A 126,008-nucleotide genomic window follows, 5' to 3' on the forward strand; every position below is an offset into this window, starting at 1 on the left:
AAATTAAAAAAAAAAAATTGGTATTACCGGTATTTTTTTTTTGTAATAACGGTAGTACCGAAGATCAATTTTTATCTTATTACCGTTATTACCGGTATCGGCACTACCGGTATTGCAATCAATAATTATAAACCACTATCAATACGATATTATTGAATATTTTGGTTGCTTATTATTTATTTATATTATACAACAATTTTTCAACCGAAAATATGACAATATAATCAGTGTTTTTTATTCAATAACTACGACGATATCCGAAATTTTAAATAATTTCTAGCAATGTTTGAACAACTTAAAAAATAGTTAATTGGGGTTAGTAACAAATTAATTAAACCATTGAGACGTATATTTCTTATTTATTTGGGTATCAGAGTTAAAAACATTTCTTACTATAAATTTTGTCATAATCAACGGTAAATTAACAATAATTCTATCTCGACGTCTAGTATTTTTATGGCAGCGAGTACTTCAGAAATATATTTACAATACGCGAAAGTTTGATATATTTTCTCAACTTCGTTAATAATATTTTCATCAAAGTTGTACAATACAGACTATTTATATTAACTAATTCTTTAGTCATGTTAAAACAGCATTGACTTGAATAAACAGCAGCAAATAAGCAGTATCTGTAAAGCCAATAGTTCCAAAAGTGTACGCCGCGGCCCCCAAAGGTGGCGCGCCTTCCTTGCAGGGGCGCTGCAATCAAGTTTATAATTGATAAATATTGACGATTAAAATATGATTAGATGCGATTCTAATTCCAGACATACATGAGGTGTTATACTGGGAAATAGAAAATATATAAATTTTACTACAATATTTTAAAATAATAAAGATAAGACATACTGGTCCATTACGGTAAAGATCATACAAAATATTTCAAATAATAAAAACAAGTCTTAATTGAAAAATAAAAAATAGCATATTATCAATGTGGAAATATGGCAGGCAAAGCATTAAGAATAGCTTAAAAAAATGGTATGAAAATTCGATTGATGAAATAAAAAATGACCCAAATGAGACATGGAAAACAATAAAAAATTTAATTAATACTACTCAGAGAAACGACATAATAAATATGGAAATTGATCATGAAATCAGTATCTTTAGAAGAAATTCACAACATAATTTATAAATTAAAAAAAGAACAAGTATGTAAATATAATTAAAGAAACTTGGGAAATACTAAGAACTAAATTATATTATATTTTTATCAACATTTTTAATACATACATAATGTCACTTTATAATAAAGATAATACTTTGGCAATTTAGTAACAAACTAGTTTACACTACACTCCGCTTTAAAAAACAAATGTTTACATGTAATAAAATGAGAAAAAAATATTGCAAAAAGCGTCACTGAAGATGCTGTTGAATTATCACAGCGAAATGCAAAGCAATAGAATAATCTCATACGGTCATCTCTCGCAAATTTTTAACTTGATATACACCCATTCTGCTATAGTGCATTTTCTTAATTTAAAAAGTTGAAAAATAATAAGTCTGGATTAAAATAGACAGCGGGCCATAGTTTACCGACCCCTTTCATAAAGCAATATCGCTCTAAGTCTGTTTACCAACTTAGGATGTTTAATTTCCTATGCATGGCTACGATTTTCCTACACTAATATTCTGATTTATTAGTCTCGTCGGGCTTAAGAAAGATCGATAAATAATTTCCATTGAATACTGTCACCATATGTTTTCCGGTGCAAACTTAGTTTCAAAGCATGTTTTGGATTATACTATTAAACAATTTTCCTGATCTTTTCTGGTTATCGTAAAGTCGTGGTGGTAAACCTAGGGCACGCGTGCAAGAGATGGCACGTACGACAATTAAGTTGGCACGTGACCGATTTACAGATTCAATTTTTTTTCTAATATATATAGTTCATGGATATGATTCCAGACTCTTCATTTTATATTTTATTTTATCGTACACATATATATTATTATTATCCTGGCAGCACTGTTATTGACATTATTTTTTATTTTTTGTTATTAGACGTAAAATAATAAGCGTAGATAAGTTTGTGCAACTTTAACATTTCATTGATAGCGGATTTTATTTTAAGCATTATTCGTATTTAATTATGTAAATATAATACGCTGCTTTTTACAAACGGGAAAAACGATTTAATATGCGAATAAGTTTTTTTACCAAAAAACTTAAGGTTGTGATAAAACTGTCTCTCGATATATTTAATATATAATATAAACATTGAAATTTTTATATTCCTAATCAAAAATATAAATTCTTAATTTATTGAAAAATAAAATAATGTTTTACATTTTAATTATTTATTTTATTGCAGTAAAAAATGGGATTAAAATACAGCATTATAAATTACATTTTTTTGTACTTTGCTTCACTAGCTAACATTAATTCATTAAGAACAGTCTCTTGATTATTATAAGTTATCGCAACCAAATTAAAATAATAAGTACATATTAATTGTGAACAATCTATAAAAGACTTACTATTTTTTAATTTTTGCTACAACTATCTGTTCCTTTTACGTAAAATATACGATCGATTTAATATCACTTAGAAAAGTGGCCTACAGCTTAACTTTAAAGCCACCGTTTGCAAAGTTCGACTACGGATACTTTGAAATGACATTAAAAACTTGGAATTGACATACTAGATAACACGATGATTAAACACCGTACTGGAAATTGCATTTAATACTTAACAAACATCTTTAACACCTGAACATATTTTAGGTATATCATTACCATTTAAAAAAACGCTTAAATTCATCTAAAAAAAATCCGATGAGTTACAGCATCATCCCGTTATTATTTTAATTTTGTAAAATATTAAAAAAATAATCTTTGGGGAGTAAAATTATAAGCGAAAATTTTCCGCTTAATACGCGTATTTAATATTTATTTTATACGCTTAATACGCGTATTATATTTATTTTCTACGCTTAATACGCGTATACATAAAGAATAAAAGCTATGCTGTTTCACTAAATAATAAACACGCGATACTGCATAAAATTTCAATTGGAGTTCCTCAGGGAAGTTTATTCGGGCCGTTCCTCTTTATCTTTATACGAATTATATCACAGAATTAATAAAATATGCTGACATGACAAAAATATTCATACGGTCTTAAACCAATCGCAAATAAATTATTATGAATATTTGGAGGTGTGAAAAATTAAAATCAACCATAATTTATAGATAGGCTATGTTACTACCTATAGGGCAGTATCATGACTTACACCTGAATTCAAAGCTTAAATTAAATAAATAAATTGCGAAACTTTGTTTTAAAGAGCATGCCGTCATTGCGACTTTTAGACCAATATTTAATAGAAAGAGCATACATACCGTAAAAAATAAAATCATTTTTTACAAACAAATAATTAGACCTATCTTAATATAGCTTATGGCTTGCTTAAATTAAATTGTGTATTTGTTATTTGTTGTTATTTAAATGCCCTAAGTTTTTTTTGTTTTCAATATAATTATTTTAAGTTGCTTATCTTCTATTTTATATTATTAATAAATGTAAAAAATAAGAGTACATAATGTTATAAAACGCTCTTACATTTAAACATTATCTGCTGTAACTAAAATTGTAGAAAAAATTATTTTTAATTTAGTTCTAGATTTTTAATTTCGATTACAAGGCACAGACTCATTGCGATCTATTTCATTCTGTTATTGTAAAAAAAATATATTAGAAAAAAATTGAAACAGTAAAAAAAATAGACCATGGAAAAAAAAACGTTTTATGTCTCATTAAAAAAATCGTAAATTTAATTGATAATCTGTTTATATTTCTTGACAGTTCACTTAAAATATTTAATAGAGTAATTACCTGCAGGTTGTCGACCACTTTCGTAAAGATCGCGTAAATACAGAAATAGCCATGTCTAGTAAATAAAAAGAAAGTTTTATTCTTGCAAGATAATATTGCAAAACACGTAATAAAAAGTTTACGCATTAGGTTAGGAAATCATGTCTTATAATTTCCCGAAATATCTTCAACATATTTATAATTTTAAAATGAAATAAAATTATAGAGAAAATTAATTGGGTTTTTCGTTTCTAACATTTTAGAGTCTAATATTTTTTTTAATTAAGCAAATGCGTTCCAATTTATTTATTTACAAAAATTAGGTTTGATTTATATATTACTTTTTTTCATTTTACAAAAAACACCTAATAATGCCTTGTAAATAGTATTTAGTTAATACACTATTATATTCGTTCATCGTATGATATTTCTCAGATATGAAGATATGATTTTCGATCGCATGTTTTCAAAAATCTCCTTGATATTAATGTTAAAAATAATTATTTAGGAATAGTACTAATTTAATAAATCAGTGATTTTATTGTACTTTAATGCAAATATTATACTAATATTGTTTGGTTACTTATCTATAGGTTACATCTTTCCCTTGCGTATTATTTTATTGCTTGTAGAAGGTCTCTTTTGTTATATACAATTGTACTTTAAATATTTTTTTGGAAAGTAATATAATCGCATAGTATTGATGATTAAAGTATTTATTTAATCCTTGCAATGTATAGGCAAAAACTAATAAATATATGAAGTTCGCGAATAAGTCAAAATATTCACACGGAATTATGAAAATTTTTATATTACGCAACACAATGTTTTCAAATTTATATAATCTGCTAAATTTATAATTTATTTTGACATATAAATTATGCATGTAGCTTATAAGAAAACATAAAAATTACTTAGATCGTTTTTAAAATTAACCGAAACTATTAAAATTGACTTTTGAACAGATTTTTGCCATTTAAAAGAAGTCATGTTAAGTAACATTTTCAAGTATTTGATTAAATTTTTTTTTTTTATTCCCTGGAAGTATAGAATTTTGGGTTTTAAGATTTTAAAAATATTCATTGTATTAGAATCTGTATTTACAAACAAAATAATTATAGTCAGTTGTTATTTGTGGCTATAATAATTATGGATTTTCAACTCGGGAATTCAAAGATTTTTTGCTGTCTCGAGTTCAGGAAAATTAAAAATAAATAGCCCGTGATTCTAGACATTCCGTCTCAAATTTTATTTATTATAAATAAAATCTGTATAGTCGAAAACAATTGTAGTTAAAGGATCGGCAAAATGACTCGGTTGTTCTTGTCACGTTGCGTCGGCAGTGATAAAAAAAAAATTTCACATTTACCGATCAACGAAAAATATTGTGAAGGAAATAGATAATGATTTATTGTACCAAGGGATTATGTCGTCTTTGTAATAAAATCTTTCGTCGTAATTTATAAAATATCTAACGAAAAAAAGTGCAGAAAAGTAAATATTTTTACATTACATTATATAAATACGATGCACGTATTATTCCTAGAATAGTTCGAAAGAATTCTCCTTGGGTTGATTCTATTTATTGAAAGCATCAATTTGTCTTTTGACTTCCACCAAATACGTTTTTCTCGTACTGTGGATTTCTAACTAGAAATATTTTAAGCTAAAATTACTATTTATTTACTTTACAGTACGTACAGTATCATTTTTATTGTTTAACTATTTTCTTTGTTAATTGTTTTAGCCTGTAATGAATAATAATCAATCCGAAGTGTGAAAACATTTCAAAAAGGTTACACAAAAGTAATCAGCCAATGTATCCACTGTCCAAAGCAAATCTCTTGTAAGGGATCAAACACGATTGGATTGGTAAGACACTTAGAAAGAACTCATCAAATTAACATCGACAAAAAACTCCGGAAGTGACCTATATAGAATCAAAATAAGTCCGCCATAATTATCAAATTTCGCTAAAAGAAAATCACTTTCTAAAATTGTCGCCTGGCTCACTGCTGAAGATTTCTGTCAAAGCTATTACAAATAGTGTTTTTAAAAATGAATCGATCGAATTAAAGGGTTATACACTGCCGATGAATCAGTCAGTTTTTACAAAGACAAAAAAAAAGAGATTATTAGCAAAATAAATAATCTAAAAGAGTTGGATGCTCGCTTCAGCATAACTATTGATGAATGGACAAGTTTATAAAATAAAGTATGTTTTAATATCGTCGTTCCCAGTGAAAACAATATTTTAAAATTAAGACTATTCTTCATATCAGAAAGATGTGATTTTTCTGCAGTACGAATAATTGTTGAGAACCGTTTGGAAAAAATCGAAATTATTTTTAAAATGGACATTGTGAGTTAGTGCCATGAAAAAATTTGATCTTGAGAGTCTTGTCGAAAAGCAACTTTGCCTAAATCATGTAATTAATCAAACTATTATAAACGTTTTATACCGTGCATAAATTCCAAATGTAAAACTATGTTTGATACCGAGCTTTAGTAAGACATAATGAGACTCGAAAAATAATCAAATTACTTCGAAAAAGTACAATTTTATAAAAATATGTAAAAAGCGAATTTAATTTCGAGCTTAATTTATACCGTGACATAACGATATGGTAAAATTCTTTGATTTCCATAATCGAAAGATTTTTTAAATTACGTTATTGTATCAGAAAATCTTTAATTGATCCGTCATGCAATATAATAAATTTGTATACATATGTATACACACAGATAATTTAAGTTAATTGTTTAACATCGATTTTCAATGTCTCATATAAAAATTCAATATCTCACAAAGAAAAATAATCAAAGTTCTTAAGTGCAAGAATTTAGCGGGACTTTAAAAAATGTGTCTTGAGTCCTCGGAATTGAAAATTCCTACTGGCAAGCTTGATCTCTCAATTGATCACTCAAGCAAATACCACTGTGACATCTGTTGGTCGAATTACTAACTAGTTTAAATTGTAACTCAATTACAAACTTTGCTTTATTAGCAATCGAGGTACTATGAAAAATATATCACCATGCATATTAATAAAAAAATATAACACCATAGATAGTTTTTGACAAATGAAAGGTTTTGCATACTGATTAATACGAGCATGTAAAAATAGATCGAATTTTGCTACTAGTTCTAAAATAAAAAGATAATTAGTGTTATTTAGAGCAGATGTCCAACCCAAGGCCCGCGGGCCGCTTACGACCCAGTCAATGATTTTGTGCGGCACATTTTACGGCCGAGTCATTAGACATAAACGGTACAAAGAATCGTAAAAATACGTATAAGTAGCCATCTTCGTCTTCAGAATGTGCACTTAAAAATCTGCAGGTATAAACTACCGGAAAAAATATAAAATAAATTGTTATAAAATGGATGCATGATTATGGACTGAAATACAAATCTAACTGGGATCAACACAGATGGCACAGCTTCAACGATATACTGTTAAATTAATTTATTAGCAGAGAGATGCTATAACAAAAAACTTATTTTTTGAGTTTAACAAAAAAATTAAGCTGTCAATAATAATCGTGAGACAATTGTCAATAACAGCTGTTGCTACTTTGCAAAAAATAATATAATAAGACCTTTTTGGATTATCGAAAAATAAAAATAGCTATAAATCAGGAGCGGGTTTGTAGATCACCAAAGCAAAGATAAAACCGCCGGCCGGTTAGAATAATATAAAATCGCAAAAAATTGTTGATTATTCAAATACTTTCGATCTTCTGAGAAAGTATGCATTTTTCAAACAAGTATTTAATATGAACCATTTGATGTCAGTTGTTGTTAAAACAGTTAACGCAATATAAAATGGGCATTTGAAGCATCTGCAATTTTAAAAGTATTTTTGATTTTGAATTGAGATTATAAAATGCTTAAAAATATTTTGGAATTTAAAGGAAGAAATGCAAATTTTTATGAATGAAAATGAACAGGATGTTCCTGAATTATACGATGAACAGTAACTTTTTGATTTATGTTTCTTTACATAAATTACAATAAAATTAAACGAGCTTCAAGGTTAAAACAAATTTAAAGGCAAAGCTCAAACTTTATGAAAGTCAATTAAAATCATGGACATAAATCATTTTCCATTATTATATAAATTGAATAGTGTCAAGAAATATTTTTCTAAATATGCGCAAGAAATTAGTAATTTATTACTGAAATTTCAGGAATGTGCGGATCATAATGTCCAACTTGTTCTGCTTTTATTTGCTCCTTTAGCTTTTTTACTTGTAGGTTAACATGTAATTAGGCATTCTCATTTCTCGAGAATTCTCGAGAAATTTTGATGAACGAAAAAATGTGTGTAATACAGTAAAGTGTTGCAGATACTTTATTACATATTATTATTAAAATAACGCTTTAAAAACACATGCCATCTAAAGTAGAATCAAACATCCATGTTCTTTTTCTTGTTAAAAAAATCCTCTCATTTTGTATTGATGTTGGTTTAATCGACAACAAGGCTTTGAATAGGCACTGTAAATTATTTGTTCTCTCGCCCCTCTTTTTAAACATTATGAGTTCTTTTCCCATTAATCTATAAAACGTTGGTTTTCATACACTACTTTCTATAAGGCTGAAAGAAATTTCTTTCTCTAATTGTTGCGCCAATAATATTTTTTTTTAATTTCTTAAATGGATTCTAATGATTTAATGAAGTAGCGAAGGTCCTTAGAATTATCAATGGTTAATTTCTTTCCCCATTTAACATATTTATGCTTTTAAAGAATAATTAAGGAAGTCATTATATTTTGACATATTAATTACTCATTGAAATTTCGAGCTAAGCTCAAAATTGATATTTTACAATTGTTTTAGCAATTTTTTTAAGACCCCTCCGGCGGTCTATAATAACCGTGAGACAATTATCAATAACAGCTGTTGCTACTTTACAAAAACAATACAAAAACCCTATTTCGATTATTGAAAAAGTAAAATAGGAGCGGATTCTTAGATCACCAAACCAAAGATAAAGCCGCCGGCCGGTTAGAGTTATAGAAAATCGCAAAAAATATTAGTTATACAAAGTCATTTTTAAACACATTAAATATTATTATATTATTGTCTATAAATAGATAAAATTGATTCAGTAAACAAAATCTTTGTAAATTAATTTATTTATTAGGAACATACTTTTGTAAAAAAAGATTGCAAAATTCAGTTTACTTAAAAATTATTATTAATGTCTGTACTTCTCTGCATTTTCATTAGTTCAAATAAGAAAGAAGTTTTGCCAAGCATTAAAGCCTTTAAAAGGTAACGCTATAGCTAGAGATGTAATTTTTATATTTCATATCTGTAAATATTTTACGAAATAAAATATTAGAAATTTTATCATTAAGTCATTTGAAAATGCTTCAGAAAATATAAATTATATTTAGTGTATATTATCCATTGGACAGCGACGGTAAAACCATTTTGGGCATACCTTTATATTTACAATATTATTCATTGGAAAAAATCATTAAATGTCAAGGTGAGTTTTGCAATGAATAAAACTTATTCTTATAACTTCTGCTTTTGTTACATTTTTAATTATGTTCATATATAATATAATTTTTTTCATTAATATTAGCTAATAATATCAGTCGTGTTTTGACCGTTGATACCTGAATAGGTATCTTGTTGTAATAGCGTAGTCCATAACGTCTCAGATTAATAACTCTGAAGTGGCGGGTTCGAACCCCGGCAGCGGCACTAAAATTTTTATTTTATAAAAAATGCGAAAAAATATTTTTTGCTATTAAAATTTAATTTGCTGAATCGCAAAATAATAATTAACATTTAATAGTGATTTATGGATTATATATTATCTAACGTTTCACAGTAATGAATTATGAAAATAATACTGACACTCATTATTTAAAAAGCACTCAAACTCAAATAAGAGTGTACGCATCCGATTAGAGAAACATTACAGAGGGGTTTGAGGCAACCGCTAACCCTAATCTGGCCCTGGTTCCATTGCGTCTAACTGAGGGCTAACTGTTCCAAAAAGCTGGCGCGTCACATGGTCACCCAGTGGCGTGGTAGTGGTGCAATTTGGTGTGCGCACTGGCTCCGACTCTGTACGCGTGCTCCGGGAGAGAGAGGGAGTAAAATGGCTTCCGGCACAATCTCATCTGCGAAGATGCTGCTGCGGCCAGTCTCACAGCCTCTCTCAACAAGGATACACCATCCGAGCGCTTTACAACCGGGGGGTGAGTTTGTTTTCGTTACATGACGTCACGCGCGCTTATAATCGAATCTGACTGCGCGCACGGTTCGTAAAGCATGCGGTATCTATACTTTCACTACTGCCCTACTAAATGCACCATAAGGGCTTATTGTTGTTTTTGTTTCGAAACCGAAACTTGAATATTAAAATGAATTTTCTATTTTATAAACAGTTGATAATATTTTTTAAGTCAAATGATTAATGATGTTTTTATTGCTCTCAGAATATTACGTATAAAAATTAAGATTAAATTTTCAGCGAGTCAACAAACTCGCGGGTGAGCAATTCACTGAAATAAACAATATAAACGGTCTATTGAAATATTTATCATTAGTGCATTGGCCGAACGGATATAGGGGGAAGTTCGTTTAATGCGTCAACGTTAATATATTTAAATATTTATGATATAATCTTAGTAATACAATTTTTGTTTTCTATAAATAAATATTTTAAATAAGTGTCTTAATAAATAAATAAAAATATAAATGAACGTTTAACTTTAAAAAATATTAACATATTCCCAAAGACCTATATTTTAATTTAAAAAAATGTTTAACTAAAATGTATTATATATTATTTTTAATAAACGTAACATTTTTTCGATACACAAACCAATACTATTAAATTAAAGAAACAGGCAAAATTTACTAAAAATTAACCAGTTTATTTTATAATACAGAGCGAAAAACTATATATATTAACACTAGTAAATTTACGATTTATTATTTTCTTAAAGTAAAGTAAATTTTAATAGTCCTTAGATATTTTTTATAAATTTTATTAAGAAACTACTGCTTTTTAAATATATCAAGTTTATTTTGACACGTTAATAACTTTTTAGATCTACATTTAAAATACATCAGCAAATCAAATAAATCGTCAAACTTCACTGACATTTTCAAAATATAAAGTTGATTTTAATATATGTATATATTAAATATGTATATTACATTATTCATAAAAATTTAATTTAATAAAAGCTTATCTTGTTACACAAAATAAAAAAATCTATATACAAATACTATTTATTTTAAAATAAATCACGAATTGATTTTTTTTATAAGGTAGTAGATTTTTTACAAATTTTATTAAGAAAGTACTATTTTTTTAAGTATATCAAGTTTATTTTGCCACGTAGATAATTTTTCAAAAATATTCTTAAAATACACTATTAAATAAAAAACCGGCAATATCAACTAGTTTATTTTTCACGTATGCCTTTAAAACTATCACATTATTAAAATATATAATTCTATACAAATTTATTTTGTTACATAGAACGAAAAAAATTGATTTGAGAATAAATCATTTTTTCCGTACTGTAATAAATCATATAAATTTGCTCACGAACAAACAATTTTTTATGGTAAATTCAGTTTTAATGATATTATAGTAAATATTTTTATACAAATTTTACTAATAACATATTATGTTGTAAACATATATCAAGTTTATTTTGCCATGTAGATATGAACGTAAACGTAACTAGCGTATTTTTTTTTAATAACTTTTTTAATGTGGAAATAAAAATCAGTTTTTATTGATATTACTATAAAAAACACATTATTAATATATAATTTAATACAATATATTTTGTACCACAACAAAATTATATGTAACTATATTTAATTTAAAAATAAGTATTTTTTTCATACTGCAACAAATCGTTGATATTTTACTTAATAACACAAATTTTATTAGGTTAAAGTAAATTTTATTTTGCCGTAGATAATTTTTATAAATTTTAACAAGAAACTTCTACATTTTAAAATAATATAAAATTTATTTTGACATATTAATAATTTTTTATAAGTATTCCAAAAATCATATTGTACGAAAAAAATGTATTTGAACACTATATAATTTTTCTGTACTTCAACAAATCATTGATATTTTATTCATTAACTAACATTTTTTTAAGGTAGAATAGATTTTATTTGCTCGTAGATATTTTTCACAAATTTTACTGAGAAACTATTTATTTATAAAAAAATATCCAGTTCTTTTGACACGTAGATAACTTTTTATATACATGATTCAATTTAAGTAACCGTCAAACAAAACTAGCGTTTTCATAGAATAAAGCCGATATGTTTAATATAATTTTATTCATGGTTATTTTGTAACACAGTGAAAAATATGTAACCAAATACTTTTTAATATAGGAATAAGTATTTTTTTCTCACTGCAACAAATCGTTGATATTTACTTATACATTTTCATTTTATTAAAGAAACATAAATTTTATTTTGCTGTAAGCAACGATTATTTTGACACGTAGATAAGTATTTAAAAAATTATATTGTACGAAAAAAATATATTTGAACACTATATAATTTACGAATAAGTAATTTTTCTGTACTGCAACAAATCATTGATATTTTAATCATAAACAACCATTTTTTTAAGGCAGAATAGATTTTATTTTTCCGTATATATTTTTCACAAATTTTACTAAGAAACTATTAATTTATAAAAAAATATAAAGTTTATTTTGACACGTAGTTTTTAGCTATTTTATTTATATACACCGTTCAATTTAAGTAAGCGTCAATCATAACTAGCGTTTTCTTAGAATTAAGCTAATATGTTTAAAATAATTTTATTCATTGTTGTACAGTGAAAAAATATATAACGAAATATTATTTAATTTAGGAATAAGTAATTTTTTCGTACTGCAACAAATCGTGATATTTTACTTAGAAACACACATTTTATTAGGATAAAGTAGATAATATTTTCCCGTTAATATTTTTATTTAATTTTCTCAAGAATATAATTTTTAATTTTTAATGTAGATAAATTTTTAGAAATATTTTGTAAACAAACATACATTTATCATTTTCTTATGATAAAGCGCAATTTTAATAATCAATTATTAGTTAAAAGCATTTTTTAACATATATAATTTAAGTATCACTCATAATCTACTACTTTATTAAAAAATATAATTTTAGTTTTTAGCACAGCGAAAAATATGTAATTTACGAATAAGTATTTTTTTCTTACTGCAACAAATCACTGATATTTTATTCGTTTATCACGATTTTCTTATTGTATTGTAAATTTTATATGCCATGGATATTTATAAATTTTTTTATTAAGAAACTACTGATACAAAAAATATCAAGCTTATTTTGACACGTAAATAACTTTTTATATATATTCTTAGAATTAACTATTAAATTTAGGAAAGCGATATTTTACATGTTAACTAATTGATATTTTACATGTTAACTAATATTTTCTTATTATAAATTAGATTTAATTCTACAAATTTTACTAATAAACTACTAATTTATAAAAACAATTTTAGATTATTTTGACATATATTATAGATATGTATATACATTTTTATATATATATTTTAAATACAGCGTTTTCTTAGAATGAATAAAAAAAGATTTACATCATGATAATTTTTTCAAAATATTTTTAAAATACACGTGTATATTTAAAAAAATAAGTAAAATTCAACTAAAATTTTATTAGAGTAAAACATTTTTTTTTGTAGAAATAAAGAGCGTTTTAATAACTTATATTACTCTTTAATTACCAATTTAGTAAAATATATAGTCTTATTCAATTTTATATTGTAGCAAAAGTAAAAAAACATGACAACATTTTTTACATACTGCAAATTTAAGTTAATTTTAATTTGCTATAGATATTTTTCACAAAATTTTCTATGACGCTACTACTTTATAAAAATATTGACACTTACGTAACTTTCCAGTTATTTTCCTAATATATACTATTAAATTATAGAATTTAAAAAACAAATAGCTTTAAAGTATATTGTAATATTACTATTTTTTAAATAGTTAAAATATGCCTAATTAATTATACAAATACATTTAGTACATACATATGATATATTGATTTAATAAATAATTTAATATAATTGATTTATTATAAAATATGGTATTAATCTAAGTTTTACAATATATGTATATTCTGTAAAAAGTTCTTTAAAAGTAAAGCTTTTAAGTTCTCCTTATAAATTAAAATAAGTCACAACTGGTATATTTATTTTAATAATTTGTGTAATACAAAGCAAACATCGACGCCGTTGTGATTAATAAGCATTTTGCTTCTACGATATATGAAACGATAAATCTTATTTGCGTTATTTATTGCTTTTCGAAGTTCATAAATAATGCACATCAAAATTCTCGGATTTCGTACGCTCCTGTAGTACATACATATGTTTTGTGATATATTTTAATTATTAACTTACATTACGTATTAAAGAACACGTATGAAAACGCAAGTAAACGTGAAATATATAAAACTTTAATTCGAAGATTACATTGAAATTATACAAACAAAGAAAGGCATTGGAGAATCGAATGTTTTGCCAAGTATTCTCGAATCGATAAAACTGCGGCTTTTTGTAGGATGGGTGTGGAATATTTATGTTTTTGGAAAAAGGCTGAATTATATATTAATATATTTTGCAAACACTTATTGATTTTTTATTTAAAAAAAAAACAATTTTGTGCTATTTCAATATAAAACAATTATTCTTTTCTACGTGCAGTTTAAATGCAAATATTCTCTAGCACTTTAATTCAATTTGACTATTTTTAATCTAACTTTAACCTTTTGCTTCACGACTTTAACCAAAGCGTAATATCAAGTAAACCAAGGATTTAATAAGACATTTTTCGTGAAACGTTTATCCAAATCTTCGCTAGCTTTAGCAATGCTATAAACGGATTATTATTTATACCTCAAGCTTACATCTAACGGAATCCGTGATTAATAAGATTATACATACAAAATTATAAGATATATTATACCATTTGTAGGGTTATTTTCTTGAAAAATATTAAAATAAAACGTTAAAATTAATTTAAAAAATAATTTAAGATAGGACTAAATTGATGAGAATAAAAAGCTGCAAGCTGGTTAAATTATTAGCTATTTTTATTTGTAGCTACAATATAATTGTGAATATTTATTTTATTAAAATGCAATCTTTTTGCACAATTCCTTCTTTCTCATTTCTTCCAGCAACTAGGCACTTGGGGAAGGAAAAATAAAAATAACATCAGAAAGTCTCTTACTGGAGGTTTTTTTGTTTAACAATTAACATAAAATTATAGTATGTTTAATTAAGTTAAATTACAGTTTAATTCCAATCTTATTATAAGTACTTTGTTAGTAGTCTTATGTTAATTAAATTTTTTTGTTAAATTAATATATTTACAAGCTAAATTTTATGTTTAGTTATAACATTGTCTTTTAGAAAATTGGTAAGGTTTTATTCTGTTAAAATATATTTCCTTTATTTTTTTAATTGTTTCTTAAAATTGATATTCAAATAATATGGTTCACTTAAAATGAATAGACTTTTTTCAATCGTTAACTTAGTTTAAGTTAAATTCTTTTTTTTGATTGTTCGAATCGGTATTAAAAATTACAAACCGCAAGTACAATCACAATCGCAGATCGCGTACTATCTCAGTCGAGACTGAGATAGTACGCGATCTGCGTCGCGTTCTTGGCATTCTGTCTGACGGCTTGTAAGACTGTTTCATGTTTCCCGACCCCCAAAGGGGGTTAGGTTATATTGCATTTACTATGCAAATTTTTGACTTGAACATAGATATTTAATGATTTTTATATGTAAAATTATTTTATCGCTTAATTTTATTATTAAACAATACATACGATAAAAGAAAACTTGATATAAGATTTTCATCTTTAATAGCTTTTATATATAAATATATTCTTTATGTATAAATTTTTATTGATAAAAATATAAATATTACATAATTGAATATATTTTAATCTCCCTTATATTTAAAAAAAAAATTTTTATAGACTAATTAAAAAAAACAGAGTAAATAAGTTTATACAAAAAACAATAGTCTTTCAATAAACTGTGTTATTTAATTTACGAAGCCATAAAAGTGTACAATAAAATCACTCTAAAGTATTTCTTGTATACAAATATTACATCGTGTGAAAATTCCATTGATTATTCAAGTTATGGGTAGACATTAAAAAAAAATAATCTATGTATATCTAGATTTAAATATAGTGTAGATTTGATTTAATATTAACTCTTTACCTAACCGATGAATAATATATTTTGGTAGATTTCAATTTGATTTTCATTCTTCATATTTATTTTTCGTCGGGCAAATAAAGACGGAGCCGAAATGTCGGCTAATAATACAAAAAAAAGAATGTCGGGGGTGAGATTCTTATTTGTATATATTATATATAAAAAAATCTAGAGAGTTGTTGAACAAATATTTTTTTTTAATATTTATGGAATACATATTTATTGGTTATTAATTTTGATTGTATATTAAAATAGGTATTTTTATACTTAAAATATACCAGTAGGTCCGAAATGTATTTGAGTCAAATTTAAAAATGTTAGAGTAGCTTTTGATGATAAAGTTTTTCTCTAAAGAACGCATTGTCTTATTTATATCACCCGACGTTTAGTTTTGATTTATCGCAACTCCTTTCTTTCGTATAAAATATTTATATAATGTAATATATATATTTTATAAAAAGTCTGATTTTTGCATGAGGTAAAAATAATGTATCTGTATTGTAAAAATTGTTAAACATTTAAGTGATTATGTTTTGGAGATGTTTGTGTAAATCAACGGCTAAAAATTTCATGCAGTGAAATATACACAATACAAAATTGCCCGAGGCTAGACGATTATTTGGTTCAGATATATTTCACAATTAAAAGAACACTTTTAAAATTATTATTTCCGCTATATTAATTAATTCCAGCAGTAAAGCGTAAAATATACATATTATTTTTATAAATTGGTTTCCAAAATTATAAGTCTATTTATTTTAATTATTTATTTTATACAGAAAAACACAATACAGTTAAATTATTTATTTAATTGACTCTCTACCATCGGTAGCAAGATTTATTCTTTAGCGATTTTTTTAACAACTATTTGGCGTAGCTTTTCACGACAAAAGATTAAGCCAACTAAGCACCATTGATCCACATAAAATTACAGCTACATAATCTATATAGAAGTTTTCTATACGAAAAATAGTTTAAAAATGTAATTTTCTAGCTGTGTGGAAAGTCTTTCTTTATTTGCTTTTGCTTTTAATAATAGTTGCTCTATTTCTTTATTGCTACATTAATGTGTCTCGTTGTTGACCAAAGAAATTTCAATTAAATCTTTATCACCCATATCTTTTCCACGTATTTTGGAAGCCTTCACCGTTTACGGAACGTAATAGATTAACGATATCCGTATAATTGGCAATATCCGTATGAAATGTTTCAATTTTAACACATTCTGACCATAGGAATTTCTAAAAACTGTTTTAGCATTTCTAAATTTCATTTCATGGTTAATGTATAATTTTGTCAGAATGCACTGAAAAGTTTTCTTAAAGTAGTACAATTTTAAAACCAAACGGTCATATAATTGATGGGTTAAAAAATGTTACTGTAAATTGGTGACCTGGTACATTAATAATATGAATGTTGTAAACTAGATTATATAAGCTTTAGTAACACGAGCTAAAGTATTTTTAAAAGCAGTGGCTTAGTTATTTTATCTTAGATCTTTAGCGGATTTTAAGACTTGAGTTGTTAATCTTTTCCGTTTACTGTTTTAAAGGATATTCTTATACAGCTTTCATATCAACAGTATTTCACGTCTAGTTGTATTTAAAAAAAATGAGAAACATTATATTTTGGTACATGGTTTGTCATGGATAAAATATATAGCTCTATAACTGACTGTGTTAACGCAAATATGGTTTAATTAATTTTTTAAATAGTATTTTTAGGCTTTGTTGCTATTTTATTTTAATTATTTTTCACATTTATGCAATACATATATTTTATATTATTTAAATAATATTTAAACCTTTAATTTATATATGTATATATCTATAGTTTTTACGAAAGTGCAGCGAAAACTTTATTTTATATAAAGAAAATGCAAACGTATAAAACAACTTTTAAAAGTTGGGCATTAAAATTTAAAAGTTTGATTTTACTGATGTCATAATGATCATAAAATAGAACCCATTGAAAGTTGATAAATTTACTTAAAATCTTTTTTAGCCATCAATCACTTTTTTTAAGGTAGACATATGTGCATTTTACTAATAATTTATTATTTACATATTAATAAGAATGACATATGACGACGCAAACGTTATCTACTGAGTTAAATATGTCATGTTGATTGTGCAAGGCAACAAGGAAAGTAAAAAATCACAATTACATCGCAGTGAGTCGCTCACGTCTTGAATAAGATATGATGTTATTTTGAGAAGCTTGCAATAACTGAGTTATACCCTAATTATTTTTATCTCTACACCCTCTATAATTTATTTTTTCGAATCATCCCCTACACATACTCGTAATATAAATAAGGGTAGATTTGGCGCTCCGATCCACTGTAACCTCGCGTTCTGTGAAATTACGACAGAGCAAACAAGCCACAAATTAAATTACAGTTCCATTAAGTATTTCCTACGTAAACTGTAACTTGGTCTGGAATACAAAGAATAAGAACAGAAAGAGATATAAAAAGCGCGTCTATAAATTATTCATCGAGCAGTCCCGCCAAGTCGCAATACATACGAGTATAATTTTAAATCATCTATATATGTGACATATGAGGGCGTGCCTTAAATGTAAAGAATGACCTAAAAAAACAGCAATTAAAACTTATTTATATTTTTATGTATGCTCAGTCTCAAAACCAGTTTCTTGTTCCTTAAAACCTAAGATAGCCGTTTATCACGATCATGTTTTAAAGCAAATTTGAGTTAAATGGAACTCAATTATGTGAATATGTTAGATATGTCAACAAATCATACTTCAATTCAGTGATTTTCTATATTGAAAAAACACTTGTATTCTGCTTTTTTCTTCACAATATTTATATTTATAGTCAATCTATTGTAATATTATTTTTAGTCCATCTACTGTTATGTTATTTTAGCAGTCTTTAAAATAGAAGCCATACTCAAAAGTTTTGTTTTGTGTAATCAGGCAATTGAATTTAATTTAACAATAGCACCATTATATTATTTTAATTGATTTATCTTGTATAGCTAATTTTTTATACGCTAAATAAATTTAAGTAAAATATAACATAAGCATAAACACAATTAAAAAAAATACTTTAATATTACAATTTATTTCGCAAAGCACAAAGGTGTTTTTTTATTCCATTAAGGCAGCCCGCTACATTTTTATTTTTGCGGATTGCTCTAAAAATATTATTATACAAATATTCAAATCTCCATACAATATACATATTATTTAAAAATCTTCTTTATTTCCAGTACTAAATCTATGTACATCTTTATCTATAATTAAATAATATTATTGTGCAACACTATTATATATGTTAATAAATTAAATAAAATTATATTGCAAAAAATTTGAGCAATGAGAATAGTTTTAAATAAAAATAAATTTACATATAAGTTAGAAAATAATATGTTACTAGAAAATTTCAATAAGTACTTAACCTCTTATGCGGTATCGCCGTACATGTACGGCGATCAATCTATCACTGTTTTGAGGTATCCCATATTGTTATATATTTACATATATAACTGAATAAATATATATTTATATAATATTTTTTTAAATGTAATTTGTTTAAATGAACATTAAAAAAAATATGTTATATTAATTTTATAAAAATATATTAAGAGCCTCTGAATTGAAATAAAAAAATTCCAATTAAAATTTATGTAAAATAAATTAACATAATTTATTATTAGAAAAGTATTAAAATAAAATATTAAACTACACTAATACAAAAAAGTAGTAATATAAATCAAATCAAGTATACGTTGAGAAACATTGTTTTTTTATAAAGTAATTAGCAAATGTGCTTAAATTAATATACTACTCAAAAGGTTAATAAAAATAAAGATGTACATTGATTTAATATTAGAAATAAACACAATTTAAGGATAGTTAGGTATTAGAAAATGAATACGGCTATTTTAATAATGTACAGTGTGAATTTTGATAATCATAATCTTAGGACAATTAGTAAAAATAAAAATATGACGGGTTACCTTAATGGAGTAGAAAAACACCTTCGTGCATTAAGAAATAAATTAATATATTAAAGCATTTTTAATGGTAACAATTAGCTAATTAATAAATATATAAATTAATCTTAAATATTTCTTGAATATCCAACTAATCCAATTTTTTTTGTAATGCGAGATTTTTAAGAAAAATGTAATGCAACACAATGAGTCGCTTCTTTTTAACAAAACAATGATTTTACGTATTCGAAAAACATTTGTAAATAGAACGTTTTTCGAGGTATGTACTATGACTGAAATTCTTAGAATTCAAAACATAATGTTTGAAAGGCCCAACCTTTATTATCGTATAGCACTTATTTGAGAAATAGGTGTGCGTTGTTTTTTTTTGTGTAATTCATGATACGTTTTTGTATTTGTTGTTTCAATACGCTAAGATTTTATTTGAATTATTTTTAATATTTCAATCGCAGTTAATTTATTTTATTATTATTTTATTATTATTTAATTTATATGCAAATCTGCACAAAACAATCGTCGATGCAAATCCGATTTTTATGTACATATATCCAATTCATTCCGAACATTATTAGCTATTGTATATACTTTTACAATAAATTTGATAAAAGTATGTATATAAACTGTTTAATTAATATTGCTGAATTTATTCTGGTGACTTAAAAATGCTGTCTTTGATCAAAAAGTACATAAAAATAAATTTAACATTTTTCTTTTGACGTCCACATCGATCATTAATTCACACAGCGTTGTGTGATGCATATTTTATAAAGTAAATATTGAATAATTAAAATAAATAATTATCAAAAAAAAAATATTCTACAGGCAGTTATTTTATGTTTTGCAATTGTCCAATAAATAATTATCGATAAAAACTAAGAAAAAATTCGAGTTCGAATACCTAATTCATAATTGAGACACATGATCCTGTATTGTCAAAAGTTGGCAAGTGCTCCAGTTTTAGTCTTGAATATCAACTATACTTCTGATTTTTATTTCATTGACTCAATACGCTAGGTATCTATTTAATGGAGCATCATAAAAGGTGCGCAATACCAAATTATTCATAGGCATTTCTCATGATTAAGCCATTTGTTTTTTATTTTTTTATTAATCACTGTATTAAAGTATAATTTAATTTATTTTAAAATTACAATGAATTGATTTTTTTCTTCACTAATTCATTGTGCACTTGCTATAATATTTATAGCTTTGTTATAATTAAAATTGATGTGCTTAATTTACTACGGATACTTATATATCAGGTCACGAACTTTGGTATATTTATGCAGTCAAATTGCTTTCGTAGCAAGTCAACGATTTTCGCCACAGGGTACAACGTTTAATTCATGGAAAAGTATAAATACATATAGCTATTCAGCGCTTACACGAGGCTGAACTAGTTTTATTTGGTAATAATTACTTCCATTAAAATCCTTATTATGTCGAATACTGGAATCCGAATATAAATTATGTCACTAATGTCGATTTATCACACAGAACTATTTAATAAAAATATTTAAAACTTTACCTTACAGTTTTCTAATAGTATTTTTTTATCATCGATCCGTAAAAATATTACAGTTATATGCATTATTAAACCAGTGCTTAACTAGAATTACTTTGGTAAAATATATCATATTTTTCTTCGTGAAAACCAGTTCTGAAGTATTAATTTAATTATATTTCAATACTTTGAATATTTACAATGTAAAGTATTTTAATCGCACGATAGAAAGTACGGTCTATGAAAGCACTACGATAAAACAATGTAAGCGGATGGTTGAAGTATAAGTGGCTTTTATAATCTTCTCAATAGTCAACATAATATTATCCTATTTAAAAGAGAAATAAAAATTGAAAAGCGTTGGCGGGGACGTTAATTAATATGCATCATAATATGAGTTTTAGAATAAAAATCATACTTGATTTTAATGAAAAAAGTGAAGATTATTTTTTTGCACTTAACAGTATTAGCACAAATGAATTTAATGCTTCAAAAGCCAATTGTAATATAAATGTAATAAAAACATAATTAATGGAACATTTTAAATACATAATTTTATCGAATTTATTATATAACCAATATCTTTGAGTTTGATTGAAAAAACACGTCTAGCATCCGTAGGTGCTGTCGATTAAAATATTGATCGAATGCACAATATGGCACTGCAAAGAAAGTCGAGAGAGCAGATTTTACATCAACGCACTCGCCCATTTTAAAATATGTAAATGAAATATTTATACAAACAAATATTTGTTTTTTTAATACAAATAAAAAATTTGATACTAGTTTTACTTCGTATATCAAATTGTAAAAAACTCATATTCGAACTTTTAATCAAAGATATAAAACAAATTAGTATTAAAACTATTATTTATTTATTAGTATTAAATTATTATTCACTATTTATTTATGTATGTATTTTTAATACATAGAAATATAAATAAAAATGTGTTTTGAAAAATGTTTGTAAATTTTAGTTTACTTGAAAAATATTTTTAATTTAAATTTTTTTTTAATTAATAGTTAATTCTTGATATTTTAGTCACACCAGCTCAGTAACTTTCGTTCACTATTTTTCACCGATGCAGTAATAAATTTAATATTTATAGCCATGACATACATTTTAAAATAAAAATATTATGATCTTTAGATATACATTCTTGCTATTTTTGTTTGAAATACGGTTGTATATAAGGTAAACCATTGCGATTTCAAGTAACGAGGTTATCAGTCAATTTCCTTAACCGTAGCTATTCCAATACGTTATTTCACGTCGGTTATTCAGTATATAAGCTTTCTAGCTGCAATGTATCGAATTTGCAAAGCTTCCGGGTAAACCTCAATCACTTAAAATTTCCGGTTATGTTTATATTCATTTATAAAGGATTTTAATCATTTTATATCAAATACTTTGAATAATTAAAACGAGTAAAGAGTAATCATATAAATTAATTGAATTTTTAACTGCTTTAAATCCGCTGTAATGATAACATTGTTGATATTGTTTGATAAAATAATACCCAATTAAAATAGATTTTATTTATTACGACATCAGAGAACCATTCATAACATACCTTACAGATATGGCAATTATTTAAATAAAAATAATTTGTATAAATAAATAAATCTCTTTTTATCTCATAATACTGAAATATTGGCTCACTGAAATTAAAAAAAATATTTTACACATTCAATATTTTTTTATTTTTGAATATGTGTGACGTGTCAAAATAAAAGGTACCTAGCAGTTCATAGTAATGATGCTATATAATAGAGAAGTGACCGTGCCTTTTTTATGATAAGGATGGCTGGCGAAGTGAAAATAAAAGTATATTTTGCATACACGATTCTCAATATTTATATATTTTTATTTTTATTCAGACATATTTCAACCTCAGTAGTCCACGGAATATGCTTCACTAAACATATGGGTTAATTATCAGTAATAAGTTAGTTTCAGTAGATATATTTTAATTAAAACTTATTTTCAAAAATTGCGCGAAATGTATGTTTTTAAAAAAAAAAACATTTTTAATAGTAAAGTAATAAAAATAATTAATAATAGGTACTAGACGATTTAATTATTATGTGTTGTCAAATCTTTTTTATATCAAACTTAATTTATATTTTATTTAAAAATATAAATATTATATTATTAACATTGAAAATAATTCAATGCTATTTTAACTAAAGATAGGTTGTACAAGATGCTATAATTAAAATGTGTGCCAAGGTTTTACTAATTAATAAACATGGTGAATCATGCAAGCGGTTATTTTAATTAAAATAATAATAATGACAATATCGGTATAGCGATAATACCGGTATTGACCTTTTTTTTTCAATAATACAAGTATTGAAAATTTCTGTATTTTTACAATCTTTAGTCATATTCGATGTTTTCATGGCTCTCTTGAAATATTTATAAACCTTTATATTTGTTTAACATAAGTTTTAATGCATATTATTGGTTCTGCCATTTTCAAAATGCGTTGTCAATACTTAGCTATTAAGCACAAACTACGCTTTCAATGTGGTTGACAATTAACATACGCATCACAGACAACGGTACTATGAATTTATTCATGAAAATAAAGGTTTCCGTGTATTAAAATAATTATTAATTAAGTTAGCTAATTTTAAACTCGGTTTCCGTGCGTAATGAAATCAAAATAAATAATTTGCGCTACTAATTAATTTAATCGTTTGGTTATTATAAAAGTGTTTCACTTTGATTATAGCAATTGATTGCTTTATATAATTATCTTGTAGTAGTAAAGTAATTAACGCTAATAATTAACTCTAAATATAAATTTTAATCTCAAAAGTGGACCAAAGTTTATTTTTCATCTGGCTTCGTTTCCGTCGACATTGGGATGTGTCCAGAACAGAAGAGCAATTTCTCCTTGTGAAACTTTTTGCCGTCTACGTGAATTAATCGAGTTTTTTTTCATTTGGCAGATTCAAAGCGAGCAACCCTTCTCTAGCAAACACCTGAGCCCAAAATGCCGGTTATTTACGACATTGGCGACGCAGACAGCGGACCACCCTCGGATCAAGATGAGCTAATTAGGCTGGAAGAGAGCGATAGCAGCTCTGATTCCGAAGAAACACCCGCCACTTGTTCTGCGAGAGCGTCTCTGAACAGAGAGACCACAGACACTAACGTCGAAGAGCTGGTCCAAGATGCTCCAGTATTGAAGGAGAAACTTGACTTTTGCGTCACGGGATTAACACTGTCCCTATCGGCCACGGCTCTCACCATCATCTATCCAGCGTACCTCGGAACGGCCACCGCTGCATCGAACTCCTACGTAGCTCTCCTGTTCCCTTCGAGTAGCTGCTTGTTCCTGCTCTTATTAGCTGTGGTTACTCTCAAATGGCTGAGACACTTTGATGGATGTGTAATTACTCGCTGCTCCTTGCCCATGAAGAGGTAAGTCAATATTTTAATACCGTTGCGCGATTGGCTACATAATAGCTTGCGGTTATTAGTAAATATAATATATAAACATTTACCAGCACTAAATACATATACTTAAAAGGATGCGTTTACATAAAATTTATACATATTTACCATCGTATTTTATATCCCTTCAATCAAGTTATTTGAAAAGTATATATTTATGTTGCTCAACTTTAAATATTTTATCTCTATGTTTATATTATAAATTCAACTTCTATATCCATGGAATGCATAATAAAAAATATGCAAATAAATAATTAAAAAGTAAAAGTTCGTATAAGTTTGTACATAAAAAGCTTATACAGATACCATACCTGTGAATTTCTCATTAAATATAAAAATAAAGGTCCAAACTGTTTTACAACAACTGAATTATTTAACATTGAAATTTTCTCTGAATTAAATTAATTAAAATTAGGTTGTATATTTCAAATTTATTAATATGTTTATCAATTAAAATTAGTAATGAAATATTTCTATGCTTCATTATTTTCTTTATACAATATTTCTCATATTCATATGATCTGGCCCATTTGACTGTCATATGTTACCACAACTTTTTTTATGCAAAAAAGTTGGATTAGTAACAGCTTGTGAAAACGAAAATGTAAGATTCATGCACAAAACAAAAATGACAGTAGTAAAACACGTCACTTTAAACTGTTTACGAAACGTATTTATCCGGGGAGCACAGACCCTCTACAACGCGTCATCTGGCAAAATGTGGCGTGGCTCATAAGTATGAGCGTCTTTAAAAGCACTAAAAAAAGTGTCATATAAATACGATTTCTATATTTTAAAAATGTTTATTCCAGCTTTTTTATCCTTTTCTAAAAGTGGTTCCATGAAACGTTTAAAATTAAATTCCAAAAAAATGTATATTGTTTGCGAAAGCACGCCACATAGTGGTCATTGTTAGCATTTATTTTCTATAATGACAAACAACGACATATCGTTGTTTAGCATCTAAATGCTTAAGAAAAAATTATATTAAATTCACTACAATTAACAATACAGACTTGTGTTAAAACCGCTTTACAATTAGTAAATGAATAACTTTTTTTAATTATTAGTTATTAATTTAGATGCAAAGTAAAAAAAAAGTTTTTTTTATTATTATTATGCGTAAAGTTACAGATTTAAAAATTTGTAATAATGCTTAGCAATATTTCGAATCCTGTTAAAAAGATTAACGTAATTTATTTTATATTTAAGATTATGTATGTGTAATATTACATTTATTATTAAATTTAGATAAATAGATTGGGACAACAATGTCACGACATTGTTGTCCCAAATAAAGCGGTATGTACATCAATCTGGTTGATAAATAAAGTTTTTTATTTATGCTTTGTAAAATTTGCAAGGCTATGGATTAGAAACGGGTGAAGTGGAAGCTCAAGTCAAAGCAATTAAGGTTCTCAATAAAATATTTACATGATTATCAACTATAGGAATATTTTAATATGTGTTAGAATACTTGTAAATATTTGTTCATACTATATAGAATGAAATTACATTTCTTATATTATAAAAAAATTTATATACTTGCGTAACACAGGTAGTCGGTTTTCTCTCAATATACCCAAGTGACTAGGACCGCTCTAAAATCCATGGTCTTTGTTTCGAAATGCGAGATAATTCAACAAAAAAATGCTTTTACGCATTCGAAAAATATTTATCGGTGCATCCACTAGGGCCGAAATACGTAGAATTCGTTCATTGAATTAAATAAATTGTTGAGAAGGCCCACCCTTTATTAATGTTTAACGCTTATTTTTAAAACAGGTTTGCGTCGCAATTTTTTGTATTCGTATTAGATTTTTGTATTTTTTTATTTAAAGATACAAAGATTTAATTTCAGTTAAATAATTTGGTTGCGGTTGATTTCTTTTTACATGTTTAATTTATATGCAAATCTAGATCCAATATTTATTTTAAATTAAATCTTCCGTTGTAACCAGACAATAGCGCATTTTCTATAAATTAAAATTTGTATGCCGCTGATAGGGCTCGAACTCGCAACCTCAGAGTTACTAGTCTGACACGTTACGGATTACGCTATTCTGTCCTTTTGTGTATCAAATTCGCGCTAAACATGTGTGTACAACAAATTCTATACAATTATATGTTTAAAGTGCTCCCATTAATTTTGTGAAATTATTCAATAACAGCTAAGCTTAGTTATTTATAGAATATTACTCTCAAATTAAACGAATCCGAACTCCCAATTCATAATTTAGTACGCAAGATTTAAATAAATTAATACATTTAATACAAAAATATTGTATTAAATACGATTAATCTATTTTTTTTATTAGAGCAAATTTTAAATATAAATTACAGAATTACTATTCTATTTATAATTTATCATCATTTTATTATATATTTTTTTAAACCTTGACTATTTTTAAATATGTATATAGTGCAGTTTTTTTTAATTAAAAAAAACTTGTACTATAAACTATTTTTTTTATTTTAAAAACAATTAAAAGAATTAAAAACAATGTAACATAATTATTAGACATAGATTTGCCTCCCCGATGGCGAGAAAATAAGTTTTAGAATAAAATATATTTTGTCATACGCGACTGTATAAATTAAATAAAAAAATAATACGTAGTTAATATTAGATCATAGAGTAAAAATTTAGGAGAACAATTTTGTAGATGAGAGGTGATAAAAATATTGTGTTTAAATTTTTCTGAAGTCGTAACAAGAGGGTCTTGCAATAAGTAGATTATATTGTAAAATTAAACCTTTTATTATTTGATTACAGAAGTTTAAATTTACCCATACAACGGCTAACGAAAATAATAATTTCATATGTATATCTTTATTAAATTATACATACATATAACGAAAAATTTATCAGTACTATATCTGTACATACATATAAATATGTATGATTCGATAAATAAAAAAAATATAAAACATGCGTAGAAAATTTGTATAAATTTATCTTAAAAAAAAGACGACAACTTTATGTATGTCAACAACCAGCTAAAATACTGCGGTATTTGTAATTCAAATTTATCAGTAAAATATTTAAAAAAATGCGCTGTGCGTCCAAATTCACTTTAAATATTTAATTACTAGTAAATAATTTATTTTTAAATTAATAGAATTTACCCAATGTGCGATATTTATTCTGGAAATTTTCGGAAAATAGAAACTTAAAAATACTAACTTTTTGTTATTAAGAATTAAATTAATAAATATTTAAAAATAGTAACGATGCATCCCAATGTACCTGCTTTAAATCCGCACTATTACTTGAACGCGTGAAAATAATGTTGTACTTTATAAAAACAGGGATTACGTAATTATTTAAAATTATATTTTACATATATTAAATTAATATAAATTAATCATTTCTATTACACATTTTTTTATATATTAATCATTTTTAACCCTTTTTAGGGCAAAGGCCGAAATTAGTTAATATATTAACCCGTCGCGTTAAGGTCCAAATTTCCAATAAAACCCATAATAAAGTCAACCTTAGTTAAATCTTAATATATTGTCGAGAACGTTCTTTGGTTAATAAATTGCTCTATCGACGTGAAGTTTCAATCAAGGTGCGTGTCATAAAATTAACTATTGACCGTCAGTGCTTGCACCTGACAGCTAGCGAGCACAGCTGTTTTGCGGTTTTCGAGAAAATGTATTTTAATAGTTATTTAATAAGGAATCATAATATATATATATATATATATATATATATATATATATATATATATATATATATATATATATATATATATATATATATATATATATATATATATATATATATATATATATATATATATATATATATATATATATATATATATATATATATATATATATATATATATATATATATATATATATATCGCATAAATTAACAGTCGGTAATATTTTAACGGGACGTTGTAATGTCAAAATCACAAGTCATAGTGTTGACTTTTAAAATTATTTTTAAATATAAATGATCTATTTAGAAGTGTAGTGTTACATATTTTTATTAAGAAAGTGATGTATTGCTTTCATTTTTTTAATCACATGTTAAGATGCTGCTAGAAAGCAATAAAGTTAGTGAAAAATTAATGCGATTCTGTACACTGTTAGCTCTAAAAAAAAAGAGAAAATAATATGTAAATCAGGCTGAAATATTTAGAAAAAAAGCAAAGATATGTTTGTGTAAAAGCGAATTTTAATATCACGAAACGCTTTTTACATTTGAAACATTAATAATCCTTGTGTACTTTTTAAATTTTTTCATCAATTTATAAAGCTTTATTTTTCGTCAATTTATAAAGCTTTATTTTACTATAAAAATCACATTGAAATAAGTTAGATTAGACAAAAAAATAATTGGATATGTCATATTCAAGATTTTATATCTTGCGATCTATGCTCTTACGATCTACAGATTATATGATTAAATTGTTTTATTTTATTTTCAGACAATACAAATTCACAAAAGCTAGAAAATCAAATGTATCTAAGTCAAAACCACTGCTAATTATTCGATAACGACGACATATTAAAAGCTTTAAATAAATCATGCACTTAGTTAATTTTTAACTTTTAATTACATTTTAGTTGTAGAACTTTCGATTCACGAATTTTGCTTTGGCATTTGAGTTATGAAACGTCGACACTTGAGTTTGTAAACTAGGAATTTACTTATAGAATTGTTAAATTTAATTAAATGTGAAAGGTATACCTTTACTATTCAGAATGTTATCCTTGAAAGTTGAAACATACTTATGATTGTAGATATCAACAAAATGTGTTACTTCATTGCCAAGAAACTTAACTCAATAAAATTAGTTATTCAGTAATTAAAAGGATTTTAAATTATAGATCTCGATTTAAAATGCTGTATCATAGCAGGCCCTGAAAAACAATGATTCCGGGCCTCAGGACAAAAATGGCACATTATATATTTTTTAATATCGTGATATAATATCTTGAATAAATATTATTATGTACGAGTCTTTCTATGCTACAAATTAATATAAAAATTAGCTACAGTTGCGATATATTTTCTGAAATAATATTTTATGCGAAAAATTATTCATAATATTTATCTGATATTTAGTCGCGTTTTATTTGCTGCTCAGTGTTGCCATATACTACATTTTCAGTTCAGGTCAAAAGCAATAAAATCGTGCAATCGCGGTAAAAACGCTCGATTATCAAGACTTTTTATACAAATTACAAATTAAACGAGGAACAGATAAACCGAATTTTGGTCAATAGGAGAGCTCAAAAAACAATTATCCCTTCTCAGAAGTCAAAAATCCACGTCAAAAGCAATAAAATCATGCCGTCGCCGTCGCAGTGGGAACGCTCGTTACCGAGCGTTCCCACTGCGACGGCGCCGACATGATTTTATTGCTTTTGACGTGAATTTTTGCCTTCTGAGAAGTGATAATTGTTTTTTGCGCTCTCCTATTGACCAAAATTTGGTTTGAATAAACTTTGATCAGCCTTTTTAAGTTTATAGTAATATCGCTAGGAATAGCTATCATATTTTTAAAACATACTGTAATATCGAAATGCAGATTAACTATGGAGCAATATGTGAGGTGCGATGATGACTGTACTTATTCTTCCACTTATTTCCCCTGAGAGTTTGCTTGGTTTTTATTTTAGACTTGACCTTATAAAAGTTTTAAAACTATAGGTTTTAGAATTTTCATTAGGTTAGATTTGGGTTTGAACAGCAAATGGACGTTTCGCAACTGTCAAATTGAGTTTCATAGACATTTTAGAGCAGCATATTAGCGCCAATCAGTTTAATTATATTTCCGCTAGTAGAAATATATATCTACTGGTGAAAATATATTTATACTTTACTAGTGAAAATATAACTTTATCAAAAAACACACATTTACTGTAACATTTATACATCGGATGTAAATTAATATTGATAAATATGTAAATATATACACTTGCCAAATAATAAATATTTTTTTTATATATAAAAATATATAGCTACTGGTGAAAACGTATTTCGATATGATTTTACTGAAATGATTAATTTTAAAAATTATTTTCGGGATAGATTCGAGACTATTTTTTTTAGGAATAAGCACATGAAACTTAATGTATTAGTAATTTATTTTTCTGTATACAATCCAGTTGTCAAATTATTGATAATACAATCCATAAAAACATTAAATTTATAATATATAATTTAGCTGATGCTGTTGTTGATTTTTCGTTATTTCTTTGCTTCTTTCTTAGGTATTCAATTTGAATTTTCAGTTTTAATACCTAAATTTACTGCTATTAATTTACATTTATTGAATATTTCCATTCATGTCTAATATTTTTTGAACGTTTAAAAAGTAATTTGCAAACAAATTTAACACTAACAGAGCTGCGTTAAGAAACTACAATTTGTCCCTTTAAATAATATTTTTTATTTGGAAAGTACTACTTAGAAAGTGCGTGCTTTTGAAGGCAATGTTCCGCTCCTTTTATTTATTGTGTGTATTAAAAGGTCTGAAGGAATTTATATCTCGAATACATCAGTACATACATCTCAAACAACTGTAGTTTAGATCAGATTTATTATTTTTTTATGAATATATTCTTGCTATGATTTATTCCAGAGTCCGGCCCCAGGAATTTGTTCCCTCTCCCCTCTCTCTCGGTAAACCTGGACGCGAATAACTGTCTGATCTTAATAGTTAAATGCGTTCCTCATAACCAAGATTTATCGCAGACGTCGTTCACGTGTAGAGAGAACTTCCTTCTGAGATATTCAGTAGAAGTTTTTATAATTAAAATGTTTTTTTGCGATCGTATGTCAATTTAAAATCATTTGCATGATAAAGATTTTTTTTACAATTTGTAACTGTCGCTGTTCATTTAGAAGAGACGGTGAAAAAGTTTGTCTACGTTTCGTAAATATAATCGACTCAATGCAATTGAAAAGTTTTATTCATGTTGACGTGAATTTTCTACCATTTGAAATATTTATTTAGGTATCAAAACTTTTACGTAATTTATTTGCGATTGGTCGTTAAAATAACTGTAAATACAAAATATTAAAAAAACAAACACTTTTTATGCCTGAATATTAATGTTGCTTTTCTCATATTTCTTACTCTTCCCTTTCTATGTTTTATCAAAGAAAACTTTGAGAGAAAACAAGTTTTAACAGCATTAATAAGAAATTATTTACGATCGACAATCGGACAATAACAAGTATACTATATTTTAATAACATCGTGAAACTTTCGATTATGCAACGATGAAAGCGTATTTGTGTTTTTATTAAAAACAACAATACTGTTATTAATTGTTTTACTTTAATTATACTATAGATTTAATTATTTATTACTTACTATTAGATTTTTCATTGCGTTCTTAATTTTTAAATATATTTTGATTCGGTTTACCGGTTTTAATTTTAAATATAAACACTTTAAGATCTAGATATTTTATACGTAAATTGAAATACATACATACATATGCATATGACGAATAAATTAACTCCAACATTTACGCGGTCGCCTGTGTGAGTCACGAATGTTTTGAATAAAGACGTTCATTACTCTTTTTTATTTGAGTCACGTATAAAGTCTTCAGAAAATCGTTCTCCGTATTTTGCGTAAGTTTCAGAATAATAAACGAAAAAATAGTCGTCATTCACTTTAGTTACCTTTCAAATAATATTCTTTGATTAAAAAAAAAATGTTAAAAAATCATATTTTTCACTGAACTAACTTTTATTGATTAATGCAAATTTGACCAAGAGTGTCTTAGAATTTTATATTATAACTTCATATATAATACATAAAGAGGAACGGTTAAATAATTTTTATAATTTAGAGTTTCATTCTCAAAGATATTCATAATTAGATTTTATGTTTTATATCTAAAAATTCAATTAAAAAAATAAAAAATTAAAATTTATATATTTATTACATAAAAAAAAGCTTTGTCACTTTTCAAAGACATAGAGCAAAATATGATTTAAATAGAGTGAAAAATAATAATGTGCAAATTATATAAAATCATTAACTTCTGTATTTTTCACAGTACCAAAGTAAAGTTTTCACAGTAGTACAAAACAGTGTCTTGAAAACCGTTTTATTCTTGATTTGAGACTTTATTTTCGGACTCAGCGCATATATAAAAAAATTAAATTATTTTAACTAGAAATAAAAAAAACTGATCCATGACGGTTAATTTTTTTTGTTATTTGTCATCTTGATTTATTGAGAAGCACCAGATGATTTTGTTATAAATTGCTGGGTTTTAATTAAGTTTTCCTATGCAATTAATTTAATGTTGTTATTTTATGTATTTCTTATGAATCTGTTTTTGTAAATGTATCGATAAGGGTCTGAAGTATTCGATGAAACTAAATAAAAAATAAAATATGTTCAAAGTTTATCGCGGAAGGTTTCGAGAAGGGTTTGATGTATTCTAATAAAATTCTCAGTACTTAGGTTTATTGATCAATTTTATAGACACGACATAAAATAATTTGTTATCTCTATAAGCTAGCTGTGACTCGTGTGAAGATCGATATTATCAGTATCTTGACTGACAAAAGATTATGCTAAACAGATCTATTGAAAAGAAATAGAACGGTATTTTGGATCTCGAATCATGTGTCTGTTGTGCTCTATTTGATGGTTAAAAGTAGGAATGACAATAATACCGGTGTTACAGAGAGAAAAAATAAGTCAATACCGGTATTAAAAATATTTATTTCTTTACAATACCAAAATACGGTATTAATCAGTTTCCTAATGAAAGGCATCCCCTGACATTCATTTTATTATTTTATTTATTAAAATGTTATTGTTTTAACTCCCATCCGGCTAAACAGAATTACATATGCTCATTAGAGATCTCCACAATGGCCACACGTTTATTATTCATCACTAACAATCCCACAAGAGCAATATTTTATTCATTGACTGCACTATTTAGTTGACCACTGCACCATAATATTTAAGGCTCGTATTACTGCTTCTGCATCTGTCGATCTAACAAGCATCATTAAAATAGTACTCACTCGTGATTTGTGTCATATAAAAAATTAAGCACGTTTTCCTATAACACAAATCATTATAAATCAGATAATGCCGAGCAGTGAGCTTATTTATTAGAATAAAATTCCTAGAACTTTGCGAATATCCCTCGTACTTATAATTGTAAAAAAAGTTCCATAAAAGCTCTATTCAACAATGTTGATATTGGATCAAGCGAGGCAAAACCCTTGATGCTATAAAATGTATTGAATATAAACTCATCTCATGTAATTAATAATTTTAGTCAATGTAACGCAAAGTAAAACTTATATTTGTTTCAAAGCCATAATGGCATATTCTATACAGCTTGAAAAAAAATCGCTGAACTGCGGCTTTTCATATAATTTTATGTAACAAGAATAGCTCAACTTTTCATTTTAATTATGAGCTCGTTTAAAATGCATCACATTGAATCCCTTTATGTTGTATTATATATTAATTTCGTTTAACCGAGCGTGAAATATCTCTAGAATCTCACATATATAATGAATTATGAACTAGGGTTCTATATGAATTTTACACTCACTGGATGTCGTTATATACGCCTACGTTACTATTATTATGTTATGATCGTTAAAATGCATACAAAGATTATGTTATTTTAATCTTACAGCTAAATATATCTGATTCTTTCGATTGTTTAATTTTAATATAGGAAAAACGTATATAGGCTTTGAAAGATAAAATATGTAACTGATTTAATATTTTGCAATAAAATATTTTATTGAACGAAAATGGCAAATGTGCTACACAACCCATTGCGGTGAACTTCTTGTTTATATTCTATTAATGTTTGTTGCGAAATATTTGTCCATAGGCATATATTTCGCAACAATATCTACTTTCTTCTAATTAATTTTTAATTTTCCCTATTATTACGATATAAAAAAGCTCATATTTTGATCTCGAATCATGTGTCTGATGTGCTCCATCTTAATCAGTTTGATGGTTTAAAATAGGAATGGAAATAATACTGGTATTACCGAGAGATAAACAGTCAATACCGATATTGACATTATCAATATTTATTTGAATGTAGTGATATCAACAAAAATATTAATTTAAACTTAAAATAACACTATAAAAGATTTGCTCGGTGTTTTGCAACAGGTAGTTCGCAAATATTTAGCGTCCATTTTAAAATATTTATTTAAAAAAAAAGGCAAGTGGCTGAGTACATCGGTTTTTTTTACATCGTCGTTTTATGTCGAAAAACTTTTTCTTGTGTCATTGTGCTGAAAATTTTTAAGCCCTAAAAGATGTAAATACAGAATAACTTTTATTAACAATAATAATAGTAGTTTTTATACCGGTATTACCTAAAAAAAACCTAGTCAATACCGGTATTATAAATATTACGGTATTGGAAATATTCATATTTTTTCCCTTAATTTGTAATAAAAAAAAACAGAAAAATAATGTCTATTTAAAGTCAAACTAAATGCTTTATTACTAAGTTTATTCTGTAATATAATATCAAATGCTTGCGAATTTTGCAAAAAATTCAAGAATTCAAGGTTCAGTATATTTGTGGTCTTTATATTTATTTTAAATTTTATTTTACTTAAATTGTCGATATTTATGACCAATTATCTATCTGACTATTTATGAATATTTTGTTTTTAAACCAATAAGGATCGTTTGAACAATCTTTTTTGCATTCAGGTATTTCTAAAAATACTTTATACGCTGCTCCTTTATTGTGCTATGTACGAGTAGTAATAAAATTCAATAAAATGATTGTGTACAAAAATTAGATTAATGCAAACCTTAAAATATCAATATAAAAGTGTAGTTTCGTGTTTTTCAACAGGTAGTTCGCAAAAATTTGCGGTCGATTTTAAAATGTTTATTTATAGAAAAATTTCAAAATATATGAGCATATCGTTTTTTTTACACCGTTATTTTATATGTCGAACAACTTTTTATTGTGTCATTGTATTTTTAAACCCTAAAAAATTTAAATAAATAAAAACAAACAGCAAACTTTTTCTTACACAATAATTATAGTCAGAAGAAGAGTATAAATACCAGTATTACCTAGAAAAACCTAGTCAATACCGGTATTATAAATACAATTATTTTTTTAATAATTTGTAATAAAAAAAAAACAAAAAAAAAAATATTTATTTAAAGTCGGACTAAATGCATTATTGCTGAGTTTATTCTGTAATATATTGTTAAGTGTTATTAAATGCTTGCAAATTTTGCAAAAAATTTAAGAATTCAAGGGAATATTTGTGGTCTTTATATTTCTTTTTTGCAATATAATAAACATGCTGGGTAAATTTTGACTTAAGTTTCCAAAGTTTATAAGCAATTATCTGTCTGACTATTTATAAATATTTTGCGTCTGAAGCAGAAACAATCTTCCTTACACTCAGGTACTTCTAAAAATACTTTATATTCTGATCCTTTATTGTGTTATCTACGAGTACCAATAAATTCTCTAAGACGACTGTGCACAAAAACCCTTTTCCCAATTCATTTAATTACTATAATGTAGGAAAACATATTTTTTAAAATACGGGCGGTAAATCTTTCTTCTTATGAAACAATAAATCATTGTCTTTGATCCTTAATTTTCATAACAGAGGCTAGAGCACCAATCGAAAATTTATTTTAATTAAATATATTTCTTAATCGGGGATCATGTAACATAACCCCCAATTGGTAAATTTCACTTTGAGCATTGTTTTCTTGCACTTTTATGCATAAGGCACATTTTTTAATGTTTGTCAACGATCGTTCTTTGCCATTGGAATAACTTCTTACTTCTTAAGGATCACGATTATAAAGGTGTGGCAATTTTTCTGCATTTTCCGGATCAGATATTAATGATAATCGTAAATAAGTTCTCGCAATACTCTTAAATTCAAGCAGATGCATGGTTTTTTCCCACGAATTTTTATCCTGTATTTATTTATGCTTCAATCTAGTTTATCCACACCTCCCATACATTTATTATAGCGGTGAGGTTGCGGTATTTTTGGTTTCTTCTCAGTTTTTAAGCATCTACTTTTCTTATGGAAGTATACCTTCATGAGTCGATGACATTTTACCACAAATATTGTCATATATAATTTTTAACATCGATATACCACGAATTTATTTTTTTCATAATCTTGTCATCTTTTATTCAAAAATTATTCATACGATTATATCGCACTGTGCCAGTAGCAAAAAAATTCTATCCCTTAACATTTTCATCAACTCAAAACTGATAAAAATTTTATCGAAATAGACAGAATGGTTTGATGGATTATCGATTTAAGAAATATTTTTCATTATGACTGACGTGCCTAATCCCATCTCTTGGTAATCTCCCTCTTGTCTCTCTTGATATATTATAATTCAGCATTGTAGCAATATCTAATTTCGCTACAACACATTGCTTGACTCCAAAACGTATTGGTTTTCCTTTGATCAATTGTTTAAGATAATGATCAACACTAATATTAAAAAAAAACTCCTTCATAATGAACCAATTTTAAAAATATGTATGACTAGTTCATAAATTTCTTTTGATTTATGAATATGGGTTTTGTAACAAACATTTCCTTAACACTGAATAGATATATTCTAGTACTCGCATTAGTTCTGAGGCAGAAAATGATATCTCTACTCACGATTTCATACTGTTTATCTTAGAATATAACTTCAACAAATTAAAAATAAATATTTATATAGTATAAAAATAAGGTCGATGTAGGGCGTATATAATACTTGGCCCAAAAGATAATATTCAGTCTGTCTTCAATTTAAACAAGACTATTTTTAAGTTTGTATACAAATACTTTTAAAGTTGTACCTTACTTTAAATTCATACGTGTCTCATAAAAAGTTATATAAGAATTATTGAAAAAATAAATTGAAATATACGCTTTTGAGATTAAATTTCGAGTAAGCAATATTCAATGGGAAATAACCCAAATAACATTTCAATGCATTCACCCGTTTAGGATATAACCAATTAGTTTTATAAACGCTTATCGAGCATGCATTTAAATGCTTTAATTAATGATTGCAAACCTTCACAGCATATGTGTGAATAATTATCGTAGTAGACATTTACATCACTAAATGTTGAACTTATAATTAGTGGTTCGAAATAATATTTAGTTGCTGAATAAGCTTTGTTTCATTATTTGAGTCATTACCATCGTTCTATTGTAAAATTAAATAAATTTATGTCGGTATATAAAAGAACTTGTATTTTTTAATACTTAAATAACGGTACTTTATTATTAATTCTTTTTTTGTTGTACGGCAATATTATAAGTGTGTTTTTTTTATTTTTGCGCTACACAATAATCTCTCACCCTTTATGAATCTCACGGAATAACCAGAATAGCTATGTAGTATTCAAACAACGGAGCAGACAAAATCCGCTTGCAATTAGTGAGTTTGCTAATCGCAAAATATCCTTTGCCTGCATATTGATTATAAAAGTGTAGTCCAGTGGTGCGCAAATTATTTTTATTTACGACCCCCGTTTTATTAATGCTTTGTTTAAAATATTCAAAGTAAAATTTATTGTATAAATTGCGCTTATGCTTCTGACTTGTCAGAAGTTTGAAAAAAAAGTTTATAAAACAATTGTTTTATTTATGTATGGGCGTATAAATATTTTTTTAATATAAAATACAACTAGCTTTGAAAAGTCAGAATAAAAATATTGATATATACAGTATATTGATTTTTAATTAATTAACTCTTCATTTTTTATTTAAATACATATTCATTATTTACCAAAGTGTTCTCTCAATTTTTATGAAATTATGTTTTTAAATAGCAATCAATTTATATGATTTTCTTTGATATATTTATAAAAAAAAAAACACAGGAACGTGTCTGCGTGGTCTTTGTGCAATTTTGTTTTCCAAAGTATAGGCTTATTTTTAAAAGCTTTGATTTACTGCTCAATGTAAAAATATTTGTACACTCTCCCTATAGACATTCAAATCGTTAACTTATTAAAAAATGTCAACCATGAATCTGAATTTTCCAAACCAGTCTTAATGAATAAATATGCTTACTTTTCTGGCAAAAAAATGTTTCTCAAATCGAAATTTTCAATCTGATTTCAATATGTAGTAATAATGTATCGTGCACATAACTCATCACATTATAGAATAATTAAGAATTTAAATTTGCTACCATTTTGCAAAAAAGTGACATATTAATTTTTTAGCACATATTATAGGGGTGCTTAAGAATTCTATATTACAATAAAAATTATTTAAAGAATTACTAGCCATAATATAATTGTAAGCCTTATAAAAGTTTGTATGGAAGGCCGTTCGAATTATAATACTTAACTTGTTTTGAAGCAAAAAACAATTTTATGACATTTTTTAGCGAATATTATAAGGGTTATTAAAAGTTTTATTCTATAACAAAAAAATAAGTTATAATCTTCAAAACAAATAAATTAACAGCGTTAACTAAATTGCAAGTCTCATAAAAGCTTGTAAGGGGGTCCGATCAATATAATATAAAAAAACTTTTAAAGCAAAAAACTATTTATTTCGATGCGAGTTTACCTTTTGAACATTTTTTATTTGACACACTTTTTTTAGAAATTTGAAAATATAAAAATTGCAAAAAAGTGACATATTTAATTTTTTTGCAAATATTATAGGGGTGCTTAAGAATTCTATATTATAACAAAAAATAATTCTTAGTAAATAAAACAATAGCCATAAGAAAATTGCAAGTCATATAAAAGTTGTATGGAGGGCTGATCGACTTAATGCTTAACTTGTTTTGAAGCAAAAAACTATTTTTATGACATATTGTTTTTAAGCAAATATTATAAGGGTTATTTAGAGTTCTATTATATAACTAAAATTAAATTTATAATCTTAAAAATTAGGAAATACCAGCCCTAATCAAATTGCGAGTCTCATAAAATCAATTTAATATAAAGCTTGTTTTAAAGCAAAAAATTTTTTTTTTAATATTTTATTTCGATGCAAGTTTAGCTTATTAGCGTTTTTATTCAGCAAACTTTTTTGCATGATTTAATCCAACTGAGCTATGAATGCTTAGGTTTTTAAATTTGTCACAATTTTGTAAAAAAGTGACATAATTTATTTTTTTAGCAAATATTATTGAGGTGCTTAAGAATTCTATATTATAAAAAAAATTTAATTCTTAGTAATTAAATAAAAAAAAATCTCAAATGTTATAAAAAATTGTATCGAGGGCCAATCGAATTATAATACTAAGCTTGTTTTAACGCAAAAAAAGCATTTTTATGACGTATTTTGTTTTTAAGCAAATATTATAAGGTTTATTTAGAGTTCTATTTTATAACAAAAATTCAAGGTATGATCTTTAAAATTATTGAATTACCAGCCTTAATAAAATTGCAAGTCTCATAAAAACTTGTATGGGGGTCCAATCAATTTAATATAAAATAAAGCAAAAAAACTTTTTTCTTATATTTTATTTCGATTCTGAACATTTTTCATAAGAAACACTTTTTTGTAAGATTTATTCGTCGAAGTTATGATATCTTAGGTATTTAAATTTGCAACCATTTTGCAAAAAAAAAATACAATTTTTTTATAGAAAATATTATAGTGATGCTTCAGAATTCTATATTAAAAATTCAATTCTAAGTCATTAACACAAATAAATTACCAGTCATAAGTAAATTGCAAATATCAAAAAAATTTGTATGGGGGTCCGCTCGATTAAATATAAAACTTTAAATCCTTATATTAATCGCGATAGAAAGAGTCATTTGCCTAGAAATATTTATTATTGATTTTAATTATCTCCTCTCCATTTGTTTTTGTTTCTAAGTATCCATAAAAAATGTACCTAACGTAAGCAATTATTTATGACATTGTTATAACGTCGGTAGCTCTATAAAGTTGTATAGCAAATACAGGAGAGTTATGTATTATATTATATTCAATAAAACTGATTCTATTGTATATTATGTGATACAGTTAAAACGTTTCTCTTGATAATGGAATTATTTTTAAGAATTCTAATTGGAATATATAATTATATTTATTTTCACATTTTTTATTCTATATGAAACCTTGTTTCGAAAATCCATTTTACTTATTCATACTTTTAGCACGTTTTAAAATAATGTTAAAGATTTATTTACAAATTCTTCATGTTTATTTTCCAAATGCTTTTTTAATTCAATAGGTTCCATTCTTTCATTTGCTTATTTAACCAAGCAATTAACACACAACAGACGTTCTTTCCTATTAACGATACTAAATGTAAATCCGTATTGAATAAATTCTCTTTGATATATTCACATTTTTTTTAAATACCAAATTTCATTCGATGTTATTTGTAAAACATTGCTAATGGATTTATTATTGTTTGAGTTTTCATTTACGGTTTATTAGATGTTGGTCCATCATTCTTATTTGTATTGTAATTATTTCCATTTTCTGGGCGTTGTCTATCTATTTTTAGCATTTATATATGCTGAACGTAATATTAAAACTGAAACAAATTATTAAATGTATAATTTTCTTCTGGATTTAATATTTTTGATCAGATCATTAAGACGTCGAAATTTCCAGATCTTTTAGAAAATATTAAAAAAAATGGTGGCAAATTGTGCATACGTACTGGTCCGGTGATTATAACGCAAATGAAAATTTTGAACAACAAAAAATCTGATCCTTGATTGTAAATACACACATATATATCTTTATTTAAGAATATGTAAATATATATAAAAAATAATGTCTGTATTTACCGCATATATGATTTTAATTTAAGAATATTATGTTTTAAAAACGTGTTATTTAATTAAATAAATAATTTACATTTATTTGCTACAGTTGTACCTTTCATATAATTATATACATTTTTACTTAAAAATAGTTTAAATTGAAAAAAAAATATATTTTACCATCAAACAATCACCCATGTTCAGAATTTTCATGTGCGGAGTACTACAGACAAGTCGCTGCTACTTAATTGATTAAAATAATTATGAATTTTAATAAAACATTGACAAACTAGACGTCATATATACGGATTTTAATAAAGCTTTCGATAAGGTTTGTTATTTAAAAAAAATCTCAGATGATTTAACTCGGTCATAGATAGATTATAACATATGACGGCCAATTGTCAAAAGAGTATTTCACCCATTCAGAGTTTCCTTAAGAGTTCAAACTATGCTCTTAACGTTATTTATTATTGACATAAATACGGCAGTTACAAATTAAATTTTTTTTTGTATGCAGATGATTTGAAAATGTTTAAGTGCATTTGATCTGTACCAGATTCTTATCTATAAAATGATTTAGATTCTCTATAGAGATGGGCTTTCATTAACCGAATTTTTCAAGCCTACGAAAGTGGACTAGAGGACCCGATATTTGAATATATTTGGTCCTGGTGCAACTATTCAATATTTAAGTATTTGGAAACATATTCGAATGGTATTCGTAATACTTTTTATTAAAATATTTTTTAATTAAAAAAAATCACCTCAGATATTTTAAGTAAAAATTTTAAAATCATATAGTTGCTTCAATTCAAAAAAATTATTTTATGTGTTATTTTGTTACTTTAAAAACTTCTCAAATATATTTTAATAGTATTCAAATACTTGATAATAACGAATAGTTAAAATCCCCAGCCGCACTACTGGAGTAGTACATTAGTTGCGCAAAAACTTTTGTGGATTAGTTGTATATGTATATATTAAAATGCTAATAGAACCTGTTCATCCGGAAAGCTTACGTCGACATGCAGTGAAAAGTTTGAATTCCTAAAGCATGTTCATTATAAATACAGAGCCTAAACGAGTATTTTTTTCATTGAAAAAATGTGTAAGATTTAAATTATTATTATCTAAATATAAGCAGTTTTAAATCTTAATTAAAAAAATGTGTATGTTTAGATCCAGAATTGTTTTTGCAATTGTTTGTTCAGTTGTATTATTATCGGCTGTGATTTTTTCGAACAGCTGGTGTCTTGTATTCATGCAGTATTTAGACTTATATCTATCTCCAGTTTGTAATCGATTGTCATAAATTTTATAATGTTAGTCCGGGATCTGATGAATCACAGATGAGGACGTTTACGAAGCAATTGCATCACTTTTTAGACACCCACGAAATGTGTTTACGTTTTTTCGGCGATCGATAACCTAAGGGTAGAAAAACAATAGTATTATGCGTGCATAATACTATTGTTTTTGCGCGCATTCTTTTAAAACAAAGAGTAGTCGTTTTAGCGGTATATAAAAGAGCATATAGATATAACATATTATGTAATTTCATTCATAATAAACAGTATTTTTATGTTTTATAGCATATACATTTATTTTACTAATATAATATAATTACGCTGATCCGTATCGCTAAAAATCAATATTTTTTTATTCATGGCTTTTTTATGAATTTAATAATACATTTAATGCAATTTTAGGAATAGCTTAACTTATTGCTTTAATTTTATACAATTTAAAAAATATAATTAACGCATCTTTCATTTTTTTATCACTTGAAACACCTAAACGTAATATCAAGTGGTGATAATTCATGGTTCAGGTATTTACTGTTTTTTCCATCTTAGTTTTACGCATAAAATTTAAAGATTATTATGCTGCCATCTATGGACTGAATGTTTATATAATATGAAATAAATATATACGGTGTTCATCCTTCTGTTTAAATATTTATAATTTAGATGTCATTCTAATGACCATTTCCAATAAATAACAATAAAAAATTAAAGCTTAGAAAATTAGGCATACACGTATTTCACATAACAATGAAAGAGGAATCTCGTACCCAGACAATTGCGTTAATGATTTAAAATATTTTATTAACCACTTGAAAGTACTTTTATTCCAAAACATAGTACTGCTGAAAAAATCTACTCTTTGGTTGGAAAAGATGCGCGATAGACAATAAGTTCTTTACTGCGCATATTACTAGTGTTCTTCCACCCTTGGGTAATTGAACGCCGGAGTGGCCATCTGCCAATTTTTCTTTTAGCTACTTCACATATGAGTGCAAAAAGTGTACTATTTTGTAAGAGAGCACACAAATGCATACTAACTCGTATTGAACGAATAAGAAATCTGAGCTCATGATAGCGAAATTTTTAACAACATTATTTTGCAAAGTTTATGAACTAAATTTTTTATCTTGACAGTGGTTCATTATATTTTTTTAATAAAAATATTTAATAATTCAAAAATAGTTTTACCGTTATAGTTTGATTGAAAAACAATTTCTTTCAAATTAAAACGTATGGGAAGTGGTTAAGGCGTGAACACATTTAATGCATAACTCTCCTATTGAAAATATATCATATTTTATTTTTATAAAAAAGTGCATTTACCGCGTTCTTCCCTATATTATGTATTTTTTTGACTATTTTAATTTAAAAATATTAAATTATTGTTTAATTTTTTTATTGTCATTAAAAAATTATCAAAGCAAAAATGTATTTATATGACAATAAAAATTCATTTCAGATAATTTATTTTAAATGTAATAAAAATTCCAGAAACTAGATATTTTATTAGTATTCTAGAGACATCTATGCTCGTGTCGTTACACTTATTATAGATAAATATTTGTCGAAAAACAATTTAATATCATTTATAATAACATTGAACCAAACATTATATTAATATTTTATATTTTTGAGTAAAATATAACCATGTTATTATGATTCATATGATTTTTAATTGGTAAAATCAGTCAAAGACCAAGATATGTATCCAATAATTTTACTACTTAATTACATCGAAATTAACATTAGAGTATGACAACAAAACAATTCATTAGTATTATCTACACGTTATGATTATAAATATAAACATTAAAATTTATAGATTCAAAATGAAGTAACAAACAATTTTTTACTTATAATAGCCATTGGATTGATATACATTATTTTTATTAATTATTTCAATATAAAATATATCTCTTATTGATGATATTGATTAATATTCCTGACAATAGATTATGTAATGATATATAACATCAATATATTTATATTCAATTTATAACATAAATAGTAAATAGCACCATTTATTTTATATACACCCACTTCACATTAACGTAATATAATAAATATTATTTTCATATTTAATTATTTATATTCATTATTAATTTTCAGAAGAATTTATGAAATTTGATCTTTTTCATTATTTAATTTTGTGGTATCTATAGGCATATATTGATTTTATATCATATTCCGTTTAATAACGTAACGCGAAAGACTGAACTTGTGTAATATGTTTATGAATCAAGCTTTTAAAGTTAATATATATGTTACTAAAATTACAATGTGCAAAACTGTATTTATTTGCAAGAAAATTGTGTTTTTGATTAAATTCGATCTAGTGAAAAAAACTATGATTAAATAAATAAAAACATATTTTGACATGCAATTGAGTTAGCTGTCATTGTGATAAGATGAACGATGCGCAAAAATAAATCACATCACACGACGAGACTTGTTTTGATATTTTTAAAATAATATGGAAACTCAGACATATTGATAATGGTCAATGGAGACTTTGAACGCGACACACTTTAAAATTTTCTAGAAAAATGTCAGAGTATTGCTTTGCATTTAATAAAATTAACAGATAAGTTTTTGCACTTTGGAAATATAATAATAAAAAACTACTGGTCATATGATAATGAATGTTTATTTCACTGAAAGAATACAATAGCGACAATCGTGTCTTAAAACTATTGTTATGTAAATGTCCATCATTTGTTAGAAAATATTTCTTTCAACACCAGTATATTTAATATTGCACCAATTAAATATTATATGTGTGTAGTTTTAAGTCCAGTTTCAAAATTAGTTCAGATATAGCAGCAGAATGCTTGTGAGGCCACAAGCACGGATCTTCTCGTTCAGACTCGTTAACTTGCGCGATATTTTCTTCGCTTCTCCTGATCTTTAACCGCCTGGTTTTCTACGTATTTTGCATTGAACTACGATTTAATCAAATCATACATTAATTCACACAGAGTAATTGGTAGAGAGCGCAAAATATACGCTGAAAATTCACACAATAATCGTTTTTGTGTAAAGCTGTTTTACGCATAACGTGCGTTATTCCCCCGAGAAGCGATCCATTGCGACTAAATTTCTAAGGACCAAATTCCCGTGAGCCCCCTTTTTGCTTAAAAACAAATATCAAAATAACTTACACGCATCACGATTTGATAATAATATAGCAAAACATATATATTTTACTTGGAAAAATATCATTTATTGTAATAAACTAATTTAATTACACATACAGCAATTTTTTTGTTACATTTTTTCTTAACTTCTGCGTTCAAGTTAAACCAGTGTTTCTAAATCTAGAAAGGTTGTTTTTGAAATATTTTCGGTATCCGTTCTTCTTCAATTACATTTTTTAGGGTTTAAAAATTTTCAATACAATAACACAAAAAAAAGTTTTTCAACATATAAAATGATGATGTTAAATAAAATGCTTAGCCACTTGTAAGTGAGCAAGTTTTAATTTTTTTATAATTATACATCATAAAATGTACGCCATATATTTTCGAACCACCTGTTGGAAAACACCGACCTAAACTTTTATATTGATATTTAAGATTTCTATTAATCTTTTTTTAGGTGAAAATATTATTTCTTATTTTAACCACTCTTTTATAATTATAAGTTTAAAAGTTAATATTAAGTTAATAAGTTTAAATGAAATACTGCAGTTTTTGATATGATTAATATATTACTTAAAGTTATTTGTTAATAAAATAACGTTGTTATAATTAAAATATATTTAAGTTATCAAATACAGTCTTAGCAGTTTCAAATAATAAAGTCTAAAAATAAAATGTCAAAAAAATACTAAATATTCAAAAAAATTTTGGATTCGCCTAATAATGTGAGATGAGTTATTCAAGAACTTTTCTACTAAATCAATATTTTTCAATCTAACTTTACGCAACCATAAAAAAGTATAATAAAAATAAATATAAAAATAAAACATATTAGGGGATATGAAGCCCTCTTAATTTCTTTTTCGGTATAAGTAATTTTCTATAAAGATGAAAAGAAACTTGAATTTAAGTTCTCAATTGCTGTAATAAATTAAGTTTTTTTAATAAATGTAGTTTAAGATTTAATGTTCAGATCTAATCAAAAGATATATTAATTATTTGAGCGGTACCGCCGTACATGTACGGTAGTTGATCTTTCACTATTATTTATTAGTGATTTGACAACTGGATTTAATGCTACAAAATAAATAAATATTTCATTGGGTTTCATGTGATTATTCTCAAAAGAAAATCTAAAAAAATAGTCTCGAATCTAACACAAATATATTTTTTCAAATATGTCATTTCAGTAAAATCCTATCCGAATAAATTTTCACCAGTAAATATATAGTAAAACTATATGTTTTTATCTTTTCTATATATAGTAATATATATATATATATATATATACATATATATATATATATATATATATATATATATATATATATATATATATATATATATATATATATATATATATATATATATATATATATATATATATATATATATATATATATATATATATATATATATATATATATATATATATATATATATATATATATATATATTAACATACTTTATTTTTATCCGATGTATAAATGTTATATTTTCACTAGTAAAGTCCAAATATATTTTCACCAGTAGATATATATTTCTACTAACAAAAATATGATTCAACTTAAATGCGCTAATATGCTGCTCTAAAATGGCAATGAAATTCAATTTGACAGTTGCGAAACGTTCATTTGCTGTTCAAACCCAAAACTAACTTTATTAAAGTTGTAAAGCTAATATAGTTTTAGGATTTTAATTAGGTCAAGTCCAAAATACAAATTAAGCCAAAAGTACAGACAGACATCGCTTTTCGATATAACACTATGTTTTAATAGTATGATAGCTATCCCTACCGATGTACCTATAGACTTTTACTATAAAAGGGCTGATCAAAATATATTCAAACCGAATTTTGGTCAATAGGAGAGTGCAAAATCAATTGCCACTTCCCAGAAGTTTTATTGCTTTTGACGTGAATTTTTGACCTTTGAGAAGGAATAATTGTTTTTTACGCTCCCATATTGGGCAAAATTTGCTTTAGATGTTCTTAATCTGATTTTCAATTATTGTAAATTGTAATATTGTTACCGAGCATTTTCACTACGACGGCGACGGCACGATTTTATTGCTTTTGACGTGAATTTTTGACTTCTGATAATGCATAATTGTTTTTTGTTCTTTCCTATTTATTTGATTTGCTTGTAATATTATTTTTAAATGTCATAATATACACGCTTGATAATTGAGTGTTGTCACCACGATGGCACGATTTCATTGCTTTTGATTTGGACTGGAAATTTATTATATGGCAATACTGAGCAGCAAAGAAAACACGAATTATTATATTAACAGTTAAAACTCCTTTTCACAAGTTGAACTGGCTTTTTTATGATTAATACAATAGTATATTCTAATCCCTCCAATTGTGAATAGTAGAGTGGTTTGATTAAAAATATAATTGAAACGAGTCACCACAAATTATAATATTTATCCATATTCTCAACGTGTAAATATCTTTTTAAATACAGAAATAAAAAAAATTAAAAATTCTCAAAATATTTTAACAATGTTTTTCGCTCGCACACTTTTTCTCAATCATATTTTTTTAGTGGAGAAATGTTATGCAAATTTGAAATGCTCCGTTTCCCGCTTCGGAGCGTCTCTTTATGAGTAATGGCGCCGGTGTCGCCATCAAACGCCAGACGCTTGCAACAACATCGACGCTACAACTAGAAAGGGCGTAAAAGCCACCAGCCAGGTTGTCATGGCAACCTACAGAGCGGACGATAGCCGCCAGACACTCTTTGTTCAACCCTTTCCACCAGTCTGGCGAAATACGCGTCATCAATTTCAGTTCACGAAAAGCGGATCATAACCTTTTATCTCTCTTCGGTGCTCTTAGCTGAGGTCACACAATGACCCGCGATCCCATAACAATTGACCCATCAATTATATATAGATGACCTTTTTCAATTAACAATAACAATAATTGCAAATTTAAAACATATTATTTTTTTATACTATATGGATAAAAGGCGTTAATACAACATTTTTCAATTTAATATTTAAATTCATTAAATTTTTGTTTTTGTGATAAGCTTCGTTTTCGTGTTATTAATTAATTATGTAATGCTAGCGGAAATAAAATTAAATATATGATTAGTTCAAGATACTTCAGAAAGAGTACAAATATCAGTTATAAAACATAATGGAAATATTTATCGGCTCAATTTTTATGAAAATTAAAAATACCTTATTTCATTATTTTTTAAATTTAATTATCAATCATCTGATTTCATTGTTTGTTTTTTTTTATGATGAAGTTACGATTTTTTTGCAATTTTGTATAGTTGCAATTTGTTAACAATGTGTTGAATCATGTTGGCTGTCTATTATATGAAAATGCTTATTAGCGATATCTTCAAAATCATGTAATTATGTAATTAAAACTGCCGCAAATATTGTGTTTTTAAAAACCGTTTTATTATATATAAATTACGCGTTTGTTATATTATTATCGAATATGTTTGCCTTCATTTTTTTTTCAATAAGACTGATTTAACTTTTTCGATTTTTTATTATAAAACATGTTTGGCATAGCTTACTTATTTAAATAGTCGTAATAAAGATGATGGATTAGACTAGCTAACAAATTTACCCTAAATATACATTATGTCTGTTTTAGAAAAAAAGTAGTGGCGATACAATTGAAACTGCGTAGTTAACGATCGTTTTTTTATAAATGACTTGACTTTATTATTGTTTTTAACGAAGCTATTATGTAATAATTGAAGAATAGTTATTTACAAGGTCTATTTTCTGAAAACGTTGCTCTGCATTTATTGTTATTAAATTTTTATTTATTACAAAAAGTTTTTTACGTTTTTTTTTTGAATAGCTGCTATTTATTTATTTTAAAAACTTACCTAATTCTTATCGTTTCGATACTTACTTAAAACTCTTACGCAGTAAAATCAACGGTATTTTCTGCTTACGACGATATTTCCACCTCCGTCGATTAAGCGCTGCGTAGTCTGCCTCGTTCGTTGCATACATACCTTTGATTCTTAATTTAAATATTTCAATGATGTGTGATAAATAAATAAAATACATATATACGTTTCAGACGTGTTTATTCAGTAATGAATTACTCGAAATATTCATTATCAGACATCTCGGTCACCTGTATAGTGAAATACAACATTGGAAAACCGTTCTCGTCGAAACCTTTTTCGAAGTTCACTCCCGTCCTGAGCTTTGGCGGCGGGTTGAATTGCTTGGCGATATCTTGCTCGACAATCGCCAGCATGGCGCACAGCTCCTTGGTGCTAGAAGCGCGCAGCTCGGGAAGCCCGCTCAAGATCTTCTTCAAGCGGAGAGACTGCGCTTCAGCGGTCTCAGGCTTCGCCGGGTGCAACTGCTCCTTGCCGGATGTTGACGCCGCAGTTGCTTCTCCGGGCTCGCCCGGTCCTTCCTCCTCAGCTTCGGGTATTGGCGGTGGCGGCATTCCTGCGTTCGCTTTCGCGTACGAAGGAACAGCTGGTGACTGCGAGATCGCGGGTCTCCTAGACTGTCTGGTGTGGCGGGCAATGCGTACGAAGCGCACAAACCACCTCGCTAGACTGACAGAGGGGGGACCTGTGGATACGTGGTGAGCCCTGGGAGGTATGCGCGCGCAGCTACCTCGCCCTGGCAGCGGGGTGGAGAGGTATCGGCAGACGGGGCCATACACTAATACATACAACATAGATTCGCATCGCGAACTGCAAATACATGCACATCGAAATGCATTTGCGTCACACGTCGATAACACTTGCACGCCGTTCTTCATAAGCAAATATAGTACATGCGAATCAAGTAATTTATTACATGGACACTGAGCATTATTCGATTTTTAGTACATATTGCTATAAAGATAACTACGATGTATGATCGACACATACATTATTCTCAGCTAATTTAATTAATTACAAATGTATTTATTATTATGGTAAAAAAACGAAATCTATATTTAAAACACTGACGCAATAAATAAAATAAAAATGCAATTACAATAATAACAATCAATATTCATATTGATTGTTATTATTGAGAGCATTCAAACATATGAGACTCTTTGTCTGCCATATGGTTGATAATGTTTGAAAAATCACAGGTTTCAAAAATATAGTTTAGAACTTGCTACAATAAGGAGAAAAAATATTGACGTACATATACATTATACATTAAGATAACATATTAGGAGTTGTTTGTATCAAACGCTATGTTTAGAACATCTAAAAATATTTCATCGATCCGAAAATTTAACGACACATATGAACGTTATTATTCTGCAAAATATTTACGGTTCATAAGGGCTTCTCATTTTTCCAATTCTTAGCTGATCGAAATGAAAATACGCTGTTATTGTTCGACTGGGTTTAAGCAATGATTAAAAATAGAGATGTTATGGAGACAGGAAACAGGAAGTATAACACAACACTCACTTCCTTGATTCAATTGTTATTAAGGATAAGAACGCAACGGAAACAATAACATAATAACGATATAAACCTATTTTAATGAACGGAAACAGAAACGATACTATGTATTAAATAATCTTGAAATACAGTTTTTTAATTGGATCTAACAAATCAATTTAAAATATTTATTTTATTTTAAATACTAAAAATATAATTTTATTATAAATATATAACCTTCTTCCTCATTTTAAATCCATTACTAAAAGTGTTGTATGCTTTGATTCAAAATATTCCGAACGCCGTCTTTTTACTGAAGCGCGCCGCTTATTTTCCCTTGCTTCCGAGCCTTCCAAATCTGTTTAACGCGCCTATGCACTATTAAATCGGACCGGTTTATTTTCTCGCTTAGCTGATAAAATGTTGAAATAGCATTGACTTACATTTATGCTACTAGAACATCATCGTCTTACACATTCAGGACTATTATTGACATTGTAATTTTCCGTTTAAATTTTTTTATACTATCTTCGCTATTTACGGATATCTAATGAATCACCTGCCACTTTACAGGTGTTTTAGTGGCATTATTTGCTGAATTAAAAAATATATACATGCTTTACCATAATAATAGGGAACTGAAATAAATGCGTTGTATCTTATAAATCCGACTATGGTTGTTTATAGAGTTTATTTTTAATACTTAGTAGGCCCACCCTTAGCTATATTTTTATCTGTACTAACAACTTGCGGGTGTCAAAAAAAATATAACGACAAATAAATACAAAATTAAATTAATTAGCCTGCAATATTTCTTTAAAAATCAAGTGAGCAATTAAAAACCATAAATTCCTTTGGATTACGGTTAAAACTTCCTGCTAAAATATTTCGGTCAGACTATGCACTTGTAAAGAGTTACACAGCATTTTATGGGGTACCCCATTATTATGGCCAAGGCTGTATAAATTTTGCATAAATTGCTTACTGAGTAAAAATTCAAATTATTAGAAATAATAATATATCCACCGATTTTCCGTCTTTAGATGTAGCGAGTTTTATATTATTAAAAAATTTATAATAATAATATTTTTTTATATTATGTTTTATACGTATGTTTTGAAAATATCTGCATAGTATATAAACAATTAGCTATATTATTTAAATCAATTATTAAAATTATAATAATAATACACATATTTTTATATATAATATTATATAAAGATTAAATTTGCCAACCTGCAAGTTCAAAGGTCAATTCCTGTATTATTTATCTATATAATTTAAGATCAAATACTAATTGACCTTTATCTTGCTTGTATGCTGAACACGGCTGTATTATATTTGCATATATACATATATTGTACATACATATATAATAGTAATAATATATTACCAGTATTTTTTAATAAAATGAAAATTACTGTGTAAAATTTGTATTATATATAGTATGTAATTCCAAAAAGACGATATTTAACATATGTTTTCAGCTAGCATTGTTTTTATTTTTATGTATAAAAATATTTTGAAATTTTGTATATAAATATTTTTATTTTTATTTTATGTATACTTTTTTAATGTTTAAGTTTAATGTAAGTTTAATATAATTCACTTGCTTAGTTGTTTAATACAATCGCTGACTAGCTGACAACACGTTTTCCTTTACGTCGTTCCATTGTCACTAAGTTAATGGCGACAAAAAATCTGAGTCATACTGTCTTTCAAAGAGCATTCGATCAAGTTTTACAAACTGCTTTCTTTAAGGTTGGCAACTTTGGTTTGCCGCAAGGTTTTGTTAGATTTTTATTATCTCAAACAAAAATAAGTACCTCGCTTTGCTTGGATTCCAGACAATGGAGCCATATTTGAAAAAAATATTCAAAATACACAAATATGCTACTTTTAAAAAATCAAATGTTTTTCGAATATGTATAAATGTTTCGAAATATAAAAATTCTTGAATTTAAATGAGCAATATATCAAATAATTGTTGCATTAAAGCATTGGTCATAACAGTGAACACCCCATGAAAAACTCTCTGCAGCAAATCTTTTTCAAAAAAAATATCCAAAGATTTATTTTACAAAAATGCACCAACCACTCGTTTTATGTAAGAAAGTATTTATTTAAATGCACATTTCTCTTAAATTAATTTCATGTTAAATTGCACTTAATTTAATTTCTATCTTCATTACAATCAAATGTATTGTGTTGTAATTAAATAATGAAGTTTGGTGTCATAACGATGGTGCCAAATAATACTTGAAAGCGCTACGAACTAGCGTATTGTACAGAACGCGAATCAGCAATGAATTATTGTATTGAAGCCGAGCATTCTCGACGCTTTATTGTAAACTTTGATGATGTGCACACAAAATCTTTATCTCTGCTTAAACCTGAACTAATATCATTAGCATGGTGATCTAGAAAATATGATAACGTGACACTTGACAATTTAATTTATTGTATCCCCGAAGTAGCGTCTACTAAATAAAGCACAGCGACTTTTGGTTGCAAGTTTAAGAATGTCCTAGAGTCGCGATCGCGTCCCTTATTCTTGTCCGTTCCGCTCGAAAACGCGTCTCTTGCATGAGCCAACCATCTTATAAACAGCGATAGCTATGAGAAGCTACCAAAAAAAATATGTGAGACAATTTGACTAAAACAAAGGCAATTTTATTTATTTTTTAATTGTAAATTTATTTTTTGTATAATAGCCATTATGAGACATTAAGAAAACCTCTCAAGTCATGATGGTAAAATTAAATGTTGAATAAACTTATCTAGGCGAATTTTCCATATTATTAAAACGTCTGCAAAAATGATGAGAAGGATGAGCAAGCTCTTCCATCTCTCAAAGCTGAGAAACGTTGATTTTTGCCATGGTTTTTTAACTACGATTTTTTCTCTGCTGGAATACAATAAAGTTTGAATAATAGAAAGTTAAATACAGTTACCAACTCCATCATTTCTGAACTAGTAAGCGTTTATAGTCCACTTTAAGTCTAATAGCCGTGGAATTATTGTTAAAACTTTTACATGAGGCTTATTTTAATTTTCATGCATACTAAAATAACATATAAACCGTCCTAATACACACGTCTTCGTAAGATAGAATCTGTAATTCGTTTATCATTTATTTAAACATTTATCTATCTGTAATATAATTGTTCTAAACCGTCACTTCCGCTTCCGGACGCGCAAAACTTAAAATTAAACTTTATATGCTCAATCTTTTACTTTGTAAATCGTATCGCTTTATATGAACGGTAGTAAACAAAAGAAATATATATGTAATTAAAATAATAAAAATAAAATTTGAATTTGCTCTGATTGATTTTCGAGACGCCGGTAATACATTCTATTGTTTCGACCAATGAGAAATAAGCATTCAAATACAAAACAAGATGGCCGACAGTAACGTGACAACAGTTTTAAATAATTATTATTTATCAATAAAATGTTGCTACGCTACAATAATTTTCATTAATTCGTTATGTGCGTTGTTCGATTTGACTGAATATAAATATTCGGATTGCAAATTAACTAGGTATGTTATAACTATAAAAATTAAATATATGCATAATGCGGTTAAGGATTATAAGAATACATTAATTAAACTAGATAAACAATCATAAAACAATCTTCGTAATGGAATCTTCCAATTTTGAATTCCTGTCGACGATCTCCGAGGCTGAAAAGTGAGTTTTTCGTTTTATAATACATAAACATTATCACTGCTTCCGATTTAATGCACATATACGTTAGATTTAACTGAACTAGGTACGTTTTAAACGTGAACATGTAATATATCCTTAGTATGTATGAGGATTGAAAGGTAATGTTGATTAAATCGGCGCTGTCGCTTATAAATGTGTAGTTTTTGGATGTTATCTAATAAACGACATTTTACAATGATTATAAATATGTGAATAATCGATAGACAAAATATCTAAGAGTGGTTTATTTTTAATTCCGATGTGGCAAAATATAGGTCATAGTTTTTAATCAATTTTTGTTCTGTGCCATCATTCTGCTTTAGGAATAGCCAAATTCAAGATATTCAGTTATGTAGTATGTTCTTTATCAAAAGATAATACTTAGTGACAGTGACTTCAACATGAGAAGATTCACTCTTTGTTTGTATGATATATATCAATTCAACGATGTAGCCATATAGGTCATAAAATTGTTCTATCATTGCATCTGAAAAATAATTAAAAACTATAAGACCCTTAACAAGAGTTAAACATTGAACAAAGTTGTACTACTAATATAATCTATAAATTAAATTTAAACTGCAACCGAAGAACAAAATTGACGGAAATTAACGTAGAAGATTAAACACATAGATTGGCATCTTCTTCAAAATTGTCGCAATATGTCATATTTGAATTGTTTGCCATACGTGTGTTATTAGATCTATCATTGCTTCTAAAAATTAACGGGTAAAATGTAACTTTTTGTTTACACTAATACAAGATTTTTCATTATTACTAGCATTGTAATATGTTTAATTAACTTTGATATGTATACCTTTAATTGGCAAATCACTGCCGTTTGTCTTTTAATATTTGATCCTAGAAAGTCAATAGTAATTGTGTTAAAATAACCGTGATATATTATTCATATAAACAAACACTTACCGGCACACTAATAATTTATAGCTTCGATTATATTATCTATAATTCCAAATGCTAAATCACTTTGAATCATTTTTAATTGACACTTTGTAAGAAAAATGCTGTTATTATAACATATTTCAGGGTTTATTTAATTGCACAGAACTTTCGTATCATTTAAATCGATACAATTAATAAAATACAAACATAAAGAAATAATACAAATTTATGTTTTTATAGCAGGGAAATTTTTATCATAGTTTTTAGATATGTCAGCTTATACATTATTTTGTAAGGTAATTATTCATCACAATTTGTATTATCCTTCTAATGAATATATTATTAGTATATATGTACATACATATTAAATAATTTCGTACGTATAATATTAGTATTCTTAGAATGTTTCTTCAATTATTTATTTACACGCAAAATCTATTAAAAATTGACAATACATATAAAATCAATATGGAACTTATATATAAAAAGAAAGTTTCTCAAAATTCACTTAAATTTTTAATTGAAATTGACAATGAAAATGTTAATAATATATTTTTCGATATAATACCTAATTGCCTACTATAATATGAGTTTATAACTAATTAAATATAAACTTTGTTTATCATGATTAAATAATTATTTATCCATTATTATTTATTAAAACTAAGAATCCATACAATTTATACTTAAATAAAATATATATGAGTTTCTCTACGGTTTTGATTTGTACATCATCGTTTTATTATTTGATTACATTATATTTTATTTGGCTAGATTTTAAAATAGTGATTAATATTTATTTATTTCCGTAGAATGCGTAAAGCAAATTTCATTTACAATAATCTTAAAGCTACATATTATAAAACAAATTTGTCTCATAATAAACATTATTTTATAATATACAAGCAAAAGAACAATAAGACCCTTTTGATTAATCTAATAAAGTATAAAACTTATTATATTTTTTTTTGTTAAATTCAGTTGTCAATTATACACATATTAGGCCGCTGCAGTATTATTTAATAAATAATTAAAAAAGTTCCATGGTTAAGTAAATTATGCGAATAATCGGTGGACGAAGTCCCGCCGGTCGCCGTTTTCCCCGTGAGTCAAAGTCCGCCAGTGCCGCTTAAATTTGCTTATATTGATTAGGCCTAAATTAGTACTAATCAAGATGAATAGACTTTTTTATATTATGCAATCTTAAATAAATAATAAAAAAACATGTCGAGCCTATTTTTTATTATTTAATATTAGGGTTATCTAATAATAACGTTTATAGCGATAATACTCTTATAGCATTTTTTAATAGTTAGTTAGTTAATAGTATAGTATAATTTTCATTTAATAACCTATTTCCACCTTTTTAATAAATAACTACTGTGGTTCTTGTAATGAGTTAAGCAATAAAATGATCAGAAAAAGACGATCTCATTTATTCTAGTTAATTAAATATTTTTTCTTTATTACAATGCCTCATAGTAAAAACTACATAATAACAAAAATGACATTCTATATATTTTTAACATCGTATTTTAACTTCTTTATTAAATAATAATAGGTACGAGTTAACCCTTTCTATGCTACAAATAAATATAAAAATTAACCACCGTTGCGAATATTTTCTGAAATCATATTTTATACGAAATAATTTAATTAAGCATTACATTTTTTGTCGCAGTAGAAACGCTCGTTACCGAGCGTTCGCACTGTGACGGCACTGACACGATTTTATTGCTTTTGACGTGAATTTTTGCCTTCTGAGAAGTGATACCTATTGACCAAAATTCGGTTTGAATATACTTTGATCAGCCTTTTTATATTAACGGTCTATAGTTATATCGGTAAGAATAGCTATCATACTTATTCTTCAGCTTATTATCCCCTGAGAGATGAGTTGGTTCAATTTTTATTTTAGACTTGACTTAATTAATAATTAATTAGGTTAGGTTTTTGTTTTTTTAAGGACAATTTTCTTTCATTATTCCTTGCTCAAGTAAAAGAGTATTTTTGTCATTAAACATAAATTAACTAAGGCTACACCAAAAAAATTTGAAAACGTGTTTACTACTCAACAGTTTAATATTTGTATTAGGTTTAAAAGATGCTATGAAAATGTGTTTTAAAAAGTTTTCAGAAAACTGTAAATTTTTTATTGATATCAGTTTAACATTAGTTTTTAACGTAGAATCGATACTTTATTATTTATAAATTTTTGAGTGACAATCATATTTTTTACGTATTTTATTGATGAAATCGTGGATATGTTAAAAAAATCATATGGCGCTTATTTATGTATCTGCTTTCACAAGATAAACTTATATTTTAATTCTCTTAAATACATTACTGTAAATTAGTAAGTTTTTTTAATCAAAATGTTAAGCGAATGTTTCTTCTATCAAATATAACTGCATTTCTTTCTTAAGCTCAAAGAGACGTCGCACTTTGTCATCATATTCAGATCCCATTTTGTTGCACAATGTAGGTAGTTAACAATCTATTTTGTAAAGGTCGGCTTTTAATGAGGTTCACGTACCACATTATAGAGCACGTCGTTCAAACTGCGCCATCAGTTCAAATGTCATTACAATTTAACAATGAAACATTGTTAACGTAAAATAATCATTCAATCTTTTAAATATATCTTATCCTGCATGTTTTAAATATATTGCTTGTAGTAATTCAATATGTAGATTATTAATACGGGTTATGGAGAATTAGTATCGTAGAAAATAAAATTGATCCTTGTATATCAAAAGCATTCTATTGTAAATTTTTAAGACGTCTACATCTAATAAAAAAATATCAATTCTTTGCCGTCTCATGTTATTAATGAACAATAGAAACAGCAATGGATTATTATAATTTTCCAGGGAGGAATTACATAGCTGAAAATTTATTTAATAATTCAGAAAAGTTGCTTTTTATTCAGTGGGTGACAGGAGTGATGTAATTTTCCTATTAAATATCCGACCTCTTAATACGCAGCTTTCAGTTACACTATTGCGTAATCACATCCAATGTTCATTGTTCTGATTACATTTTGACTAAGCATTAGCATAATAATTGGCTTCTGCTTTAACGATAATCTGATTTTATCTTAGATTAACATGACTCTAATTATTTTTTATAATTCGGGAAAACATAAATTTGTATCGATTTATTTAGTAGAACTGTTTCATAATTCGGTGGTTTTATAATCATGCAGCTGTACGCGTTTAAATGATCAAGTTCATTCATATTTTAAGTTTGTCACCTAAAGGTTATTTAATAATTCAGGCGATCAGTAGTACTCAATCGATTATCTTCACAGCTTTATATTTATTATATATACGTTTGATCTTCAGCAATTTCTCACAGTCACGTGCGGATTTATTTAGATTAATTATGGTAGAGGAGAAATCTATGCTTAAAAAACGCTTTTATGTAAATATGTTTGTTGCACAACAATGGTCTTTGTTGTGCAACAATGTTTATTAGTGGATGTAAATATTTTAATATAATAATATAGACATACTAACATACAATATATGTTACTGTTACATAAATATTTTCATGTTTACAATTTTGTTAATAGCTACAATAATTTATGGTGAAAGAACTAAAAAACCTTTTACAGTTTTAATAAAATAAAAATAAAATGGAGTGCTATATAAAGTATTAGATTTGGAACAAATACTACAGGGTCTTTAGCATCTAGTGAAAAATATTTTTTGTATTTTGTGTTAAAATTTAAATATAAAGTTGTTTTTATCTTAGTCTCAGATACAAAGGATTAGTTGGTTAGTGTTATTACATAAAATATTTTTATAGTATTTATTGGTATAAAAATGGCAGTGTTCTTTGGTTGTTGATATGTACAGCTCATATATAATATACATGTTACTGGTTTATAACTATTTTTATGTTTACAATTAGTTATTAGCTAAATTCAATAAAAATAGAAATATAAAACTAAACCCTTGTGGTTTAAATTTAGGGAAAAAATTAAAAAACATTTTATAATTTAAGCAAAAAAAATTACTGATATTTTTAGTACATATCATTGAAGAACTGGAATTATTGGTATGTTGTATTTTAGTCTCTAAAGCAAAATGTGCTTTGGAATTTTGTGCTTATATTTAAATTAAATGTTGTTTTTATTGTAGTCACCGATATTAATGGGTTAGTGTGGTTTCGCAAGATATTTTTATAATATTTTCTGGTATAAAAATGCCACTGTTCTTTAATTATTATGCATGTTTTTAAGATTAGTATAAAAAAGTGTATTATATATTATTTTTATAGCTTTACTCCACACCGTTAAAATGCATCTAAATAATTGTTTCAAGATTGAAATATTTTTTTTTTATAAATAGCGCGTTTTTTTTTAATGAATATCGGTCTAAGGTTCGCAATAGCGGCAAACTATTTAGAGCAGCATACGCCACGCTTTCAATTTTTTTACATATACATTCGCGCGTTCAGCCAGTCTAATTATTTTTAATAAATTAAAACTTTATTTTTTATATTAAATATTGGTCTGAGGGCAGCATGGCGGTAAGCCCTTAAGGGCAAAGTTCAAAAATATATTTATTAAATTTAAGCTTGGAGTCCAGGTGTAAGCCCATGTATTTAACCCTTATCATTTTACGTTACTGCAGTATTGGCAGTGTTTGTCTACGTTCTGTGAAAATAATCATTTATGTTTAAATTTTCTATTTTTAAAAATAGTTATTTAGCATTAAAAAAAATGTAATTTATTTGCTGAAAAATTAATAGGTATTTTAGTTTTTAGATATCGTTTGATTTTTTTTATCTAACGGGCCTAAAAAGCTTCTCTGAGGAACCCCAGCTGGAATTTTACGCGTTATCGAGTGTTTATTATTCAGTGAAACAACATATGAACACATTAAGCGTTGCTTTGATTTTGTATTTATACTGTGTCAAAAGCTTTTTCTATAATTAACAATAAAAATACCGTAGACTTTTTCATATTAAAATTAGTGCATATGTGCTTTGTCAAACTATTAATGTGTGTAATGTGTTATCAATAATTTTATTTCCCAAAGATGATTTCATGCGCATTACAATTATTTTACTAAATATTGGTAATTTTCTGATGAAACAGATTTGTAGGTTTTTTATCTGATGAGTTTTAGCGGTTTTCCAGACCGTTGGAAAAAACTCAAAAGATAGGCAGGTGTTAAAAATGTTTGTTAAATAATGAATGAAAATTCCAACGTGTTATCTAATACATTTAAAATTTTCCGTGAGCTAATTTTAATTAATTTTGATTAATTTTGTTTTTGCTTAAAAATGAATGAAAATTCCAAGAATTTTTTAAATCAAGGTTTTTATCTAATCTGTCAATTCAATGCTTTTTTATGAGACTTAAAATTTTCTCTGATTTAAAAAATTGCAATCATTATTTATTAATCGTATTTTTGAGATTTTTCCATGTGCTTTTATAGTCAAAGTCATTCCTGTTGCTTCGATAAGTATTACAACAATTAGCATTGTTATTGGTAGTTTCGTTTTATTTGATTTGGAACAGTCAAGACGAAAGTTATTATATACCTGTTACATTATTGCGCTACGGAGATATTAATAACTTACGAGAATAAATTTATTACTGAAACTTGTCACCTTTTAAATTTATTAAAAAGCTTTGTTCTGTTCTGCAAAATAATTCATTTCAACCTTTGAAACTTGTCGCTTTTCTAGATACATTTTGCGGTTTAAAATTTAATGCAGCTAGATTCGATCAAAAACGAGGATCAGGTATCAATTCAAATTCGATCACCATTTTGATGAATACTTTTAGGCTGATTCTGAAATCGAGCAGTAGGCAAACATAAATAATAATAATAGTGAATAAATTATATTAACGATAATATTATTCAACCTTTTTTTTGTAACTTGCATAACAAAATCTGCATGCATTGTACAAAGGTAAATTTAAATTCGAAAATAAAAAATCTATCAAGTCAGATTATTCAGTCAAAGATAGGTACATATATTTTATAAATATAAATGTAGGTAATAATTTTTCCGGAAAATCTGTGGGCAGTAAGCGACGAAACGGGCGATAGATTTTATTAAGAAATGGCTATTATAGAAATAGGCTTTTAAGGTAACAGAAAGGCTAGTATGATGGCAGATTACTGCTGGTTCTTTCAAAGAGAAACTGACGATGTAGAATATAAGAGAAGGATATATGCTAAGAAGCATTTTTATTTCTGTTTTTACTGATGTTGTTCTTATATATTATTGATCGATTAAAAAAAATAGTAAATATAAAACCTACAATTCTTACTTTATATTACCACAACTTTCATTAAGGTCTTAGACAAAAACATTTCTAGGTACCGATGGGGTCCATACAAACAATAATTTGACTATAATCATGATTACTATTGAGACTTTGAATATGTATGATAAACTTAGTGAAAATAAGTTATCAAGATCTTAGTTACAAAATCTTTGTTGGCAAGTGGAAAGTATTCGTGGCTTATGCTACTTTATAAGGTGATTCATACATTATCATTTTCTTATTTTTGTTTATTAGAACTGGCTTATTACAGATTTTTTTGCGTTTTTCGCAGCTGCCAATTTTGATTCAAAGTGAAAATGCGATTTCTCATTTTCACTTATACATTACATTATAAATGCTTATAATAATATAATATATTTTTGTATATATTTTTATAATATTGATTAACCTGACTTACTGGACTTGAATAGGATGACGATTCATTATAATGTACGTGAATAATCGTAGCACCAGAACATATCCGATTTTCGGGTACCCGTATTTATATTTATGTTAAGTAGCAGAAGCTTTTGTTACTTTATATTCTGTATTTTTATATTTCGAACAAAGTGAAGGTTAAAAAAATTAAGATTTAAGTTCATCGGCAGGCATGAGACTCTGAAAAGTCCCCATACATTTTTACAATCTGCCGATTTATACGCAGATCAGTTTCTTATTATCTGATTTTTAATGTATAATAGTTACCAAAGCAAATCTAAGGCTGATTAGAGTAGGTGAAAAAATCATAAACAATTTTTTGCCTTTCATATACTTCCGACCCCAAAAAAGTATGCATATTTTTAAAAATCTGGCACGGATCCACCCTATTTATGCTGTGTTATTAAAAAACATTAGCGATTATAAAATTTTTACAAATTTAATTTGCACCAGAAAAAAAATGTGAGATCTCAAGTTATCAGCATATTAATTTAAAAATAAAAACATTTTTTGAGAAATTCTAGAAATGAAATATTAGTACAGGGCAACGTAGTTTATGTATATGTTTGCATTATCTACTGTTTAAATTCGGTTTCATAAACCATAAGCAAATTATTTTAATCTGGCACGGACCCACCCTATTTTATGCAGCGTTATTAAAAAAATAGCGATTGTAAAACTTGCACAATTTTAATTTCTCTCAGAAAAAAAAATTGTCAGATCTCATGTTATCAGTACATTTATTTAGAAATTAAAACATCTTAGAAAATAAACACTAGTAACGTGCAACGTAGTCCATTTTTGCATTGTCTAACGATTAGTGCGCTTATTTTAATGAATTATTTGCTCCTTATATTAATAGTTCACACAGAAAAAAATACAAGCACAAAGAGCTAAAAATGTTACACATATTTACCTTATTTTCACACTACTGAGTAATACTTAGTTAATTAACGTACGAACATCCTTGCCTCATTTTTCTATGTATTTTTGAAATAAGAGTATGATGTAATATTTATTTTTAATAAGTATCAAATTTAAAAAAACCCTAGGGTTTAAATATATTGCACACACAAGCGGCGATACATGACACCGTGTAATTAGAAACTTTTCATTGGATGCTGAAATTTTAATTTGGTAACTTTTTACGTGTAATTCCATATTTATTAGTTATTCGATATTTTCTCGCTTGGTTTCTCGTTCCATTTTTTCTCAATTACACGCTGGAAGCGGATAATATTGTCTAGACATTTTATCTTAATACGCTTTAGCTGAACGTAGTGAAAAAAGAAAGCTTTTATTAAATAATGCAGTCTCAAAGATCAGAGTGATTTAAATTCAATAGAGTATTATAATTGTACTATCAAATTTTACAATGAAACAATTATTTTAAAAATATATTTGACATATTCAACGTTGAATCAAATCATTTTGACAAACATAGAAACCCAAAAATAATACTACAAACTCTGTAGAGCTACTGAAGCAGTTAACACGTAAAAAAATAGAGAGAAAGATAAAACAACCAACAGTCGTAGCTAGGGATTCCAATCCCGGGATCCCGGGATCCCGAACGATTTTCAATACCCGATGAGTCCGGGATTATAAAACATAATCCCGAATTTATGAGATTGGTTGATTTATCAAGCACAATCGAATTATTATTGACAACATCGTTATATTTCGTGTACAAACTTGCGCGAGTTGCACGTGTCATCTGTGAATCTTTGAGGCTGTGAGGCTGAACGTGCTTTTTCAGCATCAGGCTGCTTAGGAACCAAAATCAGATCAAGGCTAAATGATAAAACACTTGATGCTTTGATGTTACTTCGTGAGTTTTATTCAAAATAATGTTTTCAATTAATTGTGTCTATGAATGTACATAGGTATGTACATACATTGTCAAAAGTTCATTTTTTTCTTCTCAAATAAATATATAAGACCTTCCCTTTTTTATTTTTATTATATTATTTTCTATTTTAAGTCCAAGACTAAAATTATACGTACTTTATACATTGTACGTTATAAAAAACAGATGTAAAAATATATTGTATTATTCATTTTAAATTCTTTTTATCGATAAAATACCATGAAAATTATCCCGGGACTGGTCCCGGGATCCCGGGATCGACTAATTGCAATACCGAAATCCCGGGATCAAAATTTTGGCCCGGGATTGGAATCCCTAGTCGTAGCATATAAAGCTTCTTAATTTGCAAAAGATTTTGCACTATACTAAAATTCCAACTTAATTATATTTATTTTTTTAATTTATAAATTATATTTATATTTAAAAAATCACGATAAAAAAATATGCAAATAATACTTACAGATGATTTTGGATCACCAGGTCATTAAATGCTTTTAATCAATAAATACCAATTAAAGATGTCCTCTATTTATTGTGATAAAAAGTCTGTTTTATAATTCTGTATTATAAAATATATTATTTGCTTTAATCAATTTTTAAGAATTATATTAAGCAAACTTTCGTTTATTGTCTTTGAACAATTTGCCATCATCTATAATTCTCATATATGAATGTCAATCTCGTAATCCTCACCATTGTTTGATTTACAATTACTCTTTTTCTGTGATAATACGAAGCAAATATTAAGAACATATTTTATTATGATTTATATAATCATAATTACTATAAAATATATATATTATCATTTAATGATTTTCTTAGCTACGTGAATTGAACTACAAATATAATAAATAAATACCAAAACCATTTTTTGCTTTTAATCGTATCGTTTATTTACTGCTCCCTGATAGTGATTATTTGACCATGCTTTTGAGTACCACCACAAAATAATGAAAGCGTACAAGTTGACATTTAACGCGTGTACAGGTAGTGTAATTTCATTTTTACTTCGTAGCCTGAATATCTTCCACAAACAACAATCGTATTCATTGGAAACGACGCGTCTATTGAAGCGTTAAAAGGGTGTTAATATATACATATATAATAAAACTGGTTCATAATAAAATACCCTGAATTATAAAATATACAGTAAATATAAATAAGCAATACAATAATTTAAAAACATAATATTTATATATTATATTTTAAAGTGCGAAAAAATAAATAAATAAATATAATAACACGTAAAATTCTATACTATCATATTACACTCGGTTAATCGTATTATTACGTGACTGAGATCATAAACGAATCCTCTGAGCTCTTTTCATTTGAAATTTATCAAATGTCTTGCAATATATCGGTAGATAAATAAGCTGTTGAGCTTATCTGCCCCCATAAAGTTATCTAAGTATAAAGTTCAACTAGTGACGTTAAAACTAGTAATAAATCACCTGATTTATAAAATAAATATAAACATTTAATAGGAATTTTCCTCGCATATTAATTTTAAAGCTATTTTTCTCTGAGGTGTTAATTTATACATATATATGCACAATACAAACTTTAATTTGTTTTAGTGTTATACAAAACAATGCATTGAATAGGTTTGATAATATTTTAACTGTGAAAGTTATCTGATGTAAAAAATCAAAATATTTTTATAGTACATATTAATATATGTATTCTACTAATATTTAAGAATATGTCAATATTTATAAAAATAATTTATGTTTATAGCACATGTGTTAATTTACTATATGCAAATTAAAAAGTTTTGATAATATTTTAACTGCAAAAGTTTAGTTTGCATAAACGTTAAAGCATATATATTTTGTATCTGATGTAATAAATCAAAATATTTTTATAGAAAACTATAATATAATACGTTATTATTTATGAAATTATCACAGGTATGATCTTATTTATAAATATTTTGCATTTGTATGATACTTACATTTCCTAATTCTTAATTAAAAAAAGGGAAGAATATAAAATATTCGACAATGTACAATTTTTGATTGTGCAATTATCTGATAGCCCTTTTTAAGGATCGTAGTGACAAATCAGAAAACGATGAAATTTTAAGCGACATTTATCAAAACTAATTGCATAAAAAATAAACATAAATTTAGCGACTTGTATTTAAAATATCAGTTAATATTATCCATTCTTGTGACATATTTTAGGAGAAAAATAATAAAATTTTGGTCCTTCGATTTGAAAAATATTTTACTTATAAATGTGTCATATTTTTAACAAGCAGTGCATTCATTTTCATACACTAAATGTGTTTTTAAAAATATTAAATAAATAAACAACACTAAATTAAAGTGAGGTACTGTTTAAATTTTGCTACAAAATAGTAATAAATAATGTAAAAAAAATCATAAATATATTTTTTATTGCAAAACAGATTTTTTTTTACGTATTTTTATCTATATTATACATTATATAATTTTATAGCTGAGTCATTACGTAATGTCTTCTGTTCAATTAGGTTTTATACAAATATCTAACGATATTTGTATGTTAATGGATTTACGTCTCAATAAATTCTTACATAAATTCAATTTTAAAGTTTTTTTTTAATTTGAAGTCATTAGTTTCAATTTTTTTTCATTAATAATATATTCGATACGTTTATTGATAACTTTTATTATAAATTATAACTCATTTGTATCTAAAATATTTTGTAATTTAATACAAATTTTTATATTACATATTTTAAGAGAAAATAATAACAAAATTTTGGTCTTTCGATATTAAAAATATTTTACTTATAAATGTGTTCTACCTCATATTTGTCTAATAGATCATTAGTTAGCAAACATTGTATTATATAATCAAAGCAATCGAAAAAATCAGAAGTACAAGAAATCCATTAGTTATCAAAACATTTATATTTAGATCGGTTTTATAAACCCTTTGATTCGGTGTTAGAGCTTCTAAAAAATTAAAATGCTGCTATACGAATTCACTTTATTTAAATGACATTGCATATTTGCCAAAATTCTTTAGCAACTTTAATAGATTATTTTTTTATTTGCAGGACAATGATCCTAATTTATTTCAAATAGGATTTTTTTTTCAACACAATAAGTTCTGCGTTTGAGGCAGAACTTATTGTGTTGAAAAAAAATTAGATTAAATAGAATTTTTAACTGTAAAAAAACATGACATGACATTGATTATAATTAATCCGCATTTAACAGCTTCTTTTAAATAAATATACTCAATGCCTCTTATACCTTTTTTTAAATACACAGAAAAAAGTGTTCAATCAATTTTAATACTTCGGTTAATTTTGAAAACGGTCTAAGTCATTTTAACAATAAATTTAAGCTACATGCAAAATTTATATGTAAAAATATATAAAAATATATATATATATATATATATAAAAAATACAAAATTATATAAATATAAAAACATTGTGTTGCGTAATATAAAAATGTTTTTTAATAAAAAAAAAAATGCAAATCTTTAAATATCTAGAAGGAAAAGAAACATGACTTAGTTCATTTTCATAATTATGGGCTCATATATTAAATACATTTTATATTATCTAATAAATTCTGATCCTTTGAATTTAAAAATATATAATTTGAAATACAAATATGAATCATATTTTTCTGATTGAATGTATATAAAAGTATACAAACTCAATGTTAATTAGATGTATTGTATATAATGTGTGTATAGCTATAATTCAGTATGATATACAAAGCTTTCAATTTAAAAGGCGTTCGGATGCATTCATACCGTTGCCAATTGGTATAATCTCGCGTATTAAGGGCGCAGTCAATTTTGATTTATTGCTAAATTGGCTTAGACAACAAGTTAATACTTTACAGGTTACTGAACCTAAATTTGCACCGTATTCGCAATTGCTATTATCCAATGATAACATTGCATTGCTTCATTGTACAAGTGCATCGACTCTGCAAGCCTGCATGGGGCCGTTAATGGATTGATGGCTTGATACTGAATATAGCACATACTATAATAAAGAAAATTATGTTGTTCAGCTCGGTAACAACGTTAACTAAGCTTTTTTAAAAAAATAAGCAATATTGGATTGATGTGAATGAAGAGCATTTTTAATAATATTTTTAGAAATGCTAAAAAATATACATTTAATATATGTATGATAAAAATCGTGTGATGCATGATTCAAATAAAAACATTACTGACAAAGCATTTGGGCAGTTATTTTATGTGTTTTTATTAAATAGATAAAACGATACGAAAAAATATGTATTTCGAAAGTAGGAATAAAATGATATATTAAATAGTATACTATTATTTAAGTGATATTAAAAAATTGCTATTTCACTCTTTTTACAACGAAAACTGTTTTTCACGATAAAAAATATTTCCTATTTCATTTGTGATTTTTTCAGTCAAGATCACATTAAGTTCACATTGCATATAAACCTTTTTTTACGTGATAGTCAACTATTATAAACTTATTAAATATTGTATTGCGAGTATATAAATACTTTGAAAATTTACATAGATTATTTTTAAATATACAACCTCTTTTTGCTCCAATGTTGTTTAGTTTCAATTACTATTGTAAGATACGTTTTTTAAAATGCATATAAAGGGGTGCTGCTCCAGGCGTTGAACTCTGACATTATCTCAATCTAGATCTTTGACACTTTATTATCTCAGTTGAGGGTCTACATCCACCGGAGATGTTTGTCATCAACTTCAATGAGTCGCTTAAATCAGAGCTCATTTTCCATTAACAAATTCCCAAGACAAAACTTTATGAACCTAAGATCAACTTCCAGTTTAAATATTTTATTCTTGCTTATTAAAAAAAATTTGGTTAAATGCAAAAATAAACTGAATTTTAAACCATTGCAGTGAAATTGATATGATGTAATACTGAAAAAATACAAAACATAAGTACTGTAAAAATACATCTGATTAATTGATTTTAATAAAAAAATCAGCAAATTAATTATAGGACTGAAAGATGTTTTGTACAAAATTTTGATAATTTACTTTTATAAACCAGACTTCACTCTAAAAATATGCAAGTCTTAATTTAATTTTGATAAAAAATGATTTTTCAATAGATTAAAATAATTACAAGTTTAACATACGATTGACTAATAAAAGAACTGGGTGTTAATCCAGTTTTTTAATTTTATTTTTTAGAAAATTTTGTGTTTATCATGATATAAATATAATTTTGATAGATCATTAATTAAGTCTTCTTTAGTATAAATTTAGTAATTAGTAATTGAAAAATAATTTAGCTATCATGAAATATATTGATTTTTAGCTGTGAATTTTATTTTTATTGTGAGCTGTGATTTTTATCAGTTAGGTGTCTCACTAATTTACATTTATTAACAAATAAATATAATTAAATCATTTGTGTGTCAGAATATTATTGCCGCCGGATTCTTTACTTTTTTAAAGCAATTTGATTAATTACTTTTTTTATTTCTGTCTTCAAATTTAACCTCTTAGCTATTTTATATTAGAATATAATATTTGTTAAACCATCTTAAAAAATATTTGTATATTAATATTCTTAACTCGGATATTAAATACAAACATATACAAAAAAAGTCTATGCATACGAAGCAGCATCGCTCTTTTTTTTTAATAAAATACAAGTTTGATGAAATGAAAACATTTGTAGATTAGTAGTGAATAGTGCATGCAAAGCGATGAGGTTGTTCAATACACAATGGAATATATATTGCAATTTATTTTCAGCAATAGAAGGTTTTGTTTGAAACGGTGCAATGCGTTAAAAAATATAATTTGTACGTAAAAATATTTTCGAGCTAACAAAATTTCACCATTGAATTTCTGTCAAATACTTTTCACTCCGCTGACTCGTGTCTAGATATTTGCATCGTTAGCATTAAGCTCAACTTGAAAATCGTCAGAGCATTTTCAAACTCGACACTTACTAATGTGTGTCGAGCTTTAAACTGCAAAATTTTCGCTCTACTTTTTTCATTAAATACGTGAAAAATAAGGGGATCTAGAGCAAACTTCTAAAAAGTTTATGTTGGAAATTATTTATAATAAATTTAGTTTATCGACAAATCAAAACGTCAAAACTTTTTATATCACTACATTTTTATTTATTGTACGCTAGCAGTTTTACATATAGTTTTAGGAATAGATTTTTATGTATTATATTTTTGAAAAGCCCAAATAAGCGATGGAGGAAAAATATGCAACAGGCAAATGCACGAGTGACTCAGTCAAAACATTTATTTATATATGTATCCATTCACTTTCTATGCACGAAAGAACTTGTATTATACCTTTGTACCTTTTGAGTCCAAAACATTTTTGGTTTATACCCACGACTACAATCGACCATTCTTGTGGTTATATACCGCAACAGTGAGTTCTCAAATGTCTCAAAGCAAAGAGCAGCGAAAATATACATATTATTATTTAAATTTTATTTTTATTATCGTAAAATAAAAATAAAACATACATTCCATAATTTTCTAAAGCCGTATAAAACTAAGCTAATGAGTACCTCATTTTATCTATCGGAAGTAAAAAACAGGACTAAAAAAATATCTTATGTATGTAGATAATTAGTGATTTTTTTCACAAGCAACTTTCCAGATCTAGGATTCTTTCTGAATTATAGTAGCTATAGAAAGTGGAAAACATGACAAAAATATACATACATATTATTATTTTAAAAACCAAAATATGTGAAATAAATATACAAAATACAACACAAGCATTTCGAATTTAAATTTAATTAATAATTAAATTTTAATCCAATGTATTTATTTTTATTATGTGCATATATAAAAAAATATTTGGGTAAATTCTACATAATTCCGAAAAAAAATTTTTTTTTAATAATTCAGAAAAAAAAACATTTTTTAATTAGAATCAATTCAATATCTCATGTGTTCAAATAAATAGTACACTGAATTAGGCTGGAGCGCAATATAATATAAAAAATCGTAAATTTTAATTTTCATTTAACGTGTATACTCGTTCATGGGGAGTTTCGTCCGAATCGTAAATCAAAGTCAATTGGATCACATATTTTTACCAAGTATACTCGTTCATGGGAATTAAACTGTTTTAATGTTATTGTTTTTATCACAGATAAACAAGATTAGTTGGTTAGTATGGTTTTGTGAAATAATTTTATAATATTTTCTGGTACAAAAATGAGAGTACTTTATTTTATATGCGCATACGGTGAGATACATTTCCTTTGAGAGTGAGAGTGAGTGTGGAACGCGTGTATTATATAATATTCATATAGCTTCGTCTAATTAATTGTCTATCGATTAACTTTTTATTTTTTATAGTGAACGCACTGTTTCTATTTAATTTTGATCTTGCAATAAACCCAGTGAGCATTACAATGTAATGTAACTTTATTGCTTGTATTTGAAGCCATTTTCGATTTATTTTCATGCCCCTTGAATGTACATAATGCACAATAAAAAAATCTACAAAAACAGTTTATAAATATTTTTTATTCCCCTTTGAAGTACTTTACAAAATAATTCAGCAAAAATATTTTTATATATAAGAGCAAAAATATTTTTATATTTAAGAGCAAAGCTTCAAAACATGTTTATAATATTTATCCAGGTGTAAACTTAGATACTTAATGCTTGTTTTCCATTATACGTTACTGCCCTGTTCAATTTAGAAAGGTGGTGGCAGTGTTTATCTACATTTTGGTTGTTTCTACGTTAATATATTTATAAAAGATTTTTGTTATCTATTCGCGATTTTATCGTTAGCGTAAATAGATTTATGGGATATCATTCGTATTGATGATAAAGAGAAACAGCCAAATTTCTCTAAGAAACTCCAGCTTAAATTATGGATGGAACTACATAATATTGATTTAATAATAAAAGGACGGAATAGCGTAGTCCATAACGTCTCAGACTAGTAACTCTGAGGTTACAGGTTCGAGCCCCTACAGCGGCACTCAAATGTTTATTTATAAAAATGCGCTTTTATTAAAAAAAACTGGCTCTAGCCGTGACATCTATTGATTATAAATTGTATAGTACATAATAATTCAAAATTAATAATAGAGATGTCACCAATTCTGCTGTTAATACTTTGTAAATTTATTATGTATGATTGACTTACTCAATTGGTACTGATTTGCCCGTTGTAACGCATCGGGCTTACGCCTTGCATGTTACAACGAAAGATTTAATTAAAATAAATATTATTTATGTGGTCAATATGATATGATAACGTATAAATAGTTTTCTCGGTTTCAAGAATTACTTGCACACCAAGAATCGTTAGTATATATATTTTTATAAAAAAAATTTTAGGCCTTTCAAATTATGTTTAAATATAAATCTTAATGGTCATTATAAATTAGTGTATTTTAAATATTTGATTTTCATTTCTTAATTCTTGAAAATTATGCTTTGGTACAAATCTTAAGAGTCGCGTCGACGCGTGTACTAAAAAAAGCTTCGCTTCAAAGCATCATTTTATGAACAAATTTATTAATATGAATCAGTTTAGTGCGCGTTTTTTTATCGTGCGGCAGCAGGAACGCATACTAGAAAGCAGGTCGCATTAATCAGTCCGTAAAACTTACAATTAATATATATATTTTTATTAAAAAAAATGTCTTAATCCTTTCAAATTATGTTTAAATACAAATCTTAATGGTCATGTTTAAGAGCTTACTAAAAAGAACCGCATTGAAGTACTATTTTGACTATACTATACTGTAGCATTAATCAGTTTGTGAAACTTACGATTAATGCTTAAGAAATTAATAAATAAAAACCATTCCATTTTATTGAAATTACTAATCAAGTTCTAATTTTTCAAAAGCACATTCGTTTTTATCTTGAGATGTCTCCTCTATACTGTTGATATTAAAATATACACTATTTCATACTTATTCTGTCGTTAATGAAGCTGTTTCAGAGAAGCATTAAATTTTTTTTTATTGAATACGCATTAGGCAAAACCCTACCACAAATAAATAAAAGCCATTTCATAAATTACACAAATATCGAAACATTGCGAAGTAAATCAAAAGCCAGATACATATAATGTGCTAATGAGGTACTTTATTTTTCATTTTTATTTAATTTATTAGCAATTATTGTTTATGTCAAAATATAAAATGCAAGGTATGTTCGGAAAGAAAAAATATTGAAATTATTTCTTTTTTCATTATTCAAAATAGTTCATCAGTGACACAAAATGGAATATTTTCATGTTTTACGTATTACTTAAAAATGAGCTTTATTAGACTACTTTTTCAAGCTTTGTGAAAATGTCTTTCAACTTACTTTTAATTTGATATTTTCCTATAATGATCGCAGTTCGTTAGGAATCACCATTTAAATAGTACTTTGGTGTTTCTGGGGCGCTGTTTAAATAATTATTTTGAAGCAACGTTGCGCATAATTTTAATAGCAAGCCGTTGAATTTATTGAAAATCCAATTTAGATGCCATTTTGCTACATGCATCACGTATATTTATGCCAGTTGAACGCATGCAGCCTTTTGCAGGGAACTTTTATATATGTATGTATGTGCAATAGTTGAAAAGTTTGCGTACCACTGGTTACTGTGCAGCGATGTGGGTTGCATATAATAAGGATCCTAGAGTGTAGGGTACATGAGAATACGTGCTCACATGTGCTTAAAGAAAATTACATTAATAATGCGATTAAATCTAGAAACGCGTAAAGTGTGCGCAGGTTTAATACAATTTTATAAATAAGATTATAAAGTTGAGCTTCTAATAATATAATAGACTTATATACAATGCTACACAGACGAGAGGTAATGCGCGAGCAACGAAAATAAAGCTGATAGCATTAGAAATTGTTAAAATATCATTAAATATATTATAAGTAAATTTGTTAGGTTTCAGTATAGTCTTTTATAAAGTAAGATATTCTGCTGCATAATATTTTTTTTTTTTTTTTTGTAATAGTCCGCCAAAATTACTTATTATAACTAAAAAAAATCAGACTGTAGGATATTAAAAGAAATGGTGAAATTCAGATCTTAATAGTATTTCGCATTTATATATATAATTGTGAAATACTATACCCTAATAAATGTGTTATATAAAAAATCGTGAAAATATAAATAAAAAACAGAATAAGCTTGTTGTTTTTTTAATAATTTTTTATTAATTTTTTGGTATACTGTCAAATAATGACTTGCGGGTGGACGGAGACAATTTTCTCCATTCCATCTGCAATTTTAATTTTTGGTTCGCTATTGGGCAACATTTTATTTTAATTATGCACATAAATGCTCTATATAATTCAAATCTAGCCAGTGGTCACCAACATACGGTCCGCGGGCCGAATCCGGCCCGCCAAAGATTTTCATCCCGCCCTCCAAAAATTCATGATTTCTGCATATAAATAATTAATATAGGATATATTAATTCCATAGAATTTGTTTACTTGGTTGTGAATTCACGGCAGCTATATTTCATTTCAAATAAGTGGACCTAAAATTTTGTTAAAAAATATTTTTTATAAGACCAAAACTTTGAAATTAAAAATGTTAGCAATAAATAGAAGAGACGACAAATGCACCTATTGTTCCTTTGACAACAATCGAATTAAAAAAATTACAAATCACGAGATCAAATTAAAGACAATGCAGCTCAAAAATCTGAGATGATGTCCTTAATATAGAACGTCGAAATATCGGCAAAAGAGATGAGAGGAGAATCATGGCAATGAGAATTCTATTTCTTGTCTGTTATTCTCTCATAATATGATACTGTGATAATATATTTTTTTTTATATTAATGTGCGCAAATTTTTGTTTGCAAATCACCGAACCTTTTTTATATGTATACTCCTCACACATACATTTATAAAAAAAAAGTTACGGTTGGACATAAAAGAATGTTGTCATTGTGAAATGTTTGTTAATAAAAATAATGAATCGCCTTTGGGTAGAAAAATATGATATAATACATATGTATACTACATTGTATAATATGAGCCCTGGGCAAACCACCCTCTTATTAAGCGCTTAAAAATAAATCTCCATTTTATGTCATTTAAATAAAACAAACAATAAAATATTTTCCGTTTTTTGGACATGAAAGTATCGGCAAATAAAATAAGCGTAAATCATTTTAATCAACGTATTAATCAATCAGCTTTTTTATACTATTGATATAAAAGTTTTTTTTGATGTACCTAATATTAATAGTTATCAGGTCAACAATTGTGTGCTTCCATTGTTTATAATTTCATAGTACGTTATGTGTATTACCATTTCTATTTATAAGTAAATATTATTCGAAATATTCTAATAGAGATTTTCTCTACCTTTACTCGTTCATTATTGACTATATTATAGTCTCGTCTCAATCAGGATAGAGTAGAATAGCAGCATTATATTTAATAAAGGTTTTCCTATTAAAATAATTGTTATATAATAGTTGTTATCATATTTGATTAATACCGTTAAATATGTATTACTAAACAACAAAAAAATAGTCTATTTCAAGCAGCTTTTCATTTTGATTATATTATTAAAAAGATTAGCTATGAACAAATTATAAAAATCTGTAAGTTGTGTAATCAAAACAAGAAGTTTACCACTAGCTTTTAATTTGTCGGGACCAACCCTTGAGCGTGAGACTAACTTGTCGCAAATACTTGTAAAAGCCTAATTAAACTAATTGCTATAAGTGTTTGCGACTTGCAAAACAAGTATTAGTCACGTCGGCGTTATACAAGTGTACGTGCCGATCAACTATTTTTGAGCAGATATGGCCACTTGAAAATTAATTCAAGTAAATGCCAATCGCTGTCTATATAGACAAAAAAATGCCTAGCTAAATAACAAATAATTTAAGTAACACAGTCTGTTTCCGCCCCGAAGTTTTACATTGGTCAAACGGTTGAGTGTAGGAAAGAGCTAATAAATTCCAGTATCTATATAAGCACAAACATAATCGCGGCTCTTACGTTAACAATATACTTCAATTTGCAACTTTGTTAATCAGTTACATTGACTCAAAACATAAGAGAGCTTAACAAAATTTCTACAATAATCAAGGGAGCTGCCGTTTTTAATTTAACGCTGAAATCTAAAAGTTAAAGCCAATCTTTTGAAAGATTAGGTGTCTAGATTTAAATGTATCTGTACTATTACACACATTTTACGTAGTTACAACAGTTTCAATGATTAGGTGTAAGTCATAATTTTAATGAATATCTTAATAAAATTAAACTACTTAGCAAAACAATGAAAGGTTGCTTAAAATATAATTTTATTAAAACAAGGGGAAGAACAAATTAATATTGTATCCTACAGGACTGATGAATATCTTATCATTTATGTGAAAATATTAGAAAAAATAATTGAACCCTATCTTGTACCACATAAACAATTTGGGTTCGGTACCTCACTGTCGTGAGGTACCGAAGCTAGCAAGTGTGCGTATACCGAACCCCAAACTTTTTGGGTTTTAAATATTATTTTTGCTTCGTTTTGTGTTTTTTTTATCTATTTTTAAATTCAATGGTTGAAATTTGATATTAAAACTATTGTGATTTACAATATAAATAGAAAAAAATCGTATGCGGTTGATCCTAGTGTATTTTTTAGTATTACCGCGTTATTGCGTAAATTTTCGCACTAAATAGACAAATATTTAAGATACAATTGGTTCAAATGGTTCAATCTAAATTAAACTACAAAAAAAAACATTTACAATTCATTTGACAATAAATTTACAACTTAGCTACATATTTCCAAAAAAAATTATTAAAGCTATTTAATGATAAAACTAAATATTGTGTATCATTTTTCAAAATTAGGTTTACAGTTTAAATAAATAATAATTATAAATATGTATTTATTATTATTATTATTATTTATTAAATTTTCTGTTGCAACCTGACAGGTATAATCCCAATGCGTTACAACGGGGAAAATCTGTACCATCTGAGTAAGTCAATAAAATATAGTGAAAGTCTGGGAATCGGTTACATCTATATATATATATATATATATACATATATATATATATATATATATATATATATATATATATATATACATAATAATTATAATTATTAATACATATATATATATATATATATATATATATATATATATATATATATATATATATATATATATATATTAATAATTATAATTATTATGTGTAAAATAATTTACAACCAATAGATATGACTACAGCTTGGGCCGTTCTTTTAATATTTGCGCATTTTTATAAATAAAAAATCGAGTGCCGCTGCCGGGGTTAGAACCTGTAACCTCAGAGTTAATAGTTTGAGACGTTACTGACTACGCTAAACCGTCTTAATAAAATATATAAACACATAAAATACGTAATATTCGTTTTGTGTCGTTTTATTTAGCGTATAATGTTCTATAAAAAAAAATCATAGATCTAAAAATGCAGGACAACATATTATCAATCTAAATTCCCATAGTTTGTCACATTATAAGTTGAAGGACGATTTTATTGATTTGCTTTGTAGAGAAATATATATTGAAATGCAATAAGCAAACACTTAATTAGTTATCAAAGCTAATAGGATAATCACTTCGTTTCCTCCATAGAATTTACAGATTAGAAAACACGTTGATTAACAAATATCTTAAACGCGTACCTCTCCTTTAAGTATTTTCCAACTATTTGTAAAACCACTGAAAAACCTTATATTTCGATTAGTTTATTATCGGCATTTAATGACATATTATTAAGCGTTCAAATTAAAGTTTATGAAATTTAATTCTTAATGAACAGTTTGACAACACATTAATTTAATATTTTTGAGTATTTTACAACTGTCTGGAAAACTGTTGAATTAAACTGATATAAAAACCGATAAGGATCCTACAAATCTGATTACTAATCGCCTAATCAGTTTATTTCCATAATTTCGAAAAATATTTACAAATAAATAAATTTGGCATTTAATAAATAATATATAAATATAGAATAAATGCCAAAAGCTTCAACAGCGAATATAATTTTATTGCATATTATTGACTGAATATATATTTTTTTCACTGCTTGACACGCCTTAAATGTTTTTTTCCACATATTTTCGATTATCAGTATCACGTGGTAAATTTTCATAAAACTGGATTGCTACTGGAAAATATTTCTAAGCACACATTGCTTAATGATTATTGACATATTTTTTGTGTTAGACTAAACGTATTGATATTAATCGCTATAATAATGGCTGTTTGATAGATTTAATTTTATCAAAAGCCGAGTGAACTGTGCCTGATCCCTTTGTGATCGTTCAAAATGCTTATAAGCAAACACACTGTTCACAGCTTCCCATCGAAGCAATATACTAGAAACGGATGCGGATATAACAGCCGGATGAAAGCCGATTTGACATTGCAAGCCGCATGATATAATAGTTTACCTATACTCTATTTGAAATATATGCAATATATGTAATGGTATTTTTGAATTTATAATATTTATATCCCTTAAATATATCGTAGTACAATTTAACTCTATACAACCCTAAAGGATTATCAAATCTATGTATTTACTTGGCTCTTAATCTTGAACACTAAGCGAACTTTCAAGCCGATTATCTCGAACGATGGTATTTTAGGGTAAGATCCTAATACTCTTTACACCCCATATCATAATACAGGGATGGCACAGTAATGGCATTAAATTTTATTTTAGAGTTTTTCGATTAGTTAAATTTAGACGATCATTATTTTTTTTTACAATTTTTATTTATATTAAAATGTTTTTGTTTTTTAACAATAACAATTTCGAAACAATAGACAGAAAAATAATGTTAAAGAAATTGGAGAGTATAGGTATAAGTGATATAGTTTTAAGATGGTTTAATAATTACTTATATAAAAGAAAACAAAAAGTTAAAATAAATAATGTATATTCTGAAGAGAAATTAGTGTCTTATGGAGTACCACAAGGGTCTAAATTGGGACCATTGTTATTTGTTTTGTATATTAATGATATAGTTAATAACGTGAAAAAATGTAAAATTCATCTATTTGCGGATGACACATTAATGTATTGCATAGGTGATAACATTAAAGAAATTGTAAATAATTTAAATAATGAATTAAGTATATTAGAAATATGGTTAAAGAATAATGTACTTAAATTAAATGAGAATAAAACTAAATGTATGTTTATTAATTATAAAAATGTGTTAGATAATAGTACCAAAATAGTAATAAATAACTCTAGTATAGAAATAGTGGATAATATAAAATATTTAGGAGTAATTGTTGATACAAAATTAAATTTTAAGGAACATTGTAATTACATATTAAAAAAAATTAGTAGAAAAATAAGTTTATTATCTAGATTAAGAAATATATTAAGTATAAATACAAAAAAAATAATTTATAATAGTATAATATTGCCCCATTTTAATTATTGTGCAACACTATTAAATATGTTAAATAAATTAGATAAACAAATGTTGCAAAAATTACAAAATAGGGCAATGAGAGTAATTTTAAATAAAAATAGATTAACTAATTGTAAAAGTATGATTGATAGATTAGAATGGTTGAATGTTCAAGAAATATTGAGTATGAATGTTTTAGTATTTATATATAAGTTAGAAAATAATATATTACCAAAATATTTTAATAAGTATTTAATAAGAAATAAAGATGTTCATAAATATAATACTAGAAATAGAGAAAATTTAAAGAAAATTAAGTATAAGAAAACGAGTACGGCTAGGGGAATTATGTACGGAGGTTTTGATTTATATAATCGGCCACCATACGTTACAGTTTGTAACGTATGGTGGCCGATTGTCAAAGGAATATTTTACCCCTTCGGGGGTTCCTCAAGGATCCAATCTGGGACCTCTGCTTTTTGTGTTATTTATTAATGACATAAATACTGCAATTAAACATTCAAGTTTTCTTCTGTACGCAGATGATTTAAAATTATATAAATGCATTCGATCTGTTGCGGACTCCTTCTCTCTACAAAGTGATTTAGACTCTCTGTGTAGATGGGCTTCCGTTAACCGTCTGCCCTTTAGTGTCGGAAAGTGCCATACTGTGTCATTTTCTCGATCCCGTTCGCCATCAGCTTATTTCTACCATCTCGGTGGTAACATTTTGACTAGAGAAACTTCCATTAAAGATCTCGGAATCACTTTCGAGAGCAAATGGAGGTTCTCTCTACACATACACGACGTCTGTGATAAATCTTCCAAGATGCTCGGCTTTGTTATAAGGAATGCCTTTCACTTTGACGATCCGTCAGTTATTCGCATCCTCTATGACACCTTAGTTCGTAGCATTCTTGAATCGGGATCTATAATTTGGAATCCCCGAATAGCCAAATATTCCCTTTTAGTGGAAAAAATTCAAAAAAGGTATTTAAGATACCTTTACAAAAGGACATTTGGTTATTATCCGTACTTATATCCCAGCGCCTTTCTTTTAGGAGCGTTGGGATATGATTCGCTGAGTTCTCGCAGAAAGCTGTATATCGCTAAGCATTTTTTTAAATTACTAAAAGGTGCTGTCGACAATCCAGCTATTCTCGAGGAATTCCAGTTTTGGGTTCCTGAACATTTTCGAGAATCACGATCGAGACCTCTTTTGATGACCGTTAGGGCTAGGACATCCGCACTTGCCGACTCGCCTATGGCTGTGGCCATCCGGCTCCTTAATACGCTGGCATTACATATTGACCTATTTAATGTCAGCTACGAGGAGCTGATCCGGTTTATTTCATTTAATTTTAATATTTTATAATTTTTTTGTTATGTTTAAGTATTTTTATATTTATGTATATATACTTTTTTTTTATGTTTTATAAATTTAAAATTTGTTTTCGACCATCGTGGCGCATTGGGGTAACCTGTTAGGCCACGATGGTCTTAATTTAATCTAAAATAAATAAATAAATAAAATAAATATAATAGTCTTCCAAGAGAAATCCGAAACAGCAAAAATATAACGGGTTTCATAAATGGAATAAAAAAACACCTTCGTACATATAGAAATAAATTATAATATTAAGACTTTATTATTGTATATTTTCATTTTTTCTTTCTGTTATGTATTTTTTATATATTTTTATATATGTTTACTAAATTTGTTAGATGTAAAGATTAGCTATTAAGCTAAAAAAAAAAAAAAAATAAAAAAAAAAAAAAAAAAAAAACAAGGATCTACATAAATAATAACTTTTCGATGTATACACTCCATTGTAGCATTATATATTTGGCCCCCTTATAAACCTTTATACTACAATAAACAAATCGCTATGTGCGTAACTGATAAAGCGACTTCAAACACAAGCTTCTGTGATAAAAATGAAAATTTTATCTGAAAAAAAAACATAAATAAAACAGCATTGCCTATAATCGTTGACGCGCCCTTGTAATTTATTTGTCTGCAATGGTACTATTTTTTTGTAAATAGAATATGACGCTCCGTAGCTAATTTAGTTTTATGGCACACGAAAATCGTAAAAAGGAAATTGGAAAATCGACGGAGAAACATCAATTAGAGTGCCCCTCTGGGCGGTCGTTGTTCGCAACCAGAGGTTGGGAACCGTTCGCGACAATAGATAAAAAGTTAATTGTATATGTTAAGTGAGTCTGCTTAATCACAGGTTCCTGCCGCCAGGTGGCATAATTCTAAGAGGCCGTCTCTATATAAATACTGTATTGTGTGTAGTATATTAGGGTAAAATTAAAATACATGAGCTAAACCAGCTGTTAGGTGTATACTATTATTTATAAATACATGGTTAGTTATCCGATGTTATTTGATGTATTTATATATCCGCATGGGCGTGAGCTTTTGCAAATAGAAGCTATGTTGCATTTAAATGATATTTATGGGGTAATTCTGATACTAAAGAAAGTATTGAGGCATTGATTGGTAAGAATAGACAATAATTATATTAAAAAAAATTGCCATCAAACTAAATGTATTTACATTTTAATGGTATTTTAATAGTCAGAGTTATTTTTTAGTATTATATAAAACAGATTCGATATTTTGATTTATTAGGTTTTTTTGAATAGGTAAATTTCAATAATATAAATCATTTTAAAAACATACTAATTATATACACTATATATTTTCATATTGATAATTTGTAATTAGCAGCAGTATGATAATTTAGGAAAAAAAACTATTTTTCTTTTTACAATTTAAGCGAAAGAAAAATAAATAATATAGTCAAAAAGATATTAAATTAAATGATAATTTGGGAATATGTCACTAAAGATTTAAAACTATTGATATGTTGTCTTTAAACTATAAAACAATATGTGCTTTTTTGGCATTTTTGTGTTTCAATATAAATTCAAAGTTAAACCTAGCACATTGTTTTTTTTCAAGCAATCTATCATAATACTTGTTTATGATAAATAAGATGAATCGCATTTTCTTGATTAAGAGTTTCTATTTCATTGTTATATTCCCACTATTTTGTATCAGCATTAGTATATTTATTATTTACGAATTTTCTCTTGTAACCGGTCAAAAAGTTTGGAATAAATAATTAAGGATTAAAAGTTAAACTTTTGCGCTCATCTATGGGGGCGACCCCCCAGTTTGTAAACTTGTCTAAAGAGATTATTATTTTAAACAAATTATAATTTCTTTACCTAAAAAATTGCTAGCTTTTATAACGCTCAAATTCCATATTACACTTTATTGATTATTTTAGTACTTTTATATGGTGGATCTTATTTTATAATATGTATCATTGATGTTAATAACTTATATGTGTGAATTTAAGGAAATAATAGGTGTCATTTATTATTATGAAAGAAGTAGACGATGAACTTATTAAGATATTACAGAAACTTTTTTTTTATATGCTTCTAACGAGCAATGGCAAAAAATATCTAGAGAGCTCTTATTTATAAAACATATATTGAAAACACTGCATATGTTTAGATTTTTTTGTGTAAAAATTATACATATTGTTTACTTAAAATGTTGTTAAGTTAAATTTACTTTACTTGCAATTGAATGTAAATAGTTAAGAGACATTTAATCGAAAACGTCAAAATATACGTGTATACGTTTTTACACTTGAAAATACATTTAGATTAGAACATATTCAACTTCTCAAAAAAATAACGATGTATTCTATATTTAAATCATGTTTTTTAGATAGAGTATCAAATAGATCGATTTAATCGTATATGGATATATGTATAATGGTGTGTTTTCAATCTCTCCTCTAGTACGTTTTTAATTATCTTCAGAGTACTAAATGATATTTTATCTTCTGCTACACTTACAGATAGAGGTTAAAAAATCGCTGTTTCAGTAATATGTTTAAAATATTTTTTTTGTAATTCTGCCAGGATTGTGAATACAATTTAGCAGTATTAGATTTTTACAATTTCGTCACTTATTTTATTTTAATATTTCTTTAGCAATAATTTTGCCTTAAAAATCTCTTAAGTTTTCATACTACATAAACGCAAAAGAAAATTTAATTTTTATTTGATAATTTTATTAAAAATATTCTTGTTCTTTTAATCGATGATTAATTTACAATTCTTAAATGATTTAATTTTTAGCTATGATTTTTTATACTTATCAAGAACTGATTTACATGTTTTTTTAACTCTTTGAGTAATGAGTTAATTTATAATATACACATTTGTTAATTTATTACTATATATTATACGTAGGAGTGTTATTTATTTATTATTATTTAATATTGCATTTATAGTAAATTATTATAAAAAAAATCAGTGATTCTCAATCTAGTATTGCTTTGATTTATTTTACTACTTTCTTGTATTATTATGTTTTAATCATTTATTTTAACATTTTTATAATATTAAATTTCGGTATTTATTTTACATATTTTTTATGTATTATTCGTCTTTTGTGGAATGTTTTTGAGGCTCTCAATACATTTTTATAAAATTATTATAAAATATTTTTTGTTATGTTAATTTATTTCGTACTTAAAAATTTATTATTATTATTATATTGCCAAAACTATACGGCACTCAGGTAGCAATGACGTGACGTAGGCTCACGTAATGACGGTGGATGGTGATAATGGAAAAAAATGATCAAGGCATATAAAACATCTTATCGATCTGGAATCAAATCAGCATTGTATCAAAATTTTTGGCCTTTTTATCATCCCCAATGATCGTGATTTATACAAACGAGCCACAAATATTGATAAATTAATTTTGTATTCCCATTAACTGTGCCGTAATTAAATAAGGTGATTATTACAAAAACTTTTAATTGAATAAGGAACTTCGTAGAATCAGCTCTTAACCCAATCACTGCAAAGGGGATATTAGTATTACAATCCTGATTTTGTTGTAAATGTTAATGCTCTATAAACATTTATGGCGTATAATAGAGAATTTATATTAAATAACTTTTTCATTACAAAGTTAATAATCGCTTTATCAGACATAAGCGTAGCATTTCTGCGAGTAAATCCTTTAAAACCAGTTTTCATTGTAGTGAGGAATAATAAAACATAAATAATAATATCGATATAAGCTTCTATACTGATGTTTCTCAAACTGTGTTCCTAAAATATATTAATGTATTAAGTTTCAATTGAAACAAATAAATATTAAACATGATCGAATTACAAATTCTTCTTAACGGTTATCATGATTTTTCCAACACCCTTTGGTCTACAATGCTACAATGTCAGTGTGATTCATTCAAACGAATTTTAATCCATTTTGGAAGCACCACATTTCGATTTACTTTCAAAAGCCACACAAAATTTTATTCCGTTTATGGCGATTCATATTTATAAATAAATTTTAAACATCAAGTACGATTTTGAGAAGCTTAAATCGCGTAGTTTCTCAATACCGAATTTAATTTCTGACTTTATATTAAGTGCTTAAACTAAATCTCTTTGCTCTCATTCGATTAATTTTCAAATTGTCGCCTAACCTTGACCGGATTGAAACTTTTTTCTTATTGAATCCCTTGCGGTTCAATTTATTTAATCACGAAAATATAGATTCTTGTCTATTATTTATATATTATTTATTTAAGGTACATCCTGTATCCGTTCCTGTCAATTATACAGAGTAATCCGATTCGAGTTTCCTATGTTCGCAACACTGTAAATCAGACAGCTGTCAATAATGACGCGTGTTCAATGTGTCAAACGCAGGGACGTCGTTTATTTTTTTTCAGGGAGGGCGGCAAAAGTTAGTTAGTCAGTGGTTGTTTTTTATTACATCGATTTCATTCACATTCATAGTATTTCTCCAATCAAATTCAAAGGGACGTCCCTATTTAGAATTCAAATTTAAATCAATAAACTCGTGCTGTTGCTGTCGCAGTGGAAACGCTCAATTATATAGCGTTAATTTAAAAACTTTTAATAACAATATTCCGACTTGCAATAAGTGAGAATCTAATAAATCATATTTAAACAAAATTTTGACCAATAGGAGAACGCAAAAAAACGATTTTCACTTCTCAGAAGTTAAAAATCCACATCAAAAGCAATAAAATCGTGTCGGTGTCATTGCAGTGGGAACGCTTGGTTATCTAGCATGCAAACTAAGACTTTTAATACCAATATTACGACTTATAATTAGTGAGAATCGAATGAAGCGTATCTAAGTTGAATTTTGATCAATAGAAGAGCGTAAAAATCAATTATCTTTTCTCAGAAATCTACGTCAAAAGCAATAAAATCGTGCCGTCGCTGTCGCAGTGAAAACACCAACACGATTTATTTGCTTTTGACGTGAATTTTTGCCTTCTGCGAAATGATAATTGTGGTTGCGCCCTCCTATTGACTAAAATTCAGTTTGAATATACGTTGACCAATGTTCTCATATCAGAAGTCCGTAGTAATATAAGTATGAATATTTTATATTTTTAAAACATAGTGTAATATCGAAGTGCAAATAATCATATGTTTAAACTTATTCTGCCGCTTATTTTCCCCTAAAATAAATATTTTAGACTTGACCCTTTAAAAATTATTAAACTATAATTAGTTTTATTAAGTAAGGTTTGGGTTTGAACAAAAAAGTGACGTTTCGCAACTTTGAAATTGAATTTTAGTGTAGCATATAATTTCACAAGCGCTTATCAGTTAAATTATATTTTCGCTAGTAAAAATATATATCTTCTAGTGCAAATGTATTTGGACTTCATCAGTGAAAATATAGCGTCATTGAAAAATACACATTTACTGTAACGTTTATACATCACATGTGAATAAATAATTAAAAGTATGTAAATATATATAAGCACTTGCCAGATAATTAAATTTTCACTGGTAAAAATATAGATCTACCAGTGAAAAGTTATTTTGATACAATTTAACTGAAATTACACTTTAAATAAATTAACTATGGTGTAGATCAAAAAATTCTGGTTTAGAATTTTTTGCTTATCTTTTTTTTCAGATTTTTTAAGAGGGGGGGGGCAAATGTTGGTCAGTCAATGGTCGTTTTTTTAATATTACAATTTCATTAAGATTCGTAGTATTTTATTGACTGAATTTTTTTGGCCAAATTAAATGGAGGCCAGCAATATCGTATTATTTAATGCCGTTGGAGCAACTAAAACCCAACATCCACCAAGTTAAAACCGAGAAAGATATCAACAATCAAAGGTCCAGAGGTTGCCATTTTACTGATATTATTTTTCATAATTAATGAAATACATAAAGTATTAGAATAATAAAAAAAATCTGAAGATATATTTATTTACATTCGTATGTTTTAAAAAAAAATCGGGACCTGAAGTTGGATCACCCTTTATAAATTATATCCATAAGCTTATTAATGTATTTAAAAAATTTACTAGGACTACTGTTAATTAAAATAAAACATTTGCAAAATAATAAATATATGACAATTGATTCGTCAAACTCTACAATTTTTATTATATGAAATTAAATTTGAACGATTTTTTTTGAAAAGGTTTACAACCACCGCCCCTTTTATAACGCTGCCTAAGTAAAGGCGGTTTCATGCCTAATATGTATACTTCTTGAAAGGTTTTGATATGGATCTGGGAAGGACAAAAAAATGTTTACAAATTGTTTATAAATTAACAACATGCATTATTTTTACACTCAGATAAGAAATCTTTCTGAATATGTAAATGCCAGTTATTTGAAAATATGCATACTTTCTCGGAAGATCGAAAGTATTTAAATGACCAACAATTTTTTGCGATTTTCTATTACTCTAACTGGATTCATGGGTCAATCTATTTCTTGCACTGTTTCGACACAAAAATGAGAATTTAATACAAATAATTTATTAAAAAACCTTTTGCGAGGAATGTCACTTACATTAATAAATAGCCTCAGGATTGATAGTAATAATATGATAAAAATATAGATATCGAATTTATAAACGCACGATACTATTATACAATTTATATGAATATACTGCTAAGTAACATCTTCACAGTGGGGAATCATTTTCAGATGTGACGCAAATTATTGTCAATATGTATGTTACGCCTGCGAATGACATTTATTACACCTGTGATTGACACAGAATTATGTTACGCCTAAATTAATATTATGGGTTTGTGTTTAATGTATATATATGTATATGTATTTATTTGCCGCAAGCATTTATGTACCAATCTGCGCTCTTAGTTATATTTTTATTGTAGAAATTATATGTGAATATAATATGAAAATGTAAATAGGTTGTCCATCGGTGCTTTGAGCTATGCAGTCGGAAGTACTTTGGTGGTATTGGCTCAACTTCCCGGGAGGGTACCCTGTCATCTGCAGGATCCTGTCAAAGCAGTCATCATATTGTTCTCGCTCTTGTACTATTTCTTTTTCTGCAAAAGGAGTGAGTATGCTTCGCGTCTTAATCGCCACCTCTCGCCTTTCCATTAAACTTTTGTAATTTGTTTGGTTTCCTTCGGTGATTAATTTTTTTTCAGTGCTGGGATTGAGAAAGTTGTTCGCTGCGTCGGTGCTGGCTGTGGGATTATTTATTGCTGCCGATTACGGTCTGTGTGACGAGTTCAAGTGTAGAGGAATGGTGGCGCATATTGGTAAGCATTTATTATATTTTTTTACTTACACTACTAATATATAAATATAAAAGCTTTTAATCATTTTTTTATTACGCCTATTATATTTATGTATATTTTTTTAAATCTCAAACTATTATTTCACTAAAAAAAAATAATATATGCCAATGACCTGGTACAACATAGCCCAGAAGCAAAAACTTTAATTAAAAAAAATAAAATAGACATTATTTATATTATTAAAAATCAATGTTCGTATGTGTGTTCTCTATAGACTCAAAAACTACTTGTCTGATTTTGCTGAAAAACTTACAGTTTGTTCCTATTAATGCAGGAAGTGTTTAGAGTGTAGTTTAAATAAAATCTGATAGGTTACTCTGCTGTTTTTATAGTGTTGTCTGGCTCAAACGCGCTCGCTATTTGACGCCATATATCATAATGTCACATCACCACCGCGTATTTTTATTTCAAACCCATAAATTAAGTTTTAGATGCTCATATCAATCGTATTTTTATTTGTTTAAGCATTAATTAATTTAGTTTTAAATACTCGCATCCTGTTACATATAACCAATAAATTAAATTTATATGCTCGCCGCCGTTTTAATTATTATTTAAATGTATCTCAAATTCTTGGTATAATGACATTATACACTTTCGTCTTCACGTAGGTCAAACCCGTGTAAAATATATATAAATACTTTGTAATAAATTTAATAGAACGTATATTTTATGAAATAATACATTTTTTGATATTCAATTGTTGAATATTAATTGTGATAATTGTTGTTGTTGTTGCATAGCAATGCGACCTTAACGACAAAATATCAATTGCATTGGATCGATCATTGTGTGATTTACGTGGAAACGAACAGCCATTTGGTGGTGCGCTAATATTATTAGCAGGTAATTTTCGTACCTGTTATACCACATTCAACACCTGCTAATGAACTGAATACGTGTATAAAAGCATCAAATTTGTGGAGATACGCGCGTGTTCAATTGCAAAACAATGCTTCTGCAAAATATTTTGCAAGACAATTATTGGATATTGGAAATGGATAGATTGATGAATCAACAGGCTGCATTTATTTTTCATTGTTGGTATTTAAAATTTATTATACATTTTTTTTTTAAATTAGTATACAAAAGTGCATTATATATTATTTTTATAGTCTTGTTTTAAATGACTTGCATTATAGGAAAAAAAATATAATTACTGGCGTTACTTCACATTAGACAGGCATATGTTAAAATGAGTCTAATTATTTTTTTATTAAGTAAAATTTTATTTTTTATAGTAAGCGCGCTTTTATTAAATATCGGTCTAAGTGCCACAATGGCTAAAAGCCCTTTAAAGCATACTATGAATTATGTTAATAGGCATAAACCCAATTATTTTACGCTTGTTTTCCAATTGCCGTTATTGCCCTCTTCATCTAAAAAAGATAGTGGAAAAGTTTTTCTACATTTTGTGGAAATAATTGCTTCTGTTTTAATTCGATTGATTTTTATTTTTCACTTCTTAAGATTTCATAAGATTTTTGTAATTAAAGTAGAATATTGCTTTTGAAATTAAACTAGAATATCGATATACAGTGAAATCTCTTTGTAATGAAAACCGAAATAACGAAATTCTTAATATAACTAATCCTCAATTTGTTTAAGACTGATCTCAGTATAACGAATTATTTTGATCCGAATTTAAGAATGACGTTACAACTTGACACAATATTTTTCCGAATTCAGTACGTCCTTGACTTGGCGAGTTTCGGATGTGTTCACAAGCTAAATTATAAGTGTTTCACCGACCCTCAAACTATTTTTATAAAACATTTTTTTAGCAAATTTTATTGTGTTTATTACAGTATTTTTAAACATTTTTTGAGAGGTTATTTTGATGCTGTAGTAATTACATTAAATATAACGAATTTTCAGTATAGCTTCACTATACTGAGATTTCGCTTTACTTTTTGGTTTATAGTAAATAAATAGATAATGTTATATAATAATTGTTGTTTAAAAATCAGTTTAACTTCTGTCTTGGGTAAATCACATTTTCCCAATAAATAAAACCAAGTCCTTTATAATTTTTTGCATTTTTTTATTTTCATGTCTGCCTTATATTTTAATCTGCAAAATTTAAAATTTATTTATTTAAAAAATATTTTTTATAAATTTCTTGCAATTTTATTTTCTGTTAAACCACTGCCCTCTTTTCATATCCAGAGAAGAGCTATTCTTATCTATCAGTGATTTTATCTCATGAATTCTTCAAGAAAGACACTAGCTTCACAAATATTTCACGCTAAATTCTCGTCATTCTATTTTTAATTAAGTCAGATTTAAATGAATTCACAGATTGTTCTTAATGCAATATGAAACTCTTCAGATTTCCATAAATTTTTTCCTGAATCATTATTTAATCTATTATTATCTTCGTATATTCATACCATTGAGTGGTGGCTGAATTAAAAACCATTGGCAGTACTAAATCGAGGAACTTCTTACTAACTACTTGAGTCACCAGTAGGATTTTCAATCGTATATTTGAATCATTCACCCGATTTTCTAATGTAATAATTACTTGAATATTCATTTATAGCTTTTCAAATAAAGTTCAAAACAAATCTTTAAATAAAACAATTCGTATACTTGAGCAATACCGATTTTTATCAATATACCCGAGTGACTAGTGCCGCTCTAAAAAGCATGGTCCTTTATGCGCCTGTATTTTATTTTGCAATGAGGAGCTCATTCTTAACAAAAATGCTTTTAAGCCTACAAAAAACATTAACGAACAGAATGTTTATCAACCGTATTTACTATGACAGAAATTCGCAGAATTTCTTAATTGAACGAAAAAAATGCAAGACAATAAAACGCTTTTTCTCAACAAAAAAAATGCTTTTACGTCTGTAAAAAACATTTATAAAAAAAAAATTATCGAAGTATCCACTATGACCGAAATTCGCAGAATTCGTTCATTGAAAGAAACAAAATGTTGGCAATGCTCACCTTTTATTATCGTTTAACGCTTATCTCAAAAAAACGTGTGCGTCAAAAATTGTTGTTTTAAGGCGAAAATATACCATTTTAATTTATTATTATTTAATTAGAGTTATTATTTAAAAATTGTTTGCCAGAATAATTAAGCTCTGGAATTTGTGTGTTACGTATGGCATCATATTCTAGAAAGAATATTTTATGTTCTTCACGTTATTTAGTAATACCATAAATCAGGCAAATCTCAATTTATATTCTGCTCTATGATATCTATTTCACTTCCACCTTTCAGTGATTTCTTAAGCATTTATGATGCTGTAGTTTCGTGGATAGATTCCATTATTATTATTCCACATCCTCATGGATTTATATGTACCATATTTATTGAGCTTTTTTAATCAATTATTATATCAAAAGAACTGATTCAAAAGAAAGTAAACAACACATTTTCAGTATTTACTTTTATGTAACATATAGACCTTTTATAGATGATAAGGAAGCAATCTCAACGTCGAGGATAATTGATTTATTGGTAAAGTTAAAAAGTACCTTTAAGAGAAAATTAATTGAATAACTCAATTTAAATAGATCATTCGATTGGTGCAGAAAAAGGAACAGCAGTTGAGTGAAAGATTCTCGACTATTTTGCTATATTATATTTGCGAGGCAGGCATGAGCATGATAAATGATAAGCTATACTAATACATGTAAAATATATATGATATATTAGCACTATAGCGATTTCGTGGAAAAAGAATCTATCTACAAATAACTCGATAGTAAATTTTAATCTAATATTTTAAAATTCCAAAGTTATATTTTATCTATTTAATCATTTCAATTAATTTATTTAATAATAAAATTTAACGAATTTAATTGTTATAATATATTTTTTGTAGTGTATTTAATCTTGCATAAAATGCAGTTATTAAAATTTCAAAATGGTTTCATCTTAAAAAAAATAAGCAATTAAATGAAAATATAGAAAGCAAATAAGTCATTGGTATATTTGGCTTGCAATATTTTTTATATTTTATCCGTAAATATTTTTACCTAGTCTTGGTCTGGTACTTTATCAAAAAAAATATAGATTACAAGAAACGAGACCACTATTGAAATAATGCAAAATAAATAAAAATCTCAGAGCTTAAAATTTTATTTTTAATACAACCATATTTATTGCTCCGTCGATGTTTTAGTTTGTGATTTATGTTTATTTAAAAAAACAATTTTTTGGCAATAATAGGTTTGAGCCAAAAATATTTCCATACTAATCAATATTGTTTTATGAATTTGCTTATTTTTGAGATTAAATGTGAAGAAGATAGAATTTTATATTCCCAGTTACTTTAAAATGCGCAAATATTATTTCTATTTAGAAACACTATTCGTAAAAACTACTTTTAGATAAACCACAAAAAGTAGAATTTTCCATGATTTAAGGTTCATTCTGAATTTGAACAATTTGTTGTTTATGATTCGCAATACTCAATAGGGCTCTTAAACATCTCTAGAGTGCCGCAAGGAGTAAATCTTGGTCCATCTCTGAATCTTTATTTTAAATGCTTCATGCTTGTTTTCTTACCAAAAATAAAGATAACGCATTTTAAATACCTGGTTAGTTTAAATACCAGACTCTTGGTTAAAAATAAATATGCAATTTTTAATATGAAATTTAACATTTATTTAGTGATTTAATAACATAGTTAGATAATTACATTTTTTAATAATATACGCAATAAATAAAAATAAATTATATTTCAATTTAATTTTGAGACCATGGGATTTACTATTAGTTAATTTTAAGCAGACCCGAGATTTGTTTGATTTAATTTAAGATACAATTTGTTTTGCGTCATAATTTTGTACCATTCGCTCTTAAGGCGTTTAATTAATTTTAGCATTTTACTTATTATTATTTTTCATTTGCAGAAGGAAGCTGGGAAGCAAGGACAACTTGGACTGTATTTTATCTGATCGGATTGGGGCTTTTCACGCTACACTTCACCATAACGGAAGAATATATTTCGCAAAGACCAGTGGTGAGATTTCAATTCAATCATGTATAAACGTAAATTAATCCTTTAAGTTTATCGATATGAACTATTCAGAGTTATAGCATAATTCTAAAATGGATTAAAAAAAATCGGCAATGGACTTTCATTGGTTAAATACAAATCCGAAATATTGTAAATTAAGCAATCTAATTCTTGTTACTTTATTAATTGGTAATTATATATACATAATAAATATAACAGTAACGTTTTTTTTATATAAATTTTAAACAGTGAATGATCTTTCATTTAATATACTATTAACGTTGCATATCGTTTTAATAAAATCGCCTATACTTGATATTAGTTTATTGTGGCAAATGCGAGATATAGTTTTGTGTTTCAATATGGCAATATTGTTTGACGTAGGGTTTCTCTTCGAAGTCCTGCAGGCGTTTGAAATTCATGTATAGTTGAATGTTGTAGATAACTTTGACTTGCTTGTTATGTACAATTTCGAGTGTGCTCTATTTAGTATTACAACCGTTCATCAGTATTGAGTGTATGGACCTTTGATTCGGTGTTATTGAATTTATCATCTAATTGTATTTAGCGACTTAAGTGTAATTGACACTATGGTTATTTCATTTTTAAGGCAAGATGTTCAAAAATACCATTGGGTATAAAAAAAAACATTGCCTTTATAAGGTGTCATTAAACCAGCTTTATTATTTTATTTATATATTAGCTAATCTCAAAATCTATATCGATTTTAATGAAACAAAAAGAAATAAATCGAACGTTTATTTTTATTTAATGCTTTAAAATACATTTTATATCTAAATATATAATCTGCTCATAACATAAAATAATAAAGGTTTCGCTTTAAAATATTCTGATAGCTGTTTCTTGACATCATCTGCATTTTATTTATTTTTTTATTTCACAGATTCTTTTTTTTTTCTTTTGATTTTTTCTTCCATCAATCAAAATATATAATATTCGGGTGGAGCAAGGTCTAAAGGTCTAACATATCATTTTTTACTGTAAGCCTGGTCTTTTGTACATGATCTTTGAATAAACACTAAATGATCATGAAAATACGATAAGCTTCAATATGCAGAAACTCTTGGGATATAATTTATGTTGAACCCATACAACTTGTCTCCAAACCTTCCAATCTTTTTAATGTGTCTATGCACTATTAAATAAGCTTATGGATAATTTGGGTATGATATGCTTTCATTTCTGTAGTTAGGACATCATCTATAAATATTTTTGATATTACATTTTTTTTTAATTGCTGTATTTACCGAATTTTGGTGCATTTTATTCGTCATCCCGGCAAGTGCATAATGGCGAGCCTCCAACTCAACACGTGCGCGAGACATTTTTTTTTTGCTTTTATTTATAGAAAGCAATATTGAGAACATTTAAAAATTAGAATTCATATAACATGCAATTTTGTATGAATTGTTAGCTTGTAATCATGCCCCACATTTTAGAAAAAAAATCTTAGCGCTCCTCTCAATTTAATAAAATACTTTTAAATTGAAATATTCTCAATAGTTAAAATATGATTTTCTTCGGAAAATAAATCGCATGATATTACCAATATAAGATTTACTTGTATTTATGTTTATAAATGTATTTGTTGTGAATTCGATGAATGTCTATCAACACAAAATTCATCAAATTGTGGTGGTATCGATGAAAGGGTTGTTTTGCCACCACAAAATGGGGTCGATATTTCAATTTAATTGCAGCTAATGTAGAAAATCCCTTTTCACATAAATATGATGTTACGAATAACAACAGCACTTGTATAGCTTTGTTTGAAGATCTCGCAAAAAAATTATATTAATTCAGTCTCAAATTTTTGTGTATATCAAGTATCAGTTATTTGTTTTAAAAAATTTGTAAATCCAAATTGTTGACAAATAGATGCTGATAACGATACAAACCTTTTAAATAATTTAAAAATTGCATAGTACACCATAAAAAAATGTTAAAAGTCACTTTAAAGTGGAAACATGTCGAACATATTTTTCTTTTAATTCCTGATTTCCATAAAAATGTTTTCTTTTTATCATTTCGAGTCCTTGCAATGATTTATTTAAAGCACTTAATCTTATAAAAATATAGTTTAAAAATAAATAATTTTGCCTATTCCTTGTAGTTATTATCAAGAGAAAAATCGCAATTTTTCCTTTTAAGTTCAAGAGCCCTTTGGATCTCTATTGTACGAGACAGTGATCCAAAGAGCTAAAAGCATGTCTACGTATCGTATATACTCGTATACATATTATAAAAGCAGCTCTTTATACATAATTTATACATTTAAATGAACAAAAACATCGTTCATTCATATAGAAAAAAACTCTATAATCTAACATATGTTCATATAATCTTCACAAATATAGTATATTTTTTTGTAGCATACAAAGAATATATGTAGTATATAATTGCCTTTTAAATATGCCGATATAATTATTAAAATAGTCGAATTCTAGTATTTAATTACCGTAAAGGAAAAAATTTAAAATATACGCAATTTGCTTCTTAAAAATAATTTACAATTTATTTTATATAAATTATTACTAACACTTTAAACCATAATTTTTATATAAAATTACCATCAAAGATAAAAATATTATACACATAAAAAATTGTTTTCGAAATATTCTGAAATAAAAACATTAAATTGCCGTTGTATACATTTAGCAGTTCATAATTTAAAAGTTTGCGCAAATTTCAATCCCTTGGGTTTTAAATCAACAAGGGCTTACTGTGTCAGATTTATAGTTAATGTTATGCATTGCTTTGGAATATTTTATAAGTTTTATTTTATCACGTATCGTTTTTTAAACATTTATGTACATATACAGCTGTGGACAATTAAAAGTTGACGTGGCGGTTCTTATACGTTTTTTTATTATTTTATCAACACATGCAATTTTTACACGTTTTTGAATATATATAAGTGTTAACTTTCGTTTTCCGTTAATACTGGTATTGTAAACTTAGAAATGAATAATTGCGTCAATTATGGGAAAGGTGCATTTTTTTCGCCGTCCCAAAAAGTGCATAATGGCGAGCCTCCAACTCAACACGTGCGCGCGACATTCTTTATTTGGTTCCATTTATAAAAAGCAATATCGAGGACATTTAAAAAATAGAAGTTAGTGAATAAAACACATCTTAACAAAATTATTTTGACGTAATTTCACCTTTATTTTTGATAATTTTTTGTATTCTGCTTGGCATCGATTAATACAGATTTTTATTTTTTTAAGATCGATCTCACACTTCCATGATATGTTTTTTCGGTTCGGCTAAATTTTTTTCTTAATTGTTTTATGATTGCATATAAATTTCCATCTGGGTTCAGGTCGAGCCATGTAAATATTGTAATTCCCAACTCTTTGAATTGTGTAATCTATGGATAGAGGATTATTTTGGTGAAAGCTTGAATGTAAAAAATATAGCTTGACTCACAGAATCGTCTTGCAAAATTGGTTAAGCAGTATGTTGCGAAAGTTGGAATAAAGTCATTTCATTATTTTTGCATTCATGGTGCCCTTGCCGAAATTTACGAAGCCCAATCCATAGGCTGTCATGCACCCCCAGATCATTACAGAGTGAGTGCTTGATGAATCGATGATTGCATAAGGGATGAAATCTTTCGATTTTTTTACGGCGCAGTCGCTGAAACAGCTTCAATTTGGATTCGTCAGAGAAAGCGACTCTTCTCTAATCTTCAACGTTCCAATGGCGATGAGCTTTTGCCCATTCAAGGCGATTCTCGTAAATAGTTTTTTTCTGGGTTTCAGCTTCAACCAAACGTCCATTCACTGTCACAACTTGCAGTTTTAGTACCCTGCGTTAATGTATAAGTGTTTTTTGCACGTGATGCCCTTAAAATATGTCGCCAAATTTAACGCGCACGTACGTGACTTTCAGCGAATGTGCAAGCCAGTCAGGCGGAACAAAACGTTGAGTCTCAAAAGCTTAATGTTGCTTTATATTTGTTCCTGGTAACATGACATATTAGCTTACGTTCAACGTATATTGGTAGTGCGACAAAGAGAAGCTATCAAAAGGTTAATGTTCGACTGCACGATTATTTCATCACTAATTTAATACAAACGTACGTGACTTTGAACGAATGTGCAAACCAGGCAGGTGAAACGAAATGTTAAGCCTCAAAAGCGTATTAGAATTTAACATTTGCTCCTGGTTACATGACATATTATCTTTCGTTCAATGTCTAAAGTCAACGTGTTGACCTGCTGTTTGTTAATATGGGATTAAATGTATGTATCATAGTTACACATTCATCTATAATTTTCCTAGCTAATGCGAGACTTTATATTATAAACTGGCAAATATTCAAAACACCACCACTGAGCATATATACGCAATACTGACTTCACAGCTATGTATTGTGTAGTGTTCTTTCTCGAGAAAAATCGAGCCAAATCGAAAATTCTCATTTTATAAGACATTATAAATTAAATTTGTACAAATTTTAAAGCTTTTTAAATATTATCTGTACTCAAATTTATTCTACTTAAATTTGCTGAGCTCAAATTTTAACAGATAATTAAAGATAAATAAATATAAGAAAGCAGACATTGATGTCATTAATTAAATATTTGCGAAATCCAGAATCTTTCACCAATAAAAAAAATAATGAATAATGTATGTCAAATGGGGAAAGAAACTATTCGCAAATTATTTAATGGCTCGATGAATTCTAAGGACACTCACTACTCCATTAAATCATTAGAATACATAAAATCCATTGAAGGATCAAGAATTAGAGAAAGAAATTCCGTTTATCCTTACAGAGAGTAGTGTGAGAAAACCAACATCAAACGACAGATTAATGAAGTAATCATCTTAAAATAATTTACAGTGCTTTTTGTCGATTAAAAAAATATGATGTGTGAGAGGAATTTTTCAACAACCCTAATTTTTTTTCTGTGTGTCTGATTCTATTATGGATAAGATGTTTTTTCAAATGTTATTTTTAAAATATATGTAATAAATCTAATATATATAAAAAAATATATATTAGATACATATAATATATATAAAAAAAAATATATATATTATTGAAATCTCGGGATTACTAACTGTTCTATATATATTTCGGCTGTGATGCTCCAGCCATAGTCTCGAATTTTCCGTAATTGAAAATTAATTAGAATACATATGTCTTCTCTTATTACTTATATGCAAAAATAGGGCAGGTTCGAGTGTTACAAATTTGTAAGCAATTTTTCGTAATTCCCAGACTCCCAGGCATGAACCCGCCTTTACTTATGCAGCGTTATAAAAAGGGCAGTGGTTGTAAATCTTTAAAAAATATTCGTTGGAATTTACTTTTATATATTAAAAAATATTATATAAAATTTTTCAAGAAATCAGTTTTTTTTTTTGAGAAATGAGAATTATCGATTTGAAATATTTTTTGAGAAGAAACACAAGGTACACGTACCCCACTTTGCATAAATACTACTAAACAGGTGGTTAAAAATTCGGGTAGCTGTGCTAATTGGGGACTCAAATGCTACTTTTCTTGATACTATCCTCAGTCTCCAATATAGAAAGTGATGCCGGGGACCATCAATTATAATTGAGCTAGTAAGCTGGTTGGTAAGGGTTATGCTTGATCATAAAAAGCGGATGAAAACATTAAACATGAGAACAAAAGCGAGTCTGCTGCGGTGGCTCGAACCCACTGCATCTATGTTACCAGTTTCCGACCTTGAATATGTTTTTTATATTATGTAATTTGTAATGAGATATAATGAAATTTAAAAGCACATCATATTTACGGTTCTGTACTTAAAAATACATTATTGTACAATAGCAACAGTAATAATATATTCTAGCCACTGTCAACAAAACTGCATCAAGTTACAAATACGAATATCTCTACTTCATCTTGTATATCTCAGATTTTTTTTAATTCTCTTCATTAACAAAGTGTACATCGCTTCGCTTGAATAGAGGCAAATTCAAAGACGCTACGAATTAGCGTATCGTACAGAACGCGAATCGACAATAACATATTGCAGTGAAGTGGAGCATCCACGACAACTTATTGAAAATTTTGCGATATATTTTTGCTTAAAACACTTTAATCTAAAATACAACGTGATACTTTGCGATGTTAAAAGGTAGTTGACTGTCGATCGTCCGCCTCCACAGCGACTCCAGATCTTTCTAAAAGAGAGTGAATCGAATTTGTGTTTATCCCAGCCAAACAATGTAACTAAATGAGCAATAAAATAAAATAAATATAGGACTTATTAGGCTAAATGTATTTTATATATAATATACATGTTTCTATGTTCATATATTTATAAATACATATTTTAAGATTAATGTGTATTTGCAAAACTGCGGTCATTTATTGTCAAAATTGTATAAATCAATCAAGTGCGAACTGACATTATGTATTAATGTATTACAGTTAAATTTCTTTATGTATTTCAGGACGATACATTTCCTTCGGAGTCATTCTTAAGCACAGTGTCAAGAATCGTATCTCACAACGAAACATTTGACCAAACCCAATTGAGAAACTCTGATTCGACCCAAAATTTGCTATTCAACGATAAAGGTATCATAATCAAATTATTTTAAATATTATTTTATATTACAACACATTTATTAACTAGGAAAATACGAGACGAAGCTCTGCATTTTAATGTCCCTTTGGGTTCAAACCATCACTTGGATATTTATCTTCATATCTGGAGCTTTGGTCATCATAGCGTCTATTGCTACGGTATGTGTTAGTTTTAATATTTTCTTTATAAGTTTAATTAAAAAAATATTTAAAATGTATCTATTGTATCACTAGGGTATTTACTTACCGAGAGGTACTCTGACAAACAGCACACTAACGGGATTGATGTGTCATTTGCCGCATTTTAATTCAAAGGAATCTGTTCATCATTCTGTCAGCTCGATACCAGTCAATGGTAACCCAACAACCGATGGTCCATTTACAAGGTATTTCGTTTAATAAAACTAAAATTAATTTTTGCAGCGTCTCTAAAATTAATATACAAAACAAACATACAGAAGGATACGTTTCAAAATACGCGTAAAAAATGTTGTTATTTATTTATATGCCTTATACGTTTTTATAACATAAGTAGTAATGAAAAAAATCAATGTGTACTTATTCATAAACATACAATGTATGTTTACAGCATTATATTGTTCATATGTATATGTACATTATAAAGCATAATAAAATAAATAAATTATTATGTTGGGAAAATAAATTATTATATTTAAACAAACATTATAAAGCATGATAAATTAGAATATTTATAATTCTTACTACTGTCTTCTAAAGCGACTGCTTTTTAATTTTCACAATCGATAATTCAAAATCGCTATCATTTTCACAAATAATAATTAATTTTTTAAATGGTTAATTTAGCAAAAAACACGCTGTGGTTATAGTTAAAAAAATTACAACTAAAATTCCCCTTTTATTTTAAGTTATTTCTTTATAATTTATTTAAATATGTTTTATCACTTTCCGAATTTTTAGAGCTCTATTAACATCTATATTTATTTCTGTATTTTCAAGTTTTTGGCTAAATAAATTACTTTACTCATATTTCTAGCAGTAAATAAATCTGATTCTTCGAAATCACTGATAGATCCATTCTTAATTTAAATATTACACACCTACAAACTAAATATTTTTAATATATTTCTTTTCCATCGAATAACTCCTGAAAATCATTGTCACAATAAATATTGAAAATTCATTTAGCAAGAAACCCTTTATGATTACTAATGTCAAAAAATTTGCAACTTAAGTTACCCTTTTATTTTTAGTTATTTACTTATGAATTTCTTCATATTGTGTATTAATATTTTTAGAGCTCTTTTAACATCGATATTAATTACCGTATTTTACAATCTTACTAGCAGTAATATCTGGTTCTTTAAATTAATTGATAGATCCACTTTTAATTTCGAGGTTACAAATCTAAAAACTAGTTATTTCTTTTTCACCGAATAACTCTGAAAAATTAAAAATCATCTTCTAATGAATTCAATATGCGAATAACATTAACAATTTTTTTTTATCTCAACAATTTCTGATCATAGCTATTGTATTTTCAACAGACATTTAAAGTTGTTGTTTCATAAAGCTTAAAAACAAGCTGCAAACAATTTAAAATTAAATATTTTATTAAAATTTCCGAAATTTCTGTTGAATCATCCTCATCAGTCCCCAACAAAATATGTCTGATATAATATTTTTTAATTGATGCGATGATGTCTTGATCTAACGCTTGGATTATTAGGTGGTAAATATGAAACTTTAACATTGGGATGCTGAATGTTATTTATTTATTTTATTAAATCTTCTTTTTAAACCTGACAGGCGTAAGCCTAATGCGTTACAACGGGGTAAATCTTTACATCAAATATAATGGATACCTACAAGTAAGTATTAACCACTAGACTGAAAGTCTGGGAATCGGTGACATCTATATTAATAATTATAAATTATTATGTGTAATATTATTTATAGCCATATAGATGTCACTGCAGCTGGGACCAGTTTTTTTAATAATAGCTCATTTTTTTAAAAATAAGCTATGTGAATAACTAAGTTTTTATAAGCTCTCTATTGTCATTGAAACTTTTCTGTTGGCTTTCCAATGTACCAAAATAGTGTTAATATTTATATTAAGACGGTTTTAGATTCATTGCTGCACAATAAAAACGTCATTATATTTAGCTCGAACTAAATATGATCCTCTAACATTTTTTCTTCAAGTCAGTAGTATATAATTTGCTATGATTTTTTTTTCAATTATCTCTTTAAATTAAAAAAAATGTATCGCTCCTTTCGCATCAGTAAATCCAAGTTCCTCTTTGACTGTATCGAAATATTGTCCGCAGCGTACATGTACTGCCGTACATGTACGGCGGTCGAACTTTTACTGTCTTAAAGTACCCCAAATAGTTATATATTTACATATATAACTGAAAAAATAATATTTTTATATCTTGATTTAATGTGAATGATTTTTAAAAATAATAATAAAAATATTTTATAATAATTTCATAAAAAAATATTGAAAGCCCCTGAATTAACAAAAACATAAAAAAACGAAATTTAATGATTGAAAAGTATTAACTAATACAAAAAATAAGTAATAATAATCAAAGCAGTTAAATGTCTATAATTTAGGATGAAAGTAATATAAAATACCATTAAAAATCCTTTTGGAAAAATACGTAATATTTATTGATTACTAACGAAAAGTATGATATTTTATGAGCTTTTTCTATGATTTTAAATATGATATTATGGCTTACACATATTTATAGTATTTTTATTGTTCCTAAAGTAGATTTGTTCATTCCGTGATACTTCCATTGATGATATTTTTATCTAAAATTATAATCTTCGCGTCTAAAGAAATAGTTTGTCTCTTGAGTTAATTTTTTAGTACATGGTGCGACATTTTAGTGAGCTTAGAATACAGGTTTTGATAATGATCAGACAATGAGGCGTCGAGAAGACGATGTGACGACCAGTAAATGTCGAAACAGTAATGTATTTTTAACACAATTAGTACAATCGCGATGTTTATAGCTTATCTATCTTAACCCTTGGTAGACATTTTTTTATAATATATACATATTTTTTTATTGAAATGGAATTTAATTTAAAATTATTCAAGAATTTTATTAATTTATTATTTTATTATATTATATATGTATATATAAAAAAATCCAGATGTTATGGACATACGAGCTGCCAGTAAAAAACAGATATCCAATACGTGTGGACAAAGGACTCCAAAGGGTTTATGTGATTCTTATGGTTTTATCTCATTTTTTTATGGATCAAGAGATTTAAAATAATCTTTTACATGATTGATTAAATATTTCATCTCTGCAAAGTTCCCACCTTATTTATTGATAATGTGTAATTTTCTTTACAAATAATAATTTTAACTTATATCATTATCTTCATCTCCTTCAATCGATACATAATTATGACATAACAAACTAATTTAATTTTAAAAAAATATTTACAAAAAAGTTAATAATTTATGAGTTCAGATTTGATATAATTGTATACGTTGTTTGAATTATTTAACTACCCTAAACTTTTAATTTCAAAGGGGTTATACTTTTCCTGTTGTCCTTAGATATCTATGAACGTTGTAAACTTTAACCCTTAAAAACCCAAGAGTCGAACTCGTTTGCGTGCTGGTCAACTTTTAATTGCTTCTTGTCGAGTTACAATTGATTTTTTTTATTTTCAGGATCTCTGAAAAGTTGCTGGAATTAGACATTCAGTACAGTAAATTGCACGAAGGTCGCAAAGCTTTCAAGCAAGCGAAAGAAGATCAAGTAAGAGCAGACTTGAAGTCGAAACGCAACCGGAACCGCAACGCAAAAGTAGAAAAACTAAATAATGAAACTTTGCATTCGATCTTAGCGAATACCACAACAACGCCAGACTATCCCTCGAAAATTAGAGAAAAGAGAAATGCTGTCGAATCATTGGCATCTGGATACAAAATAATAACACCGACTATGTCAATATTGAAAGACCATGTTATCATGAACAAAATAAAACCTTTATTGCTAGGGCACATTATTTTGAATAAGACGGATGCGAATATTTTCGGGCATCAGTTGTCAGCGAATTTAGATATGCATGGGTCTGACGTGGAACATTATTATAGGAGGGGTGGTCAGAATATTAAAGTAAGCGAGTCTGACGAAGAAGAGCCTCCCATAGCAAAGCTGGATCAGGTGAAAAAGTATATTAAGATTGACAAGAAGAACGCTAAGGTAAAGAGTAAAAAGATGAAGAAGACTCATAGGAGGCACAAGAGGTTTGACGATGAAAGTTATTTCACAAGGAGTTCGAACAGTTCCAACAATACTAACAGCAGCAAGATCGACGGAGTTGATGGAAACTTTGTTTATGCCATAACTAAACTTGACAAGAACGAATGTCGTAACACAGCAGCTTATGGATGGGTTGTGGTGTTAAGTTATACCAGCTTCTCGATCAGTTCGATAAGATTCCTGAAGCTGTGCCAATCTTCAGTGTTCACCGTTGCTATGATGACACCTGCGTTGCCTATGGCTGGAATGTGGTGGGCCATATTTACCCAAAACTCAGGTGAGAAAAATATATCCTTGGTGATTGAATATTGAAATTAAAAATTTTACATCTAAAGTGAAATCTATAATTTTTACTTAAAAATAAGCAAAAAATTATATATATAATGTGTTGTCGAATTTATTTCGTATAAAAAAAACTGTTGGTTGATATTTTTATTCCCCAAAAATTCTTTTAAACGCATAAAAATATTTTTTCCCATATTTCAATTCCAGGACATTTTTTATTTTACAAGCTTTTAATACATTTTTTAATTTCCCGTGAGCTTATTTTGTGAATTAGATTCACATCTATCGCGGATGCTTTTATTTTTCTTATTGATATATTTACTTCGTTTTCAGTTTCAGAATGTTTCAAATTTTTAGTAAGTTCGGGCGATACAAAAAAAGCGTCAGCTAACATTTCTTCATTGTCCTGATCTGTGTCAGCTATAGTTTTTAATATAATTATACATACTTATTTCTCGATTTATATTAATTTTATTTGCATAATACAGATAAATTAAGAATTACGTTTGCGAAACAAAAAGCACTGGTTCAATAAAAATATAAATAAGAAAAAGTGGCGGGGTTCCTAAGCTTTAAATTAATTACAAAGGCGATTATATTTATTGTTTGCTACAAAACTATAATGGATAATAAATTTATCATTTTTAAAATAGTCGTAGAATAACAGATATACTAATATAAATATTATATGTATATAAGAGAGACTTATTTGTAATCAAAATATATAAATTTAAAAGTCCACACTCAAGATTAAATTTTGTCATGGTGGCAAATAAATATTTCAGAACCACTCTTGTTTTGCCTTTTGTCAATTTAAATATATGAATTTGCTTATCGTAAAAACACATGAGATGGCTCACCCGTCCCGCTATATTGTTGACAGCATAAATGTGTTTCTACTATGTGTCAAAAAATTAATAGAAACTTTGTGAAGTGCTGACCATTGTTAGCTCGCGCGGATTATAAACTTGGAAGCATCATAACAATTTTAATGAAAATTTTCTATTTTTCTATTTATGAATCACCTAATTGTACATGCAGAATTTGAACCGATAATAAATAATAATTACCTACTCAAATATTTTTTTTGTGTAATTAGTATCAAAATTGCATTGAAATACTACTACGGTGCTAACCATCAAGCGATCATAAATCACTGACGGTGAATAATAACAATAGTTTTAAATATCGTTTTTTTTTTGTACAACCGTCCCCCGATTATACTTTGTGGATTTTTTGCAAATACTTGCATTTCAATTTCTTGTTTGAAGATGCCGAAACAAAATGTGTTATAAAACTTACATTTTAAAACAATACATACTTGTTAACGCTTTAAAGTAAAACTGTAAATTAATTTTCTAAATCGTTAATGCAAAAGGTTTGAATAGATTGAGCAAAAAAATGTTTTCTTACATTTTTTCAGGCGTATGTTTTAACAGGGATGGTGTTAAATCTACGATAAAAAGTATTGAGTATTCTTTTATTGTTAATAAGACCTTTTGTCAAAATGAGTTGTTATTTCCTATTCTTAAATTTGAATGGTGTTGACCGTGCAGGTAAGTGAACCTCCCACAAAATAAAAATCGATCATAACCAGTCTAGAACAGTACTAGAGAACATATAAATGTAAAGATATTAACATATAAATTAATATTTATCTGAAACAGCAATAATAGGTACAGACTGCTTTGTTTTTGAACCATTACATTAAATACTTATTACACGAGTAATCCATACTCTTTGCAACTAAGTCTTTAAACAATTCATTATTATTTTTTATATATTATTAAACGATAAAAAAACATATTTGTGAACAAATATTGCTCTATAATATAGTATATGTGCATGTATATTTTTAGATGGAAACTTGATTGTGGAGCCTACTATGAGTGGAGAGCTGATATGTTCCATGCTAAGTCTTCCCATTATTATTTTGGGATTGACTTTGCTCTTCAAAGCTCAATTGAACCAAAGTTTTTGTGGAAAATCATCTCGAAAAGTCAACAATCAAAACCTGACGGGGTAAATCGCTTTTTAAAAATATTTTTCCATGCATATTGCATAACACAACAGCTGTTTTTAAATTTCAGATTAGTGAAAATTGAAGATCACATGTACTATCCCGAGAATGGTGTGGAAAACGAATTGAAAAGATCTCACACTCAGGATATTTAAAATGTTTAAATATTCTTTATGTTTATTTTTTTTTATTATACTATGTTATACAATTTAGAGAATATAATACATGTTATATTAAATATATATTATGTTTATATATATATATATATATCTATATATTTATAGGAATTCCTGATTGTTAGTAATCCCGAATTTAAGGAAATGAGCGTAAATTAATTATTAAAAAAATACATTAAACTTATGTCTGATTACAAGCCATCCAATTAATGTTAATATTAGTAGAAATGTATTATACCCACATATGTTGAGCTGTGCTAAGAATTGTCAACAATTATTAAAGCACCACAGACGTTGCCTAACTACCCCATATGTAAAGCTCAGCATTTGTGTACTATATGATATAAAAAATGCCTAAATGTGTGTCGTTAAAATTTGTATGTTGAAGAATAAGTACATACTATTATTATTAGTATCGTTCATGCATCAAATTAGAGTATGCTTTCTTAAATTTTATTGATATACATTTTTTTATTTTTTTAATTTGCGCACAATTAAAAACCTTCGTTATTATAGTGTTGTAGAACAACGAAAATATTATTTAGCTTATTTAATTAATGTACGCATATATACGTATATACATATATAACAATTATAGGCCTATTATATGAAACTATTACGATTCATTTACTCTAAGAAATTATATTATTATTGTGTTGTCTTGAATGAATACAAAAATATTTATAAAAATACTACGAAATCATTTCAATACTATACACAATAATTTAGTTATATATTATCATCATATAGAAGAAAAATATACCAAATTAAATGTTGTTTTTTTGCGTTTCATTAATATTTAAGATGAAAAATATATAATACATACATACATATATCTTGTAGTAAACCATTATTTTTATATGTCTAAAAATAAATAAACATATTAATCAACCATTGTGTTTATTATTATATTATTCTAACTATAAAGTATGTTTTATTATTTTAACAGAAAGGGCTCAATTCACAAATAAATAAATAACTGTTGAATGAGTTATTTTATTTAAAAATAAATCTTTATTACATTATTAACAATATTATACTAAATTATCAAATATATTTTAAAATTTAACTATTAATATTTTACCATATAGTATATACACTTAAGTAATTTATTGATAAATTATCGACTTAAGGTTCTAATAGTGTAATTTTTGGACGGGTAAAATTTTTGATATAAGAGTCTCTACAATAGAAATAAATTCTGTCTGTAACTTTTAAAAGAAACGATTTGTAGTAAAAATCATAAATCGATTAAAAATTATAAATGTTTAGTAACTTTTTGATACATAGCAATATATAAGGTAATCTCACTAAATCACAACCAGCATTGTAGGAAAAAAGCTTACAAATTTTATTTTATTTAATATAGAATTAAATATCTACTGGAATTACACTGTATTTTTTGCAAAACTTATTAATTGTAAAATTATGTGTTATAAGAAATTGTAAAATTGAGTTATTTTTTTCGACCATCTGCTATACATATATATTTAATCAATATTATTCCTAATAATTAATAAATATTTTATGTTTAAAACATGGCATCTTATTAAATATAAGACATACGTATAAATAGTAGGCCATATTACTATAGAAAAGGTATTATAACAATTGACAGCAAACAGAAGAATAAATGTTTTTAGACGTTATCCAATTTTCAAACCATTTCTTAGTAGATTTTTTTTTTTTATAACCGATGGTTTTAAGCAAGGAAAATAATATTTTAGAAGATTATATCTAAGTGCATCTTAGTTTATATAGCCCATTTATCAATGGTTTTAGTATTTAAGACAAATAAAAAACTATGACATTAAAAACTATTATTTAAAAATAAATAAATATATCTGAAATGTTGGAACATAAGAGTTTTAAAAGTAGAATCTTAGGAATTTGTCTAATCAACGAACGTCAATAATGTCACAAAGTTATTTTTTGGGACATGCCTGTTACAATAAGATTTCTATATCGATATTTTTATTGCACAATAATTAAGAATCACGTTGGTTTATAAATACTATATCTTTATATTCGTATGAGCTGTTTGCATAGACATAGGTTCTGGGCATTATTAAAAGAATCTGAATCTGATGCAAGACGGCTCAGTCGTGCTAATTTTGTGAAAAGATTAATGGATCTCTCAGTGGAAAGAAAAAAAGTGGATTATAACAAATTAACTATGTTCTAAATTTGAAAATGTAAAGTGGGTTATACCGTTAATCTTGCTGTTCTCTCTGACATTATGTAAAATTTATGTAGATGATTATAATTATTGATTTCTGGTAAAGAATAATAAATTTGTTGACATGATCATTATAAAATGAAGTATCAGTCCTTGTAGCCATAAAAATTAGATGCTACCGATTGAGCATCACCGACCGAACAAAATGGCGACAAACAAATACGACTAAACGAATACATAATATTTCCGAGGTTTCTCTTTTTGTTAATTTGTTTTGATTATTTATTTTTACGCTCATTTACAAGGCTGCTCTTTTTATTTTAATTTCAATGAGGTTCGTCCTATTAATATTTTTTTGATCCTCTTTGAAATCTATGTGCCTCATAAAAATAATATTTTTGACATTATTTTTGGTCACGCAGCACCAAAAGTTGATACTGAGTGTTCGGAGATCTCTTTGTATTACATTTAGCTAATGCAGACGTGATCCATCTCCATTCCTTTTACCTTAAGATTAAAACTCAACCCACCTTAGACGTTGCAATTTTGTATACTCGACAGCGTTAAGTTATTTGTTGTTGATGAACCCGCTTTTCATTTTTCTTCTTGTGTTATACGAGTTCAATAATTTCATTACAATAAAAAAACTGTTTTAAGAGTTTCTTAAAGCCTTTTAAGCGCAAATCTCACAAAGAATTTTATTTCAACTACATTAACGATCCATGGTTTCTGGGGATCTTCTAATAAAGTGGAGAGGTCGGAAATAAATTAGTTTGCGCACCACTGCTCTATTTGTATTTTGAATACGTTTTAATTGATCGGCTCAGATTTTTATGACTGATTAAAGTCTATACTTTAAATTTTATAACAATGTATTTATATTGACTTAAATTTTCTAAAGAACTGTCCACCGATCTATATTATACATAGGTACATCAATAATTGTTCTCATGAGCTAAACATGTACAAAAAATATATACTACTTAGGTGTATATAAAACTGAGAGCTGCGAATATGATTTTATAAGGTAATTGTGTTGGATCTTAAGATCGAGTCTTCGCTGTTGTGCCGAGTAGCAGTCGTTCGTTCGTTCAGGTTCTTCTTTCAATGATCTCCTAATGTTCCACTACTGATAAGCTTTGAAGAATTGGTGTCGAAGATAATTGAGAATCAATCGCGATGAATAAGAAAGGAATTCGATTTGAGATCAAATGTATTGTTTTAGGTCTCAAGTGTCTTTACTTTAGGCACGGGTTTGCTTAAATAGCTGTGGTAATGTGTGCTTAATAATAGCTTTTAAGAATTTGTGATTATTGTTCAATACTAAGTGTCATGCATGATTTTTATATACTTTTCTGCCCTATTCTTTTGTATGGCAGATTACTCTCATGTTGCTTAGAGTTAATTACTTATTCGACAGTACTATTTCCCTCTTCAATATTTATATTTCGTTGTTAAAAGTTATATGATGTTTCATCTATAAATTAATCATTGAGAGCCCCTACAATTGTCTAGAATATAATTGCTTCAAATTGAAAACAATAAAATCAATGACGGAGCTGTTATTGCCTACCGCTTGTTACACGCATGATAAATGCATATAATACATACCAAATAAAAGTCATTTTTAAAAAAAAAATGTAATTGTAAAATAACATTACAAAGTCACATGGGTCTATTTTTTATATAAAACAAATATTTTAATTTAAGATAAAAAAATATTGGAACCAAATATTTTAATTAAAAGTAAAACACGTTCGAATTCCAATTTGCAAAAAATCTTGTAATTAAATGTAAAAAGTAATTAAATGAAATGTTTTAATTGTAACTAAAAAAATGTTCATATTTAAAATATAGGTGTTAAAGAAATGTACAAAATATTTTAATAAGTAAGAAATGTTCAAATTAAATATTTTAATAAAAAGTATATAAATTGAACTTTTTTATAAAAAAATATTTCATAAGTATAAAATATCTAAATTAAATATTTTAATTATAATTATAAAAAAATACAAATTATAAAATGTTCATATTAAATAGTTTAATTAGTAAGAAAAAGTTTATTTTAAACTATAGATTTTAATACCAAGTATAAAAGTAATGTTCAAATTAAAATTGCTTAAATGAAAATTTTCCAATGAGTTTAAATGAAAAGTTTTAAATTTAAGGTAAATATTTAAATTTTAAATATAAAAAAATCTAATTAAATTATTTAACTGAAGATAAAAAGATTTGAATAAAAGTAAAAAATTACTTAGCAAAATATAAATTATATATAAGTAAGTAAGTAGAAATAAAGTAAATTATAAGAAGTATCATCAAATATGGCTCATTTTCTCATACTAAGCTGAATGGCTCAGTACTATATATGTTGACAAATGGAGCTTCAGGTCCTTCTTGAATCCAATTGCTGGGACTATAACCCACACCCCTTTCAACGACATGGAAGGTGTATGCTGGACGGTCTACGTCAGATGTATTAGCATTGCTCTTATGGACAATACTTCCATGCAGAAGAACGCAGTCGCCTGTAGAAAATTTAACATTTAGAAACACATAAAGTTAAAAAATAATACAATCAAAAGAGAGCTGCAATTAACTTAAGACAGTTTTTCAATACAAATTTTTCGCATCAGTTCGCAAAACAATTGCTTATAACTCATTCATTAGTAAATGCTTTAGAAAAAATAAAGACATCGCAATCTACCGGTAGCTAGTGCATATTATTTAATCTTTTATTAACGAAAGTAAAGATACAAGACTAATAGAAATGGATGCGATTGTTTTACTTGATCACAACACTGTCTTTACTAAAACGGCCGTATCATTAAGGAGCTTTATTAACAATGCAATGAAATATCTAGAACTTTGGTATTAAAAACCTCGTTCTCAAGCTCACCTAATGCATCGTCCATGGTCACTATGTTGAAAAATAGATTAAAAGGTGTTCTAAAGCTATTACAAGGCAATTACAAAATCTTTGTATCCATACTATTCGAATATCCCTGGTATAACAAATACCTTTCTTTACTGGCAACGGCTCAAAGATCGACGTCTGGTACGTGCATTCGGGCCTGTCGTATATCAACAGATTCTTCGACGTTTTGTCGGGATTTCTTATCAGCCTCCTATGCACTCCCGAACGATGAGAACCCTTCGCTACCCACAGGCATCCATTCTCGACGGTGGTATCCTCCAACGCAATCCAAAAACCATATAGACTCTCGGGCTCCGTGTATAGGTACGTACCATCTTGGTGAGGGTTAACTGTAATTTTTTTGTATGTTTTACCAATGTTTAATATAAATACATGATAATTATTCGACTAAATCAAACCTGCTGTTCCAACATGTGCACTTTTGTAAATGTACATGCTCTGAGCAACAGTAGGCTCACGCAAATTCAGAGCATGAACAACCTGCTTCACTCTTAAGGTGTAGGTGTAATATTTGAACAACGGTACGTGCCAATGCAAGGCATGTCCCACCTAAAATATTAATACAAATTGTTGATATAAGAATGTTTTGCAAATATGTATAAAAAATAGGATACCTTATTGAGTTTACGCTGCCCCGGAATGCCATTCTTTTCCAGGAAATATCTTACTTTATCATTGCTCTCGATAAAGTACTTATCTTCATGCTGAAATATTAAAATATTATCATTATTAAAAATGCACTAAAATATCATGCAACTTATACAACTTATTTCAATTAAATAAACACTAACTGATAAATTAAAAATAAAACATAATATCAACTCTTACATTACAGAACCATAAATAAAACATATTCTTTTCTCCAATGTTAAATTGAATTGCAACAGTTTATAAGTTGTACTTCAGGATCATGATGAACATATAGTCATCCCCATTGACATATAATCCCTTAAAGGTTTATCGAATAGCAGCAATTCCATTGTATTGCTGATGCTTAATTGTGTACCTTAGGAACCGAAGAACTATACTATATTATTTTTATTTCTTGCTGTCGTTGGATAGGATAATTTATTTATTTATTTATATTTATAATCTACAGGCATAAGCTCAATGCATTTTATAAATTATTATGTGTAATATAATTTATAATCAATAGATGTCACTGCAGCTATTAATAATAGCGCATGTTGCCGGGGCTCGAACCCATATCCTCAGAGTTATTAATCTGAGACGTTACGGACTGCGCTATTCCGTCCTTTTATTTATGTGTGAATATAAAGAAAAAATATTTATATCTAACCTGACAGTCTCCGTCGGCATCCGTCGAGAATATGCTCTGGATGTTTTCAGGCATATCTCGTTCCAATTTATCTCCAGCCATCCTCAACTCGTCCACTTCGCGATGCGTCAGGAATTGCTCCAGCACCACCACTCCGTCCCTCTCCATCTGCTCAAATTCAGGTGAATGGGTTAAAAAAATTCTAAAGATGGTGTAAAAACTCAACATGCATTTTTAGAACGAACACGTGTGAATCATTGATCCAAAATAGTGGAAACAGCTGGCGCGACTTATGATCAAAATTCCTCGTGGGAGACACATGAATGACACATACCAGTTGAGGCGGATTCTATTTTTGGTCGATGTCACTTCACCAAAAGGACATGTTGTTTAGAATTGATATGTGCCCAAAAAACTGGTAAATTAATTCTAGTAAATCCCATACGTTTAGGAAACTACCTAAAAGACAAACTTTGATAAAGTTTGAGATGCATTTATGTGCTGACGATACTATGATGTGTTTTAAATGTTGGCTATTTTTTTCTGGGTTGTTTCGCTTTGGGTCATTCTGACGAATAGTATAATGCAGCGATGTCCAACTGGCGGCCCGCGATTTAAAAAAAAATAAAATTCAAGTTATTCAGTTGACATTTTAACATTATCGCACTGCGCTGTCAATATTACGGTTTCTTCCAAGGACATCATTTGGGGGGGGGGGGAGCATTTGCCCCCCCCCTTGAATTTGTCCAGAAAAATGAATTTCATTAAATAAAGTCTTATTGAAATGAAAATATTAAAAACTCTTGCCCCCCCCCCTGATTTTTTTTTTGCTTTTTGCCTTCTGGGAAGGGATAATTGTTTTTTGCGCTATCCTATAAAAATTTAGTTTAGATATGCTTCATTCAATGCTGACTTACTATAAGTCGTAATTTTGTTATAAAAATTCCTAATATGAACCGAGTGTTTCCACTGCGACGGTGACGGCACGATTTTATTGCTTTTTACGCGGATTTTAAATTTGCCCAGATAAATCTATGTAATTTAATAAAATACCATGAATACTAATGAATTGAAAATATTAAAAAAACGAGCTGAAATTATGTTCCTGCATATGTTTTTGTTGCTCGAACAAACACTAATGAAAATTTTAAATATTTGCTAAATATAAGTGCGACTAATATAAGAAATTTTCTAGAACAGTGGCAGATCGATTTCTTATTTAATATTCAAGAGGAATGTTTAGATTCTATGGATGTGTTTAAAAAATACAACTTAAAACGCCATTACGTATCAATGCATGAAAAAAAGACGAGAATAGCACAAGTAAGCAAGTGAAAATTACAGCGGAATTATCATACTATTTTTTTAACATTGTAATCAAATATCAGTGATTGGCTTTGTATCTCATAAGGTTTGTTTAGAATTGGGCAAAATCAAAAAAGCCGTTTTTTGGTGTAGAATTAATAAAAATGTGCTATAATAATGATACAAGTCTTTGTTGTCGAGGAAATGGTTAAAAAAACAGTTTTAATTTATCATCAGAATGTAAGATGACGTGTAGAATAAATCAATATACATATCATTAATAAATTAGAGAATATAATCAATAATTGCTGCTATTTTTCTGTGGCTTTGGACAGAAGAAGGTACAGACATTTATGATCCAAGGCAAATGTTTTTTTTTATTAAAACTATAATTATTCAGAAAAATTTCGTTCATTACACGAAACAACAAAATGGTGGTTTTTACAATTGTATCGCTATTGATTGATTAATTGACGGTACTATACTATATTTGCGTTAACACAGTCAGCTCGAGAGCTATCCATTTTATCATTATTCATAATTGAGAAAGAGATGGCAAGTTTACGCCCCTACTCTAAAACACACGATGCGGATATATGTAAGTTAAATATACTTTATTTGTATACCCTCATATATAATATAGAAACTGTATTATATATTTTACACTTATAGTTCGACTTGCAACAACAAATATTGATATATACATGAAATAAATTGTTGCCTTACAATAAAATCCATATTTTTTATTATTATAAATAAAATAATCTTGTTCTTAATGATTTTTTAGTTACCTACGCTTTTCTCTCTAAACGTTATCAAAATAAAAAATAGCATTTATAAAATTATTTAATAAACTTTAGTTACATGCAAAATTATATACTATGAAATCAGCGATTGTAATTTAATGCATAGTTAATATAATAGTTACTATTTATGCTAAATACAGTTTCAGATACCACTATTTATAAAATATGTTTGGATAAGAATAAGTTGTTTAAAATAAATATAGCACAATAGAGCTGCCTCATTTTTTTTATTGCGCAACCAAATTATTTTTAGCTAATAATGTTTTTGAGGCGTGAAAAAAAATATGTTGTTTTTATTGATGGAAAAGTCGATTCCGTTTTATAAATATAGTGTAATAAATTAAGAAAAAGCCCTACAAAATAACTTTGTCCTAACTTTACTGTGTTACAAATAGCAAGTTTATCAATTTTGACTGACCTTAAATTATAAACACAAACGTGTTGTTTTATATTAATATGAAAATGGTTATAAATCAGTTACGTGTATTTTATATATATATCATAAGTATAAATAAACGTATGCAGAGTATTCCGACTGATTTGTAGTCGGAATTGGTTGGAATTAATTCATAACATACCAATATATACCACTTAATGAACAAAGAAAATGGAATATGGTCGCCATATTGGATTTTCACAAAGGACGCAATTTATTTTATTTTTTATAATAAATGCGTGAATTAATGCAAATATATTTATAACATTATGTTGCAATGTAATATATAATAAAATATCTCGCAGCAAAGATAACTATTTTTTCTTATATCTGATCTGATGGCATTGACAAAATAAAAAGCGCAATTCAATTCTATAGATACATTTAATACACTTGCTATAAAACTAATGGAAAGGTGCTATTGGCGGTCAAAGAACTGCGCTCGATCAATAGATAAAGTAAAAATAATAAAATAAAACAATGACATATTATTGACCTATAATTTGAACCTTTGAACTAAATAATAAAAACGATGCAATTTTACAATAATTACTTTAAACAATAGATTTACTTATAAATTACGATTAAATATCCAAGTACGAATATGTGTAATTAAAATGATAAGATTTGTATTTTGATGATCGTCGCTGTGTGGATGATGTTTTAGCGTTTTTCTAGAAGGCATTTCTTATCTTCTATATATTGTTTGCTGTGTACAGAAAATCAATTAAATTTATGACCCGCTTTCTGGTTAGTGGCCAGAATAGCTATTTTTCAACTTCTAGTCATGAATGTGGAGGCGTTTCGTTACTAATATAGGTGCGTTGCAGATCAACGTATGTGGTATAAAGACGCTTGCCAAATTTGATCATTCAGGTGTTGGTAAACAATTTTTGTATGTATGTATAATACGCGGCGTAACACAAGCAGATTTAGAACTATGATTTTAAATTCTATGTCAATTTTAATATTGAATCTAAGATTGCCAGCCAAAATTAACAAAGCTAAAACATTTCTAAATATAATCTAATACAAATTTTTGAGTGTTTACAGCAAGAATAGAGCAAGCAACAAGTACATTATAAAGCAATTAAAATCATGGCTGAGACATTAGTGTCAATCGACAGTAATTTTGACTGTGACATTTGACCGAAAATGGCCTCACTATTTAACTTTGATAATATAACATTTATCTACAATAGTTGTGATACAGCTGCTTCAATTACTTGATTGTATCTTGTTGCCGCTAGTAACTGGTGGGTGTTATTCGCATATTCTTCATCAATAAAAATGATTGAATAAAGTCTCGCTGCTAACATATGTTTTATAATAAATACATCATAGTACAAAAAAAATAATTAAAAAAGATAACATTACCAAAGGTCTGAGCTGCCTCATAGTCGCCACGGTGAATTATCCCACAGAACTCTCTGGAAGATAAATAAATAAATGAGTGTTATTTTATATGATTTTAAAATAAATATATAAAAATTTTTTTTTATAAAAACAAATGTATTTTTTATTTTTAAATTTATAATATGTATTTATTTAATTTATCAATATTAATTTTAATTAATCAATCCATATTGTTAATTGAAAAGTTAGTATAGGAGCTTACATGGAATAACCTGTCGCTGCCACTACGTTCGCAACCAAACTGACGAGGTGGGATTTTCGTGCACCACTTGTCTACGTCATCTACGAGCAGAAGTTGATAACATTTTTATAAACGTGTGCCAATAAAATTTATGGTTCAAAAAAATTAGTACCATCAATAAAAATATGTCATGCTTACAAATAAAAAGTAAAGATTAAATTTTTAATCTAATAACACGTTTTAAAAAAATGATTAAACTTATATTTTTTTATGTATTCCTTTTTAGAGATGTTGAAAGCTTAGTTTATTTTTGACAATAAGTATTGACAAAGCATTTTGGCAAAAAAAAACAGAACAATAAATTTATATTTAATTTTGCGTTAAAATATAAAAAATGTGCAATAAGGTATTAGTACCATTTTTTTAGAGGCTCTCGAAAATATCGTAGATGATGAACAAAATTAGGACATTGTCTGTATTTTAATTTATTTTCATCTATGGAGTGTTGTATTGATCGAAATAAATTCTAGTCCAAAGGAGCAAGATCTGGAGAATAAGGTGGATGAGAGAGGTGGATTTATCGAGTGTAGAACTATAAGACTTCTGTTGCAACTTTCCGTGCAAACCACTGATCCAATAAAACTACTGTTTTTTTCTGACTATGTATAAGAGTTTAATAGGTATACATCATACACACAAAATAATTTTTAATACATAAAGTAGGATAATCAATGTCTTTTACGACAATTCTTTTCGTAGAACACCCATTTCATATCTTCGGTTATCAAATGATTGAATCGGACTGGTTTAGTTTCTCGGCAGTAGGATTTGCTTTCATTTCTGCAGCCAGGACATCATCGTATATCTTTACTGGCTATTTTTGATATCGCTTTGTTCGATATGCAATAAATCTTCTACCACTTAACAAATATTTTTAGTGAATGTAGCTGCTAATATTTTTTTAAGAAATTCATATAACATGCAATTTTGTATCTCATTTCTCATAATCTATTTTGTGAACCATTTTTTTTATATATTGGAATCTGTGGTCCAGATGTGCAGCAACACTGATATAACATAAAACGTACTCAGGTATCATCGGGCAAAACACGACTGACTGTGACTTAATATGTATTAAAAAAAATAAAATATGTATAATCCAAACAATAAAAATAGAAAAAAAATTTATGTAATCCATATCTTTCTATTTATTACTTAGAAAAATATGTAATATTTTATCATTATACCATAGGATGTTTTAAAAAAATATTGAATATTTTTGCAATACAATCTGCTTGCTCACTTTCTAATTATTCGTAGCACATTGGTTGAAAAACTCTGGTATTTTACGTAATTAAATACGTTTATATAATATAATATATGTGTACTGTAATGATAAGCGCTGCGATAATCAAGGGTCAATTAATAACATAAGATTTTTATTTATAGCATATTCTTAGTATATCAAAGACTAATACTGTGAAATTATTTACTTATTGTAACGCCATTATATGGATGATCTAATGATCTAAACTCAAACGGTAAAAATAATAGTAATTAAAGGATAAATGTTTTCCACGTTTAATTATTGATAAATTGGCTAACTTAAATCTCACATCTCCAGATGTGAGGATACGAACTGTTTAACCTATGAAAATCACATGTTTGCTAATATAATTTAGCGCGATACGTAAGTCTTCACATCTCAAAAAGCTAAGAAACGCGTTGAATAAATCCGTTAAAAATTCACAACACAAATATATATATATATATATATATATATTTGTGTTGTGAATTTCTCGGGATTCGATTTTTGCTTACATGTATTCTATATTTCAGTTACGAATAATTTGTGATCATGGCCGGAAAATCACCGCCGAAAATAGAATACAAGTAAGTATTCTATAAAAATCAAAAATATGTTTATTTATATTTCTCTCTCAATATGAAGATTGAATTCGTCGAACTTTTGACGTCATAAAATTTCCAACAAAAGACTTGGTTTATCAGCTAACGCCGTAGCAGAATTAGCACACATATGGAACGAAAAATGAAATCAATCTTCTATATAATATAACGAATTGATGCTGATGATATTATTTTATAGAACCATCAAACATCAACAAGCCAAAAAAAAAACTATGCGTTTTGGGATTTTGATGTATATTAGTGGCGTAGCTATGGGGGGCGGGCTGCCCCGGGCGGCATTTGCTTGGGGGCGGCATGTTCGCGATGCGATCGTCAAGTGTGGTTCTTAACCATGAATGCACTAAAACATATATAAATCCACGAATAACAAGAACTTAATAATAACCAATTTAATATTTTTAGAAATGCTGATTTTATGATCAAAATTGTTTGTAAAATGATGTTAAACAATACATTGACTATTATAAACAAATATACTGTTATTTACGCTATATAATTATATTTGAACGGACATCAATAAAACGATTTAAATGGACTTTGTTACCAATAAATGTTAACAAATGTTCAGATTTCCACTTTTAATAGATTTTTTCATCATTGTACCGAGATATTGTATATTGATATATATTAAGCAGTAATAAAAAATTTGTTTCAGCCCCCGAATCATTACATTAACCAGACGATCAAGAATTGTAAGAGCGACGATTTTTTTTTAATTAATTAAGGCCATATAAGTTCTAACATATATAAACGAATAAATGAGTCTAGTTAAATAATCATATATATTGCACAAACAAACGAATGAATTTTTTTTTGATTAAAAGTATACATTTTTTATTTAATAAGAATCAAGTATTATTAAAATAGCGAAATAAGATTATATTCATTTACGTATGTGACGGCGGCAGAGGAGAACAGAAGACAGCCCCAAAAGCCATCAGATGGAGTGCCAAGCGACGCGACACAGATACTCTCTCAGTTTCTTAGCAACAGGATGAGGATGATGGGTGACGTGTCCAGAAGATGACTCAGGTATTTCAATTTCCAATACATTTATACCTACATGCATATATAAAATCATTGTTTCATACAAAAATGCATAAAATTCAGACCTCTAACAAGCCAGAAGCAAGTCTCTCCAATAATTTAACTTTAACTACGTTGACGATTAAAGAACGTCTATCCATGGACCGCGACAAATATTAAACAAAATGGTGGGTCGGAAATATAAATAGTTGGCGCAATTAGCTAGAAAAAAATTAGTAAAAAAATTAATATGATTTTGAATTTTTTTTACCACATGATGATTCGGAATTTATTATTGAATTTTTTAGTTAATATTCATTATGAATTTAATTTTACTGCTCAATATTTCTTTTTATTTTGTATGATACTTTGATCAGCACTTAACGAATTTTTAAGAGCATTAGATCATCCTTTCTTTAACGAATCAAAAAAATCATAATCAAAGTAAATGGTAGCCAGAAGAATCATGGTCTGAAAAATAAAGTATATGAGAAAATTGATAGTCAATTTCATCACTTACAGAAAGATTATGGCCAATTTTTTCGACCTACAAAGCAAAAAATTCGCAACGTAGTAAACAATTTAAAGAGAGACAAATAATCTGGGGGTGCTTCTTATATTCCGGAATGAAAGGTATCCACTTCATTGACAAAACAGTGAATGCGATAAATTTTAAAATGTTCTTGGAATATTTTTTCATCTGCACGTATCAAATCATTTCTGCACCCTATCATCGAATTAAATATGAATTAATATGTTTTATTGGTCAATTTAAACATAACAGTAAAAGTGGGATTAAAACAGTAAATAAAATATTTTAGAATATATGGAAAAACACAGGAAAAAATCGCAGATCTACCCTGAAATAGTCTTTAACTAAACCGATAGAAGATATCCCAGAAACCATGTAGCAGCAGAAAACCTTTTTCTCTGACAAAGCATATTGCCAACTACTCTGTGTATGTTAATAAGCAAAAATCTGTATATGCGGCTAGGAAAATTCTCATGTGATTCACAAGAGAGCTTTTTATGCTCAAACAGTGACTGTTTGGTGCACATTGTGGTCAAGCGGCGTCATTGTGCTTTACTTTCAGTGAGTTTAGTTCCATCAAGATTACGCAATTTGCTACATAACGAGTGCAACGTTAGATTTTTTGCGTGAAATGTTACTAGGTCACATTATTTCACGTTTTTGTAACGTCAACTGTCCACCAATATCATGCGATTTAATGCTTTTTGATTTTTTTGTGGTTCAAAAATTCATGTCTACGCTGACAAACGTTGGAGCACCTAAAAACCAACATCAGAATAAAATCTAACTGTATTTTTGGCCATGTAAAAGTGTTTCGTAATTCACAATTCTTTAGCAATCCCACTATACACACAAAATATTTTTTTTATATAGTGAGCCTGGTTTTTAATGTAGGTTTCGCTACTTGACTTTTTTTATAATTACTGTCTTCTATGACGATTGCTTTGTACAATACTTATTTCTCATCTCTGGTAATTAAATGAGCATATAAATACTACCAGCTTCAAGATCTAGAAGCTCTTAGGATATGCAGATACGCGCTGACTTATTTTCTTTGCCAGGACATTATCGCTTATATTTTACTGTCAATTAAAAGAATTGTATACCTTTTTCAATACTCACGGATAGCTAATGAATCATCTACTACTTAACAAATGTTCTGAGTGACTGTGATTGCAAAAAAAAAATTAAAAAAAAATGTTATAGCTTACACTGTATTCAATTATTAATACTATAGTATAAGATACATTTTCATTCGTTAAACAAAATTAAACTAATTTTCATTTCAGATATAAAAGTCAGCTCGCAGAAAATTGGTTGGCGGGCCGCGTATTGGGGATCACTGCGTTAAATCTGAGTGCAGGACACGCTGCATCTCTTCCGTCTACTGCGCATACAACTAACGCACAGTTGCATCATACAATTACTAGCGGAATCGATACAGCTATGACCTAATTTATGGATAGGACACCATATTTTCTGGTGCGCAGGCTGGCTCGTCCTACAAATAAACATTATTGACCCATCGGAAGTGCACAATGCGATTCGTCCTAGACAACGCCTTTCGCTCATAGAGACATATACATATAATATATCTCAATCTCAAAGTATATTTATAATATAAGCTGAATACAGCACATTTTATTTTAGATCCTCGACGTCTGAAAAACTTCATTGCAAGAAACTCACAATGGAGCTTATATGCCACAAGCTCGTGATATGACAATACACCTGTTGCGAAATACGAAGCATGCGCCCAAGTTCGCGAAAAGCTTTATCAATAGGCCTGTGTTATGATACTTTCAGGGCCGGCCGAGGGGCGGGATATACGGGCGAATGACCGGGGCGACATTTACTCCAGATTTTTTACCTCTTGCGGCCATCTGTTTCAGCTACTCGAAGGTAAAATTACGAAATGAATTATAAACAAAAATTTCCGTGACGACATTTTTTTTATATTTCTCAGAAAAAAATTTGGACCATGGATACTTTTTCCAAAACTTTTCTTGAATTTTTGTTATAATTTAGAATTATAACAAAATTATTATGTTTCATAAAAATGTTCAGAAGCTAAGCCTATATCGAAATAAAATAAAAAAAAAAATAGTTTTTCGCTTTAAAATAAGTTTTATTTAAAATTGATCGGAACCTTATACACGCTTTTATGACATTTGCAATTTCCTTAAGGCAGTTAATTCCTTTCTTTTGAAGATTAAGAATCGAATTTTTGTTATAATATAGTATTCTTAAACACCACTATAATATTTACTAAATCAGGGACGTCATTAGGGGGGCATTGAGGGCATAAACCGCCCCTTGAATTTGGCCAGAAAAATGCATATTAATAAACCTTTTGAAGAGTAAGTTAATTTTGCGTATTTTACCCTAATTTATTTAGATTTTTTTATTTATTTTAATTTTATATTGCATTTATAGTAAATTATTATGTTTAAATAATTTATTTTAACACCTTTACTTTTTTATTTATTTATTTATTAACTTTATTTACCGTAATATAACTTAATAGTACAATAAACAAATTAGAACTAAACATACATATAATAAAAAAAAGACTTAAAATTATAAATTATTTCTTAATGCACGAAGGTTTTTTAAATCTATTTAGGAAACCCCCTACAGTTTTATTTTTGCGGATTAATTGCAGACAGACATTGCATCTCAAATATTGCTCTATATTTTGTCATACGATATCTATCTGTGTATTTAAACTGAATTTTGGTCACAAAGAGGGCGCAGAAAATTATTAATGATAAATAAAGCATCTTTTCCTGAAAAAAGCATAAATGAAAACAAAATATATTTAAAAAATGTCATATCAGTAATATCATAACCAAATACATTTTCACCGGTAGATATACATTTTTACCGAGCGACACCGAAACGATTTTATTTCTTTAGACGTAAATTTTTGACTTCTGAGAAGTGATTGTGCTCCTATTGACCAAAATTTGGTTTGAATATAGTTTGGTTTGAATATCACTTCTCAGAAGTCAAAAATTCACGCCAAAAGCAATAAAATTGTGTCAATTTGATTGTTTTTGACGTGAATTTTTGACTTCTGAGAAGGGATAATTGTTTTTGGCGTTCTTCTAAAATTCAAAATTCAGTTTAGATAGACCTTATTCAATTATCACTAATTATAACTAGTAATATTGTTATAAACATTCCTAATATGAACGATAGATGCTATCGCGTTACAACTGCGATAGCGTCGACACTATTTTATTGCTTTTGACGTGGATGTTTGACTTCTGAGTAGGGACAATCGTTTTTTCGCTCTCTAAATGGTCAAATTCGGTTTAGATATGCTTCATTCATGTAAGTCATAGTATTGTTATAAAATGTCCTAAAACCGAGCGTTTTCACTGCGGTGGCGAAGGTACGATTTAATTGCTTTTGACGTGTATTCTAAATAGGGCGTAATTTGAAGGGTAGGTGGAGGAATTTTCTTTCACTTGAATTGTACTAAAGAAACGAATGTCATTTAATGAAATACCACGAATCTTAATGAAATCGAAATAATAAAAACATGACCACTGTCTGATCAAATTTTGCCCCACCCTGGAAAAGTTGTAATGACGCCCTTATTTTTTAGTACGCTACAAATGCTTGTTTCTATTTAAAATATACCATATTCCATTGATTATTAGACGCAGACACCCAAAACATTAAAAGTTTTACATATTTTATAAATTTTAAATTATTTATTTATCAATAATGTATTGAAAATATTTATTTATCATATACATAATTAAGCTAACGAGGCGCATTTAAGTGCTTTCATGTGTTTTCTTCGTAAACTTGTCAAGTGTCTTGAATACCACACTTTATTTTCTTTTCTTGTTCAAGGGATAGCATGATGTGTCTTTTTCAATTGCCCTTCGTACTTGAGATATGCGTTCTCCATTGAGATCACATTCTTCCATGATAGTCAAAAATATGTCAAGATGCGTCATGCATCTTGACAAATTTTTGATTGTCAGTCTTTTCGATTTGAAACAGCTTCTTCACTTTCATTTAACTCTTGTTGCTCAATTAAGTATTTATTTGACAGAGGTATTGAGTGAGATGCAATCAACTCATTATCATATTAGTTGTTGGCGTCCAAGTTTAGTTCATTCATTAGGCTAATTATTTCATCTGTGATAGTTTTCGGAGCTTCTTCAGAATTTATAAAATCACTTATCATTTGTGGGCATAATTGTTTCTAGGAACCTTTCATTGTTGACTCTTTTATTTCAACCCACATATTGTTTATTGTGTACCATATATTAAAATCTCTCAATGTATGCCCTCATTATTCTTTATAAAAAGAAAAACTATACAAGGGATATGTAAAATTAAAAAAAAATATACTGTACTTAATTTTTAAGTGAGAAAAATAAACACTATGAACAATTTCTAAAATTCTGTTGCACTAAGTCAATATTATATTGTATAGCCATTGAATATATAATATAAGAATAAATTAGGTAAATAAGAATTTAATTAGTACCACAAATTCTCAACAGATGTCTATGCCGTTTAGCAAATTATTAAACCTAATATT

The 126,008-nt window shown here is 27.2% G+C and overlaps 2 protein-coding genes across 2 annotated transcripts; one reads left to right on the forward strand and one right to left on the reverse strand.

Annotated features, from left to right (window-relative positions):
* Positions 1–9,998: 9,998 nt before the first annotated feature.
* LOC148234466 (uncharacterized) lies at positions 9,999–107,539 on the forward strand. Its single transcript, XM_088187439.1, has 11 exons — positions 9,999–10,054; positions 24,602–25,076; positions 88,660–88,811; positions 88,906–89,019; positions 93,937–94,046; positions 100,509–100,635; positions 100,694–100,803; positions 100,879–101,030; positions 104,336–105,207; positions 107,075–107,237; positions 107,306–107,539. Exons 2-11 carry the CDS (start codon positions 24,646–24,648, stop codon positions 107,388–107,390), a joined length of 2,316 nt encoding a protein of 771 aa, XP_088043565.1. The 5' UTR covers positions 9,999–10,054; positions 24,602–24,645; the 3' UTR covers positions 107,391–107,539.
* A 4,088-nt stretch (positions 107,540–111,627) lies between these two features.
* Positions 111,628–118,033, reverse strand: Phyhd1 (Phytanoyl-CoA dioxygenase domain containing 1). Its single transcript, XM_088188298.1, has 7 exons — positions 117,973–118,033; positions 117,732–117,784; positions 113,829–113,975; positions 113,143–113,232; positions 112,927–113,077; positions 112,612–112,857; positions 111,628–112,118 (listed from the first exon to the last, which is right to left on the reverse strand). Exons 2-7 carry the CDS (start codon positions 117,750–117,752, stop codon positions 111,928–111,930), a joined length of 846 nt encoding a protein of 281 aa, XP_088044424.1. The 5' UTR covers positions 117,753–117,784; positions 117,973–118,033; the 3' UTR covers positions 111,628–111,927.
* Positions 118,034–126,008: the final 7,975 nt, after the last annotated feature.

This window comes from Plectrocnemia conspersa, unplaced genomic scaffold (genome assembly GCF_051122295.1).
Source record: "Plectrocnemia conspersa isolate PC_06_02 unplaced genomic scaffold, ASM5112229v1 ptg000006l, whole genome shotgun sequence".
In the NCBI taxonomy this organism is placed as follows: Eukaryota; Metazoa; Arthropoda; class Insecta; order Trichoptera; family Polycentropodidae; genus Plectrocnemia; species Plectrocnemia conspersa.

Excerpts from the sequence above, each read along its gene's own strand:
- LOC148234466 (XM_088187439.1), top strand. The coding sequence starts at position 24,646 with ATGCCGGTTATTTACGACATTGGCGACGCAGACAGCGGACCACCCTCG. Across the intron at positions 25,077-88,659 it reads TGCTCCTTGCCCATGAAGAG|GTTGTCCATCGGTGCTTTGA; the intron begins GTAAGTCAATAT and ends AAATGTAAATAG. Across the intron at positions 100,636-100,693 it reads TTTGCTATTCAACGATAAAG|GAAAATACGAGACGAAGCTC; the intron begins GTATCATAATCA and ends TTTATTAACTAG.
- Phyhd1 (XM_088188298.1), bottom strand. The coding sequence starts at position 117,752 with ATGAGGCAGCTCAGACCTTTG. Across the intron at positions 113,233-113,828 it reads ATGCCGACGGAGACTGTCAG|CATGAAGATAAGTACTTTAT; the intron begins GTTAGATATAAA and ends TTAATATTTCAG. Across the intron at positions 112,119-112,611 it reads GCCGTTGCCAGTAAAGAAAG|GCGACTGCGTTCTTCTGCAT; the intron begins GTATTTGTTATA and ends AATTTTCTACAG.